The following is a 121,896-nucleotide window of genomic DNA, read 5'->3' as shown; positions in this document are numbered from 1 at the left end:
TCTTTCTTTCTTTTTTTCTTTCTTTCTTTCTTCTTTCCTTCCTTCCTTCCTTCCTTCCTTTCTTTCTTTCTTTCATTCATTCTTTCTTTCTTTCATCCATTCTTTCTTTCTTTCTTTCATTCTTTCTTTCTCTCTTTCTTTCTTTCTCTATTTCTTTCTTTCTGCACTTAGTTTCTCTCTTTCTTTTGCTTCTTTCGTTTTATGTCTTACGACCCTGATGAAACTATTGCAACCTTTATGAACTTAGGCCCAGTTCACACTATGGCACACATGAAAACGGATAAAATGTTTTGCGTCCACACTAGTCCGATCAGAGGCGGCAAAAATACTTCATTACACATCTGAGCATGTGCATCGAAGCTGAAATTGAGCCTGCGGTGAATTTTTAGCCTTCCCGCCATGTTCCCATGACAATCATGACGTCATCGTATTCGAAAAATTTTGGATACGAAATGTTCTCCGTCCACACTAACACTGTTACAGCCCAATACGTTACGAAAGGAGGACGAGTGGTACGAAGCCCCAAGAGACTAGGATATTAGTACCCTCCCCGGGTGGGGAATAAATTGTAACCCCTTAAGGAATCGAATTTCGTGCTGACATGTTTGTAATGAAGTCAACGTCTCAAGTAAAGTTGTTGAGTTGTAAAAGGCGTTTTCTGTCGTCAGTTCCACAACATTTGGTCCTTCGAGCCGGATTTTGCATCGTAAAACTAAAAGGAAGTAATTTGTAAAGCGATTGAAAGCTGTGGGTTGACTAAAGTTCGAAATTCCAAGGTCAACATTCATCAGTCGTCACACGTGTTCGCCGCCATGATGGCCGATCAAGAAGAAGATTATTTTAGTCGCATGTCTGTTGAAAAACTCCGTGCCATTTTGCAATCAAAGGGTTTGTCGACGAGTGGAAAGAAGAAAACTTTAATCCAAAGGTTAGAAACACATGAATTTTCTCTGAAATCGTATCAACACAAAACACTCGACAACAATGATGCAGACTCTTTGCCGACACATAAAGAAAATAAACAAAACGCCGCTCTAACGAAAGTTGAGCCACATTTAGAAGAAATCGAGCAACTTAAACGTAAATTGAAGATATTGCAAGGAGATGTCGAATCTCTAACCCTTGCTGTCACCGAATTAAGTAAAAGTTCAACAAATAAGATCAAAATGCAAATGAGATTGCAAAGATTGAATGAGTGTCGTATTTCATGTCTCGATTTAAGAGAGCAGTTCGTATCCCTCACTGCTGAAGATGATGTTGAACTTCGTAATTGCAACGAAATTTTGAATGCAATAGACAGAGCTATCGATATCGCTCAAGAGTATATCGAAACAGCAATTTGTAAATCAGCTGAAAGTGTATCGTCTAAAGAAACCCGCCAAAACCTAAAATTACCCAAATTAGAATTACCTACGTACGGTGGTGATTTGTTGAAATTCCAGAACTTCTGGGATCAGTTTGAAGCCGCTGTACATAACAACGACGACTTACCGGACATACAGAAATTCACTTATCTACGCTCAGTACTGAAAGCTAATGCATTGCAAACCGTTGATGGATTCGAAGTCACTGGAGCGAATTATGTGCCCGCAGTAGAAGCATTAAAGCACAGGTATGGTAGAAAACGAATTGTAATTTCATCGCTTATAAAGTCAGTTATCAACTTGGAATCAACGACGAGTATGTCTGCACGCGCCTTACGTGACCTGCATGACACATTAAAGAACAGGACTAGGGCCCTAGAGGCTCTAGGTGAACAACCAATGGCACATGCTTGTATCTTGTTACCAATGTTTGAGTGTAAACTTCCGCATCAGCTTCTAGAAAAATGGGAGTTAGAGCTCGCAGACATTAAAGATGAAGAGATTGATCTCGAATTATTCTTCAAGTTCCTAAACCGACAACTTGTCTCAAAGGAAGCTGGTGAAAGAAACCAGCAAGCAACTTCTACTTCAGGTATCCACGGTCAAGGTAAAGTTAAAGTTGAACGAAAACCTGCTGCAAACGTCAAACAAGACAGATTAACCACAGCATCTACCCTGTTTAGTGACGCAACCAGTGTAACACCTTGCTGCGTATTCTGCAAATCTAATCATGAGTCAGGGGACTGTCCAGAGTTTAAGAAAAAATCGGTCGAGGAAAGATGGAAGCTAGTCAAGTCAAGCAAGCTGTGCTATAACTGTTTGAAGCCTTCTCATGCTAAACATTTCTCCAAGGTGTGTCGTCAGCCTAAATGTTCTGTAGCTGATTGTGGTCGACGTCATCATAACTTACTTCACGAGCAACGTACTTCAACACAGACACCTACAGGTGCTACATTAAATGGATTTGCTACAACTGACTTCAAGAAGCCAACAGAAACTTTGTTACCTACAGCGATTGCCAAGTTGTATGCAAATGATCAAAGTTTAGTAGCACGTGTACTCCTAGATTCTGGAAGTCAGCGATCATACGTTCGTAAGACCATTGCAGAAGCAGTCGGCCTTAAAGGTCCAACAGAGTCAGTAAGTGTCACAACGTTGGGTGGTGAGACAAGTGAAGCAAAGAGACTACAACGAGTAAAGTTTTCTCTCTCTGCGGTCAACGGAAATTCGTCGGAAGCTGTTACGATGGAGGCTCTTACGATCCCAAAGATCTGCAATCCACTGGGTCCTGTAAACTTGAATCTTCATGAGAACGTTCATCTGAAAAACTTGAACTTTGCAGATTCTTGTCCACGTGATTCTGTGGAGATAGATGTGCTGATTGGTGCCGACTTCTACTATAGCTTTGTAACTGGAAATTGTGAAAGAGGAAATTCACTAAACTCGCCAACAGCTGTGGAGTCAGTTTTCGGTTGGGTGCTTACAGGCCCAATAGAGGGGACAAGCAAAAATACTACTTCTATGATAGCAGTCTTAGAGAACAATGAAATTACTCAGACTTTGAAAAGATTCTGGGAGCTGGAAGCAATTGGAATTTCTAAGGAGGAGAGTGCCGTTCGTTCCAAGGAAGAAGAATGTGCAGTTGAAGACTTTAATTGCGAATTAAAGTTTGATGGATCCAACTACGAAGTGCGGCTACCATGGAAACCGAGCCATGCAAATCTGACTGACAACTACAAACAAGCTCTGCAGCGATTGGAAGGAGTTGAAAGAAGACTGAAACGTGACCCAGTAAAGGCAAAGGCTTACATTGATGCGATCGACCAATATACGGAGAAAGGATTCGCAGAGGAAGTTCCCGTCGAAGAGAAACAGTCCACGAACGTTAGATACTTACCGCATCACGCTGTATTTCGTAATGATAAAACAACAACCAAATGTAGAATCGTGTTCGACGCCTCGGCGAAGGACGAACAAGGCGTATCTCTGAACGACTGTATACTTCCTGGTCCTGCCTTACAACCAAATCTAGCATCAGTTCTTACCCGCTTTCGTACTCACAAGATTGGTCTGCTCGCAGATGTAGAAAAGATGTTTCTGCAGATCAAACTTGCAAAACCAGATCAAGACGTGCATCGTTACTTGTGGAGAGAGCTTAACTCCGATGAATTACCACGTGTCTATAGAATGAATAGACTTACGTTCGGCGTGAACTGTAGTCCGTTCCTTGCTATCGCAACAATTCATGCGCACGTTACGGGCTATCTCGAAACTGTTCCAAGAGCTGCCAAGGAACTTTTAGAAAACATGTACGTAGATGATTGCTTGACAGGTGCAGAAACAGATGATGCTGCACTAACATTGACTCAAGAACTAACTGAAATCATGAAGAGTGGTGGTTTTAATCTCACAAAGTGGGCAAGCAATTCTCAACAAGTGATGGACAACATTCAGCCTGAACACAGAGCACCGTTGCCAATGGTAGACCTTGCATCAGAAGAGTCCCTCAAAGCACTTGGCGTGTCATGGGACTTAAAGTCAGATTGCTTCAGATTCATTCCCCCAAAGGAAGTAGCCACATCTCGCACCCCCGCTACGAAAAGAACTTTGCTTAGCCATGCTTCAAGGATTTTCGATCCTCTTGGATTGATATCACCGTTCACAGTGAGAGTTAAGATCCTCTTCCAGGAACTGTGGAGAAAAGGATTAGAATGGGATGAATCTCTAGACTCAGACACTGAAAGCCAGTGGTCCTCATGGAAAACCGAGCTACAGCAAGTTACGAACATCGCCATACCTCGATGTTTCGGCGAAGGCCTTAACTCGAGATCAACTGTTGAATTGCATGGATTTGGGGATGCTTCCCCAAAGGCATATGGAGCTGCTGTGTACATGGTAGTAAAGGATGAGTCTGAGCAGGCAACAGCACATCTTGTTATGTCAAGGACAAGAGTCGCACCTATTAAAACAGTTTCACTACCAAGACTCGAACTCTTAGCTGCAGTAGTTAACGCTAGACTGTTGAAGTTTGTTGTAGAATCACTTGATATGAAGACCAACCGTGTTGTATGTTGGACTGATAGCATGGTAACACTACATTGGATAAGAGGACCGAGTTCTAGCTGGAAGCCTTTCGTTGCCAATCGTGTCTTAGAGATACAGTCAACATGGGACCCCGAGAACTGGAAGTACTGTCCCAGTAAGGAGAACCCGGCAGACTTGTTGACACGTGGTTTATCGTGCGGTGACCTTGAATCTAGTGAACTGTGGTGGAACGGGCCCAAGTGGTTAACCTCGCCTGTAGAGGAGCATCCAGCTCAGAGTTTTTCCAAAGAGGAACCCGATGACTGCAAGAAAGAGAGAAGAGCGACACATTCGTGTACATCTGTCCTAACAAAACCTGTACTGATAGTGGATCCAAACCTTTATAGTACGTGGTTGAAGTTGATTCGTGTTACAGCCTACGTTCTTAAGGCTGTAAGATTGTTCAAAGCAAAAACTGTTTCTACTGTGACTGAACTGTCTAGCGAGGAGTTGAAACGAGCAGAGATGTATTGCTATAGAACTGTTCAAAGGGAAGTGTATTCAGAAGACTACAAGACACTGAAAGAAGGCAAACAGCTGACAAGTAGCAGCCGTCTCCTTCGACTTGACCCATACTACGACGAAAAGAATCAAGTCTTACGAGTAGGAGGACGACTGCAGTTTGCGGACCTTCCTGAAGAGAACAAGCATCAGATTATCTTACCTCATGGACATATCGTTGTACAAAGACTAGTAAGAGATTTACACGTCCAGCTGTTGCATGCTGGGCCCGAGACTGTTCTGTCGACTTTACGAAACAAAGTTTGGATCACTCAAGGGAGAAGAGAGGTGAAAGGTATCATTGGCATTGACTTCGCAGGCCCATTGTATGTGAAGGAAGGTACAAGCACCAAGAAAGCCTACGTGTGCGTGTTTACATGTGCGTCTTCGCGTATGGTCCATTTGGAATTGACGAACAGTCTCACAACAGACGATTTTTTACAAGCGCTGAGCCGTATGACAAGCCGACGAGGTTTATGCAGTACGATATGGTCGGATAATGCAAAGACATTTAAGGCTGCAAGTAAGGAGATCCAAAAGTTCTATGGTAATCCTGCAAAGAAGAGTAACGCTACGTGGAGCAAGCTCGACCAAGACCGTATTCAGTCAGAATTGTCGTCCAAAGGAATAACATGGAAATATATCACTGAACGTTCGCCATGGAGAGGTGGTTGGTGGGAAAGGATGTGCAGAGCTGTTAAGGAGCCACTTCGCAAGGTTTTGGGTAAAGCACTTCTTAGCTTCAGTGAACTTAACACCCTGCTTATAAAAGTAGAGGCAGTTATCAATTCCAGGCCATTGACAGCAGTAAGTGATGACCATAGAGATCTATCGCCAATCACTCCCGCTCATCTAACCATTGGAAGAGCACTTGAAAGTTTGCCAAGCCCTACGAAAGACGACCTCGAGAGTTCAACAAAAGGAACAGTCACAAGATATTTGTACTTACAGAGATTGCTTAATCATTACTGGAAGCGTTGGGAGAAGGAGTATCTGCATAATTTAACGACAAGAGTCAAGTGGAAGACTACAGAGCCCCCCGTGCAAGTGGGAGACATAGTGCTAGTCTCTGAAGATAACGTTAGTCGTCTAAAGTGGCCATTAGGAAGAGTGGAAATAGTACATCCCGGACGAGATGGTCTCGTTAGAACTGCGACAGTGCGAACAGAGAAGAACATTATACACAGACCAGTACAGCGTTTACACAAGCTAGAAGTTGAATCAAGTCTTCAACAGGAGTACAAGGAAAGGGACTTTTCTCCGAATGGTGGGGAAACGGCTTGCGAACAATCTCGTAATTCAAGTGAGAGTGAATCTGATATTGTCCCCCAGAGTGGACAAGGTGGGGAAGATGTTACAGCCCAATACGTTACGAAAGGAGGACGAGTGGTACGAAGCCCCAAGAGACTAGGATATTAGTACCCTCCCCGGGTGGGGAATAAATTGTAACCCCTTAAGGAATCGAATTTCGTGCTGACATGTTTGTAATGAAGTCAACGTCTCAAGTAAAGTTGTTGAGTTGTAAAAGGCGTTTTCTGTCGTCAGTTCCACAACAAACACTGCTAGCCGGCGTTTTCAAATTGTTCCACTCTGGCCGGACCGTATTCAAAAAAATTCGTTTTCGGTGAAAAATTGTTCCGGATTCGCCCGGACTAGTGTGGACGGTAGGCCTAACCGAATAAATAAAAGTTCGGATTCAAATTAGTATCCGGCATAGTGTGGACGGGGCCTTAGTCGAATCCTTTTAGCAAATCATATGCCGACCCTAACACAGTGTTGTCACTTCCGGGACGAGACTGTTTATAACTGGTACTTTAGATACATAAATATTCAAGCCAAGCTCAGTTGAAAGCAGTCTTTCACTTTGTTCAGACTGAGAAAGCACTTCGTCGAAGCCAAGGGAATGTACTAGCTCGACAAGATGAAAGCGCTTTTTTTTTTGGTGCTGATGTTGGTCATTGGAATCGGCTTGGCTAAAAATCCAGGGATTCGTATTCGCTTGACAGACAACGGCCTTGCTTATGGTAAGAAAGATGAAACACTACACTCACATTCGAATCTGTCTTTGGAGTTAATTATTATCAATAATTCATAATTAATAAATGCTTGCTGTTATTCTTAGCTCAATGTCTTTGAAATTTTAGTCTTTCAAAAAGAAAGAAGAATGAGAATTAAAAATCAATATCTTAAGCTGCAGTAATAATATTTGATGCGGAAATAACGAATCACTATACGAAATTTAAAGTAAAATTTACTTATCATCATCAGGCGAGTTGTTTACAAACCTTTCTAGTACAAACCCTTTCGACTTAAGTCAATCGTAAATATGACGAGTGGTTAGAAAGTAGATTATAGACTGTCAGTTATTGAGAAGAAGTAGACTTTCTCTGATAACATGATTGCTATGGAGCCCCAAGCATTGTTATCGCTCGAATGATTAGAAAAAATATTCAAAAATCATTTTGAAGTCTTCTGGATCGCACTGTACAAAATGGCTTGTACTTTTGACCTTCGTTTTGCTAATTGAAGAGGGTTGGATGCATTTTCACCTAGTTTTACCACACTTTTTCCGGTATAAGCGTTTCCAAGGGGAAGTAAAGGAATCAAGATGATCGAGGAAAAGAGAATTCATATTTGAAAACAAATATAAACAGAATAAAATTTAATTTGCAGACCATAATGATATCACAATGTTTCAATACGCACAAGAATTCAAAGTAAACAGCAGTAGCATCTCCTAAACCTAGGCCTAAGAAAATTTGATGCTGATTCAGAAATTTTTCATTTTTCATGTTTCATTTTTGTTTTGTTTGTTTGTTCGTTTGTTTTTGCTTTGTTTTTTTGTTCTGTCCTAAAACAATTTGATGCTGATCCAGAAAAATTTCATTTCAAAGTCGTAGCAAATTTCTAAAAATTGATTAAACAGTAATAATTACTGACTTCCGCTTCCACGGGTTCGATAAGGAAAATAAAGGTTTCGTAACGTCAACAATTTTTCATGTTTCATTTTCGTTTTGTTTGTTTGTTCGTTTGTTTTTGCTTTGTTTTTTGTTTTGACCTAAAAAAATTAGATGGTGATTCAGAAAAATTTCATTTCAAAGTCGTAGCAAATTTCTAAAACTTGATTAATCAATAATAATTACTGACTTCCGCTTCCACTGACTCGATAAGGAAAATAAGGGTTTCGTAAGGTCAACAATTTTGAATGTTTCATTTTTGTTTTGTTTGTACGTTTGCTTGTTCGTTTTTGTTTTTGTTTTTGTTTTTTTTTTGTTTTTTTGTTTTTTTTTGTTGTTGTTGTTTTTTGTTGTTGTTGTTGTTGTTGTTGTCTTTTGTTTTTTTGTTTTTTGTTTCGTTTTTTTGTTGTTGTTTTTTTGTTACTCCAGAAGACGTACATATGAATATATGGGTATTCAATAAATCCGGCCCCATGTGACAAGTGTATGGCATGATAAAAGAGGGAGTTACGCTTCTATTTGCAAGAACATGACGTTCGGTTATCATATACAAATAATAAATAACGAATAGAAATTAATAACCTTTTTTTTGTTTCCTAAAGCCCCCTAGATTTATGAAAACAACGGAAGCCGTTAGGGGTCACGAGTTATCAGGGACGGTTTGTCGGGAACAAGGTCTCGGCAAACTGTCCCCGATAACTCGTGTTCCCCCTCGATTTCCAAAGAAAACACCCGTTTTAGTACACACTAATGTAATATCAAAGTTTCAATATATATTCAAACAGCGAAAAAAATGCATTCGTTTTTCTCAAAAAATAAAAAATATATATTTGTTACTTTTTTTAATATATAAGTAATACAACATTCCTGCAATAAGGCGTAAATTACAATTACAAGATATACGTGACACCATTGCGTGACAAGCATAGTATACTATTTTATTATATAATTACCAATGAAATATCTATTTTTCTCTATTTCGAAAAATTGATATCTTCACACGTGAAAATAACATGTTATTTTCACGTGTGAAAATAACACCATTGCGATGGCTATTCAAAAATACACGGAAAGAATTGCCTGAAAAAGCCAAAACATACTTCATTGATAATTATATAATAAACAGAATATTACATGGGCGCTTGGAGATACGCGATTTATCTTCTCGTGTTGAAAATCTCTCACCCGTTCGCTGCGCTCACTCGTGAGAGATCTTTTCAACACTCGAAGATAAATTTCGTATCTCCGCGCGCCCATGTAATATCCTCTATTTAAGACTTCTGAGAAGTCGAGTGACTCCAAACAAGACTTCACGTTCTTGAAACATCTTTTTCTTAACAGCGGCTAAAATAACGAAAGATATACTCCACGACAAGATAAAGAAACTTCACATTAACGACATCAATGGCAGAGCCGATACACCAATTGGACATATCAGTTACTCACTTTCAAGGTTTGAAACCAGTGGTATTTAGTATAAGTTTATAAGGGCACCTATCCCAAGCAATCAAAGTTCTAACAAGATTTTTCCTTATAGAACAATTTAAAGTAGAAAAGAAAAAGAAAAACTTAATGTTCAATTCCTAGTTAAGCTAATTCATTTGTTTTATATATCCTCTGTGAGGCGAATTCCAGATAAACAGGTTTTTTTACCCATATATTTGGAAAGTTATTAATTAATTCATATCCGCGCAAACACGATCCTGATAAGAATTCTATCGTAATCGGTACAATTTCTATCTGGGTAAAAAGCAAAAATCCTTTGGAAAACAACAAATCCTAAATCTTCTTAGAAGAATCTGCCCAGTTGCTTATATTCTTCCTTATTCTTCTTCACTTTTCCTTCTTCTTCTTCTGCTGCTACTGCTACTGCTACTGCTACTGCTACTGCTACTGCTACTGCTACTGCTACTGCTGCTGCTACTGCTGCTGCTACTGCTGCTGCTACTGCTGCTGCTACTGCTGCTGCTACTGCTGCTGCTACTGCTGCTGCTACTGCTGCTGCTACTGCTGCTGCTACTGCTGCTGCTACTGCTGCTGCTACTGCTGCTGCTACTGCTGCTGCTACTGCTGCTGCTACTGCTGCTGCTACTGCTGCTGCTACTGCTGCTGCTACTGCTGCTGCTACTGCTGCTGCTACTGCTGCTGCTACTGCTGCTGCTACTGCTGCTGCTACTGCTGCTGCTACTGCTGCTGCTTACTGCTGCTGCTACTGCTGCTGCTACTGCTGCTGCTACTGCTGCTGCTACTGCTGCTGCTACTGCTGCTGCTATATGCTGCTGCTGCTACTGCTGCTGCTACTGCTGCTGCTACTGGTACTGCTGCTACTGACTGTGCTACTGCTGCTGCTACTGCTGCTGCTACTGCTGCTGCTACTGCTGCTGCTACTGCTGCTGCTACTGCTGCTGCTACTGCTGCTGCTACTGCTTTTCCTCGTCTTCACAAAATCATGGTCTTCTTGTTCTTGTTATTATTGTTGTACTTTATCTTCTTCTTGTTCCTTCTCCTCCTCTTCCTTTTACTTTTTTCAGACTCAATAATTGATGACACAGATGACTAAAATGATAATACATACAACGATTCTTATTTTTCCTTTCTCAATAGTATGAAGGTGAACAGCTTCTCCATTCCAACACTGACGCTGAAGACCAAACCTTCAGTTGGCCTTGAACTGTCTGTAGCAGGCGTGTATATCGACATGAGTGGAGATTGGCATTATCGCAGAGACCACTGGTAGGCCGTTCTGATAACCTAAAATTATTCGGGCTTTATGTAGATTCCCGCACTGATTGCTTTTATATCTTTTTGCCTTTAGCGTAATGTTTTCCGCCAAAGTGTCATTTCGTTGAGTGATAAGGTTATTACAGCGTTTGATATGTACCCATATTGTTCGTGCGTCTTCTTATGCGCCATCGTTAAACAAAGCAATGATACTCTAGGGCAATGGTAAAACATTACGCACAAGCTAAAAGGTTCTGTTGAAGACTAATCGACCAAACCAGGGAGTCTTGTTAATATCCAGATGAAAAATAAAAATGACATGTTTCTTATCATTTTAAAATGATAGGCCTCACATCAAGGACAAAGGACACTTTAGCTTGAAAGCCAATGGTATTTCTTTTAATGAGTTAGTCAAGATTGGTAAGCTGGACATATTGATGTAGAATTTAGTTTGTGGTTTTCAACCGATTGGCTCAGTTTCTTTAATACCCCACCTTCGAATTCGCTGTTGCCGAGGGATGGCATCAGCCTTTTATAGAATATTCATGTGCTCCAGCGAAGTTCCTTAGAATTCTTAAGTGTTCTACGTTGCATACATAACCCTAACCGTAATGACGTTTCATACCTAAACTACCACAATCCTTTTTAAAATCTCTTTTCATAGTCAAATGTGAAATCTCCTTTGAAAATACCAAAACAATAGTGATAATTAGCATACCAAACAATCGAACAAAAACTACCTGGAAGGATTCCGGAAGTGTAGGAATAATTTATTCTTTCAAGAGTAAGGGATTGACTTAAAGGATTGCCAAGCAAGTGTAATTCCCTAGTATTTTAAGACACATGAATGTGGATGCAATTTAAAAAGAATTTTATTCTCAAGGAAACACAAAGGTCTACAGAAAGGTTTCTTCTCATCGTTGTGAGCTAGGCGGCAGCTTTTCTTAAGGTATCTTTATGTTTATAAAGCGCTTTATTCAAATGTTATTAAGCATGAAAATTATTCTTTTGATAGGAGCCAACTCTAAAGGACACCCAACTATCGCACCGGCAGGATGCTCTGCAATTGTTGGAGGAGTTGATGTTCATTTTTCTGGTGGTGCAAGGTAAGTTACACTATTGTTGGTTTCGGCGAGCACAATATTTTAGTTAAATTTCCCAAAATTTTGTCGTCAATTTTGTTATATCAACCAACATGGTATGGCCGCCATGTCTTCTGATGTTTCGTTGTTTGAAAATCATTACGAACTAGCGCAACGTACAGCAGATAACTGCAATTAAAATGATAGGATTGAAGAAACGTGAACATGGCATTTCGTTCCTTATAGTTCCTTTGCATGGGATATTATAAGTCGTCATCACGATACAGAGGTGATGACGCCCCATAACCATCAATCACTGCTATTCAAATCAATTCTTGTCCAATAAGCTTTGCCAGTATTCCAATCTGTTAAAATTATACTTAGGATTTATTTGGTAGTCTCTACCAAAAACAACAGCACTTACCTAAAGTTTTTTTTTTCTTTATTTAGCTGGCTGTACAATTTGTTTTCTAGACAGATTGAACATTCCATGAAACGTTCACTCCAATCAGAGGTATGAATACTCTAGTATGGTATCAATAGGCTTGGCCTCCATTTTCTGTGGGCATATTTGTATGTTCCAGTAAAGGTCCGTGGAATTTATGTGTTACAGATGTAAATATCGCGCAATCTTTAGTTTACCTTTGGTATTTGTGAAACTTTTGACTATAAAATGAGGCAAACCCAAGGTAAATAAGTCTGTAATCAAGTAAGAGAGGGTCTCTAGCATTTATTGAAAAAAAGGTGTATAGTTTTGCTCATCCACCTACATTATTTGTTTTTGTTATTTCTCTGAAGATGTGCAAGGCTGCTAATTCTGCCATCACAGACCAAGGAGCGAAGTCGTTTGCAAGATTTCCGGGTCAGTATAATAAAAATATATATAGCCGAAGAAGTTCATCCTCGGTGCTGGGTCAAACAGCTATAGTGTATTTAGTAATACCGTGAATATTTACAATCATTCCTAAAGGAATACTTAAACAGCGGATCTTAAAATATAAACAAAATAATTGATACAAGCTTTGGTTAGCTCAAAGTTTTTAAGACGAAGATATTAGGAATAATGTCCGATCCCTTCTAACATGCGTAAATAGAGTGTTTGGTCTCCGGTTTTTTTTGTTTTTTTTTGTTTTTTTTTTTTTTGTTTTTGTTTTTGTTTGTTTGTTGTTTTTATATATATATATATATATATATATACTTCGTTCTAAAACCCCAACACGCTTAATTTCAATTCAACCTGTGAGACAACTGGATTTGACTTTAATCAGCCCAGAGGTTTTTTCAGGGTTCGATCTGTGAGTTTGCTGTACCCTGACTTTGATCAGAGGCCCGAGCGTGAGGTAAAACCCACAGTAGGTCTTTCCTAGATTTATAAATATTCTTTTTCGTTTTAGTTAAGAAAAAACTGGACAAGTACACCTTTATTGACTACTCTCTCATAAGCAGTCCAAACACGACTGTCTCTTTCATCGATGTTTTACTCAAGGTATTTAAATTTAGTAAACGAAGAGTTAAGCTGTCCTTGAGTCCTCGTCCTCGTCCTCTTCCTACTCTCCCTCTCCCCCCCTCTTTCTTATTCTTCTCCTTGCCCTTTTTAATGTCAAATATCTTTCTAGGGCGAATTTGAATCTGTGGCCCATCCAAGTGAAGCACCCTTCTCACCGGAACCCCTTCCAATAGACTCTGAATCAAGTAGCATGGTGTATGGATGGATCACTGACTACATGTTTAACACAGCCGGCTTTGCTTACATGAGGGCTGGGTTCTTGAACCACACATTTACTCCTGATGACGTATGTTCACTGTAATTGGTTAATGTTTGATGTTGTATAGATTGGTTTGTTCGTTGTTTCATATGCTTCAGGGCTGTTTATGCCTCTATTTAATTATAGAAAAATCATTTAAGTTAAACAAGGGGGTTTATCAGTTTATCGATTGTAAGGATCAGTGATTGGTAAATACATTTGGTCAAAATGTTATTTATACATTCACACGACTAGAGAGTAAAACGTCTGCGCATGCTTCTAGTCTATATAAAATACACTCAATTAGTCTTCGTGGTATCAGGTCACTTAAAACTAAAGGCCAATTATAAAATGTTTTTGATAAAGTATATTGGTTTTAGAAAAGTGAAAACTATGAGCATTTATCTTCATTTATTCACAAAAAGTAATGAAAAACACATGCGCAAACGTTTTCTTCTAGTTTCTAGTCAAATACAGGTTTTTCCCACTGCGCATGCCCGTGATCGAATTGGAATAACTAATCGAATTCAACACAGCCAATATTATGATATATATGTTTATATTATATCTTTTGGTATGTTGTGTCTTCAGTTTCCAAAGAATCCTACATATACCCTCAACACCAAGACACGATTGTCATTATCAATTTTCTTCCCTTTCAGTTTCCAAAGAATTCTACCTATAACCTCAACACCAAGACATTCAAGAAACTAATCCCACCGGTATTTATAAACTACTTGTTTTAACACGCTATCTGAAAGGTTTGGGGCGCGTGCTTTATGACAGCACTGACCACGTGCACGCTGCCAAGTTCACCATTTGTGTCCATAAGTGGATTGAAGACTTTGGGGACTTTCCCGAGAAGGCATCCCATTTATATTTGAAGACCGTTGTCATTCCTGCCTTTGTGTTTATTTTGTAAGATCAAATCAAAACGAAGCCAACATCAAACAAAAACCCGTTATATTACCTTGTACCATCATCATCTTTACTTCCTATTCGGGCACAACTGGCCTCGTATTTACATTACCAGTCCCTGCGCTGTCTCGATATAAATAAAATGTATTCACTTACAAACTATTATTCAAAAATGTATTATTTTTCGTCAGCTGTATGAAAAATACCCTAACCGACCGATGAAACTCAAAGTCTATGCCACAAAGATCCCCAACGTCACTTCGGAAACGTCTGGAATCAGTTTGTTGAGTGAGTGTAATATAGAGATGTACGTTGACTTGGCCAATGGTTCTTCTGTTTATACACTTACCCTTGGTCTGGTAGGTAAACCATCAAGCCTGTTTTTATTACAGTTGAATTATGTTGATACGAGTACTCCAGAGACATGGACAAAGGACATGCCTTAGAGATATGCCTTATTAATGTATGTGAACTGCTGATAGGACTTAAAGTTATAGATAATCTATCGGAAAAAATGTCGTACCACATCTAAAATAGAAATATTGATATTTTTTTTGTTAGACAATACAAGTTACATTACAGCTCAACTTTAAACAAACGAACCTTACAGTACATTCAACATTTTTGAGGTAAGTTTGAGATTTTTGTTCGAGATTCGATATGAACAAAGACCTAACCGATTCTCATGCGATAACTGTGACTGCTTAGTGCCTTGATGTGCTGATTTGGTGATTAATGGCATGTCGTGCTTAGAATGATTCAAAGGCCACAGGATCTATCTTCTGCCACGTCTTGCTTTCGTTTACCATACTGGAACAAATCAAATTAGAAGCAGCAGCAATAAAAAAAAAACAGCGAGAACAACAGCAGCAACAGCAGCAACAACTGAACAGCAGCATCAGCATCAGCAGCAATAGCTGAACAGCAACAAAAAAGCCGCATAGCAGCAACAACAAAAGATGCAACGCAGCAACAATAACATAACAGTATCATCAAAAGCAGCAACAACAACAGCAGAAGCAACAACAGCAGAAACAACAACAGCAGCAGTAACAACTAAAATGCCACAGCAACAGCAACAACATTAACACCAACACAAACCAATTTTTTTCCTAAACACTAACAAAATTTGACTTCGAATTTGCTGTCTTGATTTCCTTTCAGACTGAAGGCAATTCTCGTTCGTTCTGCGATTGGTGACATCAAGGTAAGAGACGAGTTGTTTTTGAAGCAATGAGCCACATTAGTATAGTAAATCAGTAGAAATCAAAGTAAAAATCGGTTCATTTACAATAGCCAACTTTCGATATTCTGGTTGAGTGTAAAAGTACAAAGCAATCCGATTCGAGGATCCGCCGTAAAAAAGAAAGCAATAACTGCGTTGGTATAATCGTTTCCCGGAGCCTCAATTCGAAATGAACCATTCCCGGCAGTCATAAGAAACGAAATAGGCTGTCCTAAGAATAATTAGATACGGCTTAAAAGCGTCTTGATGCTTTTCGTGACAAATATTTTTACATTAAAAATCGCTATACTTCCACTCTAGAGATACGTCCAAGGGCTTCAGTTTTTCCTTGACTTCATCGTGAATGGCAAGATCATGCAGAAAATCAACGGTAAGAATAAATAACAAGGACGAAGGATTGTAATTGTTAGTTAATAGGCCCCTTGCAGGGATATTGCCCAATTGAGAGGACAAAACAATAAAATCTTACTCTCATGAAAACTGAAATTCATTGTTTTGTCCTCTAAGTTGAACGGCTCTGTGAATTCCTGAAATCGGTCTACTAATTGGTGGAGTAAAGACAAAATGGGGAAAATTAGAATGTAAAGACAATTCAGTTGTCAATCGAAAACTGAGCAAATCATTTGTGTAGATTGGAATCAGTAATAATTATTTATTTATATTTATAATTTATATTGCGCATATTCTATAAAATAATCATATGCGAAATAACCAGTCACACTATAACTGAAATAGGCCATTTGCATTAAACAGTCTCGTGCTGATATATGACTTTGATAGAGAATCAATTCACCTTTTCGGCGCAAGCTTGGATTGTGTTACGGTCACCAAAAAGTTCGGACATTGTTCTCGGATTCCCATACAAATTCATTGACTTTAAAGAGAAAATTTAGGTAGATTTCTTTAGTTAGCTCTCTTGACAGCAGTGAGAAAATCTTCAATGCAGTTTCAGTTTCGTCATTCTATCTAGAATAACGGTTATCGTAATTTGTATTTTATAAAAGAAATAAAAAACTTGCTTGGTGTGCTGTGTGGAGTTATAAAGCACTTGAGGATTGACAAAACACTCGAAAAGGTTAGGGAAGCACCGGTGGCGTGCGCTGCTAATGCGCCGTCTCTCACCAATGCGGCCCGAGTTCGAGTCCTCAGTAGAGTTGTTTGTTGGTTCTCTCCTGTGCTTCGAGAGTTTTTCTCCGGGTTGTCCGGTTTTCCTCCCTCCTCGAAAATCAACTCCCAAATTCTAATTCCATCTTTGGGCTTTCACCTAGTTTGGAGCCTAGCTCTATTGTGATCGTCCCACGCTGTGTCGAAAATCACTCCGCTTAGTGTCGTGCCTCTCCAAGCACTTCTCTCGTGTTCTGCCAACTGCCCCGTGGCTTTATAACTACACTCAGCACGCGCGCACGTTTTCTATGTCTTCAACAGTTTAGTTGGTGGGTTCTGTCTTGTAATCAAATTTTGCTTGATTTTCAAGACGCCAGCAATTTAAAATACATAATACTGAAAGCCTTTTTTCATCTACTACTTTCAGAGCGCGGAGGAAAAGGGTTTCCTTTGCCCCTTAATAATGGAATGAAGCTCGTTAACCCTCGTATTCGTAGTGGAAAGGTATGCTACTTCAAATTATTTTAGTTGTTGCCTAATTTGACTTTAATACTTTATTAATACTTTAAATTAATATTACTTTTGAGTCACTATAAATTCAGATTTTTAAAAGTTTACAAATTCAACGATTTACGAAGAGAGAGAAACATGTAGCCAATCAGGACAAAGCATCATTCCCACGAGTTCTTGATAACATACAATGTTGTTTGTCAGATATATCATCAGATTTCGACCTGCGTCGTTTTCAAACTATTTCTTGAATATAATAGGAGTCAAAAAATCATGAAAGATTTTAATATTAATCTTAATTAAATTCACTTTTAGTAATATTGCTTTTAATGCCTATCTTTCAGTCTTTCATATTGGTGTCAAGTGACGTGAGTTACACACCGAGGGAGGACTCACTTAAAGACGAGGAAAAGATAAACTACTATGGAAGCCGAAAAATTCCTATTGTTTAAACGAACTAAAAAATAACACCTTTTGTCGCAGATGCATGCTTTTTTAAAACTTTTCCTTTAACAAAAAATGCAGCAAAGTTTGCGAGAAAAAAAACTTTTATATATATATTAATACAGTCGAGTCCAGCTTCTTGTACAAGTGCTTTATACGGTCTAACTTTTTGCCCGGTTTTATGCATTTATTCTAAAACAACTCTCTCAATACTGACAACTTGTTATTGCATACATTTCTTTTTTTAACCTGTGATATTCATTTACAATAAAATAAAAATACCGTAAACGGTTTCTTTATTATTATTTTCATTCTCCTACTGCCAATTTTCAATATTACAAGAACTAAGTATATGTAGACACAATGTTCCTATTAGAGAGCTTTAATTGCTCTCTCGAGTTCTACAGAATTACGTCGTTCCTTTCTTTTTCTTTCTTCATTTCTCTGTTTCTTTTCTTCCCTTTTTCTGCGTTTTTGATATATGTTTGCTTTTCGTATCGTATCTTATCCTTTTCCAGAATGAATTTTTTTCTGTCCCATTTTCTTTGTTTCGTTATTTCTTTCGCTTACTCTTTCATTTCTCCTTGCTTTTTTCCTTTCTTTTCTTCTTTTTTGTCCTCTTTTTTTTACTCTCTTAATTTACTCTTTTCGTATTTATATTTTTCCTATTGCATTATAAGATATTTTAAAAAATATACTAAAACAGGGTTTCTCTCTGAAGTTTCTTTATCTTTCCTCGACCTCTTTCATTATTCAGAACCAAAAGAATGTATAATTGAGATGCACAGCTGTTGAACCCTCCAGAAATCTGAATTTACTTACCAGCAGCTTTTTTTAAAATTAGACTATTAAACAATTAGAGGCTAAAAGGCGACGATTTTGTCAAAATCAGACAGGCTAGGCTATTGCATAATTAGTAATCCTACGTTGTTTCATTGTCAATTCGTCCAATAAAATAAACGTCATGGTAAGATAACCAAGATACTCAATACACGATACTGCGCATTCAAACCGAGGCTTTCGACTGCATCTTGCAAAATTCATAATGATTCATGGGTGATTCAAAATGAACCAATACACAGAAATCCCAAATCTTAAATTAAAATTCATTGACAAAAAAGTTAGCTGAGCATAAAAAGTGAGTTTGCAAATAAAGTTTTCATTGTATTTTATTACTCATAAACCAATTCACAGTTCTACGCGTTATGTAGAATTCCTAATTGAATGCACTAAAACGTGCAGTAAAAAACGTTTCCACTTTTCTTCCTACGAATTCGATCACAGCTTCTACCTGTTATTTTTCCACCTGTTTAATGAAGAAAAGAAAATTTCGTTTTGGACTCAATATTCAAGTTCATTCCAATACAACACCATACAAAATTACAGGTCCGCATAACCAGCCTCGATCGTATGCTTCGGGTAAAAAATTCTTTGAAAGTGGCTTTCAAATCGTGACCGATTCTCGACGCTCAGGATGAGAGCCTTGTTGTTTTTAGGATTTTTCTGTTTTATCTTCGTATGTGATGTTTTATCTGACAGTGCTGAATCTCTAGAAAAAGGTAAAATTGAATGAATGCTCTATGAACTTTCAAATTTCTATCGATACCCTGAAACGATTTCTGGGCTGATCAAAGTCAGAACACAGCTAACTCACGGATTGAATTGGAGTTTGGCGTGTTAGATTTTCGGGGGGGAAAAACCCGGAGAACCCTTATAAAACCCTGGGACAAAACACAGATATTCTACTAATACATGATACGAAAGAGTAATTGAATAATTAGATTTGAGAAAGCTGTTTAAACTGAAAATTATGAACGACTTGTATAGGATGGGGAACGGAAGTAAAATGGGTTAAACTTGAAAAAGCAAGAAAGACAGCAATAAAAAGGTAAGAAATGATTTAATTTCGAAAAACGAAATAACTCAGTATGAAGGGTTATAAACCAAAGCTTTCCAAGCAACACATAAAAAAGTATTTTATACCTTAAAAGGTAGATTTACAATATACTTAAATTCCATTATTGACTCGCTTCGAGCTTTGCGATAAATGAAATATTTGCTTAGATTTACACTACACTAAGTTTCAAATAAACGCTAAATTGTGATTACATGAAAACTAAATCTTTCAAGATAATAGTAAAAAGATTACACATTTGTTATTTATATTTTGCAAATAATTTTTTAAGAAGATATAATTAAGATAAATGTCGAAAGAATTGATTATATCTCAGTCATATTTAATCATGAAAGATATTTGTGCTAATCGTTTGGAACAGAATTGATCTTCTTAAATTTGTTTTCCAATTGCAAAATACAGTCGATAAAATGTATTTTTATTATTTCCATAAACTCCATGCATTTCAGGATAAAATTGAAGTACTATTTGGAAATAGTACAAAGTAGTTTGTTCGCTCTCACTTCCTTGCCAGGGTTTTTCTCCTGGTTTTCTAGTTTTCCTCACTACGAGAAAATTATTCGAAACTCTTAATCAATTTAGCGTAAGCAATCAATCAAGTGAGCAATCACTCGATGGGTTATCGACGTGAAATAGATTGTTTTTCAGTCATTTTTAACTCGTGGATATGTGAAGCATAGAAACGAGTTATTGTTCTTTCCATCTTATAATAAATACGCAGATTTATTTGTGTCACTATTAAGTTTGATTAGAAATATATTCAAGAGAAGAAAAGTCGTATATATATAGCTATATATAGCGGAAATTCATTTAAATCTAGCGTATCACATGTTGTTAATATCTAATGAGCAGCTAATAAAGAAGCGAGCATTAAGTCTTTGTTGACGTCTTTGAATAACAACAATACCGACACCATGATCATATGTTGGACTATCAAGAACAGTTCGCCTGCTGTTACGTCCACACAGGTAACCCACTCCATATCCGGGCGTTCTTATCCCGCGAGGAAATTCAGCTCCAAAACCCTTCAAATTTCCTGATCAAAGTCAGGGCACAGCTTACTCACATATCGAATTAGAATTTATCGTGTTAGGTTTTGGAGGGAGGGAAAATTAAACCAGAAACTGATACAGATAAAAAAGTTCCTCGCCTCAAAGCCTAAAAATAGACCTAATTAATAAACTTTATTCATTGTGAAGCCGAGCTAGGTTTTGGCAGTTTCCTTTTCGTAGCTTTTTTAATTAAGAGCTAAGACATTCTACGGAATGACAACAAACCAAAGAGCGAAAAAGCTAGAATTAGAGGAGTTTCCTAGGTAATTCGAGACGCGACACATTTTCTGGTACTTTTTAACAATCTTAGTTAATAAATATTTGACTGACAAAAGCAAAAACGTAGATGTCTCGAAGTTGCAAATGACCCAGTTCTAAAAACAACTTTGTTTGAAAACTACAAAAATACAGATGACCATCATCAATAGGTTGCTATCAATAGACATTACTTCTGTGTAAACTTTTAATGGTTTATAGAATATTGGAGGTTGTCTTGATCTCTTGTTTTCTGGTTTCATGTCGTAGAAATAGTCAAATACAATAGTTTAGGACGTTATTTACATGTTTTGACTTAACATCCACTAGTTGCCCCTCAGTCAACCGCTTGCTCCTCACTGAGTCAACTCCAAAAAAAGTCACGTGATTGATAGCAAGCAATAGGCCGGTGTCAAAAGCGAGGAACTAAATCCCCATATTTATACGCTTCTGCAAGACTAATTAACCTGAAATAACAAAAATAAAAAATAAAAATTTTCAATTCCCTTTGTTCCACGAACCAAAGGAGGTTCATGATTTAGTCTAGTAGTTCTTATATATCTTAATAAGCTATTATATGAAGCAAAAACATATTCTATTTTGATTTTTGATTTTTAATTTTTAATTTCTTATTTCTTCAGCGGCAAACCTGTTTTCGTAATGATAACAAAAAGTTGGTGTGGAGCTTGTAAAGGTAAAAATGAAGACTTAACCGTTAAGCCAATCACAGCACGCCTTATATATTAGCTATGTCGGTAATAAATTCAATATATAACGCATTTTCCTATTTTGACAATTTTTCTAGCCCTGAGACCCAAATTCGTTGTATCCAAGAGCATCACTCAGCTTAGCAAGAAGTTTTTGATGGTTCATTTGGAGGTAAGTTGATTAAAAGCGATTTAGTGGCTTATACACTAAAGCAGAAACCTGGAAAAAAAAGAAATGGCAAAATAGATGTTGATGACCAGTGTTGGTGAGAATAGATAAAATTAACTGAGTAAATATTTTGAATTAAAGGGATAGATTTTTCTTTATTATATTGATCTTATTTAGTTAATAGTAATTTTTGTTTGTTTGTTTGGTGTTGATGTTGTTTGGTGTTGATGTTGTTTTGTTGTTGTTGTTTTGTTGTTGTTGTGTTGTTGTTGTTGTTGTGTTGTGTTGTGTTGTGTTGTTTGGTTTGGTTTGGTTTGGTTTGGTTTGGTTTGGTTTGGTTTGGTTTGGTTTGGTTTGGTTTGGTTTGGTTTGGTTTGGTTTCGAGTTTTTTGCGGTCACTTTTTTTAAAATGTATATCCCCAAGATTCATTTTGATCACTCGGTGTATTTGAACTCAATGTTTCATTTTAGAGAGTTTGGAAGAAAATATAAAGTTTAGGAAATAAATAACCTAAAACAAATTGAGGTTTTCACAGTTCGAGTGTAACTTTTTTAATTCTCCTAGTCTTTCTCTTTCTCTCCTATTATTTTTCATTCTTTTTTGCATCCTTTACTAATTCTTTTTTCTCTCTCTCTCCACTCCTATGTTCAGAAAAAAATCCACGATGTATTATTTTACTCATATATCTAAAAAATATTTTTTATTAATTGCCTTGATTTGTTAGGATGATGATGAACCCGAGGGAGATGAGTTCAGAGTTGATGGACGGTATATTCCAAGAATATATTTCCTTGGTTAGTAGAACTTTTTATTATTATTATTATTATTCAAAAAAAGATTCTGAGATAAACAAATTGCAGAAATGGAAGGTCTTAGAGCCGTTCTAATGTCTCCATTGTTCTCGACCTCTCCTTGCATCTTTTCGAAAGTCAAAATGGCGCTTTGCGGGCAAATTATCACGTGATTTTTACTGACAGGTAAAATAAATTCGAATTTCTCTTATTGAATGAATAAAACCTTTTGCCTGATTAATAATGTCATATTCAAATTCTTTTCCAAAATGCTCTTTTTTCCTTTTGAAACATGCCTTCCATTTCAAGATACGAAGCATTTTAATGTTTGTTTGCCAGTCAGCAGGGCCTTCCCCAACGAGGGACCTTTGGCTAAATCGATTCGTTACCAGAGTGATATATCAATACGTGCTGTTTGAATCGATACTTATTCAAACGTCTTAGTTTTGATTCTTAGTAAAAACTTGAACGCAAAATGCCATAATGGAAAAAGAAACTATGTAAAAAAGAGAAGAAAAAGACAAACACTTTCAGGCTTCCTGTGGTCCTACTCAAGTAGCTGCAAACAATATCTAGCGTGGGCTACCTTTGTCCTACGACAGTTTAAAAGTTTTAACATAATTCAGCATCAACTCCCGGCCTTGGGGTCTCTATAGTTTAGTTTTTCTACTTAACCTGATTTACTTGTCTTGCAGGCACTGATGGAAAAGTCATGAAAGATGTTTTCAACTCAAAAGGAGCTTATGCCAAGAACAGCAAATATTACTATGGAAAAATCTCTCAAAGTAGGTCGCACTGAGGACTGTATATAAAAGGGGAGGGTTGAAAAGGGACATATCCTAGTTTCCCCATGGTGAGTCACTCCACGTGGCCACAATAATCACAATATTATCAAAAAATTCCACAATTCTTCTCTCCTAAAAAATTCACCTCCCCCTCCCCTCCCCCTCCAATAATTTAGAAGGACAAAGGACCAACCCCCCCATTCCCCATTTTTTGCTCGACCTAAATTAAGATATTGTTAGTTTTCCAAAGTTCTAGAAAATGAATTAAAACCATTTCCATAATCAACCAAATTCCATGTATTTCTAGTTGTCGACAGCATGAAAACTGTCCTCAAGAAATTCAACATTCCGTTTGATGACGTCGAAGAAGATGAAGATACAACTAATAAATTAGCAAGAGGTTGGTGTTAAACTCACTTTATCCGGGTAATGAAATCTGTGGTGTTCAAAAGCAGCGGTATGCATCGAATGCGAAAACTTCGAATGCGAAACTGGTGTAAATCATCTGTACATTGACATATCGATTATTAAAAAATCTATTTGTGGTTAGGTTTTGGAGATAATATCAACTGGGTGTCTTATAAACAAGGACTAGAGGAGGCCAAAGAGAGGTAAATATCTGTATCATTTTTACTTTATAAATATTTCTCTTGTCAAAAAAAAAAAAATCTAAAGTTTCCATTCCAATTGCATTATATGGAAGAAGAGCCACTTTGCGGAAATACCACTGCTCGCTTCTTAAACAATAATTTAATTTTGATTTTTGTTTGATCGACTCAAATAAAAAAAATCACTGGTGTCAAGCTAGTTGCGAAACAGGCGACTCTAGAAAACCTTTCAAAATTAGTTGTATTAATTGTTTATTAATTATGTATTTTTAATTAGCAACAAGAAACTTATGCTCATTATCCACAAGAGTTGGTGCGGTGCATGTAAAGGTAAGAGAACAGTTTCATGGTATACTATTGGGCAAACTTTGATTTGTCTCGAGGATAAAATTGCAAAGCCAGGCAAATTGTAATTAGCCTTGCAAGATCTAACAGCATGTTACAGATATCTAACCAGCTGAGTAGCGGTGAATTTTGTTTCAGCCGATCACAATGCGTCTGCGTTTAGAGGTTTTGTCGCCGGCCGAGGCTACTTTTATCCAACTTTTGCGAATTTTTTCTGTTTTCTTTTGATTTAAATATAATATACTGGCCTTACAAGAAGCAGAAATATGGAAAGGAAGACTTTCGCTTTACCGTTATGTTTGCTGTATTCAGTTAAGTCCCTGATTAGTTCAGTTGGAAGGGAATGCAAGTGTATTTAAGTAAAATTTTTCGCTCGCGCCCAAGCCAAAACCAGCTGCGTCAGAAAAGTTCACTGAATTGACCAAGGAGTTTGTGATGGTGAATGTAGAACATGATTACTGGGCAACCTTAAATTTATCTCTCGACAAAATTGCAATGCCAGGCATGCGCAGTTTGCAATTAGCTAGCCCTGCAATATTTACCAGCACATTATAAATTTCAAAAGGTAATTATTTATGCAGAATTCTTTGTTTTTAAGCTCTCAAGCCAAAACTAGCTGAGTCAGAAAAGTTCGCTGATCTGAGCAAGAAGTTTGTGTTGGTGAATGTAGAAGATGATGAAGAGCCATCTGGTAGTCAATTCGTGGTTGATGGAGAATACGTACCAAGGATTTTCTTTATGGGTAAAAGCATCTAACATACAATTGCTTATTGTCAATCAAGTGACTCTTGGGAGTTGACTAGGCGAAATTAATATTCAACTAGGTGACAAAAGAAACAGCAACTGCTAAGTCAAAAAATGTCAAAATATGTTCTTCTTAAAGCTTCAATCTTACTTTTTCTACTTTCTGAAAACACAAAAAAATATACACATACAACCTGGAAGAACCTCCAAGCTTATACATTTTAATTGCTCCCAGTCAAAACACAGATATTGCCGGAAGTAAGGTCTATTGATAATAAGGAATGGCGAAACTTACTACATTATCCATTGTTTAGTTAGACTATATTATTCTATGAAACCATACGGCACAGAAGACTGCCTCCTTACGTCCTTACGGATCTGACGATAACCGTCAAAACCAATGATCACTGCGCGTAAGGTCATTGCTCTTTCATTAAAAACTCTTAGACAAGGCAATGTCGAAGAATTGAGAATTGCTGGGTTTTCTGACATTTGTTACGATATTTTGCTTTATTGCTCTAATTTAAACTACAAACAACCGGACTCCACCAATAACAGTATCAATATAGAAGATGATACAAGGTATAGACTTTTGTAACGTATTCTGGGTTTCCTTGCATATGCCCTGCGTTTGCATAAATGATTCCTTTGGTCCCTTCTCTAAGCTACTGCTATTTTAAAAGCTAGTTCTTCACATGTATCTTTCTGTTTCTTCTCGTTTCCTCTATTTCAAGATCCTGAAGGCAGAGTTATTGAATCAATTTGGAACGAAGGCACCAAGTATCCTCATACGAAGTACTACTACTCCACCGCCGAGCAACGTAAGATTTAAGTTTTTTTTCTTTTCATTTACATTTTTCTGTGAAGAGCATTAGGAATGGATGTAAAATGAGTGCCCTGTTGCTCAGGCCTAATTAGCCTTAATGTGTAGAATGTTCGCTTTTGCCAGCGAACGTCCGTGGAATTTCAACGTTTTTGTTGAAATTGTGTACTCTTAACTCTTTACCATTAATATTAGTGAATATTCTGCGCTGAGTATTAATGGGTTATTGATTTACTAAAGAATGTCAATATAACCTATCCAGTCTAAGGATCTCATGCTTCTCTTTATTGTTTCTAAGTTGTTAGATCCATGGAAAGGGCTTTAGGGGAAGAAGAAAAGAAAATTGAACAAAAAGGTAAGTTTATGGAAACGCGTTACCTTGTCTAGGGTGGGTCTTGAATGTCGGTTACGGGGGATGGGAGGGGGATTAATTGGATTCGAACTCATCGGGCTCCATAGGCAGGACAACTCGGAAGGAAAAAATGGTCACAGGATATATAAGTCCTAAGTCCTATGGCAAGTCCTTAAAAATCATTGATAAATACTATTCCTAATTTTGAGGGCATTTCAAAATACTGAGGGAAGTTCCACACGACCAGCTCAAAAGGCTAGAGCCTGGGGAAGGAAAGAGGAGTGGTCAGAGGAAATAGTCGCCTGGAAAAATTTTAAATAAGCGCAAAATCTTCATGAAGATTTTAAATAGTATATTGAAACTCTTATTTCGTTTTGCGTCTCATTTCCCGTGGAATTAGCATGTGTTTGATCAAACGTCAAGTCTGGCATGATTTTCATCCTTATTATGATTTATCGTTTTTACAGAAGAGACAAAATCAGAAGACAAGAAAGAAGAAAAGAAACCATGGTGGATGCCTAAAGAAGAAACCGAAGTACAAGACTTATCAAACGGTAAGAAAGATCTTTTAAAAAGAATAACCATTTTTCCGGGAATTTGTGTTTGGACAGTATAACAATGTTAGGAAAGTACTCAATCTTTTTATGGTTGTCTTGGCGCCTCAGAACTTGGTTACTAGGTTCAGTGGCACCTTTAATCTGGATGCAATTTTCTTCTATACAACTGTTTTCCCTTTCTCCTTACCCAAATTCTTCCTGTATCTTCTAAATTTTAAAGTTTTTGTAGTCCAAAATTTATATACTTACATATGTATTGTTCTTCCTGAAGGTTTTGGAAACCACATCCAATGGCACACGTATGAAGAAGGTCTCAAACTGGCCAAAAAAGAGTAAGAGTTTTTCAATTCATTTTCCGTGCCTTCCACCGCTTTTTTTTTTTTTTTTTTCTTTCTTTCTTTCTTTTTTTTTTTTTTTTTCTTTTTGTTTTTGTTTGAAGATGGAAGTCCAAGGCTAAGGAATTTTCATCTCAACTTACCATCTGGATTTTTTGGTTAAGGAATAAAGTTATAACAGCTAACCAATCAAAAAAGACTAGTGCTATTATTAGCGCGAAATTGAAACCGGCGGGATTCCTGTGAGGAAACGAGAAGAGGTCTTGTGAAGCCGATCGCACCAGCTAATTTCCGCCAATGAATACCCATTTATTGTGTTTGATTCTTCCTTTCTTTTAGCAATAAGGTGATGGTTCTTCTCATACACAAGTCAGCATGTTCCTCTTGTCAAAGTGAGTACAAATCTTTAAAATCAAGCCAGAATGACCGCTTAACACTGTTATTTATTTATTATTTATTTATTTATTTATTTATTTATTCATTCATTCATTCATTCATTTATTTGTTTGTTTGTTTGTTTGTTTGTTTGTTTGTTTGGTTGTTTGTTTGTTTGTTTGTTTGTTTGTTTGTTTGTTTGTTTGTTTGTTTGTTTGTTTGTTTGTTTGTTTATTTATTTATTGGTGTATATTTTTTTCAGACTTGAAGTCTCGTTTCGCAAGTAACAAAGACTTGGGCGAGATGAGCAAGAAGTTTGTGATGGTTAATTTGAAGGGTGGTACTGAACCTGAGGGCAAGGAGTTCAGTCCTGATGGGGCCTACGTACCAAGAATTCTTTTCCTTGGTAAGAGCACGCTATTTTGGTTTATTAAATGGATGGTTGGTGTGTTGATTGTTGAATTGTTGGGTTTTGGGAATTGTTGATTCGTTGACTGGTTTCTGAATGGTTAGTTAGTTAATTGATTGGTTGCAATTGATTGACTGGTTTCCGGTTTGTTGGTTTACTAATAACATCCAATGTCATACTCTGTTGTCTTTAAATTTTACTTTTCAATGGCGCTTTTCCTGTTTTTCATGAACTACAAAATTATAATGCAAACCATTAATTGAATACCTTCGGTATCTTAGATCCACAAGGCAAAGTCATGAAGGACATTTGGAACGAAGAAACAAACTATAATCACGTAAAGTACTATTACCAAGATGGAGATGAATGTGAGTACAATTCTTGGGGTTCAACCGCATGACTCCAAGTCCCTTGAGAGATAAATAACGACGAAACAGCCGCCATATCATTTGATCTAAAAAGAGAAACTAATAAGGAATGCTTTGTTATCGCCAACCAACACGGTAGATATGACGTAACATGCACAAGAATATGCACGAGTCAATGTCCTTGCAAATGGAACCTATTTCTATCTCTATTTCGAAACCCTTGGGAATAAGTTTCTATGTTTGGGTCCATCGACTACTTGCATACAAAGAATGAGACTCATGGAAAAAGTTTTCACGTTAGAATGACAAGAATGTTGAGCGTTAGTTATTGTTTTCAGTGATGATCGCCATGGAAAGAGTCTTGAAGAAGTTCAGGAAACCTGCAAAGGACTATGGTAAGCTGCTCTTTGAATATCATGTTTCTTTTTATCAGTTTCCATTCGTTCATCTTGCATCTTTCTTCGTGAATCATTATCCTTCAATCGTTTTTCTCATGTCGTGTTGATTTGTTCGTCAGCCATGTTTTACATGTTTTGCGCAATGCTAAGAAGTCAAAGGCACGGACGATGTGTGTTACATCACTTCTGTGGTCGTTGAATCTATCCTCGGTACCCACATTGCTTATGATTCAAGTTGCTTATTAGCTTTCCCTGTTTAGTTGGTCTTTATAGATTTTCTGTTGTTTTTTTTGTTTTTTTGTTTTTGTTTTTGTTTTGTTTTGTTTTGTTGTTTTTTTTTTGCAACAAAATTGAACCGCTGACTTTGATTTTCTACTTTGATGATGGAATTAGGATCATTTGTATGTTCAGTTAGCTGCAAAGCTGTTACGTTTTACCCTTAAAGAGGGAGCTTGACCGTCTCAGTAGGTTTATAGTGATGCAGTTTCACGATGTGTATTCATTTGCTAAACTATTTTCACATCTAAGGATTTGGCACTGCCTACGACTGGGTGCACATTGATCATGCTTTTGAAGTAGCAGCAGACCAGTAAGTACATTGGTCTCATATTTATAAAATAATTTAGCTATATGCGCAGGCGCTCTAAATTTTGAGCGTTCATACTAAAAATGAATATTATATTAATACTAGCAATATATACCTATTTCGAAGATCGTTGTCGCACCAAGAGCCTCAAGTAACAAGCCAAGGCTCCAGAGAACGTCGGTACTTTTAATTATAATTGATTTATTCATGGTTCATGCAAGTGGCTATAGCTATCCACTAATTATCATCTCAAGCAGCCTTGGAGCAATTTGGGAATAAATGAAAATACACCATGAATAAACTAATTACAGCTGAAAGTACCGGCGTTCTCTGCGGTCTTAGCTTGTTGCTTGAGGCTTTTGGTGCGACAACGATTTCTGAAATAGGTGTACATTGTCATAGAACACATCAGTGGTAAAGTCCCTATCATTTCAGCTCTTCACCTTAAGAATAAAAGCTAAGCTTTCATTATACCATACTACCATCATACCACCTTACATTGCCCCTTTACTTTTCCTTCCATAAAAGTTTATATAGAAATGGCTGTATTGCAATGCTAATGTTTGAATTTTTCAATACTATATCTTTGGGTCTATTTTAGGGAGGCTCTCATCGTGTTAGTCTTACATAAATCTTGGTGCTCTGCTTGCAAAGGTAATAAAACGGTTTTTGTTTTCGAATAAGTATCAAGAATTCCAACAATAAACCATGTCATCCAGTAACAGTCATGTGATTACTTCCTGCAAATGGCCTATCATGACGCAATAGAACAATTTCTCAGTAGAATTAACATCATGTTATTAATTTGCATCGCATTTGATACAGCATTCAAAAAAAAGTTTGCAAAGTCAGAGTTGCTTGTCCAACACAGCGAAAATTTCGTAATGGTCAACGTCCAGGTGAGTTAGTTTACCTTTCCTTTGTGACGGAATATTTATGTTTATTCATTTTCTTTGCTTAAAAATATTTATCTATATTCTCTCCGAACTTTTTAAAATCATTTTTTCTCCTGCTTTTGTACATTTTTATTCAGATCAAAAGCGAATTTAGCGACCTTTAATTTTTATTTCTATATTTCTATTTTTTAATCCTAATTTTTTCATTCGCTTTTTTATTTATCTCTTTTAATCGTTTTCATTTTAACCTCTTTTTATCGTTCTCAAAAGGACGATGATTCTAAATTAGACAAAGAGTTCGACGTTGATGGTGCATACGTACCAAGAATTCATTTCATTGGTAAGTCAATTTTTTTCATTACTCTTGATATTACGGTCACGCCTTTCTAATAAGGGCACCAAAAAGACTTGCCACTTATGCCCACATTATGGACGTGTCTGTATTATAGAGGTCTGTTTATTAGTGTGCCAAGAATGAGTTTTATTGGTAGACCACAATCCAGTTTATTAACATTTACTATTTATAGTCAAACCTTCCTAATACGGTCACCAAGATGGCGCTGATGCCCGTATTAGAGAGGTGTCCATATCAGATGATTAAAGTCTTTGAATCTAATTATCAGTTTCAAATGGTGAGTCAAATATTGACCACCATGTGCTGTCAGCCATTAGAAAGAATGCTATTGAAAACTGAGAAATTCAGCTGATGAACGAGACATGCCTTCTTACAGAGAATACTGTAGAGTCAGTGTGGATAAAAAGGATGCCAGTTGCGCGTATGACGTCACATAAATTAAAAATCGCTGCTCATAGCAATGGCGGACGAGCTTTTAACAATTTAAGAATTCAGACGGGGAAAGCCTCTTTTTCGAGCCAATTATTGTTTATTGATGAACATTATAACCTATTTAAGCATATACAAAATCGGGGATTTTTTTGCGTCATTAATATTTTTGTAAGACTAGCACTTTAACAATATTATTTATAGTAAATATATATAACCTCTCTTATAAGGATAGCAAAAACGACATGCCACTTGTGACCGTATTAGAGAGGTGTTCGTATTAAACAGACCTGTTGATATAAGAATGAGTGTAGCCAGGAAAAAAGGATGTGTCCATCAATTATGGATTAATATTACATCTCTTTTCTTTATTAATATTTTCCAGATCCTTATACAAAGAAAGTATTGAAAGACATTTATAATGAAGATCCATCCTACGATGAATATAAATACGCTTATGGAGAGGTCAAACAACGTATGTAACTCACATTCGTCTTAACCTAACTTCCTAAAGAACACTTTACCAATGTTGCTTATGGTATTTTTAGTTGTTGCGGCAATGAGAAAAGCATCCAAGATTGAGGTGAAAAAGCCAGCCGCAACCGATAGAGGTAAATACTCATTGACAATAGTTATAAACACTTTATCCATCATCTATATAATGGTAAAAAGGGCGGATCCAGGGGGGGGCAAAGGGGGGGCTGAAGCCCCCCTTCAGCAGAAAAAAATGGATCCGCCCTTGGGTCATTGAACTGAGTAGAGCGCAATTTGGTCTGAAATCAACTGACGAATGATTACAAAATTGCACGACCGCATAGCTAGCGGGAATGCAATTCGTTAATCATACTTTTGATTTCAGACCAAAATTATACGACACAAAGTTCAATTACCACTTAATTATATCCATTTTGAAATCTCCTGCAATAATAACACATTTTGAAATTAAACTTCATTAAAATTTATTCAAAAAAACCGTCTTTCACCTAAAACATTTCCTTAAATTTTCTTCTACTTTTTTTCACTTTTCTTTTCTGGTATTTGATTGGTTAATTTTTTTCTGTAATTTCATTGGCCCTTCAAAAAAACGAATTTAAAACTAAAAATGGTGCAATTCGTGATTGAATTGCACTGCTGAGAGCCAATGAGACTGCATAAATCATCAGTGATTTTAAAATGGATGTAATTAATTCTGTTATAATAAAATAATAGAAATATTTTATTAAAATATTTTTTAAATAAAACTTTTAACCAAATTTTAAAGTTGCACAAAATTTTATTTTATTTACAGGATTTGGCTCACATATCACATGGGTGCCGATGAAAGATGCCCTAGCTAAAGCCAAAGAAACGTAGGTTTAAATTCTTCTATTATTGTTAGCTATTATGTCACATGATAGTCAATATAAATAATCATAAATGTTATTTTACCACAAATGTCAATTTTGTCGCCTTCTGATTGGTCGAGAGCAGTGGTAAATGAGAGTACATACCAATAAATTACGTCAACAAATTGCGAAACGCTAGCGTTTTTCTTTTAAAGAAATTGTGTACTAGTAAAACACAAATGTCTGATGGTTAAGCGTGGTATGTCCTCTCATTTACCACAATATAAAGTCAACAATTGGTCAAAATTTGTTATGTACTTAAAGCCGTAATCCATTTACTTGGACATCCCATTCTTAAACGTTGTACCTCTTCTCAGTACCATTCAGTTCCTACTATGTATATCAATTTTTCTTTTCTTTTTCTGTTTCTTTTCTTTTTTTCCCCTTTTATTGTTTAGACCTGCCCTCTATATTATCGACACCTCTATATTACTGACAATTTTTCTTGCCCTTCGAGGTCCGTATTATAGAGGTTCCATTGTATTCATTCACTCGGTCTTTTTCAACTTTTTTCATCTCCTCGGTAGCATTTCAGTACAATTTCAGTTTAGTGTGTATCAATCAATACCTTTTTTCTTGTTTTCTTTAGGACGAAACCAATTATACTCATTCTGCACAACTCTTGGTGCCAACACAGTCAAGGTATAAAATAAATAAATAAATAAATAACACAATTGATACCCTATCTCTTACACTTGAAATTGAACAATTTGCCGTCACGAAATGCATTTCAGGTTTTGGTGAAAGTCCATCGTGTATCCCTAACTTGTTTATTGAGCGCTTCTTAATGAAATGCCAAACGCTTTTACTTAACTTTGATTAATTTTCCTATAATTTGCTTGAGTAATTTTAGCTAAAAGACATGTATCTCAGGCTGTAGTGTATACACCAATTAAATAAAGGTTGTCCGGTTAAATCATCGAAAAGGTTAAATCATCGAAGTTAATGCTGAAGGGGATTCTGGGTAGTCGATATCCTGAGCATTTGGAGAGTGTTTCCTACATAGACATATTTTTGAAGACTGACAAACTACTTTGCTCGATAACTTGAATCAATTTTTGAGAACTGCACAACTGCAACATGCATTAACTGTTTACCCAGAACACCGCTCGACCTTAGCTTCGATCCATTAACCGTTTGACCTTGACAAAATTTTTTTTCAATTTGTGTCTATTAAAATCTTTTACTGACATACTTTGTTTTAACCATTTGATTAAGCTCTCAAGGCCAAAGTTGCTAAGTCTAAGCAGATTGGTGAATTAAGCAAGGACTTTATTATGGTCAATCTTCAGGTAGGCTCCCTTTCATGTTTCTGAATGAAAACTTGTTCTAACCAAGTCATGGAAGACTCCTCTTGTATCGTTGTCATTTTAAGTGTCTATGATGTTTAACACCTATGCAAATACGTAAACGTCCTTCCTCTAATTCAAGAGGTGTAGAGACTAGCTAACCATCAAAATAAATAGACCTCGAGAGTCTAACTAATTAGGTAAATAATGATTGCATAAAAAAACCCTCATGCTTCTTGAGTGTGCTGCACGCGCGATTGCAATTTTTCTTATTGAACCTGGATCGCGATCACCACAGAGGAGTATAATGAATAATGAATAATAAATAATGTATGATGTATAATGAATCAAATCTTTTTTGCAGGATGACGAGATCCCAAAAAATAAATATGACATTGACGGTACATATGTCCCAAGAATTCTGTTTCTTGGTAAGTTTTGTCTTAGAGATATTTACTAGTCTGTTCCTTTCCAAGTTGTTGCTACTCAAAACAATCGAAATAACAGACCTCTTATCCTTGGGAGTAATGTTTTTTCCAGATAGGCGGGTCATTTCCTTGACTATCATTTCTTCGTTTAACGGTTGTGTATGAGAATAAACTTGAATATGAATACAAGTCAAACAGAATCCCATTCCCAAAACAAATATATTTTGTTTTTTTATGGAAAACATTTAAGTCATATTAATCGGAAGTGAAATGATCAACTTAATCGTGTTGGCACAGATTTGGCATATTATCTGGTAAATGATAAAACCATGTCGAAATCGTATCCTTTTTTTATTTATTACCGGTAAACAAAGAAATAAAGCTCAAGGGAATGACTTGTGATCTGAAATGGTAAAGCATTGCGCACAATAGCTTTTGTGTAAAAACCTCTCTAATACTTCCACTGTTTATTTGCAACTTACTCATTATCCTTGTTGCCGAATTAGATCACAAAGGAGAGGTCCAGAAACACATCAAAAACAAGAACACTCCTGTCGATGATGCTGAGTATTTTTATGAAGATGCTGATGACAGTAAGTATATTCAACAACAAATTTGGATCGAAGTTTTCTAATATAACGTAATAAGTGTTGCAAGGGTGGCAAGGATTACAAAAGGAGATTTAAAAAAAGGATGTAAGAGAGGTATTTGTCTTTTCGTCGCCTCTTTGAAAGTACGTGTTATGGTAAGAGTTTAAATTTTGTGAAGTCGTTTCTCGTTTATTTTAATAACAATCTTGAAAGAGCGAGATTGCAATCCATGACAGAGTTGCGATATGCACCAAGGTACTCACTGGCCTTTAATTACTTTATGATTTACCAAAATATTAACTAAAATTCAACTGTTCTCTTCTCCTAGTTATCAAAGCTATGAAAAAGATGTCGCCCAAGCATGAATCAGACAGAGGTACACAAATCATGAGCATTGTTTGAAAACTACAGTCTAGCCATTCAAAGGGCGCGTCGTAACCATATATACGAGAACCTTAGCACGACGTGGTTGCTTGGTACCGCAAATCTTAAAATGCGTTGTCCGTCAAACTTTCGAAATTTAGCAAGGCGCCATAACGAAGTCGTTGCTAGAAGATTCGCCAAATTAAATTTCATTTAAACCTAGTGTTTCTCCGTGTTTACTGCTGTTTCTGGACCTGATCACTAGCGGTTAACAGTAAACCTGACGCTAAAAGATGATGTACATTCACATTTTCGGCATATATTACATTATATCACATATCGACATTTATTATTTATCATATTTGGGAGAAAACCTTTGATTTTTATTAATTTTTTTTTTTTTTTTTTTTGACAAAGGATTTGGAAAAAATATTGATTGGGTCACCATGGATGACGGCCTGGTTGAAGCAAAGAGAAGGTAACATTTAAAGCCTATATAATAAGTTTATCGATCGGAGCTCAAGATTAAGTGAACTAATGTTAAACTATGGGACAGCTACTTTAAAGATAGTTTGGTGAAGGTTTTTTGCAAGTTGCACTTTGCATGTTGCATGTTGCAAGTTGCTTCTTGCATTGGCAAGCTTGAAATGTATCGTAACCATAGGTAGATTTTATCAGCACAGAAGAAAAAATACCAGAAAAACCTGTCAACAGCAATTTAGGGAAACTGAATATTGTTTCAAACTTTGGCTGATTAGATTGTATTCAGATCGCCTGCAGTCCAGTTCGGGGTTTGTTTGGAGCATGCAACGATCAACACGCAACAAAACCTTCGCCAACCTTTATTCAAAAAGTTGCATTTGAACCATCACTCTATTACGGACACCAAATGACTGGATCCAAGTATCCGCATGAAAAACGTATGAAAAACGTGCTTGGTTCATTAATTTTGTTAAAGAAACAACATTACGTAAAGATTGGTATTTTGTGCCATGAGCTACGTTACATATTTATACGTGTTTTTATTTATATATTTTGTCAGCAAGAAACCCGTTATGGTGATTATCCACAAGCCATGGTGCGGAGCATGCAAAGGTATGTAGTTTTTGCTGTGAAAAGAGCGGGTCCATAAAGTCAAACAGCCAATAAATCAGCGCGCGTACTATTGATTTTTAACTGGAAAAAATTATATGAATAAGCATATTATAAGAACGGCATGTACTTTAAAATACAAAGCATCTTTCGGCTGAGAGGTAATATTTTCACCATCTATGAGTCAAATCATTAGAAGTATTTCTTTATTTTTTAGCTCTCAAGCCACACATTGCAAATTCCACCGAGATACAGAAACTGAGCAAAAATTTCGTAATGGTGAATATAGAGGTGAGTTAAAACTATAAAATTTGAAAGAAATCACATTTTAAAAATTGTGCTTAAAAACATAATCATTATGTTGCGTAAAAAAAGGAGGAATGGATGGTTTTCACAGCCGCCAGGTTGTATATATTCGAGAAAAAAAATGTCATTTGTTTCTTTGTTATGCCATCCAACATGGCCGCCGTGTCTTTTGTTATTTCATTCTCTTGGGAATGATTGAAAACCAGCAATACTTCGTTAATGTTTGCTTATTTTGTCGTATTTGTTGTTTTTCTTGTGTTATTTGTTTGTTGCAATGTCTATCTATCTAGCTATTCATGTTGTGCATCGAAATACTTAGTCACACTTGTGCTAGTACAACCTGTGAGTACTTAACATGTTTTTCATAATGCTATTACCATAGGATGACGAAGAACCAAAAGACTCAATGTTCGACGTAGATGGGAAATACTTTCCGCGTGTGTACTTCTTAGGTAATCACTCATATGACACAACACAAACTGCTCAATCAGGGGCGCATCCAGGAGTGGTGAAGAGTGGCTAGCCACCCATTTTGTTCAGATGTCTTAGTATTATCTTTAGTAGCCACTTCACTTTTCCTAATATCCTTACCAAGTTATCCCACCTTCTAAAATTCCTGGATCCGCCATTGCTAGTATAATTTTATCAATTCTTACAATCTCACATTTGTTTTTCCAAACGCTTATAGAAACTTTTGTCATTAATTTACTAGATTCTAATGGAAAAGTTTTAAAAGATATACATAACACTGAGCTGAGGTTCCTGAAGTTTAAGTATGCATATGGAGATGCAGAAACGGGTATGCTTTATTCATTATTTGTTTTGCGGCCCATTTTAGTCTGAATGTTATTCCCTTGAGAAATTATGGAGCAAATATATGTGAATACTCCAGTCTTCGAGTTCTCTGTTGCTCAGGGTTAGCCTCGAGTTTGTGCAGAATATTTGTCTTCCAGTAAAGGCCGTGGAATTTCAAAGCCTTGTTGTGTATTGTTGAAGTTATGCCGAGATTGTTCACTTTACCCACAGGGGGCAGAAGGGAGCACTTATCTTTCATTGTCATATTATTTACCGCTGTACATAATATGAGTAAGCTTGAGCCCCTCAGATACCGCACGCTGCAATGCGTGCGCTGTATCTTAGACCTAACGGTTGTTTGACGGCCATATTACTCCAAGCAACTGGAACCGAGAATAAAATTCCGTTGTCATTCAAATTGCCACTCATAAGACGTTAACCAGTCTCTAAATAGCTCCTAAGATAACATCGTAATGTCATTATTTTATGTCGTGTTCTCTAGTTATTGAATCGATGAAGAAAGTTCTAAATAACATTGAACCAGAGAAAACTACTGTGTCGTCTTCATCAGAATCATCTACCAAAACAGTTCAAACGGAGTCAAAAACAACTTCAGAACCAGCATCAAAATCGTCCGTTGACCATGGTAAGATTTATCAAACTCACTTATCTTTAAATTTGGGAATGCTGCATAATGGCGTCGTTTGACTCCCACACCAGAATCCCTTGCACACTTGCTTTTGTTCAGTTAATTAGCACCAACCAGCTAATCTGAATTAGTGACGTGAAAATGACGTCACTGCAAAACTGAGGTGCCATGAAGGTTGTGAAAATTGGCCAGCGAAAAATAAAAACCTGTCTACCATCTTTATAAAAATATATAACTCATTTATTGTGTTACTGTTATCAGCCTCTTATTACCATCGTTTTTGTTTTCATTTAGCGTCCTGGAATCCTTAATTTCAGGAGGAAATGTGACACCCCAGTTTTGCAAATTTCTTCGGCTCTGATTAGCAATCATTTCCCCTCAGATTAGCTGGATTTGTCTTAATATTCTGAAGAAGAATTACAAATTTGAATAAGAAAGAAATTTTGCGAAGTATCTTGGTAGTGGTAGTCAAATGACGTCATAATGCAAAAAATTGGCAAAAACAGCTTAACTTCACTCAATTAAGGTCAATAAAGCAAAGAGTGGGTAGCTGTGCGCATGTCTAACTTCTGTTTAGGGTCAGTTAGGTTTTCAAAACTCATCCCACATGGACTAATGGAAACAAAAGAGGTTAGTCCTTGATGAAACAGCACATGTTTTACTAATCATAGCAAGTGGTTAATCATCTACGGTCTAGGGGCCGACTAACCTCTCCCTTAGGCTTCGGCCGAGCTTCCTGATTAGTCACTGGATAGCGGTGTCGGGGGCGAAATCTCTGGCATAGCCGTAAATGCTTCGCGCTGCCATACTGCGCTTCAGCACTGGTTCTGGAGGTATGGTCCTAAAATATATTAAACTAAAAGTAAAAAAAAATCCGAAAAATCTTCTTCAAGAGTTTTTGTCATTTAACGCGTCCACTTTGCAGTCTTCATAAGAGAAATGGAAATTCAAACAAAATTTCAAATTAATCATAAATCTTCGGTAAAATGGGCAGCATTCCATCATGGCTACCAACTGCAAATCACACCAAAATTCTTTTTTCTTTGTGAATTTAAATTTTATGCTTGCTTTTTTGAATATTTGCATATACAGGACTTGGAAATGGCATCGACTGGGTTTCTTTGGACGAGGGATACATAGAGGCAAGAAAAAGGTCGGTATAATAAAACTGATGAGTATATCTCAAGATGCGTCCTAATTAGCCATTCCAAGGTTGAAGAAAAGACTGGGTCGAGTTGGTATTGCAGAGGACATATTTCCAAGACGGCTTTTATATAACCTTAAAACGACCAAATGCAGTGCAATGCCAACTCTACCCAGTCTTTTCTTCAAAGATTTAAAAAAAAGATTCTTACTCTCTAGGCACGTGGTCTGTAACGAGGACGAATTAGATCTATCTGACATTTAAACTCGGCGAGTTAGCACGTTGCTTGCCTTTGTAGCAGGCTTTTCCTTCGTCCTCTTACTGTAGAAAGGAATATTGATTATAATATTAATGTTGACTTACTCTTCATTTCTCGTAGCTGGAAGCCAATGATGTTGATTATTCACAAAAGCTGGTGCAATGCATGTCAGGGTAAGAGCAAGTCCAGGAACTTTTAAGCAATTTCTTGACACGAACACGTAGAAAATCTTCTTAGGATAAATGCTCTACTGAGCATCAAGATCATAGTCGGCTATAAAAGGTCTTACAAAGGGGGTTCCATGGAACTCCGCCACTGACTCACAAAATGGCGGTGCCCACGCATCGCACACCACCCTTGGTTATACGTGCTTTTGAAGTAGGAAGCTGAAGAGACGTAGCACCATTCCCCGATAAGATAAATACTATCGTTATTACTGACTTATTATTTGTGTTTTGAAGCTTTTAGACCAAAGTTCGCCGCATCCGAACAAATCAAGAAACTCAGCAAACAATTTGTGATGGTCAACGTCGAAGTAAGTATTGTCTGATGTAAATAAAATTAAAAACAGCCGACATGCTGAAATATGCTGATGGCTTCTAATAAGCCATTCTGAGGTTTAAAGTACATACAGTCAATGTCATTAACGTTGTCCACCGAAAAAATACATTTACACATTTACACATTTAGAAATTTACACATTCAGACTAAAAGAAATATCACGTGTTTCATTATGTGTTCTTTGCCTCGTGTGCGTCAGCCTAAACTTTAAATGTAAAATTCAACTCGTGAATCGAAAATCCAGAATGCCCCGACCATTTAGTGAGGATCTAAGATGGAGAATGGTATTTCAGCGTTTGTTCTATGTCAGAACGTTCGAGGAAACACGTGATATTTCTTTTAGTCTAAATGTCTAAATGTGTAAATGAGTAAATGTGTAAATGACATTGACTGTATTTTCAAGATCGCCTCTATTTTGTCCCCTAAAACAGTCCCAAAATGCACTGCAAATTCAACTCGACCAATTCTTCTACTCAACTTCGGAATGGTTTATAATAGCTAAACAGCTGTCCATGATTATCTCTATTATAAGATAATAGCCTGTTGCACATGCTTGTGACGTCATGGGCCCTAACTGTTGTATAGTATTTGTATATAGAAATGTGTTATCATTAAGCTTTTTTCAACAGGATGATTTTGATCACACCGATAAACGTTTTGACATCGATGGATCATACATACCAAGAATCTTTTTCCTGAGTAAGTCCAAATAATTATGAATCATAAGGAATCTTAATTAGCGATCATCTCTCCTCACCAAATAATATGTGCGGCTGCCTTTTTGGTTGAGGATGACATGGCTCAACCAACATGGCTGTGACGTCATTACATTACATGTAGCAAGTAATAATAATCCGCAAACATACTACCAAGAATACAAGTCATATGTCAATGAATATTTGTCAACTAACATGATTTGATTTCTTCGCCATACCGAAAATGACGTCTACTGAAAGCAGCCAATCAATCGTCCTTTCTGGCTAAAGGCCTCGCCCAACTTTTGCAGTCCTCGAAATTTTTTCCTCGTCCAATTATTATTTAATTGGACAGCATGGAGACCTATTACATATAATGTTTCATGTTTACTATGAATATTTGTAGATCCTCTTGGTGAAGTAATGAAGGACATCTGGCATACAGAAAGTATTTACAAAGAGAACAAATATTATTTCTACGACGTTCCGCCAAGTATGTTGTCATGACGACTTTGCTTTCTTTACCTCTATAGTTTTTAGTTATACCAAAACATCTTAAACGCTTTATTAATATGTTCTCTTGCAACAACTCCTTTTCCTTCTCCTTCTATTACAGCTACTACTACTACTACTACTACTACTACTACTACTACTACTACTACTACTACTACTACTACTACTTCTACTACTACTACTACTTCTACTACTTCTTCTACTACTACTACTGCTACTGCTGCTGCTGCTGCTGCTGCTATTTCTATTACTACTACAAAAACTACCACTATAAATAATAATGAAGCCTAATTCTTTAAATTCTTTTCTTTAGTTATCAGCGCCATGCACAAGGCAATGGAGAACGTACAAACTATGAAACAAATTGACATCAGAGATGAACTCTAGTTGGTGGACCTTATCCTTTGGTTAATATGGAGCAGCCTAGTAGAATTCTTAAATAGAAGCCAAAAAAAAGTATTCCATATCAAATATAAAAATAAATCCTATAGATTAGTGATATTCGAATAAAACTTGCAGTACGAAAAATTATCAATGTACGTCAAAGTAATTTAACCCATTACAAAAATACGATTCACGTTAATATGATAAACAATAGTTAGTATTATTTTAGAAGATCTTTTGGCATGTAATAATAGCTTGAGAAATTACTATCTTGTACTTTGCCGTTTTTAGCAAGTTTTTAAATTAAATTAGAAAAATCTTAAATTAGAATATTTCTTAATTTGAGTAAATTTTAAATTAAATAAGTGACCTAAAAAATGTCTAGAAAATTATTTGTGTCGTTCTTCTTTCCCTGTCTCAAAGAAATTTGCCATTGAATATTGTTGCGACTACTAATTGAAATATCAGATAATACATTGTCTCAAATTGAAGGGCAGTAACAGGGAAAGCATTTTGCGTATTTAGATTTATCCTATTAAGAAAACTCAAAAGTAAATCCGTAATGGAAAAAAAAAAATCGTTAAGAATCTAAAATGACAGTTGACATACTATAAATGCTGTAGATATCTTTTTTCCAATTTTTTCAATTGTTTTAGAGAATCAAGGGTTGGCCTGTAGTAGTAGAACACATGGCTATCACCTCTGAAATCCCGAGATGGTCTTTTGGACTCGGAATTCGCAGTGTGAGTGGGTTTTCTTTGGCTTTTATTTTATAAATTCAATATTTTTTCGGTTTTCTTCTCTCTGATAAATTAAAGCTCAAAATGCTTAAAATGTAAATGAAATCGCAGCCTAGCGCAAACAATAATTCCACTTTCAAAATTCTTTCAGTGAAGTTCAGGTTGCTTGGCGGGCGTGAATACATTTATTTTATTCAAAAGACTTTGTTCGCAAAGCTAGAACAATGAGAATTTACCGCTTCAGGTTCGCAATGAATCTCAAAACTATTCTTGTCCTTCTTTTAACAGTTCTGGTCATCTTTGGGTACAGTTTTTATAGATATTTTTACCACCATGAGTATTCTGTAAAGCCCATTTCGAATGCCGTTTCAAGTAGCAAACATTTTGACAAAGAAGAAGTTTACGTGGAAAATTTGTCAATGGAAACTACGAAAATCAAAGCAAGAACAACCCAAGAAACGTCAATTCAACAAAGGGACAAACAAAGAAAAAACACAAATGAAATGAACCTTCTGCCGCCGAACACAGAATCAGAAGAGAAGGCAAAAAAAGAGTTTTTTGAGAAACTGGATGAATTTTCGAGACAGCAGGAGATGAACGTTACAGATGTGACCGACGACAGCGCAGACAATGAGACTTCGTTGAATGAAAAAAGGATAAAAGAAAACGACTTGAATGAGTTTATGTACACTAACAACACGTTCAAAACAATGGATATGGCAGGGGATAACGTTGAAGAAAACGGAATCAAAGAAAATGGAGATTCAGAAATAACATATATCAATCGACTTGTTGGCAATGTTTCAAACATCTTGAAAAAAAAAGGCAACGACTATAAAGAAACAGAGTTTGTACTGCAAAGCAGGGAGAGATTGATGTTAAATATATCAGAATCTTTTAACAACGAAGTTTATAATGTGACGAGTAAGTACAATTCTAATTTATCGGAAACTTTTGAAGACCTTGCAAAAAGTAATGCCACTCTGCCCCAAGACGTACGAAGCAGTAGTCGAACCCTCATGGATAGCAAAAGAGGAAGTTCTATCGTAACTTTAAGAAAACAAAAGGGTAGACGACGAGGTAAAACAAATGGCCAAAACATTCTTAAGATAGGAAGCAAGGTTAAGAGAAAAAGGCATCCTTTGACCAAAAAATATCGCAGATCCAAAAAGAAATCTTTTTTATCTAAAGACGACATTCGCCACAAATCATCCTTACATAAAGAAGGACACAGTGACAAGCGACAGCAACACAAATCCATTCATCCCAATAAGAAAATGCTAACTAACCTAAAAACCAACTTCAAACTTGATTACAAAGAAGGTTATGTTTTGGATCAAACCTTTTTTCGTGAAGCGAAGCTTAAGCCAGGCTACAACATTAGGAATCGCAAAACATCAGTTCTTCTGTTACATCCGTCAATGTTCACATCTTCAGTGTGGGTTAATATTGGAACAATGCAAGCCCTTGCCGAATCCGGTTACCGTAATATAGCTATTGATCTTCCTGGTTACGGACGCTCCAAGAAATCAAAAATCCCTTATTCAAGAAACGAGATTATTGACTACATGATTCAGTTACTTGGATATCTTGGTCTGGAGAAGCCAGTAATTGTGACACCATCAAAAAGTGGTGAGTACGTCATGCCACTAATCATGTCACATCCGTATATGATTGGCGGATTTGTGGCCATCGCCCCCACAGACACGGGCAAATACAGCCGGCATTTCTATGAAAATCTAGACTTACCAGCTCTGGTTGTATTGGGGAATGAAGATACATCGATGCTCAACTGGGCATCACTGGACAACCTGGAACATCTCAAAATAAGAAGGATGTTCACCATTGCTAATGCTACAAAGGAATGCTATGTTGATCGGCCTTCTTCGTTTCATAAATTATTGCTAGATTTTCTTCCATCGCTAAGCAAGCAAGTTCGATCCTCTCAATGATGCTGATATTTAGCCATTGCATTAATTCCCAGAGCAGCTCAATTTGAAGGACAAAACAATGGATCTAGTTTCATTATAAAAATGTCAAAAGCAGTAGCGCTAGCTAGTTACCTTTGGTATAGGAGAATAGATATCTTAACTAAAAATAGAAAAAAAAATTAATCAAATGAAAAGTTGCGAAAGGAAGTTACTTGTTAAACGTCCAAATACTTCGTCTTCTTATTTTCCAGCTTTGGACTATAGAATTTTTGCACCATCACGTGCCGCCGCCCATAATATAGCTTGGACTGCCTGTGGTTTGATGGCAAAACAATAAAATTCCTTTGCTCTCGATTGCGAATTGAATTCTTTATTATGTAAAACGATTGCATTTTTCCTGCTATCTAACATGGCTGCCGTCACGTGATGGTGCAAAGCCTCTAAACTCTTTTAGGAATATAGAGGTTAGCACTGATGGAGAGAGGTGGTCAAAGACCGCAGCGTGTGCTTCCTGGAATACCAGGCACGTAGCTGAAGGAACTAACAACGTTAAGAATAGCTACTTTACCCGTTCTTTTGGGGGGAATAAATGGGCGCACATTTGCAGTCTATATTTAGTCAAAGATAACATTTATAAAATTTTATAGAAATTATAATTATTCAGCTATCACTGCGATAGTCTTTAGTAGTCATAAAGAAAAATTGAGTAATAATAGGCAACCATTCTCATGATTATTTAATTAGGCAGTTGCTCATGAAAATATAGAGGGCTCAAGATATTAGTGACAACATCAGAGATTCGACTTGTCATAATAAACGGAGATGTAGATGTGTAGCTTCTTTCTCATTAAAAAATTCAATAATCAAACTTAAGCTTGATCGTTATTCTTAAGCTTGATCGTTTCTTTTGTTTCTAATCCACAGATTAAGTTTCTCTGCCAGAACTGATAATATCATTTTTTACCTCGCAGCCTCAACTCTGTTTAAAGACTTCGTTTACTGCAGGCTAGTTTTTGCAAAGTATCTTGGGATTTCCTGGGGACCTAGGGTTTTTGTACTTAAAAAAACTCCAAAGCAATTCTACTCCAGTTAAAAAATTATCACCAATTCATTGCCGTGCAATAACTATTTAAAAAGACATAGTTCGAACTCGATGCTTGTATATTTTATGAGGGACAACAATGTGTTTCACTGAATATTGGTAATCATTTAGATAATTTGCTCGAATAATAGAAGAAAGTTTAAATCCCAGACACCAGTCGTATTACCCAGGTCGTAAACACCACGATTCTAAAGTTTTTTTTTATTTTGTATAACTGTAGATTAATGGATTTGAGTTATTTTGTGGCAACTTTTAATATTGAACGCTGGACATTTTTTGAAAACAAATTTGTAAGAACGAGTAAAAAGGTGATGCTTTTGAAATACTGTATTCCAGAACGAGTGCAGTGTTGTATACTAAATGATCCCTTATGTTACGTCATAGTCATTAACATATTGGGAATATAAACCTTCGTATCTTAAAGACCCAACATTCAAATGACGAAATATTTTCACAATCAACTATCCACTATCTAAAGAATCAATTCTGAAAATATTGTGTAAAGGCTTATAAGCACTTTAAAAAGGAATGTATAGGATTTGTATATCGTAAATATATATCTAAAGTTACGCAGTTAGCTTGTCACGTTTTGCATGGGTGTTCTTCTTGTGTTCTTTGTCTCTTGCACACGATTTGAAGCCCACTCCAAGACAGTTAGTCCATTTGGCGCCGGCGATAGGCTCAATAGGCGATAAGTGATAAGCCTATGAAATAGGTCATTCCAAGATCTAAGAATATAACTGCAACAATGATTGCATAATCTTTTTTAATTTCTTATTATAATATAAGTACGATATACTAATAAATCCATATACATTCCTTTGTGACAACTGAATAAAGTACATAAGGACCTTGGCTACTTTGCTTGGGCTTCCTGTGGGATTTTAATAAGATGAAATGCATGTAATGGTTGATGGAATAAGATATTAAATGTGAGATAAATGGTTGGTAGGTGGATTGGTTAGTCGGGGATGGCAGATGATATTTAAATGGATGGATGGATGGATGGAGGGAGGGAGGGAGGGAGGGAGGGAGGGAGGGAGGGAGGGAGGGAGGGAGGGAGGGAGGGAGGGAGGGATGGATGGATTAAGAGAATCGGGAAATTAAAAAGTAATAAAAAATAGAAAGAAAGAAACGAGCAATATTGCTGATGGTTCAAATAAATAATGACAGTATTTCCTACCATACTGTGTGGTTTTTAGTTTAGTTCCATATCAAAACGCATTGCCATTTTGAAAGTGATATATGAATCTGCTTCCGTAGAAATAAATAAATGAACACAAAAAATAAAAGAATATATATACAGATTTTCCAGAAACTTCTTATTTAAACAAGCTTAAATTCTATTTAGTTCCAAGGTGAACGAAGGAACGACCAGAAAGCCAATCAACACTCTGGATTTTCATAACTCATTTTTTTCTAATCTAATTTCTAATTAATTTTATTTATTAGGTATATCCCACTTTCTTGCTAGTGATTATTTATTGATACAGAGGTTTTAACTCAGTTTTGATCCTCTTTGGATTTTTGAAATCATTTGCAAGTAAACTTTAATATAGATCTATAGTATTGTGTAGTATTTATTGTGGTTTAAGTAATATTGAGGATTAACTCTAGCGGCTAGTAAGCAGAAACTCTGTTTACCTCATAATACAAAGTTTAATGCGAGAAAAATGAATTTTTCATATAGTTATTAAATTTTCGTCCCTCTAAATCCTACAGCAATAACCTTAGCAAAATAATATTTCCAAAAACCGCAGAACTTGAACATTATTTTAGCGGAACTCGAAGCTAATCCGCAAATTAAATTAAAACCATTAGAAATCGTTGAATATTCATGTAAAATACATGCGATTCTCAACACATTTGGTTAGCAAGTTGCATTTAGATGAAGGTTCGAATGGTTTATTTAGCATTTGCAATTAAATTACGTTATGAGAAACGCCTTTGAAGGTGTCTTTTTCTATCAAGAATCTGCAAGTGTGAAAACCTCTTTCCCCTTACATTAAACATTGACTAGCAACCAAAAAATCCATTTTTTATTTCAAACAAGTTTGTAAGAAACCTATAATGTCAAATTTGTACACAAATGATGTAATCATTATATCTCATGATGTGACTGATAGGAAATCCACAAAGCAAATTCATTAAAAGTATTTTAAATTATCAACCGATCTAACCTGCAGTCAGATTTTAAAATAGAACTAACGTGCGTTAGAGTAAAGGTCCGCTTTTGCAAAAAGGTTATGAAATTATAAAACGAATGAGTCATGATCACGTGCGAGTTCCGCTTATATCACTGAGTTTTTAGACTCATTGTGCAATCTTTTTCTTCTTCCTCGATTTCTCTTTATAATGGCTTTCTAAATCGCAGTCAAATGCTCTTGAAGAAGCGTGATCTAAATATTAGTATTAAAATAGGTAGAATAAATGCAAGATTGATCGCTTAAACAGCCTCCCGTTGCGTTCTATTGAATCAACATGCAATAGCCGAAGACATATTAGCACGAATCAAAGCAATAAAGAAAATGAAATAAAAAATATCTGCATAAAATACATGAAATGTATAAGTATTGGATCAATATTAAAAAGAAAGACTTAAAACTATGTTCTACTCTGTTAACTTTCGGGATATAAGGTCGATACAGCTCTAGATGACTATTCATTTTTTTTAAATGTAAAAGTAAAGATTGAAAAGAGAGAGAAATGCACACGGAAATTCAGTCGAGTCATAGAAAATCCCTAACATTTATTTGTCACGAAGTAATTTGAGTTGATCAGTTTAGCGTTCGAGAGGAGGGAAGCGGAGATGGGAATGCATCTTGCCAATATTTTTTGTTTCAAATATTTTATCATTGGAGGTTTTTACAAGCAAAGCAATTAGGTGAGATATGTCAATATAACTATCTATTGGGATATCACCAACAGTTTATTCTAGCACACCAGGCGTTCCGATTCTTCTCAAGATTCAAACTGATAACCTACCCGCTACGATAATTGGAATAGAAATATGTGTATGTTCTTCAAAACCGCTTCATGTTCCAAGTAAAATTTTGTTTACAAATACATTTATGGGCACTTAAGTTGACTTCCAACCAATTATATGAGAAGAGGGTCGCCTTATTTTAAGTTGTTTTCATCATGAATGACAGGTTGACATCAGCCCTCTGATGGGAATGGTCAACTTCGTTGATCCTATCGAGTAATGTCATTTATTATGTATAAGATTTCATTTATAATATTTTTAACAACATTTTTCTTATTCTTTTTTTTTTTTTTTTTTTTTAATCCGCTATAAACTTTTGATAGAAACAAAATAAATCTATCTAGATCTAATATGTAGTAGAGTCTTCGCCGTCCGGAATTGCGGAAAGTGTAAAATAAGGGGATGGCAGATATGAATCATTGAACTTCGAGACGTAAATATTGGAAAGTCCTTTAACGATTCGGAAAAAAAAAAATTTAGCAGCTCAATTTAATAAAGGAATAAATCGTAGAATTGCCACAAATGGATCAGAGTGATTTTCACATCATAATTCCAATTAGAAATCCCTGATTTTATTACTCAATTTTTTTTTCTAATTATACATGGGGCCGAAGTGCACATTTGAGTAGTTGAAGAAAAACACTTCAGAGTACGAAAGAAGCCGCTTCGAAGATCAGATTTGCAGGACACACACACACACACACACACAAAACAGAATTCATCGGGGTAAGATAGCATTAACATAGTTTATATGGATCTAGCCAGGGATTTTCACTGTTAGGGACAATTGGCATAATCAAGTTATACAGCATCGTTGTGTTCTGATTGGTTGTCATGGGTATTCATGTCGTAGTTCGCCCGCGTATGAATAATAACTATGACAGGTGCAGAAAGGACTATTATTGAAAAAGTCGCCAACAGCAGCAAACGACAACTATGGTACATAACGATATTTCCTAAGAAAAACTCGTTTGGACCTATGTAAGCAATGAGATTTTCCTCGAAATGCTCAAGATTATAGCATGATCAACTTATGGGAAAATCGTAGAAATTTTCTTTATTCTATGCCGTATCTTATACTGTGTATGAAAGGTCTTTGTAATGCTAAAATTGTTGGTTGAATGCCTGATCGTATCATACTATGCCCTGCCGTAAATGCTGTTCTATGGCCAAGTCTCCAGTGGAAGACATCCGATCAGATAGTGATATTTCTGTTGAACGAGAAGAAATCTTGCTACCATCAAACCACAATGGTCGAGTCTCGAATTATGAACAGATAAAACAGCGATCACCGGACGAAAACGTTGTAGAAACTAAAACAAAAGAAGATTACGGGAGAAGAAAGATACGAGAAGTAACTAATTATTACATATCGCACTGCACTTTACATGGATTTCATTATGTTTTTGATACCAAGTCTATATTACGAAAGATTCTCTGGCTAAGTATACTTGCAGCTGCCGGCGGATTCTTCTTCAAGGAGGTAAAAACAAGTCTGTATCAATACTACCAGTATCCTTTCACTACGATGTCAACGATAGAGTATCCTAAGAAATTACCATTTCCAGCTATAACTGTGTGTGATTTCAACGATGTTCGAAAATCACTGCTATCAAGCAATGCCAGTCAAATGTCGAACATCATTAAAGCATCCTTAAAGCAGTTAAACAACACGTTATTGTACTGTGCTTTAAGGCACGGATATAAACGCCCTTCAGTCTTTACAATTGATGATTTCGATGTATTTTATTCTTCAGAGGGACAAACTTGTTTCACCTTTAATTCGGGTAAAAATAAATCTGTAATTTATGGTGATAATGTTGGTCCAAAATTCGGTTTAGAATTCATACTCAACGTCCAACAACCACCAGACAACGATGTTAGAGAAAGTGGGTTCAGGTTTATTCTTCATCAACAAAATGACTTACCGCTAACGAGAGAGGGATTTCGAGTCTCTCCTGGTTATGTAACCTACGTAGACGTACATCTAGCGAAGGTAAGTGGTACTCTCCAAGAAAACTCAAGATTATCAATCCAACAATCTAGTGTTGTCTAAATATTGTATCTTTGCAGTATTGATTGAATAATTTTACGTAGTAGGGTTCCAATTTGAATTGTTAAATCACAAGAGATTTTTTTTTGTATTATCTCGAAGTTTTGATGAACATGAATAACTGTAGTACGATTTTTATGTAATTGTGATTGTGAGAAACTTTATATGTTTTAATTTCTTTGTTATTGTAAACTCCGCGGTCAAAGAAAACGCCATCGCTTAGCAGGCTATCGCAAAATACGCTATGACTTTTAATAGAACAAATCCGGATTGGCAATCCAAATTTTCCAGAATACCCTTATTTTTCTGTTCAAAATAAAAATTAATTATACATTTGAAGAATTAAATCTGGAAAATAAACATTTATTTTATAGTTTTTGTAATTTTAGACTAATTGAAAAATGAAGAAAAAGCCAATCAATAGATGCCCTGAGTTTCATTCGTTCGTCACTTTGCAATCTCATTTGTGCCAAGCGTGCAAAAAAAATTTCTGAAATTCTTCAGTGAAACATATAATATTTTGTTTTGATTTCTTGTCGTAAAATTCAAAGACTTTAGTTGTAGTAATCGGCCATCTCTTGTGTATAGTGTAATTTTCTCCAGGCAATTACTAGACTAAGTAGGGGAGCTTCTTGTTTAACAATGCTTTCCCACCGTCCATGTAAACAAAGTGTTTTCCTGCATTGTTATTAGAGCTTTTTTCAAATCGGTGCGCCACAATTTCTGCCTCTTTTGAACTCAAATATCTTGTTTTAGATAAGATTGGGAGATTTTAGATGAGATTTTCATTTATTCTAGTTCATTGATAACTCAGCGCGGTTTGAAGGCAAATTCTAAACGCCATGATTTCATAAATAATAAATAACCATAGTAAGCCTTAAGCATCTATTAATTATTCGCTTTCTTTAGTACTTTTGTTTTTTCAGTGATATCTTTGTTAGATTTTTTTAATTCCCTGGTAGTTTCATATATTGGTTCGTTGCGATAGACAAGCTTAAATAAACCGACACCTTTGGTGGCTTTATAGCGGAGTTATAGATGTCACTTGATTTGAAGTATGCCTTAATAAGTTTTCTTCGAATTAAACCATTTAATCAAAAACACAAAACCACAACAATTATTCTACAGAATTTTCAGCACAAAAAAGTATGTCATAAATTATGTTGGATAATTTGTTATGAGCAAGAAGGATTGCTAATCCTTTTGGACCGCTTAATTCTTTTGGACCGCCATCGCCGACTTTGGCAGGGTCGAGTGATGGTGCCGTTTCTGATGGGCTTCGAGACAAATTGTTTCATATCGTAAGCTATCTTTTCAACTGATAACGAAAGTCTGCTACTTCTTGCTTCGTGTAGGATAGCCGTCACCTTTATTGTTTAATCGTATCTTCAAATCAAGTATCTTTTTAAAGTAAGACGTTGAAAGCTATCTTCAAATCAAGTACCTTTTTGAAGTATGAAATTGAAAGATTTTTTTATACCAATGAAAATAAATTTTGAATGTTAAATTGTAGTGTGTTGAAAAACACATAAGATTACAATTTACAGACTTAATTTCGATTGTGTAACGAATTTTAATTCATTTGAATACTTTACAGGATAATTTTCAACAGCAATTCATTAAATAACCTTACGCCTCTGTTGACTCATAGATTTCGAAATATCTATATTCAGTGAAAGTAAGACGAAAGCTGTTCAGTTCGTAAGTGCATGAAGGCAAAGAAAGTCATTGAAGGCTATTAAGAAAGTATTTTTCTTAATTACATCGAATTCCTTTCCCCCCAGATAAGTATAACCTATAAAGTTAAAAGAAATGCGACTCCAAAGCAGTCAGGTGCTCGCACTGTATGTCTTATTCCAAAATTAAAATATGTGTGATACAACTTGTGTGAAACCACCAAAAAGCGGATTGCCTTATTTATAGAATTTTTATCATCATAACTGAAGTATCAAGCTGTTTTTCTATGACACTTCTATTGGTATATTTACCCCAACTTATCCCAAGACTAATTTCGGGGATAAAAAATGGTTAATGTGGGTTAAGTATCATGTGGGTAGTTTGGGATACAAGGTTGCCATATCACAAACTACTATTTAACAAAAAATGCTTTTTCTTTTGAAGCATAAGTGCGACGTTTATTGCAATAAGAGCGGTTTTGAAGTCTAAGAAAGCAGTTATTAGCCGAAAACTGAATATAATTAACTTTTTTAATTGCCTTTTCCAAGCTTTAATTGGTTCCAAAGACTATAGACACGGCATATTTAATTTCAACACATTGGGAGGAAAAGCCTTCCTAAGCTAAAAATAATATTTATTTTCAAGAGATTGTGTTATTTGTTAAAAAAGAAAAGAAGCTTTCCAGCAAGTTCTCTGATCATTGAGAAACGATTCAAGTACAGTTAATTACTGTATCAAGCTGTTGTCAGAACAATCCTCTTAATCCACATACAAATAAATGAACCCCTAAACACCAGTAATCTACAAATCTCCCACACGTGAGATAATAAAATTTCGGGTTCTGTATTTAAAGCTTAGTAGAGATAATTGTACTAATTAACATATTATTTGGAGTCAACCTAAAAAAACACAAATTTTAATAGCTTCCGAAAAAAATAATTATATCAAAGTCAGGCTGTTTTGGATCGGCTTATGGCGACAGTGTTTTTGTTTGTTTGTTTTTATACTTTTTTCTATCACAACATTAGTCAAGTTTTGCTATAGGAGTGCATACTATACATCCATGAAAAGGTTAACTAACAAAATTGTACAAATTAGTGCACAGTTTTGTAGGTCTACTGTGGTCTACTGAACTTTCTAATTCGTGCAAATCTGAGCAATTTCTTACAATTTTTCGTGGATATATGGTATGCAGTCTATTATTATAATACTAGTATTTTAATGATTAGTAGCAATAATTTAAAAAGTGAATATGGATTTTTTTAAGTAACTTGAAGCTATTTTGTGTTAAATAATATAATATTAGAAGTTTCACTAAGAAGTTTTATCACTGTATATTCAACGCTTAGACGATAAAAGAGTATAATTTCCAAAGAATTTTAGCCCTCATAGTTACCACGTGGAAAACCAGCATGGTAATACGAGGCATAGCTAAACGTTTAGAGCTTTACCAACGTCATTATCGTGATCATCATCACAAACTGACCAGCATATCAACATCATCAACATAAACCTCATCATCATCATCACCATTACCATCATCATCAACAGTATCATCATCATCACCATCACAATCAACGTCATCATCAACATTTTCCTCATAATCATTATCGACATCACTATCAGTGTCATCAGCATTTTCCATATTATCTTTCAAAAGATTTAGCAATTGTAGCGGCAACAACTTCACTAATTTTAACAGTATGCGCAAGTTTTTCTCCGCCGACCGAGAACAGTGCTAAATTTAACACCACATAAATCTTAAATTCTCAGCCCTTTCACGGGGGTCGGGGGACGGAGGTCCCCTTCACAGTTCCCTGCGCCATCTTGAAAGGTAGCTATGCCTTTGCATCGGAGCGAGACGAACGGTGAGCTTGCAATGAGAGAGAGACATGTAAATAATTTTCCAAGGTGTTAAAAAAGGCCTCAATTATTCAACGGCCACCTAACTTTACCTTTTTTTAATCACCCTACACACTCACTCAACAGTAATTACCGAAAATAAATAGATACTATTCTTTTTTCTTCTAACAGGAGAAGAATCTGCCATATCCTTATATCACCAACTGTGGAGGAAAATCTCTCAAGTATTTTAAGGATTATTCGCGTAGTAACTGCTACCTAGAAATGCTGACGGATCACGTCATTGAAAGATGTAACTGTAGAAGTTGGTTTATGCCTGGTAAGTGCTTTCTCACATAATTCTGATAAAATACAATTTTAGTGCATTTTTTCTATTTAATTCTATTACAAAGAATTCTTACAAATGGTGTAATATTCACATGTGAAGATATCATGGAGAATCTTTACATGTGACGATATCACTTTTGACGGTAAAGAACAAAATGGAAATTTCATTGATGATTATTTAACAGTTATTCCCTTCGGGCTAAGGCGTGAAGACTTTCGGCTCAAAATATTTTCCACCGATACCTACTTTGCTTTCAGCGAATAATTGTTAAACATAAAATATAGAAAACAACAGTTTTTTTTATCGGATTACACTTATTTTCAACAGCACGCGCGAAATCCTTTTAACGACCGGAACAAAATCGGCTTTTATCCTTCAAAACGTACAATGGCAATGTTTATGGACGCCTATCAAATCGTTTCCATAGTAATGAAAATCAACATAAAGATTTCAACGAGACACTTGCTTTTGGAAAGTAAGAGAAACGTCTTGATTGACAACATCCTTCCTGGCGACGGCAGATTCAAGATTTTGCGCAGTTATTGATAAACTTGAACGACTATAAAGCAAATGCCATAACACAAATTTTTAATACGGCTTATTTTGAATCAATCATCAATTTTAGTTTCTTGGGTTATTTTGTTTTTCAGAAGTTCCAAATGCCTCTACGTGCTCAGTGAATGCTACTCTGGAATGCGTTTGGCCTTCGTGGGGTAATATATTGCCTTATTATTAGGATTTTCTAAGTACTATTATTTTTATTTAGAGTTTTGTATACAATATTATATTTTATAAATGATGCTTATTCATTTGTCTTACGATTGAGGGTCATTTGTAGAGGACCGCGACGTTTCCACTGCAAACTGCTAGTCTTCATTAGGCGATGGTGTAGACTGGATGGTGTGTCTCTTATATACCGTTTATCGGACTATCTGCGTCGTGATTGGACGGTCGGTTCATGTTCTTATGTTCTTCAATCACGACGCAGATAGTCCGACGAGCGGTATATAAGAGACACACCATCCAGTCTACACCATCGCCTAATGAAGACTAGCAGTTTGCAGTCAAAACGTCGCGGTCCTCTACAAATGACCCTCAATTGTGAGATAAATGAATAAGTATCATTTATCACTTTTCCACGATGAATAATATTTTTCACCCAAATTATCAACACATACGTGGTGCCCTATTTTCCTTGAAATCATGCGATATGCATCATGCTGAAGCAGAGAACATTTCTTCCAGGGGAATGAATTATGGACCTTATGCAAAAAGGCATTCAAAAGGAATATCTTTTTTTATATATATTCCTGAAGTCCATTACATCCAGCATTTGAAAGAGCATGCTAATATTTTTAATTGAACGATTTAGAGCTCTGTTTAGAGCTCTATCTAAAATGATATTGAAATGAGAAGGATTTGTATTTTTTCTAGCGCATTTTAAATTTCTAAACTCTACAGATATTTGCCTTATACTTTGAGATTGTGAACTTTACCTATATACTTAATGGTCTTTCGGTTAATGACAGAAGCATTCCCTAATAAATGATTCATTTAATCTATGCAATTTCGGGCTTGATCTTTTTTCATAATGCATATATTATATCTATTATGTATGACTTTAAGGGGGGTGTTAAGAATTATTCTGGATATTTCAAATTTTCACCTCCCCCTCCCCCCTCCTGCCATACATTATGAGCGCAGCCTAACTATGGTTAATTTCAGCAAGGATCTTTTCTTTAGATCCCCCCTTCTCCTTCAATCACTACTTCCTCCAGTCCCAGAAGTCTTACAAACTATTTATCAATGCTTTTTATTGTTCACAGAGCGTTTCGATGGAAGAAGCTCTTACATATGTCCGGAAGACTGTTCGAAAACCATGTACGACGCTAAACTCTCGTCAGCTTTGTTTATGCCACATAAACTTCTTCCCCTAAAGCAAAAGCATTCGTATCTAACCCGTCCTCAAAATATTCCTAACGACACTAAGGGAATTATGGATTATATCATGTAAGTAATAGTGCCAATGAAATGATCCATTAATATATAGAGGTAGGGAAACATGGGCGGTGTAGTGGTTTAACGCTCGCCCCTCACCGCTGTGGTCCAGGTTCGAGCGACGGCTCAGACTGGATCTTACGTGAGTTGAGTTCGTTTGATGTGTTGTTCTCTCCACTGCCTCGAGGGTGTTTTCCTGGTTTTCCGTTGTCCTTCCTCCGTAAAAATCAACATGTGAGTGAGTGTTGTGAAATAGGAAAATGCACTCTTTTTTTAATGGCATTGATTTACATACACTCAAGTGCAAAATCATTGTGTGATTCAAAATATAGAAGGCAGAAGCTTGAATCGAAAGGTATCCTTGGAAATGACATAATTTCCAACTGATGTATTCGTTTGAGATACACAGTTCCGTTTGAAACCTGTCATAAAAGCCTCCCTTCTTTCTGTCATTGCAGCAATTTATATTTCAAACATTCCACAAGTTTTATTTTTAGATACATCTAATTAAAGTATTTCGATTAGAATGTACTATCTTAGTCTCAGCTTCTGTGTCATATGTTTTTGAACCTGACAAGGACTTTGAGTGTATAAATGGACATAACTAGCAGACAATGAAAAAATACGCAAGGGAATGAAAAGTGGTCTGAAATCGTAGAACAAGACTAGCCACTAATCCTAAGTAAATCCATCATACTAACCTTTTCCTTTATATCAAAATTCTTATTTAAAGGGAGAACTATGTAGTAGTGTCACTGTATTTTGATGAGCTGCGTCTTGACATCATTGAACAGAAACCGTCGTATGGTTTTTATAGACTTGTAGGTAAGGGAAAATTTATAGTATTGTACGACAAATATCTCCATTTTAAAATTTGATTATTCATATTTGAGATTAAAAAATGTTTTAACGTTACACTGAAAATGGTATCCGTTTTTGCATAGTAGCCAGGAGTTTATGTGTTGAGCTTTGGAGCGGAAAGCTCAAGCAGGAAATTAACAGGTGCTGAAGATGGTGATTGTAGAGATAATGATAATGATGGTTGTGCTGGTGATAATGATAATGCTGGTTATTCTCTTTAAAAAGATATTGCAAGTTGCTGCAGATGATAATGGTGCCGGGTTATGTTGCTTGTGATAGTCGATAACATGATAAGATGATATACGATGATAATGGTGGTTATGTTGCTTGCGATAGTCGTTTTAACAAACAGACATGTGATATCTGATAACATGATCAGATGATATTGTGATGATGGTTGTTGTTTGTGATATCTGATAACATGATCAGATGATATTGTGATGATGATGATGGTTATGTTGTTTGTGATATCTGATAACATGATTAGATGATATTGTGATGATGATGGTGATTATGGCGTGATTTTTGTGACATCATTTGGCTGACGTTTGTATTGGATCTGTGGTCAGCCCCTCATTAACCCATTTCTTTTTTTGTTCGTATTGTTTTGTTTTGTTCTTTGTTCATTCTTTTATTGTTATTATTATTTATTTATTCATTTCTCCTGCGATATTTGTACCCTAAGTGTTATTTAACAATTATTCGCCAAAGGCAAGTGATTATCGGTAGAATATTTATCGAGCCGCGAGTCTTCGATGTGCGGTATAAATATCTCCATAATTACTGAGACAGAGGGGAATAATGTTAATCTAATTTTCTTTATTATTTCTCTCTTTTCTACAGGTGACGTGGGTGGTCAGTTAGGACTTGTCTTAGGAGCAAGTGTCATCACTTTGTTAGAAGTTACTGACCTTTTCATTATGTGGGTATATTTTTGGCTTAAAGGAAAAGCAAAGAATAGATCATCGAAAAGAAAATAGCAAAAACTGTTGTTAGGTTTATAAAGATATCAGAGGTTTTCTATTAGTGGATAACTTTCTATAAAAAGAAGTCGCTGACAACGCCGCCAGTCAAACTCTACTCTCTGCCTCTACACGATGACCTCAATGAAGCAAAATGTCGGACCGTCAACATGGAAAAGGAGCGTCTTTTGCAAGCGCAATAGCCCAATCACTACTGAGCATGAAGATAATTCAGTTGTGTAGTAATTCCAGCTGAAAAAAAGATAGAAGGATTTCCCACAGTCCTAAACATCTTGTAATATACAATTCTATCTTTAGAAACTTATCAAAGGGCGGTAACTTTATGAGATGCAAACTTAAATAGTACACCGCCACATCACTAAAACCCTTATTTACATTATGTACTCAACTTAAAAAGGGGCGGAATATCTTAGATATGAAAAAGATAACATTGTTAAGAATACTGCTGAGGAATGAAATAGAAGTTTGTATGAAGACGACGAACTTTCTTCTTTGTCTTTTTAAAATTCGGTAATATTTGGCGTCCCTACGTGAATAAAACTTTAAACGTTAGCTGTGACTTAAGAAATGCAATTGGACGATTCTGTTCTTTTTCACACAATAACATAATATGGTACTAGTATGTGTTTTTAATTGAGAGAAGTAACGTGCCGGAATGTTTAGCAATTTCTTGAAAGCTATCTTGGCCCTACCTATTAAGTTCGTTTACATAAAGTTAGGGTGACCCTACTGTTAGGACTAGCTCTTTTGTTTTTAGCGTTCCCTAGGGGGAAAAAACAAGGACCATGGTATCCCTATTACTACGGTCACCCTATTACCTTAGGTGAGCTACTTTTTAACTTTACGCCTTGCTTGAAAAAAAGAAATCTTCATTAAAAAAATAATGGTCCTCCTTTAGCTTCTATTTAATTTAGCGTTAATTAATTTTTTGTTAATTAATAGCCTCAGCATCTTCTTCTAAGCCTATGGCTAACCCTCATGAATTGTAAAGCCACATCCCTCGCTCCAAAGCACTTAAGGTGACTGCCTACTTTAGATCAACGTTCGATTTGGGCCCACGATTTGCGCACATACCAAAACCGCTGAATAACCTTCAACATTTCATATTTATTGAAGCCACATTTTGAACTTTAATAGGGCAAAACCCTAAAATTTTGCACGGGAAAAAACGTCAAAGATTGTATTATTTTTTTTGTAACAGTAGTTTAAATAATGCTCTTTCCAAGTAGCCAGTCACCTTAAGTCTTCTGACGTACTACATATCATATAGCTGGGATTTCTAACTAAGTTCTTTTCTTATGAGACAAGCTATAACATGTTCTATAAATACTGATAACGTTTTTGTATGTATTAACGATTCTTTCAACACGTTTAATAAAACGGTAGTTATGAATCTCTCTTGCAATTTTCTTGTAAATACACAAAGTAAAAATAGAATAATTGTCGAAAAAAGGTTGCAAGATAAAAAGGGTAGATTCAAATGAGCCGACATTTATTATTCAACTGTTTTAAAAATATAAATCAAGATAAATTTAATTAGTGTTATAGCTGATTTTTACCCCTAAGAGATACGACGAGCAGTGCTACCCGATACCTTTATCCCGAGTTCCCTCCCTTCCTTAGAGTAAGTCAAAACCGAGTACGGTGTTATTGCGTCGTATATCTCCTCTGTGGTAATGTGTTTCACCCTCGAGCCCGCTAACATGTTTGAGTAGAGAGGGGGTTCAATAGGGGATAAGTTGAAATTAAAGCCAGAATCCACTGACCCGAAAACAAATTGCTCAGATACGAATAACTTGACAGTTGCCTTGCATATAATTGTGTTTTACCAATTTTGTGTTTTAGACCCGCGATCTAAACTCTATAACCAGCGAAAACTAAAATATTGACCCAAAAAGCGCTACAAAGAGCAGGATACAAAAGTCTTAGATTCTAAAACTAGGTCAAACAAAGGCTTTGGGTATTGCTGGAGTTTTGCTGAATTTCACCTACGTAATCTTCAATTTTAAAAGCGTAAATGCTTCATAGTATTATAAAGTGATCAAACCTACATATACTGACAAGTTATAAGATGATCTGAATCATCACTATTAACACACCCACCTTCACTTATCATCATCATCATCATTAAAAAATTGGTTGGCAACATAACGCATATTTTTATTTGTTTAAAAAGAAATGGCAAATTTTTTAATGTAATGGACCTTCTTAAAATTTTCTTAAAATGCTAAAATGAAAATACAAAAGAAATGCCATAAATTCCATCGAAAGAGGTGTGATTTCTTTTGTATTTCCATGTTAGCCTCGTATAAACGATACTTGTGGAAAGGGTCCACCTGTCACATTCCCCTCCCAGCACACACACACAAACATATTTTCGACGTCTCCACCACTAGCAATCCCGTGCCAAAAGTAGAACAGCATAAAGTAACAAACAACTTATGGGCCATTGAAGTGCAAACCATATATCCGTGGAATAGCACAAAAACTAAATGACACTAAACACATCTATTTTATTCCAATTGTTTTATTGGTGCTATTTTGTACTATTTAGTTGGTACGGATATATGGATTTGCACAGTAGCATCATTATTTTCTACAACAAGCTCAATTCCGGTATTGGTAGTCAAATGCCTTCTTCCTCCTCTCAAGAGGCTCATTGAGGCCATATTTTAACATATGCTCGTCACGGTATTATTGTCTCTTTTAATCTTCCTTTCTATTTCATTTACAAGAATGAATCCGAAAACTGCACTTTTGATTCAAACTCCTCGAAATGAAATATTAAATAAGGTTCCGAAAAGGGTATTAAATTGATATTTATTCTTGTATAGGTATTTATACTTTCTTAAACTGCGTTTCAAAAAGCAGACTTTTAAAAACATTGTTAATCCATCAATTTAGTTCCAATAACGTTACTTTTTAATCCCTTTGTGTAGTTTCAAATCAAACAGAAAACATCAAATATACAAAGGAAATTCTCAGCATGCTTATACCAATAAAAGTCATCTATGTTGCGACTTATGACAAAAAGCGACCGCCTTTAGTTATGTCAGAAACAAAACAACATTAAAACATCCATGGGAGTTACTACTACTCAGTCCTAATTATATGTGTCCCTAATTAAATTTACCCTTCAATAAATACAGCCACCTTAGGATAAAGGAATAATTTGGGAGTTGTTAGGGACATTCCGTTGTACTACTGCTATTTCCAAAATACGTGGCTCCCCAAATTTCATGTTTTCATTTTATTATTTTTGACCTAAGAATTCGAAACTGAGTCCCATATTGCCAGGCCAGCAAAAACGACTATTCCAAGAATTGTTATTTAAAATAAGCCCGAAGCAAGGAAGCTTCATTCCCTTCTTTGCCCCCTCCTCTGCCCTCCAATTTATTTGACTAATTTCTCCACACAGACCCCATATATAACAATAATGGTGGAATGTATCATTGACACACAGAGGTGCAGAGAAATCTATGTTGCTGTTTTTTTTAATGATTTATGGTTTCAGGGGCCAAACTTTTTTAAAATTTATATTTGTTAGATCGTTCCCACATTGTATCCTGGGTACCAAAGAATTTAGACAAATTGTCTATTAATCAGGTCATTGGACAATATGGCGGCTACTTCTTAAGAAAGCTAATGAAATCGAACCCTGGAGACCTTATTGTATTATGTATGAGGAGAAATGAATAATAGCCTAAAAATTACTTCACTTAACATCTATACAAATCTTGGGGGAGACAAACATGTTGATATATGAATTGTAACATTTGTGGTATATTTTTTTAGGTATGGAGCAGCAATAATCCCTTAATGAGTTGCTATTTGCTACGACCATTTTCATTGCAAGAGCCTAGCTGTGCATGTATCCGAGCAAAGCGAGTCCAATTCTCACAGTCTTGTTATCAGATTTTCAGTCATAGCAGTGTGTATGTCCGTGGGATGGTTATCTTTCATTAAAGCGCCAAGTTCTTAACCAATCGCTTATAAATTGAAAATATAGATACATTTTCTAAGTTTGGACGAGGACTGTGATCCTGCATTCCTACTGCACTCTGAATGCTGGTAGAATAAAAATATAGTTACAATATAAAACGAATAAAGAAAGACTTCAAATGTGTTTTAAAATTTCTTATTGAATATCCTTGTATAATTTTTTCCCCGAACGGTTGGTTTGTGAGTGTTGAATATCTCAACTCAAGTCAGTCACATATAGCATGAGTTCTTCATAAGCCATAACTAAAAATGGAATTTGTGTACTATAGAAAGCGTTTTTTTTTTTTTAATTAGTAGAAAATAAGAAATAACGTTGGTAAATAGCGAGGTGCAAAATTGGAACACATGAGTTAGAGGTGTTTATTACGTTTTATTTATGTTAAAGCATTCCAAATGTTACATTGATATTTTAATTCCTATTTTAGTAATATTCAAATAACTATTGAAGACGTGGGTGTTCACATGCTGTTGATATTTTCTTTTCTGCTTCCTACGAATAATTCTACGTAAGCCTCAAAAACATCAAAATCAATCGGGCAGCGTCAAATTCACGGCATAGTGTCGATTGCTTTTCAAGAAAACCTTTCGGAGCAACTATAATTGAATTTCTGCGTTTTTAATCTGTGTCAATTATCGCACTAGGAAGAATGCTCTAATTTTCTTTTTGAAATTCAATATCATGAAGTTTATAAAGCCATTAATATTTGATGTACGATGTTTGTACAAGCAGAAATCGTATCTTGCCACCAGCAGACAAATATAAAAACGTGCTTTTTTAAAGCTTATTTTCTCGACGCTTTCAGACTTCACAAAAATGACATCTTAATTATACCTTTATTGTAGAAACATTTTGCCTAGGGTAACTTGCACGGGAGCAAACAAAAATTGTTGTTCTTGATTTTTTTTTTCGAAGCTGCCTTTTCTTTGAACACAATGAAAATATTTTTTTCAATGTTTTGATAACGTTTTATTCTGTTCCCTGTGAAACAACTCCATAATTAAAAGCTATTAAACCTGTTTTCATCGATTTTATTACCCGAGTCTTAAATACGCAGTCTAAATTCGTTTCAAGCTTTTAATCGTAATGATAATCCTCTACCAAAACATGTTAAAATTAAAATTTTAAATCAAAAAAGTTCTTTTTTTTGAATAAAATTATGAATATATGAAACTTGGTCCTCCCCAAGCTGCCTCTTCATTGATTAACTATTTTTTTAAATTCTTTTTCATTAATTTGATATTTTTTCTGCATGAGAGACATCAGTATCGTTTTGCGCGCGAGCTTCAGCTGTTTAAATTGAAATACAATTAACCAGATATCTTTGTGGCTTTTCGTTTCTCCGAAGATTAGCACTTTTTCATCCCACATAACATGTTGTCCTCTCAGAAACGTCTTAAAAAAGCAGCCCCTTTAGTCCATTATAGATATATATCCAACCTTCACAAGTTCCTGTGTATCATTTCAAAAAATAATAGATGTATATTTGTAAGAATTCGAATAGCCTTAATTTTCTAATAACATGATAAGAGTTTATTTGAGCCCTAACTTCAAGGATTAAAAAGCTATGCCAATCCGAAAATATTTGGCTGATTTTAATTCTTTTGCATACAGAATTTTAAATTACGAAAATGAATTGTGTTTTACTGCAGTTAACAGTTCGAGTCGTTGGCTCGTTTTCATGTTCAGTTTGAAACTCCTTTTAAATTTATTTATTTAACATTGCAAAGTCTAGAATTATAAATTCGCTTTTGCTCAAACGATACACCAAAATACACAGTATTTCTCTCCAGAGCGAGCATGACAATTTCGAAAATCATTCTTAAAATGTGTTATGCAATTAAAGCGCTATTTTTTAACACGTCTTTAGTCTGGGATCATCGTGTTACTTTACATTTATTAGCGAATTTTCACATTATCCTCTCTCTTAACAACACTCAAAGACTGTAATTGTTTCCGATAACTTTTAGGGTAATCTTGTTACATCTAGTTCTAGATTTTCTCTATATAACGAGAATAAAATTGAGTGTTTTAAGTACGCAAACCATTAGGAATGCTAGCTCGGAAGAAATACTTGAACGTGAATTATTCATGAATTCCTTTTGTGTTTTGGCAAAAAAGAAAGCTCTGCCAAAATAGTTTTTTATAACTTTATAAGAAAATGTTAAAAAGAGCCGATTCCTCGTCTTAAGAATGCGAAGGTAAAAACCATAACAAATGCAAAGAACGCCTCGTTCTAAAACAAATGACAACAAGAGAAATCAGCAGGGGGGAAAACTCTCATAATGTAAGAATATTTGCAAGCATTAGCATATTGTCGTTACTAAAGAATTAGAGAAAACAGAGACTTTAAGGTGCTCTCGCTTTTGTAGGGTCTTCGAGGCTCTGTGTGTTGGAAGTGCAAATTTCTTACTACCAGATTGTTGACTTAAACATGCGAATGCCGCGGAATAGCACCTGCCGCCATGGTTTCGCGAATTGTAATGCAATTAGTATGAAATAAAATCAGAAACCGCGAGTCGCAAACCTTGGTGTGACTACTTTGCAATTCAGATGGGCCCAGTAATTGGGCTAAATAGCAGGTATGGGGTATCGAAGAGGATTTGCGATTGGATGATAGCGACTCGGCTTACGTTTCTCGCTAGAAACACCTTTTAAATTCAATTAGATAACAGACACTATAAAAGACTTGTGCAACGAATCTCTCAAAACCAGAGAACTCGTCTTTTTCTGAATAAGATTACGTCCATGTTTCACGTGTAATTGTTCGAAGTATTTGTCTGTGGTTGAGCAAGAATAATTTGTTCAACAACAAGTGATTTATGTTGGCCCAAAAACTGTTGTTTCTATCCAAATCCAAATCCAAGTCTATCTAAGCCTGAACATAAGTATGAGCTATGACAAGGAAAATTTAGGAGGCGACGACGGTGGAGATGTGAAGATTGTTATCAGAGGAAATGACCACAAAGCTCAACAAGGACCCAACAGTATATACGCTTTTTGTAACCACTGTAAAAAGGATATATCTGTAGTATACATTAAATCAGAGAATAATGGCAAGGATGTTTGTGTATCAGAATCGCTGTCACCTAAATGGTCCGTTCGAAACAATCATGGGGATTATCAGGAGAACGACTACGACAAGTGTCAAAAAGATAACAACTATGAAGGCTGCAGAAAGCTACTCGATGAAAAGAAAAAGAAGAGGAAAATCGGAGAAATGTGGGAAAATTTTCTCGGAAGTTGCACGCTCCATGGCTTTCATTACTGCTTCAGCGGTAACCCACCTTTACGTCGCATAGTTTGGACAATTCTACTGTTGACTGCGTTTGCTATGTTTTTTGAAAAATGCAGCGAGAGTATTAAAAGTTACTTTGAATATCCCTTCACGACTACCACACTTTTGACCTACACTGACCGTCTGCCGTTTCCAGCCGTTTCGTTTTGCAACTACAACGATGCACGCTTGTCAAAAATGAATGGCACTATCATGAATGAGATTTTTGTCCAATCGGTCCTAGAGGGGAAAAATGTCAGCCATTTAAAAGCCAAACTAAATGGAGAACTCATGAAAAAAACACTGAAAGATGCGGCCCATCGACTTGAGGATATGATCAAAGAATGCACATGGCAAGAATCGGTTCCGTGTTCGTGGCAGAACTTTACACTTTTCAAAACGGCGGACGGAGATTCCTGTTATACTTTTAACTCAGGAAAAATGGGTGAAATATTAAAAACTACTACTGTTGGGTCAAAGGAAGGCCTAAGATTGCTTATAGATATCCAACACGTAGAGTATTATTATGATGTCAAGAATGCTGGTTTTACTGTGATATTACACGACCAGGAAGAGACTCCAGTAAAGATGCAAGGTATTTCAGTGGCACCAGGTTTCGCTACCTACATGGAGCTTAAAAGACGAAAGGTAAGATCTAAAAAGTAACGATAAAAGTAAGATGTAACCACAAAAGTATCTAAATGACACCTAATTGCTTCTTAGATAAAATCTAAAAAAAGTACTGAATAACAACAATCGTCACAAGAACAATCTATCTATTTTCGGCCCTTGCATATACTGTACCAAGTTTTATATGAATATTTTTTAACAAAAAAGTGATAAGCCAGTGTGGGCTTATTTTGAATCGATTTTTTTTGTTGACTTGATAAAATTCAATACCATTTTTTTAGTTTATAAAAATCTATATGGAGCCTAGCCAAACATAATCCCACACAACCAATGGCTCCTAAGCTTCCTAAGTTAATATTCAAATTCTGTCTGTCCCACTGAGAAGCATACTGACCAACATTCGAATAACTGTTTGGTACAAATGTTGAAACCTTAGGGGGCGAAAATCGTAATGGAAAGATTATACTGTCATCCTTTGATGTTTTGGCTGTATGTATTTTCTGTTCTCATTTAAAGTTAGCCTTTCCAAAACAAAACCAATGCACTATTCATCTGCCGCTTGCTCGTACATAGCACAACACAGAACAACATAATATTATCATCAAATGTATCAAATCAGTTCCACAAAAACAATGAGTTATGTCAAAAGGTTTACTTGGCTGATTAAAGGTTCAAAAGAATTGCTTTCAAATTTCCGAATTCGCCCTCTTTTATTTGTCCTGAAATCTCGAACGCGAGAAAAGACTATAAAGCTAAATAAACACTAAGTATTAAACCAATGAATTTTTTCATTTGTGTTTTTTTCTTTTCTCAAGTGATTACATGGCTTCTTCGGTAATTTAAGATTCGATTTTAGTTTTAACTACTAATTACGCAGCGGTCAAAGGTTTTTAATTTATCGTTAAATCACAGATGTGTTTCTATAATTACTTCTATTTTTGTTCTTTTCTAATCATCTGCTTAATGTGCGCTAATGCATAAACGAATAACGATATCAAAAGTTCAGCATTTCGTAGGCTCTCAATCGAATAAAAAAGAAACTATATTATATATTGCATTGTGTAACAAACATAGAAAAAAATATTGTTCTTTTCTAATTATCTTTTTCGTTTGTGAGTGTTTACGTACATAAACGAACAACTCTAAATTTTCTAGCTCCTATACTTTTTTAAATTAAACAAACAAAATGAAAGAGAAAAATTCAACTGGGATTAAATTCAATTCTAAATGCACAAGATGAAAAAACATTTTTTTTGGAAAACCAAATTATTTTATTCCAAAGGCAATTATTCAATACTACAGAGTAAGAATATAATTACATCAAAAAATAATAATCAATCTAGGACAATTACCAGAGAAAAACACAACAATGTATATGTATATAGGTTGCATGTAAAGAAAACTGGAATTAAATTAGACGTAAAGGTATAACAAATAAACATTGTTTTTACTAATTTGAAACACACAAGAAAAGGATTATAAGACTGATAACTACTATTCAAAAGCTTTGGCTTCAGATTATGCTGGATAGCTGATGTCCTTAGAAAGTTACTAACGAAAGACAAAAAATTCTGATCATTTTTTATTATAACAAAAACAACCTACTTTCCCGAGCAACAAGAGGTGTCAGTGGTAATAGCACTTGATTGCATTTGATCTCATTTCGACAAATCATTACTTTTGAGTATATTTTTGTTTCTTCTAAGTTGAATTTTATTACTAGAGTTCCAAGGTTTCGGCTCACTGTCCCATCCTCAGGAAAGTGAAACATTAAGCTTGATAATTCAGAGAAAAAACTCAACGTAGAAGAAACAAAACTGAAATGCTCAAAAGCAGTGAAACCTACTTACAAAACTGTATTAAAAACATTATAGTATCGCATATTACTCTAATGTTGACTCTTTTAGTCAACTAAGAGCCAGGGTGAGCGTGAACGTGCACGTGATGGATCTCCCTGACGAACTCTATTTCGGACTGCGTCAGTTTATATATATATATTTATTATCGTTAGTATTTTTATCTTTTATTTTATTTTTTAATGATTTACATTTCCAAGCTGTTGTTCGAGAAACTTCTTTTTTCCATGAGATTCTTCGTAATATCTATCATTTTTCATCATTAGCTTTGTGGGATTTCTTTTCATGGGAATACAATTATATTTTCTATGTATAATACAAGTAATGCTTTGGGAGTACATCTCGTTCAATTATAATTCTGATAACCCTGCATAAATCTTTATTCTGCATTCATGTAAACCATTTTTGATAAGATTTTTCTTCGACATTCTCCATAATATCTATCATTTTTTATCATTAACTCCGTGTGAATCCTTTTTATGAGAATAAAAGTATATTTTTTATGTATAATAATGTTTTGGGAGCCCAGCACGTTCAATTATAATTTTGATAACCCTGCAGAAACCTTTATTCTGCAATCACGTAAACCATTTTTGATCACTTTTTTTCCACGAGTGTCTCCGAAATATCAATGATATTTCATCATTAGCTCCGTGGGATTTCTTTTTATATTTGTATCTGGATGTATGATAATTATTTGGGAGCCCATTACTTACGTAGCACTTAGTAGTTTGATTATCAGGAATATCTTGTCAAAATGTCTGCTGAGTAGGTCCATTTTAGACCAGAAAATTAAAATATCTGATATACAAAATATCTTTCAAATATATGCAAGCTCACTAATGAAATTTCTAAACAAAATTAAAATATTTAGAATCAAAACGTAGGGTTATGAAATTTCAATATTGGGATCCCTTGAACAAGCTTGCAAACATTTCATTACATAATATGTTGAACTGAGAAAGCTCCCACGATAAGACACCTCCACAAAATCCCCCTCTGAAAGTGTTCCGGCCATTTGGGCGCCTAAAAAGTGTTCTGGCGCTTTATTCAAGAACGTTTGCGAGATACTGGGAATATTAAACTAATGGTAACAAAACCACGAATTGTTCAAAACGCCGTGATCATATTCTTTGCTCTGCGGCTTAAAATTGAAAGGCTGCCGACAGCAAGAAAAAGGGTTTTCACCTGAAACGTGGCATGTAACTGAGTGGGCACGTTAGTAATTACTCAAAAAAATAAATTCATTGTAAAGATTATATTATCATATTACTATCTTGTGAATACCAAGTAAACTGCAAAGCCGAAAATATATATAACCGAAGGAAACTGAGAAATAATTACAGCCATCCAAATTAGATTATCAAGATGAAAGAACTGATGATTCTAGAAATTGTTTCATTTGTAAAATAGTATTGCGCTGAGGTTGGATTGAAAGTCGATTAATAATAATAATAATAATAATAAAAACAATATAGAAAAGTAATAATCAATGAAGGTAGCTGTTACGGTGACTGTAGCGAAATTTGTCACGTTTTCAATTGTCAGTTTGTGTCACGGTAATGCTTCTGAAAATACAAAATTACCAAGGAAACCCAGACTTCATCAGTTTCGTTGATTTTATTGGAGTGGAATGGTAGAGAGTAGTGGTTTTATAAACACTTTTAGGCCTACTCAAAAGTATCCATATTTTTTTAAAAAACGGATTTTTAAAAAAAATTATAGCGTTTGAAAAACTGCGTTTTCGAGTGAATTTTTACCAGATACGTGTGGACAGAAGGCCAATCCGTAAAGAGCTATATATCTAACAAAGAAAAGTCATTTCTGAACCTATAATGAAAGGCTCAAAATAATAATAATAAAAGAAAGGTCTAACATTTGGGAGTTCGAAATTGGCTGCTTGTGTCTCTGTGCTGTGATATAAACACTCTGGGGGCTCTAGAGCTCTCGAAAACCAAGAGGAATGCTCGGCTAAGGCTTTTTCTAACCTTGATACTCTCGTTCTCGACAGCACTTCCCAGCGTGTTTACAACACAGTACAGAGACATGCGTGCGCGCTGTATATTGCTTATGGACGTTCAAGGGCTTTGATCGCTCGCATCTTTTCTAAGTACTAGTTTTTTTTTTGTGCGGGTGCTTCGTCATTAGAATGTTTTGATATGCAAAATATAAAGAAAACAACTTCTTCAAACTCTCATAAGTCTGTGATTCCCTTCTCTTAATTCGTATTTTGAAAGTACTTAATGATACATATTATCCACAAATAGCATTTCATTTTTCTAATTTCCAACACAAAGTTTAAATGCCAAGCAATTACTGGGTCATTTTCTAGCGTTATATGAAAAATGGGGATGCTTAATTATTTTTTTGACTGCTTTTGACAGCTTTCCATGCATGTTTGCCTTGTTCGCGCGTTTTAACCGCAAAAAGGGAACAATACAATCATTTTAATTGAGAAAGAATTCAATTACACATAGTAAATGTGTTATATTTTTCTGCCATCTATCATGGCCATCAGCACGTGAAGGTACTATCCCCTCTTAACCTTGCTTAATGGCAGTTTAAAATAAATACCAATAAATTAATTCAAAAAATTCCCAAAACTTCTTTGAAATATCTATACTTTTGGGACTTGATAGAACGAAAATTTATAACTAATATTTTATTGTAATATTTTAGGTAACGAACTTACCTTTGCCATACAAGACAGCATGTGGAATGCCAAAACTAAAATACTTTGATACCTACACCAAATCGAAATGTTTCTTGGACAAACTCACCCGATATGTGGATGCAAAATGCAAGTGTAGAGATTGGTTTATGCCTGGTAAGTATCATAATTGTATCATCACTCTATAATCCCATATAATCAATTTCTCGTTCCTGTCCAAAAGAGTAATTTGGATCTTTTCCATTCCCATTCTTTCGAGAGAAAACTAATTAATCTGCAATAGGACTACATGTCTGCCCCAAAGTTGACTCGGCCTTTCGGCCTCTTCCGATTTTGTCAGTCCTCGGAATTTTTTCATCCAATTATTTCCAAATTGGACAGCATGTAGTCATATTACCTATTCTAACAGTATTGAGGAATCTTGTAAATGAATTACAATAAAATAAAAATCTTCAGCTCAAATTGATACTATTTGAACTTCAAATGAAGGATGTTATATAGTTACTAAAACTATAAACAAAACTTCTCCATCTAAGCATGTGCTTTTTCAAAACACAATTTGGGATTTTAAATATTTTTACTTATTATATCTATCAAATTGTTATTTTTCTGTCTTACAGGCGAGGGCGAGATTCCCGTATGCGACCTAACAACAGCCGAACTCTGTTTGTGGCCTGCGTGGGGTAAGTAACTTACGCATCACGCACTTGAAGCGCACTTAACCATCAGACTAGTAATTAACTCAAGGGCCTGGTTGCACAAAGAGTAGATAGCGTATATCCGACGGATTTATCCAGTGGATAAATTTATAGGATAACAGTATGATTTTTCCATTGGATAAGAATTTTTTTATCTGATAGTGCTACCCACCCTTCGTACAACCGGCTCTTTTGCTGTATTACCAAACGAATCCTTCTCGGGCAAAGCGCGGGAGGACACAAGGGGAAACAGGTCCCATTTTGAAATGTCCCTCCCGTCCACACTCACACACATACTACATTTAATATTCCATAAATACTACATTCAACTTAAATGTAGATTTTTAAGGAGGGAGAAAAACGGAGAACCGGTGAAAGCCCTCGTAGCATAGGAGATAACGACACATCAAACTCAATTCACATATGGTGACCCGAGCCTTTGGCCTTACAGTGGTGAAAGAGACCGCGTTAGCAGCGTACGCCACCCAAACTACCTAGATTTTTAACTGGGTTTTAACTGAAGTGGTTGAGATAAAATTGCGATTACGACTAGGACCACAGTGTAAACCAAGCAATCACAAGACACCTTAGTAAGTTACATTTTTTATTTCTATAGAGCATTTTGAAACAAAGAAGCTTGATAACTGTCCCATCGCCTGTGATAGCATCGAATACTCAGCCCAGCTCTCTTACGCGAGGTTCCCCGCTAACACATACGCCCAAATGCTGGCTAGACAGTACAACCTCACTGGGACTCCTAAAGAAAACCGGGAATACCTCAGGTAATTTGCTATCCATTTTTTTTTTTTTTTTTTTTTTTTTTTTTGTATCTGTATATCCTCTGGCCGTTATTTATTTAAAAGACGATGCACGCTTTGCGGCTTATTAATAATCAAGTGCTTGTATACTTGATTCTCTCTCGTTAGGCTCAGGTCAAACGTCAAACTTCAACATGAGCCGAATTTTATAACAATAAAGAAGATCACCTTGTTATCCATTGTTTCAATTTGGTTCGGCTCATGTGAAGTTCGACGTTTGATCTGTGCCTTACTCGCTTATATTTAGCTATTTCAAAAACAGTTGGTGTCGGAAGGTTTTGTTGAATAGATGTTTTCTGAGATAGTGAACATGGTGCACTGTGGTGTAGCTTCGGTAAAAGCATCTCGTGTTTATCATGCCTTATATGGTGTTGTTGGTACCGAAGATAGACCAAAATGCATCCTGTTTAAATTTAGAGAAGGCCTATATTGTTTAACGGAACGACGTACAGATAAAGTTTGAGAAAATTCCATATTTTTGTCACCTTTCGCTGATTGCATTCACTCAGTGTAGCATGCAACAAAACCTTCACCAACCTTTCTTGGAAAGGTTGTATACACCGTGAATTTGTTCTTTATGTGAATGAATAAATACTTACCATTGAAATTTATGACTTCCTCTCAACATTAGGGATAATCTAATGGAATTAAAGATTTATTACGAGGATCTGACGTTTAGTGATGTCCGACAAGTGCCAAGCTATGATCTCTTTGGTCTTCTAGGTACGATCAATAATCATTTCTTGTTCTCGTGACTGCGTGCGCTAAGAACAATATTCATGTGCTACGGCAATAAAAAGGCAAGGGTGGTTCAAGGAGTTTTTGGGAGGAGGGTCCAAACGTGTACAAAGCGAAACCTGTTAGAACTTGTAACTACCACTCACTTCTATCCTCCCTTATAGTTACATATTAAAAAATAAATTTGTACAAAATACAAAATTTACTTCAAAGCTGCTGTGGCAAAACTAAATTCTAGGGTAAAACAATGGATTTATCCCTTAGGTAAGACAGAGGTCCGCAACCGCCTCTTAATCAAAATTCAAAATCATTTTACTCTTTGCATAATTAATATTGCTTCTCAACAGCAAGCGCGGAATTAGCCGTTGCGACAAAATGGGATTTTGGCGGAGGTCAATCGAAATGTATGGTTTCATTTTCTACCACACCTTCTTCGTCGCGGCGGCGATTCTCTTTTTCGGAATTGAGAAAGGGACTAAAGCCGAGTAAAATTAATCTAATTGCGAAATGATCCCCATCACAAAAGAGACCATATTAATATTAGTATTATTGCCGAGTACTAGCATTTTTGAAAGAATACCTACTGAGTAGCAAGCTTTTAAAAATCTCACAAATAAGAGAGAATGTACGGGGCTTGAGGACCGCGTACCCAAGAAACATACATTCTCTCTTTTATTATTACGATTTAAAAAAAAAAGTATTCCAATCAGTCAGTATTTGCCCTAACATTCTGAAACACGATCTTAATTTTAGATTGAGCTTTCATGCGATGGGGTTTGTTAAATTTGATTAACATTTCTACACTCGTTCCAAGTCCCTTTTTGCGTGCTATTGAGAAGCACTACAAATTCGCAAGGTCTAGCTTTAGAGGATAGTGTTCTTGGGGTGCATGTTACGTCACAGCAGCCATGTTAGTTGACTAAAATAAGCATCTCTAGTTAGATCAACCAAGATAGCGGCTGTTCCATTGTTGGTTTTTTTTTCTATCTCAAGAGATTATTCACTAACATTGGTGTGATCGAATCATGACATTTTAAAACGGTTGCTCTTTTTAGGTGATGTTGGTGGCCAGATTGGACTTTTCCTTGGTGCAAGTCTGTTAACCATAGTCGAATACTTGGACGTCCTTGGGATGATGGCATACACTTCTTATAAATATAGAAAATGAGGTCCAAAGAGAGGATTTTTAGAATTTAGATCACGGCATAATGTTGCCAGGTGAATGGTCCAGGCCAAAGCGTCGGATTCCTGAAGCGAAAAGAGGATGCCATTCTCTGAAATAATTCAGGCCATTACCTGAAGCAGCCCACTTTAAACTATAAAACTCGGGGTTAGTTAAAAACTCGTTGATATCCGTTAACTTTAATTATCAATCATTGTTCATGAACTATTAACTTCTGACAAATTGGCTTATCTCTGGTGTAATATAATTTAAACAGTACCGCTGACATCACAGTACTAAAAAAAAAAACAATACCATTTTTAAGATCTATAGAACGAGTCACTATAGACATAACAAAAGACATGCATAAATTATATTACACCGGAGATAACCCGACAACTTGCAGACCATAAAAAAATGGAATCTGCTTGTGAATCATCTTTTTATATTTAGAATTCTTGTTGCTCAGTGTTAACGTCGATAGTGTGTAAGATTCGATGGGTTTTCTCTTGCTTTCTCCCTTTTCAAACCCTAAATTCCAATACACCGATCCCGCATTCATTGTTCTACCTCCCTGTTGCTACATCGGACAAGCTAAAGTGTGTTTTTGATATACAGCATGAAACAGATACCGACTGCTGAAATCGTAAATGTCTGTCTTAGAATCAAGGAAAGGGAAAAAAGCGATAACTAACAAAAAAAAACTTTAGATTCCATTCGAATGGGAATAAAGGCGATGCGTAGTGGTAGTGCATACGTCCCTAACCTCTCAGGTTTCTCGGCCTCGACAACCTATTTCATCTGAGTAGAGTTTTGGGATACCCCTTAATCTGAGAGATTTTATCCGGATTATTTTAACCGAAAACCCAACAACCTAATTCCATTTTGATCCTTCAGTTAACCATGTCTTGCTTTTGATCAGCTCCGAGGTTGCTGTATGGTATCCATAAAAAAAATCAAATATGAAATGTTTACAGTAGCGATAACCTGATGAGCAGGTGCTTTAATATAGGACTTGGATAAATGTTTTTCTTCCTAGAGCTTTGAAATGGGGAAATATTACGCCTAAAGTACAAGGGTCCATGTGCACTTCTTTGGTCTGGTTCGCACATGCATTACAAATACATTCAACGAAAGAAAAATAAATGTTAGGAGAAAAGATGTGGCTTTCATGTTGACTGTGATAACAAAACAAGAAAATCTTTTGTTATGAAACCAATGTGGCAGTAAGTCTTCACATATACTCTTCCCCAGCAATTTTGCATTTCTTAATGGCTGTATTTGTGAGTATTAACCAGACTTCAAGAGGCACTAAACGTAAACAATGAAACTTTGCAATTATCGCGATTTCCATTTGCCCTCACGGTGAAAACGTCTTCGGCCACTGAAATTAGTCATCGTAGTGTATAGACCCCAACCCTGATGACTTTTCATACCTAAACCACTATAATTCTTTTAAAGTTAAATCTCCTTTGAGAATGCAAATCGAAATTAATAAAAAGCTAAAGAAAGGGATTCCGGAAGTGTAAGTATAAAAAGTCATCATGCTTGAAATCAAGAGAAAATGAACTAAGAGAAGGAATTCCCCCATATAGCCTTGTAACCATCATGTGCACAGTTTTCATGTTTTTTTCTACGGTGTTTGCTTACGTTTTTGTGGTTTTTCCGTTATTTCGACTCTGCCATGAATATGAATGTGCACGTCGAAAGCTTGGAAAATACGAGAGGAAATTGAAGTAGTAATTTGTTCAACTTTCTGGAGTATTTTTACATTTATTTTCCAAAGCTTTCGACCTACATCGTCATCTTGAGGGCATATTTGAACATTTGAACATAAGAAAAGCACAAGAAAACGTTAGCAAACAGCGTAGAGCGCGCGCGTGCAGAAAATCAAACGATCAAATAAATAATATTATTGGATGATATTTTTAGAATAGATTCTAAAAACAACATCAAAGTGTGCACATGATGGGGCACGGGGATTCCTTATTTTAGTTCATATTCTCTTGTCGAGGTATATTAGCCATTCCGAGGTTAAGGTAAAATATATATAACAGGTCGCGTTGGCATTTCAGTGCATCGTGGGACTTTTTTAGCAGACGAAATGGACGCCATCTTTGAAATATGTTTACCGGTCTAAAACAGCCCCAAAATGAACTGTTCCTCGGAAGAATAATATGATTTATATGATGTACTCTTGGGTTTGTCTTGATCGTTAAAGAAAAATATCGTAAGTTTTTTAATTGTTTATTTATTTATTTTTTTGGTAGGGACCGGCCATTGTTTAGAGAAGGGGGAAGGGGAGGGAGGGAGGTGGGTTTTAGTAAGAATTACGCAAGAGGAAGGACCACAATTAACAAAGTGATTTTACTTCGCCCGTGGAACAAAGTTGTATAACTAGTGACTAGCGGTCAAGAAAAAAAAAAAAAGAAAGAAAGAAAGAAAGAAAGTCAGCAATGGATATCGTGTCTACTACTTAGTATCAACGCTAACTATTCTTTCAAGGGCGAAGTAAAATAACTCTAGGATGTAATTTCGATTTGCATTCTCCTTCTATACTTATTTCAAGAAAGTTAGTCTACTGAAAAGCTATAAAGCTGAGGCCGACAAGGATTATCAGTAGATACATTTTACATGTTTCAACCGCTCGATAACTGTTGATGAATTTGAGATCTTTTATCAGTTACAGTCTCACTTCTCCTGAGCATCCTAAAGCTGCAGTTTGTATCAAAAAAGCTGTACTTGTTTCAAATGTATTATTTCCCATGATCCTCAGTGATCTCAGCTTTCTAGGTTTTTGGTGATTAACTTTATTGAAATAAGTATATATAAATAATGGCTGATTCAACAGAGAACACCTATTGCAGAGTAATAATGGATGTGAAGTTATTATTAGGAAGTGGTATTTCAAGGAATATCCATTTTTCAGAAAAAGTATATTCTGAATTGTTTAAATAACAGTGCATTCACTCTTAAATAATAATAAAAAATAAAATATAAAAAATGAAATAAATAAAAAAATGGAGGGAAGGGATCTTGTACACCTTGTAGTGATTTCATATGCCAAAGCTAATTAAAGATATTTAAAAGTAAAAATGATCTGGTACACCATTTCACCATTGCCAATCCACAGAGCCCTAGGGCGACAAGGGATCCAGGTTCACCATTTCATGTTTGCCAATCTACAGAGCTCTTGGGCGACAAGGGATTCAGGTTCACCCTTTCATATTTTCGAAGTGAAGGGTCATTTCTTGGTTTGGCGCGTTGTGCACACCCCTAACTCCGCCCCCTCCCCACCCCCGGGACCCCATCAGTCAGCCATCCAGCACTAATGGGTCTCTTACCTTAATAATCTTGTCACTTTTTCAGGTGCGCATGCACTGACTGAGTCTTGGGCCTGAAAAAACAAAAAACAAAAAACAAAACAAAACAAAGCCTTAAGCCAAGCTTGGCGCTGAGAGTGGAACGCTTTGCAAAGGCAGGGGGAAGTGTTGACGTCAGAACTAGGGTCGGGGGATCTGATTCTATGCCTTTTAAAAACAACAATATTTCGTAAATCAAATGGAATAGCATGCAAATGCTTGGAGACCAACAGCAAAACAAGAATACTTAAAAAGCTGCAACCCACAGAAAGACACCAATTATTGTTTTGGCCAGCTATGCATGGCCCAATTGGCTTATTTACGCTAATTTACTGATAGAAAATCATCTATTATGGGTAACAAATGAAGAAATGAAACATAAATTTAAAAAAGGCAGCTCTTGTACAAAAATTAATGACAGCTTAGACCAAAATTCAGGGGCCTCTTTGTCTATGGGTTGGGTCCTAAAGTCATCAGGTAAACGAAAAATGTTCAATCCACTTTAGAAGGAATACCTTTGCAAGAAATTAGATTTTGGACAGATCACGGGACGTAAACTGGATCCGTCTACTGTGGCAAAAGATATGAGAACCGCTAAAGACTGTAAGGTCGACTGGAGGTCGCCTCTTCAGTGTAGATGAATTCCTCACAGCACTACAAATAACAATTTTTTTTTCTAGATTAGCAAAGAGTCGGAAAAGCAATGCTCAAGTGGTGAATGAAAAAGACGAGGATGAAAGTAATGCATTACAAGAGGAAGTCGAGATTATGGTGCTTGTTAGTAGTGAGGTCGAGCTTCATCATCCCATCATGTACGACACATACGATATCTGTGAACTTGTGGCAAAAAAGAGTCTTTGCAAAAAATTCAGTGTCACCGCTCTGAAAAACGTGTGTACATTTTGATCTTGAAATTGCTGATGTGACCGTCAAACGCAAGAAGGCATATGCAGACAAGCTTGAACAACTAGTCAAGTCCTGATCTTGCTCTAGAGATAAAGCTGGTATAGATGCAATTGCTTCTCGGCTTCTAGTGAAGAAGATATATGAAAATTGCAGTCTGACGAAAATACGCACATTGTGGTAGTTAGTCCTCCTACGTACTACTTTTGACTTTTGGTAAATAACGCTAACTTGATAAAAGCATCCTATATTCAATAACAAATACCAATACCCCAAAGGAGGGTTTGACATTGATTATTTTTTTTACATCTTTTTTCCTTGTTGTGTCATCGTGTTGAATAATTAAAGTAAGCTTTCACACCAACCCAGGCATCCATCGCTCTCGCTTTAGTACTTCCCGGTAACTTCGACCGAGAAGCACTGGAGCAACTCTAAGATCTATATTAATTATCGTTTCAGAGATAAATGTATATAAACTTTTAATATAAGGCTAGTTCATAATGTATGTCAGAGAGGGGGTGGGGGTGGGGGGCAGGTAAAAATTTGAAATGACCAGAATAATTCTCAACATCCCCCTTAAAGTCGTGCAAAAAATACGATCCCCCCTAAGCAAGGCTTGTAGCTTTTTTCAAAAATTGTGCATCCCCCCCTTTTTCCTACCAAAATTTTCCCGTTCCCCCCTCTATTTCACCTGACCCCCCTCCCCCCTTTTATACATTATGAACGCAGCCTAATTTAAGTTATTTACACTAAATCTTTTTCATGTTAATATATGTTGAATGTTTGGAAATGTTCTGCATCTAAATGAGGACAGTTCAGCTGGTTCAAAATCTCGCTGAAGATCTTGCGAAAGCATATATCAATCGCAAAAATGTGAGATTGGAGCCGGTTTTTAGTTCACTGATATACTTTTTACCTACAAAGCATGCTTTGTGTCACGCAAAAGAATGAATTTAAAAAGTATGTGATATAATATATCAATATATCGCAATTAAAATGTGTTGGTATTACTATGATGTCTTTTTCTTGGTTTGATCCCCTAGTTTTAGCAAAATTCAGCGATGGAATGATTGCAATTAAAATTATAGTCACGTCGGTGGAGGTAACGCAACAAGTTGTTTACGGTTGAAATATCGCGAAATAGAGATCGAAAGCTAAAAATGATTTGCCCAGAGACTTTTCTTTTGAATCTGATAGAAATACATTAGATAATCCTCTGGGTGTAGGTTTTGGATAATTTGGTATCTCCGCACATAGTTTTTATAAGCAGTATTTTAAGGCTTTAATTTGCATTTTTAAACTTTGGAAAAAGTGTACACAGCAGAAAATTTTTTTCGAATCTTAAATCGCCAAATATTCTAGAATAAATACAACGAAAAGCAAGAGGAATACCTATTCCTTCGGTAAAAAGTACCAACCGAAAAAATTGTTAAGTAGTTTAGCTTTAGGATGCGCTTATTTTTGTACTAAATTCCTTGACCTCGTCGGTCATTTTTCCCATGCATTTGGGCGAAATCTATTCTCGTAAATTTCGTGGGGAAATTTTTTTTTTCAAAACTAACAACATCTCGATTTACTTCACACTAAGGGCTATCTAAAAACAAAATATGAGCGAAATCCATTTTTGACTTGTGCCGATGTTTGGTCGACTCTTACAAAAAGTCACTCATATATTTCCAAAACAATATATTTTAGCGGTTGATAAAGTATCAACCCATCAAAATGGCGATTACACAAGCCCCCTCTCATTTGTTCCTAAATTCATGCTAAAAGCAGTCAGTAACAATCGTGGGGGAGGAGTGGGGTGGCCTAGGGCCTGGCTTCGCCGGCTCCGAAAATTGTGGGGGAGGGGTGGTAGCTTGGCTCCGCCGGCTCCTCGCTCCTCATGGCGTAGAACCGCTATTTCATATCTACTTGTGTGCCGTTATAAAGCACTTGGGAATTGCCAGAGCACTCGAGAGGTGTCCAGACACTTCTCCAGACACAAGTCTCCTAACACTTCTCTCGTGTTCTGCCAACCCCCACGTGTTTTATGACTGCACACAGCACGCGCGCGCGTTCTGATTGGTTTGGAGCGAGTGCTTTATGAGAGCACATTGCACGCAAGCGCACTTTCCGTTGCGTCATTCCTATCTAAACTAACGGTTATTATCTTTTGTATCTTGTATCTAAAAGAAATAATGCTGTGCTGTATGCCGTTATAAAGCACTTGGGAATTGGCAGAACACTCAGGAAGTGTCCAGAAGAACTCCACTACGCGTCGTGCTTCTTCTTACACTTCTCTTGTGTTCTGCCAACCCCCACGTGCTTTATGACTGCACACAGCACGCGCTCGCGTTTTCTATTTATTCAATACACCATGCACGTACTGCTTCTAGCTGATGCAGATCTTACATTAAAGGCTTTAATATCTTGTTCATTCCATATTTCTTTATAAGGGGATCTCTGCACAGAGCAAGTAGTTGAATAGACTTTATAACAGAACGGTATTGTGGTCTCAAGTTTCCAAGAATAAAGTAATAAGCTCCTGGTGTCCACAAAATAAAAAAATAACATTAACAAAACATTTTAACAGTTTTCCATTTAAATCTGTACTTTACCATTTAATTTTGTACTTTTTAAAATGAGGAGATTTTGTGTGGGTCAAGACACATCTCAACCAATCACAGCAGTTTATTTCATCAGAACAGTTTCAACACAGTATCCTATGGTAATATGACACTTCGTGTGTGGGATAGACTCACTGTTAATCCAAACAACTGTTGGTCTGGTGGGTCATTCCACAGGATTGCAAATGACAAAATGATTGCAAAAATTCTATTGAGTGCTTCAGAACAAATACATAACTGCAAAATAATTGTTGCCACAGGCGGGTCCCCTGTGTCAAGTGCGACGCCGCGCGGTATGTCCAGCGGTCGCGCGTATAAGCATACGTTGGGACTACGTTGTTCGCCCAGATAGAACGATTACTGTCTTGTTATCTAACCGTAAAGAGTAGTTTTTTTTTGGTTAAATTGATGTAAATGCGATCTATAAGCTATTAAAACGGTTTGAATTAGAACAAGAGTAACTTTGAATCGAAACTCCATCCCCAAGTGGCGATGGCAGCCACAATAACAAGACAATTTGGAGCTGAACACGCGACGAGTTCAGTGAAGTCCTTTGGTCAAGGTTGACTGGTTCAAGGATAAATAACAGCAAGTTTATAGGATATTTGTGTCCAAAGTTGAGCACTAGCAGATACAAGGTAAATTTCGAAGTAATAGTCGTGATCTTGAGTTGTTCAAGTGAACATGGAAAGTGAAAATGGAGTTGTTCAAGTGAACATGGAAAGTGAAAATGGAGTTGTTCAAGTAAACATGGAAAGCGAAAAGGGAGATAATGGTATCCGTCAAAGGAAACCTACAGAAAAGGGCCTAGAATATCAGCTGGAAATTAAGGTAAAGAATTTCTTTGCAAAGAAAGCAGAGTTATGTAAGGAAATGAAATCTATCCTTAAGTTGAGAGGACAGTGCGAAGATATATCAAAGTGGAAACAGGAGCTAAGTAGAGCCCATATTATCCAGTTAGATCTTGCTGATATACATGGCACAATTGCTCAGCTGAGTGGTGATGAGGGATTACAAGGCCTTAAGGATGTTTGGAGCCAGATTTCAAGTGAATGGAACAAGTTTCAGGAAGTTGTCGAATCAGAGATCAGGTATGTGGAACAATTACACTTAGAACAAACAAAATCAGTATGTGGGTCTAAAGTTTCCAAGACTTCAAGAAAGTCGAAACCCTCCACAGGAAGTAACCGAACCGGCCTTTCACATACACGTAATAATAAGTATGAGTTACAAAAGAAAGAGGCTTCCTTAAAGGTTGATCTTGCCTTCTTGCAAGATGAGCAGAGACTTGATCGTGAAAAACTTAGGCAAGAACAGGAAGCAAGGGACCTGAAGCTACAGAAAGAACTAGCTCAAAATAATGCCCAACTAAAAGTGTGTTTGGAAAGTGAAAGGCTGGGATCTGAGTGGAATGATCAGAAAAGTATTCTTTCTGCTCTCCCAAAGGAAAGCCATGCTGACTCTATAGAGAGATATTTTGATTCATTTCTCTTCGAGCAATCCCATGATGAGCCAGTGAAATCAGTTGACAAACAATATCCCTCAATTCCTCCTCACCACGTTGCTGTATCTAGTTCAGCTGAGAATGTAACAACTGTTTACTGCACCACAAAGCCACACACTACTGCTACTTTCAGTGCCCCCCTCATCAGCCCAGCTCAGTATGCTTTCTTAAACAGTCAAGATATAGTGCAAGGCAAACACAGTTTCAATCCAAGCACAAACGACAAAGAAGCTGCTCAGTTAATAGCAGACTTGCCCTACACAAACTCTAACCTCCCTTGTTCCCAGTATACTGCTGCTGTGACTTCAAGCCACCTTTATTCCACTCCAGTGAGTGCCAGTCAGCACATTAGGATGTTCAATAAGATATCTCCTATCAGCTCTAGTGCCCTTACCCTTAACAACAAGCAGCACCATCCACCCGCTCACGAAGATGATTCTACAGACAAGAGCCATCACACATCTGGTCAAACAAACCAAAGAGCTCCTGTGTCTGAAACTAAGACTGTAGTAACTACCCTTCCTGTGGTGCACGAACACCTCACAAGCATGAGAGACAATGTTGAGCTACAAAGAATACATCAAGAACCGCAAGACTCAACCACTAGCCCCGCTGAGTGGCAGAGAGTAGCCGTTTCCCTAGAAAGGTGTATGTGTAAGTTAGTAGAGACTAATGACAGACTCTTAACTAGTATAAGACCTGGCGAAAGAACTAGTACATCTCCTTCGAGAGTTAAAGTAACAATTCCAATCTTTAGTGGTGACCCATTACAGTATCCTATCTGGCACAGCTCTTTCAAAGCTCACGTTGATGTAAAGGACTGGGATGCAGATACAAAACTGAATCTTCTCAACCAATACGTTTCTGGAGGACCCAAGCAAGTCGTGGAGCACTACCTACTTATTGGCACTGAGGATGCCTATGTTAAAGCTAAATCGGTGCTGCACGAAAGGTATGGCAACCCAAATGTCGTAAGTTCGGCATTCCTGAGCAAGCTGGAGAAGTGGCCAAAGATAAACCCCAGAGATGCGGGTGGTCTGAGAGAGTTCTCAGACTTCCTTGACAAAGTTGTCGCTGCCAGAGAAAATATTCAGAGTCTCGCAATCCTGGATTTCGCGAAAGAAAATGTGAAGCTGATCGCTAAGCTGCCATACCACGTCGAGAGTAAGTGGAGAGAAGTGATAACGACATGGAGAATTAAGAACGGTGAATCTAGTTATCCAACCTTCTTGAAGTTTGCAGATTTCGTCAGAGAGACCGCTGACAGGGCCAATATACCGGAGCTAGAGGACTTGTCTAAGTTGACGAGTAAGCCTAAGTTGGTAAAGGGTCCAGGTATACAAGCTCTAGCAACTTCAGCGTCGACCTACAAACAACAGCCTCGAAGAGAGCCGACAAAAGATCAAGTGATCAAGCTCGAGAAGGACCTCAAGAAAGGGACTGCAGAAAGAAAAGACCAAAAGACTTGTTTGTACTGTAGCAAAGAGCATCACCTTAATGACTGTAAAGACTTCCGAGAAAAACCCTTTTCAGTGAGAAAGAACTTTTTCTTTAAAAGAAAACTATGTTTGGGTTGCACCCATGGCAACCATCAAATCAAGGATTGTGAAAACCTGCCAACTTGCAAGCAGTGTAGAGGAGCCCACCTGACCTGTCTGCACCAGGAGGAAAAACCGGAAGATAAAGGAGACAGCAAGTGTACTAGCGTGTGCGGCATCAAGCATCAGTATGGAACTTACAACAGTATGATTGTTCCGGTTTGGGTACGACCTCAAGCGGACCCATCCAAGGAGATTCTTCAATACGCAGTGCTGGATGATCAGTCGAACGTCAGTTTTATCTCCAGAAGTTTGTATAACCGCCTAGGCCTTCAGGGAACTCCTGCAACGTTGTGTTTAACGACTATGCAAGACGCCGATGTACCCGAAGAAACCAATCGAGTCAGTGGAGTGGAAGTGCTTGATTATTACAAGGAGCATATTATCAAGCTGCCTACCCGGTACACCTGGAAGAAAATATCAGCTGATACCTCTCAGATCCCTAAACCTGAGGTTGCTCTAGAATGGGACCATCTTGTAAAGATCGCTGAAGATATCATCCCTTACCAACCAGGTGTTGAGATATCTCTACTCATAGGAAGTAACTGTCCGCAAGCCATCCGCCCTCGAGAGATATGTGCGGGAGGTGAGGACGAGCCCTACGGTCAGAGGTCCTTGCTTGGTTGGGGCATAGTTGGTCAAGTCTGTAAGTCAAGACAAGAAATCCAAGGTGAAGTGTGCAACAAGATCTCTCAGATGCGCAGTCACTTCGTAGTGCCTCCTAAGGCGAAAGAAGTTGTTGCAACCGACGTACTGAAAGTGCTGGAGGCCGACTTCCAAGAAACAAGTACAAGGTCAAAACCCCTCTCGGTTGAAGACAGAAGGTTCCTGCGACTACTGGAAGATGGGATATGTAAACTTGACAACGGACATTATCAAATGCCACTTCCTCTTAGGACAGAAGGAATTAGTCTTCCTTATAACCGCCCTCTAGCAGAAAGGAGATGGAGACAGCTCAACTCAAGATTTAAGAAGAATCCACAGAAGAGAAAGAAGTCACTGAGTACAGAATGAAGGTGCATTTATTTGGTGCCGCAAGTTCCCCTGGTTGCGCCAATTTCGGCCTAAGGAGAGCAGCAGATGATGGTGAAGAGGAGTTCGGATCTGAGGCAGCAACACTCATTCGAGAAGACTTCTATGTAGACGACTGCCTCAAGTCGACCCCTACAGCACAAGATGCCGTGAAGCTGATTAAGTCATGCCAAGCAGTATGCGCCAAAGCAGGCGTGCGCTTGCACAAGATCACTAGCAACAATAAGGAAGTTCTACAGGCTGTTCCTGCGGAAGATCGTACAAAGAACACTAGAGAAATCGACTTGAAGGTCGACCCTTTACCTATCGAACGAGCTTTGGGTGTAGTGTGGTGTGTGGAAGATGATACCTTCCAATTCCGCATTGAACTAAAAGATAGGCCATTTACGCGTCGCGGTGTGTTGTCAACTGTGTGTTCGATCTACGATCCAATCCGGTTATCCGGTTATCCTAGAAGGAAAGAAGATTCTTCAACAGATGTGCAGGGATAGGCTAGACTGGGACAGTCCTATTCCAGAATCGCTGCGACCATCGTGGGAAAAGTGGCGTACCGAGATAACAGATCTAGAAAGCTTGAAGGTACCAAGATGCTTCAAGGCTTTGACGAAATAAAGTCAGTAGAAGTCCATCACTTCAGTGATGCTAGCGTAGAGGGATATGGACAGTGCTCATACCTTCGAACTGTTAATCAAGAGAACCATGCTCATTGTTCTTTCATAGTGGGTAAAGCGAGATTGAAATTAATTGAAATCTATCAGTCTTCTGATCTGACTTTTTAGTTGGCAAAATCAAAGTGATCCACACAAAGCTCCTCATTTTAATATGTACAAAATTAAATGGTAAAGTACAGATTTAAATGGAGAACTGTTTTATATGCACCAATATACCATTCAAATACATTACCTATTTTATGTTTTTTTTGGTCTTTGAACCCAGAGGATTTGTGACTTGAAAGTCGCCATAATAACAGTGCAGGATAAGAGCTTTAGTTGTTTTATAATCTTCACCATCACAATAATCTCTCAAAGTTCCATCAGTACTAACTAGCATGACCATTCATAACCTTTAAGAGCACATCATTAAAATACAATTATGATTTTTTTCCATTTAAATAACTCAAGGCTAGGTACATAAAGCAGGGCCTACCTCGCTTAAAACATCTGGCTGATTAAGCAAAGCCTGTAGAGTTTCCAGCATTGGTATGTAATGGAATGTTTCTTTGATGAGGCATAATTTTTGCTTGACCTGCAGATAACGATGTTCTGCATGCTGACTCAGGGTGATTTCCTATGGTTCCTAAGAATTGACCTTTTTTTTCCCATTAGAATGATAACACTAAGACCATGAAATAAATACAAAATTGGAAATTAATGACAATGAGTAGCTGTTTAGTGACTAACAGTTAATCACTCAACCAGAAGGTCTATTACAAAAAGGAGAAAGCGGTTATCCTAAAGGGTCTCTATTGTATTTCTCTTTGTGCAATGCATGTTCTGGTTGAGTGACAGTGACTGTTCGGATAACCCCTCTACATTAGCAATTTATATTCCACTATTTTGTTTTCATTGCCATTACACTACTCCACTAAGTCTCCTGGATTGTCAAGAATGGCATTTAATGTCTGTTGGCTTAGTTGATTTTCCTCTTTTGTTTTTAAGATAAACAAGGCCAAAAATCTAGTTACTTCGTCCACGTAGTCCACTGTCTCTTCTTCATCTGAATCAGTATCTGTTCCATCGTCTTCAAATGGAATTTCCTCGTCCTCATTTTCCTCATTTACGACCTCAAAATGCTTCTGCGCATTTTTCTTTTCTTCTCTCTGAAGATGAGATTTGAATGAATCAAATTTTTTAAATGTCCGCCCGCATTGTTGACATGCAATGCTAAAGTTTGGTTCATGACTATGAATAAACTTGATGTGATAAAGCAACTTCTTAAAGGTTCGGGCAATGAAACTAGTGCAGTATGGACAACTAGGCATGTAGACTATGTAGAATAATTGCAATGACACATTCTCATATATGTTATGGGCTTTTTGGGGAGTGCGGGCAAAGAGTGGAGATTTGAACAAAATCCTTAAAAAACAAGTAAAAGGCAAAATGTCCGATCAAATCCCAGACCCAAGGGGAAATGTTTGCTATCAAATCCCCATCCTTTGTCCGCAACCCCACCCCTCCCCCCCTCCCAACGGGGTTTACTTTGATAGGTGCATTGTGTGTTCGAAATTTTTCGATGTAACACTGTACTTGAATCATGATTATGAAAGTGGAGAGAATTACTCTAATTTGTTTATGAGCTATTCAAAATGCCACCAATTTCTTATGGTCAAAACAGATTCATAAATGCTACATAAGACATTAATACAGAACTTTTATGATTAACAATGTTTATTTTATTTGCTTTGTATACAAATTCCTTTCACTCGAGTAAGATATATTCATTATGCTTTATAAGAAAACGAACCATTCCTTGGCATGTAAGAGAAGACAAAGACTGACATGAAATAAAAGAAAGAGAGAAGAAAGGAAAATATTAAAAAATGGACTAGTTTCCCTTATTAATGAATTGAAGCAGAAAAAACAGAATCTTACTGATGCAATAGCAGTAGAAAGGAAAACAAAGGAAAGTTACTTTGAAATGTGGAGAGGTTCAGAAAAGGAGAAAGAGAAATTGAAAAAATCTGTATTCCAAGGTTTTGCATTAGCTAGAAAAAATGTTAAAGATAGTAATTCTACTGAGATTCTGCAAATACAACCAAGTATGCTTGAGGATATTGGAAATATTGAAAAACTAGGGAGTGGCAAATTTGGAACAGTGTGTTTAAAGAAATTTAGATCCTCACCAGTAACAGTCAAGTATTTACTACTATTAAGGAGGTTAAAAGAGAAGCTTTGTTTTTAAACAAATCTTGCCATATAAATCTTCCTATTTTATTTGGGATTAACACAACACAGAAGCCATATTTTAAAGAGTTTTATGGTAGTGAAGCACTTAAGGCCTCAACTCTTGTTGATGTATAAGTAGTAGTAGTATAACTCATAACTCATGTATAACTCATGTATAAGTAAACCAGAATACTGGCTCCACATAAGTTATTAGAATACAGATAGCATTTGCTATTTACATAGTAAGGGTGTTCTTCACAATGATAAAAAAAACTGACAATGCTGTTTGGTTTTTCACTCTTCTCAAAGCGACAATCACAGCAGTTTTTCCAGGTTGTTTACTTCTTGTGCCATCGAAAATATAAACATTACTTTTTAAAAATAAACGTTAAGACAACAATATTTATTGGACATTTTCAAGCGAATTCTTTACGCGCTTCTTGAACGCTTGAACTTTTTTTCTCCAATTTTGTCAAACATTGTGAATATCTTTTTAGTATTTCCTTATTAAAGGATAACGAGGTTTAAAAAAGATTTGTGCTTTTTGATGTTTTAAATCTAATTTTCTATCTTTCTCTTGACTTAAGGAATTTAAACAAAAAAGCTGTCGACAACTATTCAATTTCATAAAATTTATCTTTGTTTTTTTAACTTAATCTTATAAGTCAGCAAATTATTTCGCATTACCCCCAAAAAACACTAGAGAGGCCGAGTCTATTTAGGTGGCTTCACTGGGTTTTATCCGCGCGATACCATGCAACTTCAAATCGCAAATACTCGGAAGCAAACAATGCAATACTAATTTTTTTCTTCTTAGAGATTTCAAAGAAAAGATGAAATTTTCGAATGAGCATGTTTTTACTGAAATCAGATCGGAATTAATATAAGATTGCTGTTAAGCGTAGGTGCGTTTACTTCATTGGCTATTTTCTCCAATTTTTGACCTAGGTTTTTAAATTGCTTTTTAGATATTGGAGGATAAGTAATTTGCTCAAGTATGGCTGCCTGTTTGTAGCAATATTTAATCCTCTTGATGTGCCTTTGATTTAAACTTTATAACTGTGAATTTGAACATTATTTTCTGTGAATCTAAACTTGTTGATTTGAATCCAAACCGATTTTATTTGTGAATTTAAACTTTTGGATTTGAATTTAAACTTTTGGATTTGAATTTAAACTTTTGGATTTGAATTTAAACTTTTGGATTTGAATTTAAACTTTTGGATTTGAATTTAAACTTTTGGATTTGAATTTAAACTTTTGGATTTGAATTTAAACTTTTGGATTATTTAATCTTACTGGGGCGAGCTACAAGAAAGACGGTATGTGTATTTTAAATTTCCGCTGATTAAAAAGGCTATTCCTAAGCATTTTAACTCAACATAACAATGTACCGGGATGTCTATAATATCCCAAAATTCGATGACGCCTGACAATTACTGTAAGTAATTCAGAAATATTGTTTTCCTTTTTTTATTTTTTTGTTTTACTACAGTTGATTACAAAACTAAACGCTTACTTAATCTGAACACGACACTTTTTTTCAGATGATAAAGATCGCCTACAAAAATTAAAATCGCAGATAGTTAAGCAAGAAAAGGGAGCAAGAGCAAAAAACGAGGACTTTGATCTGCTTAAATGGTTGAAGACAATAAGCACTGTATCCACAGACATACCAAGTAAAACTTCACAGCAAACTGACCTGCCTAAAGTAAAAGACCGCACCGCTGTGAAAAGGAAGAGTCATATAAATCTGCAGTTAATGGAGGAAGAAGATACCGACGTAGAAGAGCAAGAATACCAGGCCTACCTTAAGCGCACTAGAGAAACTAGCAAAAAAACAAAAGCTGCTCAAAAAAAAGCTATTGGTAGTGCTCAACACTTCAGAAAGAAAAGCATGGCATCTCACATCAATGCAGAGGCTCAAGACAGAAGTAAACAAATGGGACAAACTCCCTTCAAAAGAAAAGCTATCTGCCTGCTTGAAGAAAGCAGCAGCGATGATGATGATGATTATGGTAATGATGAAGGAGAGGTCCCATTTGTTGGTGAAGATTTGGCTTCATTGAACTTGGAAAAAATACAGAGAGAGAACCAATATTTGAAAGAAGAGTTATTCAAGTTAAAGCAGACTATGAAAGCGCCAAAACTCAAGCACAAGGAATTGCCAAAAGGTAGAATATTGAAACTAGAACTTAATTAAGTCTAATACATAATATACAGATGCAGTATAATTAATCTTAAAATGCATGTGACAAGTGATTCAGCTGCTGCTTTGAATCTTCAACTATCATTCATTATGATATGGTTATGATGAATATTTTTTAGTAACTTCAATTGCCGATGGATCAGATACAGCGAGTAACAAGACCGAGACAGCTAATATTGGCCCAGCAGGTGTGCCAAGTGAATACGCGGATTCCGATATTGCTCGGAAACTAAATGTATGTAGCTTCTTCAAGTTCTAATTTCATTTTTTTGTATTTCCTAATTTTTTAAATGCTATTTATTTATGCTCAGTCATGGTATAATAATTGTGTATGCATAAGTCATTTTATAGCAGTACATATACGATGATTGATATACTTTGTTGCTTTTTAATTTTACAGCTTGTGCCATTAGTTCCTGGAACCAATGTTTTCCTAAGTCCCTCAAAATTGGCCACAGCAGGCAATGGCGTTTCGTCCCCAACGATCCTCACATATAATCTGTTAAGAGTATTTTTCAAAAAGGAAACGATAAGCATAAGTAACTATAATGGAGGGGGAACAGCAGGCCATACAGCCTTAGACAGAGCAATTACAAGTGCCATCATAGGTAAATATGACGATATGAATATGAGGACCATGTATAACTATATGAAATACATAGACGAGGGATTCCCGGAGAGGTCAGAAATTAACTGTTCCGAACTACATATTTCCAAGGGAATTTCGCCCGGCATAGCCTCATTCATAAGCACTACATGTACACCTTACCATTATTTCTAGTCTAGGTGAATATGACAGTCTTCTTGCACAATGCTTTCTTCTTTGCACAAAATCCTATTCAGGAAATAAATCATTTATTGATTCTTTGTATTACAAATATTCGCATAATACCGTTTACTTCATAATTCTTAGGTTATGTCAAGGTTAAAATGCCTCAAACGAAAACGTCAAGCATCACTGCAGCAATGAATTCCTATTGCACACGCATAAGGAATCAATTGAAGGTATACTCAATCTGCATGTACCTCCTAAAGTAGTTAAATAATCACTTATGGTTACTTACTTTTATGCTAGGTCAAGGCTCCTTCAATTGACTGTTCAAAACTGCTCCTATATGACCCTAATATCCCAATGAAAATCCTTCCATAACAAATATATTTAATTTTATGGACATCCAATGTAAGCCCTTTTTCATTCGATCATGACAATCACGCCATATCATTTTCTTATTTTCAGGTCAAAGAAAACAAGAATGAATAAACTAGTGCAGCATCAGTTTTTTTTCTTATTGATTGCACACATATTTTGTTAATTAGAGTTAAGTCCAGTGTGCCTTTATATTGATGATCGATTGATGAAAATAATTCATCATTTATTTAAAATGCTTTTTAATTCTATATTTGATTAAATTACTCTTGATTGTAGTACCATTTTATGCTATTTATTATGATATTATTTAATAAACCTTTTTATTATAACGATCAATTACTATTTTCTAAATGCAAAATAAAACATGTTGCTCACAGCTTTCATATTTATAACAGCTTTCAGTAATATTTAAAACATGTCTCAAATAACATGTCAAAAACATCTTCTTAAATGGCATGTTAAAAACATATTTTTGGTGTTCCAAAAATATAGTGTTTTTAATATGCTTTCTCCATGTTAAAAACATGCTGCATTGCATTTTTTAACATGTCTAAAATATGTTTTAAAACATGTTTAAAACATGTCCCAACAACATGTTTAAAACATGTCCCAACAACATGTTTTCAACATGTCACCATTCTGTAAGGGCATTATTATTATTTGAGTATTCATTACTATGCTACTATATTGAAAATCATAAATTATATTATTTGAAAAAATAAAAAGGTGGCCATATGATTGGATGCACACGTCTGTCCTTAGCTTCAAGATTGCTTTTTACTATATATGAATATGATTATGAACAGACCATTTGATTTCTTGTAGGAAACATGTCAAGTAGAGAATAATGAGGTATCAAATTCAAATTCAAATTACAAAGAAATTGGAATATTTTAATCTGTGAATCTTTATATTAGGCGATAAACAATGATTAATTTTGTATAAAATGTTAATTAATCAGTTGCAATATTCTTTTAATTTAATTTTTTTGTTTTGTTTTTTACATCAACTATTTTCAATTATGTTGTGAATGTTTGATATTTTCATTTTTATTACAGCAACACGATGGGCAAAGTGACTACTTCGAAAGTAGAGAGCAAAGGATAAAGGAAAACAAGTTGGAAATGTGGAAAATTGGCCTGGTAAGATAATATTTATTTAGTCAGCATATAGTTGAGTGGTCAGAGCATTGGTTTCACAGCCCTGCGGTCCAAGGTTCGATTCCCACTCTGGCCACTAGATGACATTGTATTTGTTAATTGGGTCCCTTTTTGGACAAAATACAATTTCTCTGCCATGCTTTTTAAATAGTGAGCCAACTGGTTTGTCTCCTAGCCAGATTTTTAACAATATTATGTTTAATAAGAACATGCGTAATAATTATGTAATATGTAATTATGTAATTATGTAAATATTATGTAATAATATTATGTTTATATTACGGTTTCTAATTTGTCTCCCCAAATTAGCTCTTCAAGAGCTAAATACATTGAGATGTAAATAAAGTGGATTTATTTATCTAAATTTTTTTTATTACTTCAACAACATTTGATTTGATCTTCTAGCTTTCTGGTGAAGCCCAAGGGTAACAACGATTAGACATGTGTATATATATATATCTCTACATACGCATTACTTACAAAAAATGTTATCAACAATATTGTATATGGGCACCCATTCATAGCATGTAACATATTATTGTTGTTCTGATGTATTGGAGATACTTTCTGTTTCCTTTTGTTTATTTCAGCTTACCAAATCAGAGGCAACAATTGTTGCTCTGTTCTTCTTGGGAATACCAAAATTGCAAAATGTGCAAATGAAGGTTTTGAAGCAAGCTTGCTTAAACAACAATGTCCCCTTCACAAAACTCTCCAAGAAGAACCATTTGTGTGAACTTCTTGGGGAGTTTTCATACGAAGAAGAAATAATAATAAGAAAAAATGACGATGAAGGTTTTACTTATAGCAACCTTAAATCCATGATCACAGATATTTGAGTCCGAGTTCACAATTTTTTTTATTGCTGCTTTTTTACCAGTTTTTCCATGTGCATCCCTTGGTAGATTGTAGAATGACAGCAATTTTTGGGTCAATTGAATGCTCTGAAACATATTTTTTTATGATTGTTGTGCGATGACAATTTTCTGAAAAAGGTTGACATAAATAGCACATGAAATTCATATCTGCGCAAATGAGAAAATCCACAAATTAAAGGCTTTCTTCTGAGGTCTGAGTCTTCTGCGAATATTAATGGAAAATATATTTGAACATCAGCTATATGTACATGTCACTTGTACAGCTATGATCTAGACCATTTTGAACATCACCAATAATACTGTCGAATGGAAACATCATAAAATTATTTAAGATACTTTTTCAAATTTCTCATGTTAAAATGTTTTTTATCTCTGGACAACAATATTGTATTTATATATGTGTATGCAGTCAATGTATTTAGCAATATATTCTTGTATGCATTAATAAATGTTAATTTAATTGCAATAAAGTACATTTTTTTACTAGCAACCAAGCACTGTTCTGTTACTTGTAACTTTAGATTTCAAAGAACATCACATAAATTCACGAATAATACCACGAAAAATTATATTTACAAAAAATGTCACAGTTAGAGTGCTCGCACTAAACCCGTGAAACAAGTACTTAACAATTTTTAGTACTAAATATAATAGTGATAATCAAACAATAGGAACCAAAGGATTCTGTATGAACTACTACTAATTAGTACTAAATATTGTTCACGGATTTAGTGCATGCACTCTATTTACAAACAATTTATAAACAATATGAAAGAAATTTACAAACAATATGACTTAGATTTACAAACAATTTACAAACAATATGAAAGAAATTTACAAACAATTTACAAACAATATGACAGAAATTTACAAACAATTTACAAACAATGTGACAGAAATTTACAAACAATATCACAGTAATTTACAAACAATTTACAAACAATATGAAAGAAATTTACAAACAATATGAAAGAAATTTACGAACAATTTACAAACAATTTACAAACAATATGACAGAAATTTACAAACAATTTACAAACAATATGAAAGAAATTACAAACAATGTCACAGTAATTTACAAACAATTTACAGTTAAAAAATAGTATGTAAAAGTACATTTAGTATGTAAATGATGATTTACAGTGTATTTACAGATTATTTCCATAGTATTTCCATAGTATGGAAATTAATTGATTTTTCCAGTGTTAAGGTGGGCAGAAAATAAGCTTAGGGACCGTGCAATAATTATCAGGAGGGGTGCTGAAAAACCAGAGAGGGGGGGGGGGGGGGGGGGGAGGGCATCAAAACGTAACTCTAACAGATATCAATATAAACAGTGTTAAACATTAACTGGAAAGATGAACACCAAAAAAATCTCTGACAGCAAAACAACTAAAGATCTACCTCAAGCAGAACAATCTAAACGTATTAACAGGAAATAAAGCTGCGCTAGTAGCACGTGTCCTTAATTTTGCTCTTGCTGAAACACCTAGGGATGAAAGAATTAATTCCAGTGATAGTAGTACAGAATTCCTGTCTAGTGATTCCGAATACGACTCTGATTTATCTGAAAACAGCTCTGATGTGGAATCAGATGACTCTGAAATGGACGGTTTTGTTGAACATTCTTTTGAAGTACTATTTGTTGCAGACAAGGACATCGAACAAGTAAGCACAGGCTTGCCATAGAATGACAACAGGTATTCACGTAAAGACATTTCTAATTGAAGGATGGTAATCATTGGGGGTGGGGTCAACGTTATTTTTAACATAACAGAGGGGGGGTTAAGAAATAAAAAGTTTGTTTTTAAGGGAGGGGGTACTGCCTAACCTTTTGCTTGATATATCTCATTTTTCAGACCCCGCTCCTGATAATTATTGCACAGTCCCTTACTTAATTACGTCTTTTACAGAACGAGACAAAGTTTACATTCAGTTAAACTTGACAAGAACAACTGAGACAAAATAGAAAATAATGCAAAAGGCAATGCAAAATGATGAATTTCTTGTCAGTAAATTGGCAATTGTAAATGTTTTTGAATATTTTTTAGCTTTTTAAAGTGAAAGACAAGGTCTTTATACAATAACATCTCTCAACAACACAAATTTAAGCTCATTTTTATAATCACACTTGCTCAAACAGCTTTAATAAACAGTTGAATATTTGGTGTAAATTTATATTTCATTCAATGATTAAATAAATTATCTGTGGAAAGATATAACATTATTGAATGAAAGTCTTCTTTGTTTTGCCGATGGGACCCCGCGGTAGGAGGCGAACAAAGCTGCATTTTTCTTGAACGAAAAACATACGATAGTTGGTTAAAAACAACCGAATTGTTAAAGATTTACAAAGCTATATAAAGGACGAATACTTGTTGTCGTAATATGCTCTCCGTATTATTTTTCCTCCAGCATTGAAATAAATTAAGCTTATCTATAGAAATATAAAACGTTTCGAGAAAAAGACTTTGATTTGTCGATTCGTCGAGAAAAATGCTTGTCAAAAAAAATAAAAATAAAAAATATACGATTTTTTGCTAAAAAACATATCGTATTGTGCTCACTGCCATTGATATGAGTCAATTGTTTCCAACTATTCTAGTCGGAGACGACAAAGACTTGCCGATTCTTTTGTTGTACCATGTAAACAGTACAATCGCACATACATTTTTTTCAAGCCAGAGCCAAAACTAAGATCTACGAAAAGAAGAATGTCGGACATGCAAGAAAACAAAGTTGATTTCGAGGCCCAACGTGTGTGACAACATACTCTTTTTACACGCATACTTGGGTGCTTCTCGATCGACTTCTCGATCGACTTCGCGGAATTGGCAAAGGGCTGTCATTAAAGAAGTTTAAAATAGATGAGTTTCCGTCAGCAAGCAAACGTTTTCAGGTGTCAGGCAACCACAAAGAACGATCTGATTGCTCAGCTGAGAAAAATCTATGTGCAACAACAGAAACTTCTCAAGAGAGACTCCAGCGGCGTGCTGCAAAGATAGTTACTGGAATTGGTGAGAGTGATAGAGCTTTAGATGCAGTTAAATGGCCCTCTTTACAAAGTAGGTGAGATGATCATGTGTTCAAACGTGTTAAGAAATGTATCAATGGGAGTTGCCCGCAATTTTTCAAAAATTATTTTACTTTTAACAACACTATTCATAGTAGAATTACAAGACAAAGTAATATGTTACATTTGCCAAAGGTTAGAACTGAGCTTGCCAAGAAATCATTTTACTATCATGGATGTATTGTTTTTAATAGGTTAAGCAAATGATTTATAGGTCTATTTTATTTTATATTTCATGAATTCATCATCGTATTTTATTGATATAGCTCTTTGCATATATAGTTTAGTTGAATACATTATTGTAAATATTGTAGATCAATAGTATTATATTTAGCTCTTTTTAGTTTTTATTTCATATTGTATATTGTGTATGTGTTTAACAGGGCTCCTTTTGATAGCAGAGGCATTTTGCCACTGACTGGACTACCCTGTTGTTTTTTTATTTAAGTTTGAATAAAGGTGTCTATCTATCAAGTGCTTGGTAGCAGAGATGGAGCAACTGGAGGGGAAACCATTGAAAACTCCAAATAATGTAAAGGTATCATTTAAGCTCCAACTCATCCCTGCTGATCAGCATTGGGATTGGGTGGCCTCCATGTCAGGAGAGCTCGACAACACTGCCACTTACTTTTCGTCATTTGCCAATGTGAATGAAGATTCTAAGATGACGATTGGTGGTTCAATTGGTAATTGTGGAGAGGCAACGTGGAGGCCTTGGGACTACAACACCCGACTTGAAGTTGCTAAGGAAGTGGAAAAATTCAGAGGCACCTCCAAGGGCCAAAAGAGAAGCGAGGTGACAAAATTCATCGCAGAGAACAAGTCACGACAAGAGTATATCCCTCCCCTAGGCAAGTTAAGGCAACTTAATCATGGCAGAGCCCCTACATAACACCGATAATGCCTGGCAGTATTGGTTCCAACATTTACTGTTAATTGCTATCAGTATACTGACCAGACCGAGCCCAAGCATGCAACAGTTTTGAATGACTTGCCAAGCACAGCAGTTTTTCCTCGAAGGTTTGAAAGGAACTGTCAAATGCACTCATCTCTACAATGCCATCAAAAGATGGTTCTCTGAGAAGAGAACCAAAGGTCTCGAATTTTTAATCCTTGTTAAACAGGGTCAGAGACAAAGAATTGTTCACTGCGTTCATCTTATCTCATGGAGCATATGCTGAAGACACCAGGGTTTAATAATAGCACAATAGTTAAACTGCCCAGTTTCCAGTTCATTGCAGTGAGACTGCGCAACGCGGTTTCATTGTTCTCACGTGTCGAAATAACCGAGACACAAGTAAAGGAACTGAAAAACGAACGCCAACAGTACTTTACTGCCATCACACTGCTACTGGGTTACATACGACACTGAGAAGCTGTACAAAGATCCCAATTACGGCCTTGGTCTCAACATCATGCAAGGCAGAGAAGCAAAACACGTGAAACTTGGAAGTTATGTCAATAATACCTGTAACGTAAAGAAGGACCAGCGCTGGAGTTTTTCGTAACGAGTTTGTTTCTCTCCTTTGGCTGCGCGAGATGGACCCCCACCATACCCCTGCTCCAAATCTCTGTGTGTCATACATACCAAAGAAAGTACAGAAAAATTTAAAATTAGGCGAGAGGTACTTACCTTGAAGTGTAATTGTAATTCTTTGAGATATGAGGAGCATTATGGGATAATTATGCATACTTCCTATGCTACTAACTGGTCAGCGGTCACACTTCAAAGCCATTCAAATGCAAATTACAGGTTGTATATAATCCCAGGTGAGAACTATACAGTCAGTTCTTCCTGGAGTGCAATAATTGGCGAAGGTTTGATGAATGGGTTGGGTAAAAGCTAAAGCATAAAGAATGGGAGGGTAGCATTATCCCATAATGCTCCTCATATCTCAAAGAATCACAATTATACTTCAAGGTAAGTACCTCATCGTCTAATTTTAAATTCTTTTTCGATATGCTCCACATTATGGGATAATTATGCGACTTCAAAGCACCGAAGCCAATTCAGTCATAAATAACATGATAGCATTTATTTGATAAATCAAGACTTATCAACTGACTAATCTTGAGAATTACATTGCCTTACATAATATTTTCTAAAGGTACGTTCATTAGTCCAATCAGCAGTACGCAAAATCTCTGCAATCGGAACACCTTTGGCAAAAGCGTGGCTAGTAGCAGCACCTCGGCCACTATGTGCTTTAAAGACTGATGTATCTATGCCAGCACTGGCCAAAACTAATTTTATCCATCGTGATAGGGTATCAGTGGAAATTGTCTTACGAGGCTTGATATAAGATATAAATAACTTGGACACAAATTCATTGGGGTAGTTTCCCCTTAACGTTTTTGTACATGAAATATATTGAGCTAGTGTACATTTAGTACATAAAGAATTGTCATTTGGTAAACAATCAAATTGAACTTTAAGAGATTTCCCAGGTTTGGAAGTCTTTAAGCGTTCGGCTAGAACAAAACTGAAACAATCTCTAGTCTCTCTTACATGATTCAGATCCAGAGCACACAATGTCTGTTCTCTTTGGGCTGATGATAATGCACAAAGTGTAGTGGTTCTAGATTATCCCGAGGACTATAGTCAAGATAGGTGACGTTCAAGTTCTAGATTATCAGTTTATTCAGAGTTCAGTCAGTCAATGATTTCACAATTCCACGCTACAGGATTAACTTCACGAGTTCAGGTTTTTACGAGTTCAGGTTTTCACGAGTTCAGATTTTCACGATTCGACATATGTGCTGTCCTGAAGATAAAATCATTCGAATTGCGGATTCATTTTTTTTAAGAACAACAACAACTTATCTACTCTTCCCTATAACAACTCTGTCCCATTCCCATGAGCTCCTTCTCTCTCTCTTCCACAGGGAACCCGCTTCTATCTTGCATAAGCTATAACACAAAGCATTACAGTTTTTAATGTCACGGTCTTGAGGTTCAGTTGATCCAAGGGACACAAGGTTTTTAAATAATCTGTAACCTTAGTCACATCCCAAGTTGTGGAATAACGAGGAGTTTGAGGACGCTGATTAGAAACTCTCTTCAGGAGTCTAACAATAAGTGGGTGAGCACCCAATGCACAGTTGTTGATAGGATACAAAGTAGATGACAAAGCAGACCCGTAGGTGTCGACAGTGCTGTAGCTTTTGCCGTCAGCAAAACATTCGGACAAAAAATTGGCCACTTGGTTTACAGGTGCCTGAAGAATTTTCCTTTGGTTACAGCAGCAACACCACTTTTTCCAGGCTGAATCGTATTGCTTATCAGTTCCAGACGACCAGGATGCAGTGATGAGTTGGGCTGCTTCATCAGAAAAACCTCGCTCTCTAAGGGATTCCAGATAATATCCATGCGGCCAGAACCAGTTTGTCTCTCAAAGGGTGGAGAGCATTGCTGTGAGGTAGGAACAGAAGAGTTTCCCTCTTGGGCAGTAGAATCGGTTGGTCTTTCAGCAACTGAAGGAGAAGGGGATACCAACTCTGGGTCATCCACAATGGAGCAATTAGTAGTACGAGAGCATTGTCCTCGCGGATCTTCCTCAACACCTGGGGCAGCAAACTAAATGGAGGGAAAGCATAGCACTTCAGATTAGACCAGCTTATACTGAAGGCATCGACAGCCATTGCCCCAGGTTCTGGGTGCCATGACACAAACTTTGGAAGTTTAATATTGAGCCTCGATAAAAATAAATCAATTTCTGGAGCAAAGCTTTTGGCTACAATTTGTTCAAAGATTTCAGTATCCAATGACCATTCTAAATTGGAAGAAAACTCCCGGGATAGGGCATCTGCTGTGGAATTCATTTATCCTGGAATATGCTGAGCACTGACAAAAATGTGCCGAACAATGCATGCCTGGATGCCACCCATATTATTGATGTATGCAAGAGCAGTAGAATTATTGAGCTTCAATCGGACATGAATTGTGCGTTTATGGGCCACAAAGGCCTGTAAAGCATAAAAGGCTGCCAGTAATTCTAAGTAATTGATATGATTGGAAGCTTCTAATTTAGACCAATGACCATGGGCAGCTTGACCATGACTAAAAGCGCCCCCCAATGATAATGTTTATGGGTCTGGATCCAAAATAGTTCCCATTATACTTGGTAAGATTTTCAGTGATCCAGTTTAAGTCGGATATGTCTTGAGGGCTTAGAGCTATTAGCTCATCAAAATCCGGATTGGCAGATAGAGCTTGAGACTTAAACAATTCAATAGATCTGTAATACAGTCTTAAACAATTTATAGCCGGAAAAGCAGACACCAAGAGACCAGTCACATGGGCTACTTGTCTAACCGTAGGTCTGGGTTTAGAGATCAGATCTGAACAGGCCAAAAGGATCTTTTGGATGTTACTTTCAGGAAGGAATAATTTCATTGCAACAGAGTCAATGACAAAGCCTAAAAAATTAATCCTTGTGACAGGTTCCAATTGGGACTTACTGTCATTTACAAGAAAACCTAGGCTCTCAATCAGGTTCCTTAACAAGGTCAGCTGATTTAAGCACTCCTGATAACAACTAGATGCCAACAGGATGTCATCTAGAAATATGACTATCCGTAGACCAATGAGTCTAAGGTGAGCTACAATAGGTTTGAAAATTTTTGTAAAAACCCTTGGGGCTAGACTGTAACAAAAGGTAAACAAGTGAATTCATATCTCTGGTCTTTCCAAATGAACCGCAAATATTTCCGGTGACGGGAAAAAATTGGAACACTAAAATAAGCGTCCTTAAGATCTATTGACACCATGTAATCCCCTCGAGCAATGAAATTCAAAGCCATTTGAATGTTCTCCATTTTAAAATGAATCTTTTGGACAAACTGATTGAATGGTTTTAGATTTATGGCTGGGCGCATATCACCAGTTTTCTTGGGTACCAAGAATAAGTTAGAGATAAACTCCTCTTGGCAGGAAAGAACACTCTGAATTGCTCCTTTCTGTAAGAGCTTATTGATTTCTTCATCAATTAACTGAATTTCTGCCTCATTAAATGGAGGAGGTCTTGGTAAACTAAATTGAACTGGTACACTTTCAAATTCCAAATGGTATCCTGCTATGGTTTCCAGGATCCAAGGATCACTGGTGAGCTTGCACCAGTTTGAAATGTGATACATTAAAGTACCAGCATATGAACTAGTAATATCAGATACCTGAATTAAGGTTTGTCTTTCGTGTCCCTGTACGTTTTCGTACTTGCGGACGACTGGTTTCTTGATGAATTTCTTTCGGAGAAAGGTATTCTGTTTCGATATCCTAAAAAAGTCCTGCGTCCACCACGTTGGCTGTATCTAGAAGAACTATTGCTGCTCTTGTAATCAGAGTTACGTTTCGACGAGTAACTCGAGCGAGACACAGCCTTTTTCGCAATCTTATTAACTTCGCCTATCTCCTTTATGTGTTTAGGCAATTCATCGCCAAATAAGTATGTGGTAACAGGACTGCTCTTGCTGCATACCGACTGATAGGCTAGCGCAATGTCGGGCTTTAGGAACTCTCGCCTTTTCAGGGAGGTCAAGTACGGTGCGTGACCTAAAAAGGTGACAGCATCAGCGATGAATGGTAGAATGCTGGACGCTTCAATTGGTTTTTTTCTCGTTCTGAGACTTCAGAACAGAATCCAACAGTTGGATCATAGGTTGGGCAGATTTGACTAAATTCTTCTGTATTTCTTGGAGGCCCAGATCTTTAGTCTTTGTGTTCCGTGGCAGATCGTGCCACAACTCAAGGTTTACCTTTGGAACGCACAACAGAGTACAGTTTCGTACTGTAGCCAAAACGAACATGTTTGCCGATGATACTAATATTGCCCTATCTGTAAATAACCTAAACGATCTCCAAATTAGAATGAACTCTGAACTCTTCAATCCCTAATTGCTGGCTTAAAGCAAATAGGTTAAGTCTTAATATAGCAAAGACATGTTAATTGGTTCACGACAGAGGCTTCAAGCTCAAGATAATAACGAGATTGAAATAAAGATAGATGAGGAAAATCTCAAGACAGTTTGTCATACCAAATCATTAGGGCTCACTATTGATGACAATCTCTCTTTGTCACAACATGTTGGTGAAATATATAAGAACATCGCATCAGGGATTGGTGCTCAAAGAAGAGTTCGACCATTTATTTCTTTAGATACTGTAGTAACAATATATAAGACCTTAATCCAACCACACTTTGATTTTGGCTGATAAACTACAAAAACTGCAAAATCGTGCTGCCAGGGTGATCACTAAAAGTAATTATGAAACTAGCTCAACCACTCTTCTTCGGGCCTTACAATGGGATAATCTTCATACACGCCCGAAAAAGCTCAACGCAATTGTAGTATTATGCATGTTATCTATGTATTATGTTATGTTATTTACCTTTTGGGTTACCTGTGGTATAAGCTGCAAAGCTTCATGGGATACGTTCTTGTAAGAGACGCCAAGTAGTGATAAATGTCTATACATAGGGTCACGATAATTTATTCATGAATTAGATATTCATATATTCCTGTTGTCATAGCAAATCGCCGGAAACGGAAACGATTAGGGTGATGGATCGCCCAATGGGAAGCGGGAACGGGTGACGTAAGTGGGGAGGGGCCGCCCGGAAACAAGAAGAAATACACGTGGTGTTTAGTTTAAAAAGGTTTAATGAACTCAGCAATTATCTTAAGTGTTTACATGGTTTTAAAAAAGTCCTGAAGTGTTGTACGTGGAATGACGTGGAAGAGGACGAGAGGTGCTGCCAAAGTTAGTAGCAAAGGAGGAAGGTGGTACGAACTTGGAGGTGGAGGCTTGAGGTTGCTGCCAGGGATCATGGTAGCCAGGGTTGACTAGGTTCCTAGGATCTTGGTCTGTGCTTGTGTGGGAGAAGGAGGAGGGGTGATGATGCTGAGGGGGATGCTGAAGAGATTGGATGTAGCGGTAGTCTTCTTGATCATAGCGTCCTCGTTTTGGCGGGGGTCCTACTGGTTGTGGCGCCAGTTGTTGCTGAAGTTGTTCGCGGGAAGGAATGACTTCGTCACACCAGGCAAAGTAATCGCAACCCACATCCGGGTAGTTGACCGAGCACGCGAGAAAGGTGCGGTTCTTGTTCTTCTCAGAACTGCTGACGTTGACTTTGGCAAACAGGTTGTGCTCGCGACACTTGGGAAGGTAGTTGGGATCGAGCCCAAAGAGACGGTTGTCTACAGCATTGTAGAGGTCTTTCTTTATGTACATTTTACATCCCAGCCTGGAAGTTGCATAAACGCGCGCTTTTTCGTCTTTGGTTTTGGCGCCCTTGAGACGTTCAGTGATGGCCTTGTAATCCACCTTGACGCCACACTTGAAGAAGGTGGCATTCTTGGTTTTGATGACAGCACATGGCGAGCCACAAAAGCAGGGATGGTTGACTTGATTGTATTCGTCTTGAGGCGGGGGCGTTTGTGGAGAGGGCGGCAAAGTGGATGGCGGCAAAGTGGGAGGCGGTTGATACTGTTCTTCAGACATCGTAATCGTGGTCTTGGCTTTCTTGGTCTGACTCTGGATCGATGTGAGGTTCGTCGGAAGAGGGGTCTTGATATAGCTCCTCAGTTTGGGGGAGGGACTTAGGAGAACCAATGGAACTGCTTTCACGTGGGGGTGAATTAGGAGGGGGAGGAGTCACGCCGAACAGGTGACTGAGGATTTTGATGTGTTCTTCTCTGGTGTAGGTGGGCGGTCCGTGGACGACGTCATCAGACCATTCACGTGGTGCGGTGATGATCTGGGCGTCGGCTTGGCTTTGCGAGAGTTTTTGTCGGATGTTGATTTCAGAGTCGACGTGATTGCGGGCCTTGCGAAGAGCGTCCCACGTGGTGTCGTTATAGTTGTCTTTGGGAACGGTACAGGTAAAGGTACACCACGGATACTGTTGGTTGCAAATGAAGGTAATGTACCGCGCGTGAATGGTAGAGGTTTCTACGGTACAGTGTTCGCTATCGCGGTCAGTGAAGTAATAGGTGCAGGGTTTACGGCAAAGGCAGTGAGGCAGCCGAGGATTGCGACGTCCGCTCATGTTGAAGTGGAAGCGAGGTGTGAGACTCTGACGAGGGCGGAGCATGACTTGAGTCTGTAAAGTAATAGGCACCAGGTCGTCCGTGAAGGCGAAGAGGCAGGACCGCCTGTCGGGTCGCAGGAGGACGAGGCACCAGTGTTTTTTTCGGGAAGGTGAAGAGCAGGTTGGGTTGACGATGTTGATTCATGATGAGGTGGTGAAGTTGTGGCGTAGGTTGTGATATAGGCGATGTATTATTTCGGTGGGGGTCAAGCGTAGGGCTTCGCACACGAGACGTTCCCAACACGAGGTCATACAATAGGCGGGGAGGTTGCAGGAGTCGTTGGCCAGGTCACGTGGGTTGACGTCAGAGCGAAGGATCTTGCTGACGAGGCTGCTGACGACCCAGAGTTGATTGCTTTCTTGACCTTGAAGGGGCGCGGAATGATATTGAGGATGAAGGCGCCAATGACGGTAGAAGCTGCGCATGTGCAAGCGTTGGTTCTTCCGACTGGACCAGTCCACCCAGGGGGCGGCATGGGTATCTTCGGGAAGGTCTTTGATGGTGTCCATGCAATCCAAGAGAAAGGTGAGGATGATGAGGCGCAAGCGCGGAGTGAGGTGAGCTTGCTTGATTTCCCACCAGCGGTCGGGCACGTCGTAGAGGTAGTCGAAGTGAGTTTGTCTGATGCGGTCGTCCACGTGCTGAGTTGTACGAGTTAGAGCCATGTTCAGTTGCGATGCGAATCGAGGCGGGTTTCGTGGTTAAGGTCGCCAATAAGTTCTAGGAGGGGAACGTCTTTTCTGTAAGCTTCAGTGGTGGAAGGATCGAGGCGACTGAGGTCGAAGTCTGTATTGACCACGTTATGAGCCAAGGTGCGGTACTTGCTGAAGTGCAGCCAACGGCGGGCATCGGAAACGCGGCGCGCCTCGTAGAGGTCTTTGATCCATTGGTACTTGGGTTTGACGTATCTGTGTTCTGGGAAGGGACAGTCGTGTTGGGCATGCACGAGATCCAAGCAGTCGATGTAGAACTCCAGGAGCTTGAGACGCTCTTGTTCGTCGTGAGGAGAGGCGTCGTTCTCGTAGAGGGTCGGCAGGCACCAAGAGCGAACGCGCTTTTCGAGGAAGGCAAGAGCACGGGTACGGGGGCGTGTTGCTTGCATGGTAGTTGGGTGGGTTAGTGGTTTTTCTTTTTTTCCAAGCACATTTGTAGCGCTGCGTCCATGCCGTAACGATTGACCAGGAGATCGAAGGCGGGAATGGACATGTAGTGTCCAACGGTCATGAGCTTGCTGAGTTCGGTACTTCCGTGGGAGATGATTCGTTTGAGATGACCTTTGTATTCTTGAACGTGGGCGTAACGTTGCATGACGTCATAGTTATGAGACTTGTAATCGTCGGACAACCATTGGTGCTCTTCCTTGACCTTGGCGAGGGGATGAATGACGTCCAAGCAATCCAGGAGGTAGAGAATGAGCAGGAGCTGAGGCACGCGGTGACGGAGGTCTTGCGGAAAGCAGGCACATTCTTGGACTTGATGGAAGTTGAGGCGATCGAGTGTGGAGGTGATGAGACGGGTGTGATAAGTTTCGGTGGTTTCCATGAGGAGACTGATGCGCACTCGTGGCGTGTTAGAGTTTTTCTAGACCTTTCTTGACACCGAACCCCACCCCTGCTCCGACGGCGCCAAGGCTGGCGGCTTTGGCGGCAGCGATGGCCGCAGGGACGAGCGCCAACAAGGGGAAGAACCCGCCTTGCTGAGAGCGTCTCTTTCGTCTTCGTCTGCCTCCTACTTGACCATAGTTTTGTTTTCGTGGTCTGGAACGGATGTTTCCTCCTACTTGTCCATAGGTTCGTTTTTTCTGGCGTGATCGGATGCCTCCGCCTCCTTGTTTACGTGGCATGTTCGTATTGGTTGATGATGCGGTGCAAAATCGAATAAAGGGGGCTGAAGGCGAGTGGGCTTTTATTCATTTTCATCATGACTACCACGACGTTCGAAATGAAGCCAAGACCTGCATCGTTACTCATACCTACGGCACCTACCGTGAGAGTGGACGAACCCGGGGCAACGTTTGAGGTGACGGACGAAGTGATGGCCGCCATGCCGTTAGACGTGAAGCAGGGAGCCCCCATTTATTTAAGACCGTTGTCTTCCCGCGTGCATTCGAGTCGTGAAAATTGGGTGTTGGGATTGGATAAAATAAAGAACCCGGCCCGAAAGGAACAGAGTAACGCGTTGCTGTTATTGGATTCCAAGTACAACGATTTGCTCAACCTTGAAAAAACCTTGTTGGGGGGAGTCATGATGAGACTGAAGTTTTTTAAGACCAACAGGCGAGACGATGACTTGGAAGGAGACGAGCCTGTGAGGTCAAGCATGGGTGAGCTTCATTACGAATACAGAGAAATGATAGCCGCCATTGCCAAGGCTAGAAAGGAAACCTTGGGCTTCATCATGGCGTTGACTCGTTGTTGTGGTAACAAGTCAAGCGATGAAGAGGAGGAGGAGAACGAAGGTGAGGAGGACGAGGTGGATGCTGCCGTCCGCAGGAAGAGGAATCGAAAGAAGAAGGAACAGAGAAGGAGAAGGAGGATGAACGAAGTGGTCTCCGATCCCCGAGGAAGAGACGAAACGGACGGAAAGGATATAAAGGGACCAGAAAGGGGGCACGAGTACCAATTTGTGGAAGCAGCATGGGGAGACGCAGACGACGCAGAAAGCATCAGGCAGGAGGCAACGTCTTCAAGAGTCTGAGGAACCGTGCTCGAAGTGGCATTGGTAGTATAGTAGCCAATAAGGCGCAAGGAATAGCCGGCAAGTTGATTGATTCTAAAGTAAAGTCCAAGAAAGCACGTGCTTTTCTTCACAACCAATTGAAAGCCGCCGTACCGTTTATTAAGAAGCAAGTCGCGTCGAGCATACAGTCAGGAAGTGGAGCGAGCAAGGACATGCAACAGGCCATGCGTGCGATGAAACGATTTGAAAGAGTAAAGCTAAGACGACGATGATTTTGACAGTGATGACCGTGACGTTGATGATGTGGGAGGAGTGGAGTCGAAGGAGGAGGGGCATAAAAGTCTCAAAATTCGCGCACGCCGTGTACCGTGCACTCATTGCTCGAACACCGTCGTGGGAAGATCTTTGTTAATGCGAAGGAGGCGTCGAAGACCCAAGAGGAACGAAGACGAAGAAAAGATGTATAAGGCGGTAATGGGACACATAGGATCGTTGAGGATGATGTTGGCACAAGAGGGCGTGCACTTGGGAACGTATGGCCGCGTGGTGTACGGCTTGTTGCAAAGCATGGAGTACGATGTCATTTGTGCTGAAACTCAGAAGGAACAACGAAAGGCACGAGTGGATCTTCATCAGCTGTTGAGCGAATCCCTGGAAGCCTTGGGCGGGGACAAGTACGTCAAAGGACCTAAGGAGGAAAGCGTAATCGAAGAAACTGCAACGACTGAAGACGAAGGACCTATCGAAATCGTGACTGAAGTGATCAAGCCATTGCAATCCGTGAAGCCTGTGAAAAGAAAGAGAAAAGTCAGGACAGGAACGAAGGATGAAGCTAAGAGAAAGGTACCGACGTTGACGAAGGAAGGAGAGATCGTGCAAGTGGAAGTCCCTGCAGGACCCCCAGGCGAGCAAAGCATTTCTCCACTCGAGGAAGAGAATCTGAGGATGCTCCTAGACTCCATTACCAACCCACAGCAGACATCAGTCTAGACATTTGATTTTGATTGTGAAGAAAACATTGTAGTAAGATTTTGTTTCATGTAAAAAATAAAGAGACCAGACTTTTGTGTTACTCAAACGTTGTCTTTATTGCTTCTACATTTACATCTTTGCGGCAACAATTGCCTTGACAGGGTTGACCCAAGGGTCCTATCTTGCTGTTGAACTTGGGACGGAGGGACTTGGGAATCATGACTTGACAAACAAACTGACAGACTTTTTTGTCGTTGTCTCTCTTGTTACGAGCGGTGAAAGGCTTGACGAACTTGGAAAAGGACCCGCCACGGGCTCGAGTGTAGAGGTAGGCCAGACAGTAATGTCCGCAGACGTACGTGTTGCAGGCTTGCAGCTGAGGCATCTTGACGACGTCCGTCATTTCGATGAGCTCTTGGAGGAGTGGATCTTGATAGATCTTGAGGTTCTGAGATCCATACGAGTCCATGATTTCGATGCGTTTGGTATCGACGTCGGGAGCGTACATGGCAATCCAATGTTGGCCGGGCTTGTCGATGGGGTCGGTATTGAACACCATGCCCCAAGGGCGGGGCGGGTCTTGCCCATCGCGATACTTTTTGAGAAGGGCTAGAGCTTGGTCGGCGCCTTGGGTGCCGACGTAGGAGTACGTGGGGTGCTTGTGATAATTGGGTGGGTACGATGCGACCGTGTTGATTTGATCGGTGAGGAGTTGACTCTTTCTGTTCATGATACCTAATAGCTGTATCTCTGGGAAGCGTTCTTGTTACCATCCAACCACGTTTCTTGTTCAAAGTATCCGCTGACGACCATGGTGGTGTTGTTGGCTGTGTTGGCTGAGAAGTCGACGTCGATGTTGACGTTGCCTACGTTTCGAGCGTAGCTGTAGCCAAAGTTTTGTTCGCCGTCGGGGTTGAAGTTGTAGAGGATGAGGTAATTGCCGTCCTTATACCCTTTTCGATCGATGCCGGTGGGTGCAGAGTCGATGCCTCGTCCTGAGAACTGAAGGAGGGTATTGAAGCCTTCTTCCTTATGATGCGAGGTCAGGTCCAATCGCTGATGAGGAATTTCTTCTCCGTCGACGGTCACGCGAAGGGACGATTGATGCATGTCTTGAAAGTTGAAAGGAGAATGAGCTAGGTCCCCATCGAAAGCGTCTCCTCGCTAAAATCCAATGATCATGTAGTTGGGTCGGTACCCCTGGAACACGTTATGCATCTGAGCCCGTCGTCGACCATCGGGAACGGTGTGGGTGACGGTTCTGTTGGTGAAGTAAGGGTAGAGGGCAATGTCTTGGTTTTCCAACATGGCCGCTTCCATCTTGATGTGCAATTCGCTGTTGACGTCCACGTGACGAATGTGCAACTTGGGAGAATAGTTGACTATTCTGTAAGTAGCATTGGCGTGGGTAATGGCTGTAGCACCCACGGTGGGACCATTCATCATGACCAATTCTCGAGGATTCCATTGGATTCTGAATTTCAATTCGCAACCAGGAGTCAAGTAGCGCTGACTGGAGAAGAGGGGAATGACGGGTCTGAGGACGAACTTGACGGCACGACCTTGGCAACACAATCCAACACGTTCCTTGGCTCCTTGGTTGGGCGTGACGCGAGTGGCAGCAGCACGAATGGCATCTCCTACTTCGCCAGCTGTGAGCGCTGCACCCGCCATGTTTGGATTCGCGATGGCCAAGTCATTGGGATTGAGCTGATCAAACTTGTCGGGAGTGTCGGTGGCCCATCCTTCCAGGGACAGCAGGGATTTCTTTTCTTCTTCAGAATAGTTCAGCAGTCGGTCGAAATAAGCTTCTAGATGGTAGTGATCGGCGTTGACAGTCACGGCTCCTTTGTTAATAGTCAGTTGAATTTGTTTGATGAGGGAGTGAGCCACGTTGTTAATGGGAACGGCTGACGAGGTATTGGTCAGGAGTGCACCATTGGGTGCGTCAAGGAATTCCACGTCGAATTCCAGCAGGATCTTGGTCATGTCGATCCAGGTACGGGTTCAGTCCACCGTGATTTCCAAAGGGTCCACGGCCGCCGTGGCTTGCGAGTAGACTTCCCATTTGGATTTTTCACACGTGACGTCGATGGGCAGTCGTTTAAACAAATCGACCACGGTCCCTTTGTGTACTTTCAAGGGAGGGGCATCTTCGCGCGAGGCTTTGGCGGCGGGAGCGGCACGTCCTCCGTGTTGTCGTTTCATGACGAGGTCGAGTGACGAATCAGGGTAGGTCGGGCAGGTGGGCGGTCCTTTTTATATGGTCTAACTGTTGAGGATGTCGTTTCGTATCACCTTGTACTTGGTACGTCCACGCGTGAGCACGCCTTGCTTTGCGCGTTTTTGTTCAGGGGTCAAGTTGGTGTCCTGAGCAATTTTCTTGGACTTCTGATCGATGGCTTGGATGAGGTTGTCTACCTTTTTCAACTGCTTGATCTGTTGAGGCCTGAGGTTGTTCAGCGGCGTAGACGTGCCGGGCACGTTCCCAAAATGGATTTGACGTTTGAGTGGGGTTTTGCCTTTGCCTGTATAACCACGACCACGACCACGGCCTGGACCTGGACCCGTACCCGTACCTTTAGGAGTAACGCTTCCAGGCCCAAGCTTGACTCCCGAGGGTCCTGCAGGAAGAGACCAAGCAGGGGTGGTGCCAACGACGGGTCCAGGACCGGGAATAAGAGCAGGAGCAGGACCAGGGGCAGGACCAGGTGCAGGCGCAGGAGCAGGCGCAGGAGCAGGACCTGGGGCAGGAGCCGTTGCAGGAGTAAGTCCTTTTTGAGCCATGGCTTTTTGGTCTTGAAAGCTGGCCGCATAGTTGGTCATGAAGCGAACGCGTTCGTCGGGCGTGAGACTGGGGTCGGACATGACTTGTTTGACCATCTTATCCGCGTACTTGACGAATTCCACCTTGGGGGATTGCTGCAACGATTGTTGAACAGCCATGGTGTGCATCAATTCGTTCATGCGAACGTTCCCATCTCGATCCACTCCTGCGATGGCTCCTCCGGCTTGGGACTTGGCGGCGGCGGAAGCAGCTACATTTTCTTTAAGGTGTTTGAGTTCTTCTTGCAGACGATTCCAGAGAATGACGGGAACCACGCAAGAGTTGGTGCCTGTGCTGCTGTTCATTTCGTAGTGGTGACGACCTGACGACCTTTAGGATAAAGCGTAACGGGTCGGCCTTTTATGACGACGTCCAAGGAGTCGTTGTTGGACGGAAGATGCCGGAGACTGGCGGGGGCCATGCGGCGAAGAGTCTGAACCTTGTTGGAGGGCACGGTGGGGCGAGGTTGTGAAAATCGAATGTGAAAGGGGTTGGTCACGGGCCCGTAGTCGGGAATGCCAGGAGCCAAGGTTCCACGCAGAGCCGCCTTGATCTTGGGCGTGGCGGACGACCGTTTCCGTTTGGCCCCACCCAACTGAGTATGCTTTGCACGTTTCTTGCCCCCGCGTTGACGTCGTCCTTTCTTGTAATTAACCATGATGTGTTTATGTTTCAGTGAGCAAGTCCTTCAATTCGTTGTCGCCGTCGTAATCAAAGTCTTGAAGCGAATCGGTGGTCGAGGGGTCCTCCTCCTTTTTATCTTCTTTGGGGGCTCCTACTTTTTTGATTTTGGTCGTGGCCACGTTAATGCCTTCGGCTAGAGCTCCCGCGGCCGCATGCTTGGCCAGACTCACGCCAGCTTTCTTGAGGCTGGGAGCTGCGATCTTGGCCAGGGCTTTGATGGCCGTGCCGACCAATTCGGCCTTGGATCCTCCTCGCTGAAGGCTGGAGCGTCGTAGACTCTGAATGGAAGGATGCCGATCGTTGACCACCGCCCCGAACCAACGTCGAGCGGCCTTGGGCATTTTCTTGTTTCCTCCCTTCATGGGAAGTTCCCCATTGGCTAGTTTTTTACACATGTCTTTGATGTACTTCCATTGGTCGTCGCTACCGCTACGTAGCAGAGGAACCACTTGCGTAGGGTGGCATTGTGCCAAGGAGCGTATATAGGACTTTCCATCCATGCTGTGAAACATTCGGTGCGTCGACGTTATGTCCTATGAACGTGTGGGGGCTCAAGATTTATACCTACGTTACGGCTTAGGCCAGCATACCGAGCGCGAACCTTTCTTCCAAGCTCCGGGTGTTGCTCCTCGAACGCCCCGTACGACGTCCACGGCCGAACGGGCCGCCGATCGTTTCCTGATGAATACGCCCGTCCTACCGCCCATGTCACCGTTGCCTCCTTCGCCCACGCAAAATTACGATGCGGACATGCTGCAGTTGTTGGGCTCGCCGTTCAACTTGCCGGACGACATGGTGAGCGTGTTGTCTAGCGACACGCCCTTGTCGACGGGAAGCGACTTGGCCCGGGCCATGGACCCACCATCACCCGAACCATCACCAGGTCCATCTCCCGATAGAACACCCGGCGTATCGCCAACCTTTTCACCCTCAGCATCGCCTGCGGCATCACCCCCTTCGGAAGTGGCGAATTTGGCGGCATGGACGCCAAGCAGTGGAAGGAGGTTGACGTCGTTGCCGGACGCTACGTTGGATCAGATGAACAAGGAGGAATTGCGCGAGTACGCCGAGGCCTTGAAATCGTTGGCGGAGAAGTACCCCCAGGTGAAAGAGACCTTGACGCCTACCATCAAGAACGTGATGACGCGGGTGGACGGCCGATGGCGAGGCAATCGAAGCGAGAAAAGGATGAACTTGGCCGAAGTAGAAGAATACGTCAAGGAATTGGAAGCTACCGATCAAAGCAAGTTTGACGAAACGTCTCAAATGCGGATTCGCTATGCCCTGGAAAAAGCCCTGGCACGACGGCTGCAGCTTCGTAAGGAAGCCGAACAAGACAGGAGGAGGGATGGTGGGGACGACGAGCGAGGGTGGGACGATCCCGGAGGGGACGATGACAACAACGGCAGCGACGGCGACGACGACAACAATGACGATCATGGAGAACGCTTCAAGAACGCGGATCAAGATACCGTATCGAAAGCCTTGCGCAAAAAATTAGGCAAAGGGGATCATCAAACCATCGCCAATACCACCACCGTGACCACGGTCCGTCGAGGCAAGCGGCCCGTGGTGGAACGCGAGCATAACAGTCAAACCTTCCCCGGTCCCGGCAGCGATAACGACGATGACGATGATGATGGCGGCGGCGATGACGCGACGATCGAGGGCGGCGTGCTGCGACGCAAGCGAAAATCGCGAGTGTCCAAATCCAAACCTCGTCGCAAGAAACACAGTCAACAGGGAGGGTATAACAAGACCCCTCACGAGGTAGTGGATCAGTACATTCGCTTTCTTTGCGACGCCAAGAGAAAGAAGCTATCATGAACGTAGAAGCAATCAAACCGTTTAACTCACGATGGCAGCATCCTTGCAACATCGTCGTGGCCGGACCCTCCAAGAGCGGCAAGACGCGGTTCATCCGCAAGATGATTCGTCATCGGGCTTGGAAGTTCGATCCCCCCATCAAGTACGTGGTGTACTTGTACAGCATATGGCAAGACGAGTACGACAACATGAAAAAAGAATTTGGAGACGAGGTTAGGAGGGTCAAAGGATTGCCGGACGACCCCTATGCCCTATTCAAGCGAACCCCAGGACTGCTGATCGCGGACGACCTGATGGGAGAAATGGAATCGGATCATCGTCAGATCTCCAAGTGGTTTACCAAGGGAACCCACCACATGGACGTGAGTTTGGTCGTGCTCATGCAAAACGTGTTCCCCGTACACATGCGAACCGCCTCCCTCAACGCCCACCGCATCGTGCTGTTTCGCAATCCTCGAGACAAGTCTCAGCTGCAAGCCTTGGCACGTCAAGCGTTTCCGGGTCAAGCCAAGTGGTTGAACCGCGCTTTGGAGGAAGCCAACAAGCGACCGTATCGCCCACTGATCATGGACTTTGATCAATCCACGCCTGACGAGTACCGACTGTCGTTGGACCCCTTCCCTGAAGACTTGAAAGATTCCAACAAACCCTTCCCCCAAGTTATACTCCCCTAGTCGTGAAATAAAAAAAAAATCAATGAAACGAACACACCGTGTCTTCTTCACTTCTTTTTTTAATCTACGACCATAGCGATGCGTCCATCGTACAACTTGACAAAAATATCGTAAGCTTTAACAATGTCTCTTTCTTTAGTCCGTATGCCTTGTTGAGGTCCATGGGTCATACGGTACGTAATGTACTTGGTATACTGCTCTTCGCTGATGCGCTTGAATACGCCATTCTCAGTAATCAGTCGGGCTTGATTCATGTTTTCCTAGTCGAACAAAGCGTTTAGGGTAGATTTGGCGTACTTGGATCCAGAACTCTTGATGCTTTTCTTGACGCTTCCCACTTTGCTGGCTTCGGCGTCTATCTTTCGTTTCAAGTCGACTCGTGCTTCGGTCGCTTCGTCTTTGAGGGCTTCTTTCAAATCTTTACCTTCCAGTACCTCCGAGGCCACGTTAGCCAAGGCTTTGCCTCCTCGGTCCACGGCAGCGTCTTTTACAGCATTAATCTTCGGTATGACGTATTGCATGGCCCCACGCCCCAACCGTCCAATGCTTAGTCCTCCTCCGGCTTGTCGAGGGGTATAGACGGGAATGTTACCGCCTCCTTCTTGGGGAACGTAAATGGGAATGTTCATGGTCCTTTCTTGAAGTCCAACGATACGGTGGTCACTCCTGAATTGAGGAAGGGAAGCTCTTGTCCTGCTTCGTCTTGCACGGCAAAGGCCACGATCTGGTACGTATTCTTGGAGAGGGGGTAGTATTTAACGTGTTGGGGTTCGAACACGTATTCCTTGGGTTCGGCTGCGGCACCCATGGACACGGACGAGAGGGGAACCACGTCCATGAGAGGGATGTTCTGATCGCCGACGTGTTGGTTGTGGACTAGACTGCAGGTCACGTAAGCATTCTTGGGAATGGCCTTGGTGTTGGTGACCACGTCAATAGAGTAGGGACCACTTTGGGGACCAAGGACGTCCTTGTTGCCTCGAAGCTGGGTATACTGGTACCCCTTGATACGAGCCACGCGATTGGATTCCGGCTCCGTATTGGTTTCCTGATCGGACTCTACGTGGCCTGAAGGTCTCCATCCTTCCTTGCACGTGATCCTCACGAATTCGCCTGGACCCATGACGGCGGCGTTCACGCTTTCGTACTCCAACCCAGCACTAGATCCGTTGTTAAAGTTCATCAAGTCGTAGAACCCCTTGGGCATGGTCAGGTACAACTCGCTGGGGGTAATGGTTGTAACGGGAGCGCCGGGGTTAGGCGATTGTAGGTCTCCCAGACGTTCATAAAATCCCATCTTCAAGTAAAAGCGGTTGAACGTACTGACTTCGAGGCTGGTCTGGATGAGATACACGGGAGAATGATCTTGCTTGAAATCTTTGCTAAAGGGCGGATTAATGGAATGCCACTGGCTCGTGCCGTCTTGTTGAATCGTTCCAGATATGGGGGTGTCATAATCGTTGGGACCAAAACCCATCAACCGTTGCATCATCTCGTTATCAGTTGGAGCGCTGGGTCCTACCAGCACGTCATGGTGCGACGTGAAGTCCCACATGGTTTTGGTCTTGTCGGGGCCTATTTCGATTCCGTTGGCAAGAAATTGATCCCATAGGTCGTCCAAGCTTTTTCTACCTCTAAGATCCATTGCAATGTACACATCCTTGCCTGAGGAGTCGTCCACCCACGTGGCCGTATGGTACAAGCTCATCCCCCCGATGCCGGACCCTGCACTCTCTCCACCAACGCCTCCATTGGCCGGTTTCCCCGTCGTTTGCGGAAACCAGCTATCAAACACGGCATCCACGCCTTTCTTGAATTGAGCACACAAATCTTGCACGCTGTTGACATCGCTTAGGGTAAACGTGTGCTGAGCATCAGCGGGCAACTTGCTTTTCAGGTACCCGCCGGCATCCAATCTAAAGGTCCATTGCGTGGACTTGGACGTGCTGGCCACGGGCGGCAGCGTCACCTTGGTCAGTCCTACTCTCCATTGATCACTCATTCTTTGAGATGCGGGTAGTTCGCCCGTAAAGTTCCCTGGTCTGTTGGAAGAAAAGCGAGGTTTGGATTGGTTGGACAGAAGCGTCAAGCTCATGGAGGAAGAATCGTACTCGTCGGCTTGAGGTGTGAAGAGAAGGCAGAGGGTGGTGTCTTTAGTAGGTCTGTCTTTCAGCCAGACTGGAGGTCGGCCCTTGGTGTCGGCCAATTTAAACCCTACGCTCTCTAGGTAACTGCGGTTCACGCGTCGACGGAAGGGATGCTTGGATTCTTGGTAGCGGATGGCTTGAGCGGAGGACGTGGTAATGCGCTCGATCAGCGGAAAATAATCGTGACCCACGATCTCGTAGCGAATGAGGTTCGTGTACAGCAGCAAGTCTCCTTTGGTCTGTGTGGTTTCCGGAGTCATGATGGCTTGGATTTCCACCGACCACACGCCTGGCAAATGCCATCCTATGGGCAACTGGACCACGAATTCCGAGGCGGTGTTGTCTTTGGTCTGGGGGTACTCGGGATCGGGCTTGCTGTTGAACCAGTAGATAAACGGTTTGCATTCCAACCTCATGGTTTCTTTTTGGGGCCCAAGTCTTCGACTTGGCGTTCGTCGATCCAATTGGCGTACTTTTCAGGCCACCCTTGATATTTGACCAGCACTTGGGGACGACCTGTAGCGGGGTCCGTCCTGCGTTGAAGTATCTTCTCGATGCGATAACGCATGTGCTTTATTTCTTCGTCTTCGACCTTGAGCAGCTCCTCTTCGTAAAACGTGCCCTTTAATATATCCTCTTCATCGTAGTCCATCAAGCGGTAGTACGCGGGAGGGCCTGGATCGCGGGCTCGGATCTTGAACCATTCTTCTGACCATTGAGGCAAATAGCCCTTGTCGAAGATCGTGGTTTGACGGCTGATCCGGACCACGTCGCCCAGATTAAACTTGTAAGGGCCCTTGAGCTTTTGTCGTGCTCCTCGTTCTGGACCGTACTCGCCGTACAATTTTTTCCACACCTCCCCTTCGTTGCCGCGATGGACCGAGGCCGGCGATTGCTTTAACGTGCCGTGTCGCTGATGGTTGTACGACTCGACCAACGGACCAATCACGTCCACCCACCGTCGAGTCCCATTTTCGTAGAAGTACTTCCACAGCCGCCCCTTCAACGTCCGCTGCAACCGTTCTACGATGGCAGCCTTGGTGGTGGACTCCCCCGACATGAGCTTGGGCGGAAGGGGGCAGCTGGCAAACAAATCCTTGACGTCTTTGTTATAGAACTCGCTCCCCTTGTCTACGTACACGGTACGTGGCAACGTATGTTTCTTGTCCGGGTCTTGGGCCACTTCCTCGAAGATCTCACGAATGCCCCGAGCCGTTTCTTCCCCCGTCTTCCGTTTCAGCGGCCGTACCCAACAGTACCGAGACAGCACGTCGACCACGAACAAGATCCATCCCATCCCATCGTTGGCCGGCTTGTCCCACGTCATGTCCGACAAATCCATCTGCCACTGCTCGTCCATGGAAAACACGACAAAGGGACGACGAGGATAATTACGCCGGGCTGGGCGATGAATTTGGTGTGTCGTCTGCGCTTCCAGCCATTTCTTCTTCGTGGCTTTCGCTCGAGGTCCCTTGGAGACGTCGCCGGGGTCGGACAAGAACGCGGAGGTTCCCGCTAGGGCTTGGGGGTGTTCCGCCCCCACTTCGAAATACCGACTGTACCACTTGGACGCTTGTTTCTTGCTGGCCACCGTGGCGGCGGCGACGGCTCCGATGCTGCTCTTCTTTCCTTTCTTCCCTCTCGTCTTTCCAGCGGCGGATCGACCTTTGCGCGTGGATGACGATGGATCCCCCGCAGCACGACGAGAGGCAGCATCGGATGCGTGCTTGACGTCCGCACCCGATGCGGTTGTTGCTGATGTCGCCATCAGGCTGATCTTCTCCGTTACTTCCCGACACGATGGCGGCGGCTTTCTTGGCCAACCAACGTCCGATTCGTCCTGCGGCGATTTGAGTCATGACGACGGTCGCATTTCTTTTATGTCCCCCTTCTTTTATGGACCTTTAATAACCATAAGGCAACGTGGTCAGGCCTTGGTCGATACGTTGCCGCTTGGTATAGACCAAGCGCACGTCCTTGTCCATGGACACCGTTCGCAGTACCTTGTGTGTGCTGTCCCTCACGATCTTGCGTGGGTAACTCACCGTTACCTTTTCGTCCTCTTGGACCAGCAGACGTTTCATGCTCTTCAAGTGGACGAGTTCTTTAGCGCAGGGGGTCAAGCTGATGCCCTTGCACTTCACGACGCACTCGCCCTTCTTGGTACGGTACGCGTACGTCTTGGGGCCCAAGGACACGTATTCCACGATCCAGTTGGCGTCCGAATCGCCGCATTCGTCCGACCATTGCCCCAGCTGATCCCCCGTGTCCAGTTCCTCGTCTCCTTCCAGCACCGTCTTGTAGATGATGGAATCCGTGTCGTGGTACAGCACGCGGTCCCCCAGAGCACTCAGCTTGTCGTACAACCGCAAACGGGCCCAGGCCGTCACGAACGCAGGGATGACGACGTTGCCGTTGGGGTTGCACACCGTGGACTCGCGGTGCACGTCGTAGTTGACTTGCACCATGTCGCCCGTCAACAGCAGCACCGTCTTCACGTTGACCGTATCGTCGTGCAGCAGTTCGAAGAAGCGGCAAGGTTCCGTGACGTACTCGACCTTGCCGCGAAACGGATTCTGTCCGAACTTGCCCCACAACGAATTCAGGTTCAACTTAGCCACCGAACGCAGCCCCGGATTCCTTACGACGTTCTCGTACTGAAGATCGATGCCCTGACTGGTCTTCACGGACCGCATGAATTCCCGCTTCTTTTCTTCCGTGTCACAATCGGACGGCCACCCCGAGGCTTCCATCTTCATTTTTAGATTTTCACGAATGTACGATTGAAACAAGTCGCTGCTGCGTTCGGGGTAGTGCCACACTTCGTGCACCTGAGCCACTTCGTACCCCTGGTTCAGCGCTTCCTTCAACTCGGGGGTGGTCCACACGCCGTGCCGCAAGCGACGCTCTTCTACGGTGTGCGTGCACTCTCCACCCTCGTCCACGACCTTTTCGTCACAGCAAGCCGCGCACAGCGTGAACATCAGCTTGTGGTCGGCGATGCGCGGAAGCACGGGGAAGAACAATCCGCGGGGAGGGTCGACGTCGCACTTGACCAAGCCAAACCACTCTTCGTCGAGAATGCAATCCGCGATCTCCTCGGGATCTAAGTCCAAGTCTTCACCCAAGTACACCATGGGGTGGCCTATGGGGTACTCTTCCTCCCACATCACCGTAGGGTACAGCGACACCACGTCCACGTACCGTATGCGATGCACGGGGTCCGAGCACAACATCAAGGCCATGGCCTCGTCGTCCGACTCGTCAACTTGGACCTCCCCCTCGCAGTACGCGTAGAGTCCCACGGCGTTGGTGCGTCCTCCCATCAACGCTTCGCGAGGCTGTATGGGATCCAAGTTCTTGATCCACTCGGGGAACACGTGATACTCGCGTTCCGCATCCCACACGTGACTCCACATTTCCACCACGTGATGCCCCGCGGTACGCAGTTCCAACGTTCTCTCCCGCGTCTTGTCGAACAGATCGCCCATGGTCACGCCCAGATGAGCATGAACTTGACTTCGCCTGAAGCACACTTCGCACCCGTGGTAGAAACACCCGTGGAATTGATACACGGTGTTGGTTCGCCGATCGTACCCGTCCACTTTGCTGCCTTGCAAGGTCAACTCGCCCAGCGTGCCTCCGGCCCAACGCAGTTCAGGCAGCCCCAACGAGTGCAACCACTCCAGGGCTTGAACCGATTGAATGTCCCGCTGACGATACCCCAACGGCGGCACGACGCCCATCACTTCCGATTCCAAAAAGTTCCTCTTGAAGACTGTCAGGCAGGTCGAGGCAATGGTGACGCACTCGGCAAAGGGGTCCACGTCGAACTTGTCGACGTAAAGCTCCCGAAACTTTAGACACCCCCGGGCCATGACCATCACGTCTTGGATGCAATACTTCTCGATTTCCTTTTTCATGACGAATGTCTTGCCCTCCTGCTCGCGCCACCACGCCATGAACGTCTCCTTCTCGCGAACGTCCATGTCGTCCACGCCGTAATACTCGGGAGCGGGGTAAGGACCTTCGTACTGCGTATTCTCCAACGTGTTAAAGAAGTGAGGAAAGTGACCCTTGTCGCCTCCCGAGGTTCCAAAGGTGGCCGGGAACTTGCGTAGAGCCATGGGAATAAAGCACACCGAATCTTTAAACACGATCCCTTCCAGCGTCATGGTCATGACCTTACTCCCTTGGTACACGCACTTGGGCTTGATGCCTCGCTTGACGCACTCCTCCAGGATAGGGTACGAGTCGTACCCCTTGAGGTTATGGGCCATGAACGTGTACAAGGCATGCACGTCGCGCTTGGGTCCCAACAACCACTCCATGAAGGCCGAAGCATCGTCAAACACGAACATCCGTTGTCGACCACACGTTCCCGCGCATCCTCGCGCCCGGTACTCTTCCACGTGAGAAGCACACTCGTGGCACGTCAGCAGCACTACCACTTTGTTGACCACGTGCCGTTCCTCCAGACACCGAGCCTCAAAGTCAAAAAACGCCAGAAAGAACTTACGTTTTTCGTTCTCCTTCTTCTTGGGTCGTGCATTCCCTTCCGTGGGATCGCTGCTCACTCCCTTGACGTAGCACAAGTGTTCTCCTCGCTTTACTTTCTTCTCCCGACACACCAAACAATCGTATTCGTAGCAGACGTGATCGTCAACCATGTACCACACCCTAGTCTTTCGGTCGTAGCGCATCCGATCCACGGTGGTCTTACACTCCCGACACACGTACCGTCGTTCACAGGTGGTATAGGTCAACGATCCCTTGTGACGTCGCATCAGGTGCGAACGGTAACACACACCGGACCAAAACCCGACGTGACATGCGTCGCACGTGATGCGTTCGTTAGAATACTTGATGTAGTGGTCGTTCCTCTCTTCCCCACACCGCAAGCAAGGACGTACACACTTGTGCGTTTCCTTATTGCTGTACCCCTTATTGCATTGCGTGCAGAAGTACGATCGCCCCAACCACCCCGTCATGGACTCGATCCAAGTGAAGTGCTCGTCCATCCAGTTCAAGTAAATGGGGGTCAACGTGCCCTTGCTCTTTCCTACACTGCTCCCAAACGAGGCTACCACGTACCGGTTCTTCTCGTCGTACACGCACAACTCGAATCCGTGTTCTTCATCCATCGCGTAGCCCTCGTTAATGCTCGCACACCACCGCTTGACGTCGTCCAACCCGCACGCTTGATCCCAGGTGTCCTCCATGCCCATCTCGCCGTACCAATCCTGCAACGACTTCTCGTACCCTCCTTCAGCCGTCACTTCCAACCCCAACCCCTTCAGCGCCCGGTACAAGGCCCTACCCAGGCAATTCTCGTGCTCGTCGCCAAAGACCCGCGAGACCTTGCGCCGCTTGGCTTCCTCCGTGGCCTTGTAGTGCGGCCTCCTCTTCCCCAATTGGTACTTGGTTAAGGCCTTTTTTTCACTGCAGGCATGCGTTCTTTGATGACGATAAATCATGCCGCACCTCAAGCACAACCGATGGTGCAAGACCCTGGCCTCCCCATACAACGTATCGGGCGACACGACGTCCAGCATCGCGGGGTCTCCTTCGTCCAGCCACATCACCCATCCCTCCGTTTCGCTGCTGTACACGCTTTTCCAGATCACCTCGTGATGCGCTCCCGGGCCTCCCTTTTGGCAAAGGACCAAGATGTTCGTGGTAGGGTGCACGACGCACCAACGCGTCAATATTTCTTCCCACGTCCATTCGTGCTGCACCTCCAACTCTTGCTTCACCTCGTCCCTCGTTCTCACGCTTCGCCACGCTAAGATCTGAATCACGTGCTCCGCTACCTTCGATCCCACCGCCGCCGGCGGCTTGCGTAGAACTCCCCTTTCCAACCGATCTCGTAACAG

General features: G+C 39.0%; 8 protein-coding genes, 1 long non-coding RNA gene and 1 pseudogene across 9 annotated transcripts; 8 read left to right on the top strand and 2 right to left on the bottom strand.

The window, feature by feature from the left end:
• Positions 1 to 815: 815 nt before the first annotated feature.
• Positions 816 to 6,368, top strand: LOC148911897 (uncharacterized). Its single transcript, XM_089028344.1, has one exon. The coding sequence runs from the start codon at positions 816 to 818 to the stop codon at positions 6,366 to 6,368; it is 5,553 nt and encodes a 1,850-aa protein (XP_088884470.1).
• A 378-nt stretch (positions 6,369 to 6,746) lies between these two features.
• Positions 6,747 to 17,964, top strand: LOC116303524 (bactericidal permeability-increasing protein). Its single transcript, XM_089028117.1, has 16 exons — positions 6,747 to 6,973; positions 9,248 to 9,359; positions 10,511 to 10,639; positions 10,974 to 11,047; positions 11,643 to 11,733; positions 12,160 to 12,223; positions 12,508 to 12,571; positions 13,104 to 13,195; positions 13,326 to 13,502; positions 14,117 to 14,176; positions 14,564 to 14,731; positions 14,934 to 15,001; positions 15,537 to 15,579; positions 15,919 to 15,988; positions 17,150 to 17,226; positions 17,577 to 17,964. Exons 1-16 carry the CDS (start codon positions 6,871 to 6,873, stop codon positions 17,682 to 17,684), a joined length of 1,500 nt encoding a protein of 499 aa, XP_088884243.1. The 5' UTR covers positions 6,747 to 6,870; the 3' UTR covers positions 17,685 to 17,964.
• A 1,143-nt stretch (positions 17,965 to 19,107) lies between these two features.
• Positions 19,108 to 41,762, top strand: LOC116303522 (uncharacterized). The gene is made up of 42 exons (XM_031713078.2): positions 19,108 to 19,235; positions 19,504 to 19,564; positions 21,540 to 21,592; positions 21,704 to 21,777; positions 22,500 to 22,569; positions 23,262 to 23,351; positions 23,659 to 23,751; positions 23,902 to 23,962; positions 24,237 to 24,289; positions 24,903 to 25,046; positions 25,783 to 25,869; positions 26,170 to 26,226; positions 26,691 to 26,777; positions 27,052 to 27,112; positions 27,455 to 27,507; positions 27,753 to 27,896; positions 28,181 to 28,267; positions 28,606 to 28,662; positions 29,194 to 29,254; positions 29,853 to 29,905; positions 30,077 to 30,150; positions 30,418 to 30,487; positions 31,317 to 31,406; positions 31,480 to 31,542; positions 32,220 to 32,280; positions 32,906 to 32,958; positions 33,535 to 33,608; positions 33,970 to 34,036; positions 34,540 to 34,626; positions 34,952 to 34,999; positions 35,404 to 35,464; positions 36,029 to 36,081; positions 36,296 to 36,369; positions 36,767 to 36,836; positions 37,097 to 37,183; positions 37,682 to 37,825; positions 38,921 to 38,981; positions 39,352 to 39,404; positions 39,693 to 39,766; positions 40,422 to 40,491; positions 40,894 to 40,980; positions 41,314 to 41,762. The coding sequence occupies exons 1-42, from the start codon at positions 19,151 to 19,153 to the stop codon at positions 41,385 to 41,387; spliced, it is 3,126 nt and encodes a 1,041-aa protein (XP_031568938.2). The 5' UTR covers positions 19,108 to 19,150; the 3' UTR covers positions 41,388 to 41,762.
• Positions 41,763 to 42,339: 577 nt separating this feature from the next.
• On the top strand, positions 42,340 to 46,094 carry LOC116303523 (uncharacterized). Its single transcript, XM_031713079.2, has one exon. The coding sequence runs from the start codon at positions 42,349 to 42,351 to the stop codon at positions 44,074 to 44,076; it is 1,728 nt and encodes a 575-aa protein (XP_031568939.1). The 5' UTR covers positions 42,340 to 42,348; the 3' UTR covers positions 44,077 to 46,094.
• Positions 46,095 to 49,061: 2,967 nt separating this feature from the next.
• Positions 49,062 to 59,299, top strand: LOC116303528 (acid-sensing ion channel 1B). Its single transcript, XM_031713084.2, has 6 exons — positions 49,062 to 50,139; positions 53,908 to 54,055; positions 54,715 to 54,777; positions 55,891 to 56,074; positions 56,796 to 56,887; positions 57,767 to 59,299. The coding sequence occupies exons 1-6, from the start codon at positions 49,285 to 49,287 to the stop codon at positions 57,901 to 57,903; spliced, it is 1,479 nt and encodes a 492-aa protein (XP_031568944.1). The 5' UTR covers positions 49,062 to 49,284; the 3' UTR covers positions 57,904 to 59,299.
• A 5,238-nt stretch (positions 59,300 to 64,537) lies between these two features.
• On the top strand, positions 64,538 to 76,852 carry LOC116303526 (acid-sensing ion channel 1A). The gene is made up of 6 exons (XM_031713083.2): positions 64,538 to 65,831; positions 70,349 to 70,496; positions 70,961 to 71,023; positions 71,655 to 71,820; positions 72,488 to 72,579; positions 73,650 to 76,852. Exons 1-6 carry the CDS (start codon positions 64,797 to 64,799, stop codon positions 73,760 to 73,762), a joined length of 1,617 nt encoding a protein of 538 aa, XP_031568943.1. The 5' UTR covers positions 64,538 to 64,796; the 3' UTR covers positions 73,763 to 76,852.
• A 3,514-nt stretch (positions 76,853 to 80,366) lies between these two features.
• LOC148911896 (uncharacterized) lies at positions 80,367 to 86,790 on the bottom strand (annotated as a pseudogene).
• Positions 86,791 to 89,071: 2,281 nt separating this feature from the next.
• On the top strand, positions 89,072 to 91,202 carry LOC116303529 (uncharacterized). Its single transcript, XM_031713086.2, has 6 exons — positions 89,072 to 89,090; positions 89,197 to 89,823; positions 89,978 to 90,093; positions 90,259 to 90,466; positions 90,772 to 90,863; positions 91,096 to 91,202. Exons 1-6 carry the CDS (start codon positions 89,072 to 89,074, stop codon positions 91,117 to 91,119), a joined length of 1,086 nt encoding a protein of 361 aa, XP_031568946.2. The 3' UTR covers positions 91,120 to 91,202.
• Positions 91,203 to 92,076: 874 nt separating this feature from the next.
• LOC148911895 (uncharacterized) lies at positions 92,077 to 93,536 on the top strand. The gene is made up of 2 exons (XR_016119502.1): positions 92,077 to 92,150; positions 92,759 to 93,536. It is a non-coding gene; the product is annotated as an uncharacterized LOC148911895 (long non-coding RNA).
• Positions 93,537 to 109,025: 15,489 nt separating this feature from the next.
• On the bottom strand, positions 109,026 to 109,850 carry LOC148911894 (uncharacterized protein F54H12.2-like). Its single transcript, XM_089028343.1, has one exon. It carries the CDS (start codon positions 109,848 to 109,850, stop codon positions 109,026 to 109,028), a length of 825 nt encoding a protein of 274 aa, XP_088884469.1.
• Positions 109,851 to 121,896: the final 12,046 nt, after the last annotated feature.

Source organism: Actinia tenebrosa, unplaced genomic scaffold (genome assembly GCF_029948245.1).
Source record: "Actinia tenebrosa isolate PJP-AT-01 unplaced genomic scaffold, QUT_ActTen_1.0 PGA_scaffold12__29_contigs__length_12842862, whole genome shotgun sequence".
In the NCBI taxonomy this organism is placed as follows: domain Eukaryota; kingdom Metazoa; phylum Cnidaria; class Anthozoa; order Actiniaria; family Actiniidae; genus Actinia; species Actinia tenebrosa.
The sequence above is the reverse complement of the archived record's forward strand: the minus strand, read 5'-3'. Positions and strand labels throughout refer to the sequence as shown.

What these genes read in the sequence shown, in the direction of transcription:
- LOC148911897 (XM_089028344.1), top strand. Translation starts at nt 816, where the DNA reads ATGGCCGATCAAGAAGAAGATTATTTTAGTCGCATGTCTGTTGAAAAA.
- LOC116303524 (XM_089028117.1), top strand. Translation starts at nt 6,871, where the DNA reads ATGAAAGCGCTTTTTTTTTTGGTGCTGATGTTGGTCATTGGAATCGGC. An exon ending in AGACAACGGCCTTGCTTATG is followed by an intron (nt 6,974 to 9,247) that starts GTAAGAAAGATG and finishes TTTTCTTAACAG; the next exon opens with CGGCTAAAATAACGAAAGAT. An exon ending in TCATCGATGTTTTACTCAAG is followed by an intron (nt 13,196 to 13,325) that starts GTATTTAAATTT and finishes ATATCTTTCTAG; the next exon opens with GGCGAATTTGAATCTGTGGC.
- LOC116303522 (XM_031713078.2), top strand. Translation starts at nt 19,151, where the DNA reads ATGAGAGCCTTGTTGTTTTTAGGATTTTTCTGTTTTATCTTCGTATGT. An exon ending in AGCATGTTCCTCTTGTCAAA is followed by an intron (nt 27,508 to 27,752) that starts GTGAGTACAAAT and finishes TATTTTTTTCAG; the next exon opens with ACTTGAAGTCTCGTTTCGCA. An exon ending in TACATAGAGGCAAGAAAAAG is followed by an intron (nt 38,982 to 39,351) that starts GTCGGTATAATA and finishes CATTTCTCGTAG; the next exon opens with CTGGAAGCCAATGATGTTGA.
- LOC116303523 (XM_031713079.2), top strand. Translation starts at nt 42,349, where the DNA reads ATGAGAATTTACCGCTTCAGGTTCGCAATGAATCTCAAAACTATTCTT.
- LOC116303528 (XM_031713084.2), top strand. Translation starts at nt 49,285, where the DNA reads ATGCCCTGCCGTAAATGCTGTTCTATGGCCAAGTCTCCAGTGGAAGAC. An exon ending in GGAATTATGGATTATATCAT is followed by an intron (nt 56,075 to 56,795) that starts GTAAGTAATAGT and finishes TCTTATTTAAAG; the next exon opens with GGAGAACTATGTAGTAGTGT. An exon ending in TGGTTTTTATAGACTTGTAG is followed by an intron (nt 56,888 to 57,766) that starts GTAAGGGAAAAT and finishes TCTTTTCTACAG; the next exon opens with GTGACGTGGGTGGTCAGTTA.
- LOC116303526 (XM_031713083.2), top strand. Translation starts at nt 64,797, where the DNA reads ATGAGCTATGACAAGGAAAATTTAGGAGGCGACGACGGTGGAGATGTG. An exon ending in TAGAGATTGGTTTATGCCTG is followed by an intron (nt 70,497 to 70,960) that starts GTAAGTATCATA and finishes TCTGTCTTACAG; the next exon opens with GCGAGGGCGAGATTCCCGTA. An exon ending in TGATCTCTTTGGTCTTCTAG is followed by an intron (nt 72,580 to 73,649) that starts GTACGATCAATA and finishes TGCTCTTTTTAG; the next exon opens with GTGATGTTGGTGGCCAGATT.
- LOC116303529 (XM_031713086.2), top strand. An exon ending in GCACAAGGAATTGCCAAAAG is followed by an intron (nt 89,824 to 89,977) that starts GTAGAATATTGA and finishes AATATTTTTTAG; the next exon opens with TAACTTCAATTGCCGATGGA. An exon ending in AATTACAAGTGCCATCATAG is followed by an intron (nt 90,467 to 90,771) that starts GTAAATATGACG and finishes CATAATTCTTAG; the next exon opens with GTTATGTCAAGGTTAAAATG.
- LOC148911894 (XM_089028343.1), bottom strand. Translation starts at nt 109,850, where the DNA reads ATGACCAAGATCCTGCTGGAATTCGACGTGGAATTCCTTGACGCACCC.